We start from the raw sequence: 144,179 nt of genomic DNA, 5'->3' as shown, positions 1-144,179 counted from the left end.
TCATTATAATTAAAGGAAATCTAAAAGCCCACCTGTGAAATGGCGGAAGATATGAAAGCTTTGCGCATTGTGAAATACTACCAACTGAATATTATTTTTGTTTTGTTTTGTTTTGGCTTTGTTACCAAATTTCTCCATGTGAGTTTCAGGGAGGAAAGCAGAGCACAATGTGCATCAAGAATGCATGTGCAGAAGAGGAACCATCCAGAGACAACACTAGCTTCTGAAAATGCTGTCGAATCCTCAGCCCCAGATATTATGAAGACAAACAAGAAGTGAAAGTGAACTTTAGGTCATGAATGGGTAGAATGAGATCAAGAGACACAAGACTGCTTAACCACAGTTTTATGTCATTTAAAATATGTCTTTTCTCTTTCAAGGCTACATATGATTCCTGCTTTGAAAGGGGACTCTCCTCAGCCTAAATCGGTCAGGAGGCTTTAACAAAGGCTTCTCCCTGACCTAAAATGTAATAAATTTCCCTAATGTGTCTGTGCATGGGGGACATTTTGAAGGTTTTATTTTTAATTTAAAAAGTGGGTGGCCTTCAAGGGCCTCAGAAATGTTTTTTCCAGGGTCTGCATTTTTCCTCAGCCCTTCATATTTTCCAACATTTTGCAGTTGGAAACATGTGACCAAGCAACATCACAATGTAGTCAATGTTATTAATATGGAAGAACATAAGCTGACTTGGGTCCCCTACTAAGAGAAAAGTGGGGTATGAATTAAATAAATAAATATTAATAACAAGCCAGCGTGGTGTAGTGGTTTGGGCATTGGACTATGGCTCTGGAGACCAGGTTTGAATCCCTGCTAGCCATGGAAACCGGCTGGTTGACCTTGGTCAAGGCCCACTCTCTCAGCCTTCAAGGAAGGCAACAGCAACCTCTCCTGAACAAATCTTGCTAATAGAACCCTGTGATAGCCTTAGGGTAAGCATAAGGAAAAAAGGATTTAAGTCACACAACAACAAGTGACAAATAAATATTGTCCTTGGAAAGCCCCCCTAGAAGAATAAAGTGGCAGCTGCCCTAGTTTCCAAAGAGTTCTGACCTCTTTAAAGCATAGTGACTCACTCTCTCTCTTTTGCTTGTGCTCATTTTATCAGCTACTGACATCCAAACTAAGTCATTTTAATCTTGTTTCCTGAATGCTATATTCTCCCTAAGTAATTGCACAGTGATCTGCAGTATGTAGACCAATGGGTTTAAGATAATATGTCATAGAGTTGAAGTTCCATCCTGTTCAGAGAAGCGTTCCCAGGCATTGCATAATTGTCGCTTGCTATTTGATGTTCTTTTGATGCCTGTTTTATCGAACCATTTCCTGTATTGCTATGTACTTTATATGTATTAGCCTACTAGCCCCACCACCTTTCCCTTCTACTTTTATGTCATGTCTTTTTAGATTGTAAGCCTGAGAGCAGGGAACCGTCTAATTAAAAAGATTGTATGTACAGCGCTGTGTAAATTTACAGCGCTTTATAAATAAAGGTTAATAATAATAATAGTGAGGAGCATGCTAAGGAGATACTCTGCTAGAACAATAAATATATGTTAACATATATGTCAGAGACATGCATAATTCTAACAGGTAGCAACAGAAAAAGTTAGACAACCTTCACAATGCCATGCCAAAGCTTTCATATTGCAAATAAAAAGAGCAGATATATGGTGACTTTATTGATCTGAATAGCTTAAGATACTGGTAAGCAAACGGTAACTTTCTCAAATATGGGGCCCGTACAGACAGGCCAAAATAAAGCTGCTTCGGGTCACTTTGGAGGCATGCTGTTTAAATGACACATGCATCTTAATAGTTTAAGATGTAATAGTTTAATTCTATTTTAATGTTAACTTTTTGTTTGTTTTTATTGTATTGCTCTTTTAAATTGTGAGCCATTTTGTATCCCAGTTTTTTGGGGAAAGCATAATAATAATAATAATAATAATAATAATAATAATAATAATAATGCGTTCTGTTGGGATTTTGCGTCATTATGAACTAAAGTAAAATTGAGTAACGTTGAATTGTGCTGTTGCATAGTGTTTGTAGGAGGGATATAGCTACACCAAGAGATCCATTGTACAAGTGGAGCCAGCAGTGTGATTGTTGTGTAACAGCCCTGATGCACTTCTTTGTGGATCATCATCATACTTCATTAGCATGGTTGGATATTGTGTCAGTGATATAGCTCTTTCATCGTAAAGTAATGCATTAAAGTCTCTGATATGGAATCACAGCCTATATTTATATCCCACCTTTTCTGAGCCACTCCAGAATAGGGAAGGATAAATCTCTTTAGTTTTCCTTCCTCCTACATTAGATTTTTTAAACATCTCAATTTTTGTACATCTGTTTATGAATAATACCATAATTTTGGGATGTTCTTGTAAGAAACAAAAAAGAATAGTCAACCATCCACATGAGTCAAATTCTATCTATTCCCAGTATGGAGATGCCTGTGTTCTATTTCTCTGCCATATTATATTAGAGATTCCAAGGGAGGTGGTGGTGAAGAGGTGATAACCTGAATTTGGAATCACAAACATGGCTGAATACAAAGCAAAATGAAGTGTTCATTCTGGCTGGACGGGTCCATTTTTGTTCTTGATTTTTTAAATTAGATCTCAAGTGTTTTCTAGTATGTGCTTATATATCTGAATAAAAGTACATACAGATGTTTCAGATTACAAAACTGCGTCCACTATGAAACAATCTGTAGTAAACACACAGTATTAGAGAAAATAATACAAATATAAGGAAACAGTGCATACCTTGACTGTTTATCCACATAAAAAGCAAAAATACCAAATTTTATGACAGGACATCTGTACTACTAGTATGAGTTGTACCATAACCCTTTGATCTGCATTATACTTAATAGTATAAATCCTGTTGTTAGTCCTGAGTAGAATACATCCATTGAATCAACTGCTTTTACGTATGTGTAGACTCACCATTCAATAATTAGGACTCTTCTATTCAGGACTAACCAAGATGGTGCCAGTCAATATATGCATTTTACTCATTATAGACAAGTTTGGTAGTTGACTATATGGGGGAACCATTGAAACCACAAAAATAATATATACATTTAGTCTCCAGATAGCAAGTTTTGTAAAGAATTGTGTTCAACATACATGAATAATTTAAACCATCTACCAAATCATCTTGAAATGGGGTGCTATAGTGCTTGGAGTACAGGACTATGACTCTGGAGACCAGAGTTTAAATTTCTGCTTGGCCTGGGTGACCTTAGGCATGCCACACACTCTCAGCCTCTGAAAACCCAGTGATAGGTCTGCCTATCATATGTCAGAAATGACTCAAAGTCACACAACAGCAACAACAACAATATATATTAAGACATTAGCCTTTCGATTTGACATTTCCTGTCAAAAACCAGTGTCAAGTCAACAGCTTTGCCTTTATGGAGATAAGAAATAGGTGCATGGAATACAGGGTGGCGATGTGGTTTACATGGTGGCTTTCTTCCATAGACTCACGTAACAGTGCATCTGCTTGAAAAGAGGAGGCGGTGACAACAGAGATTCCTCATAGAAAGGAAGCATTCCGTGCCAGGGAATGATCCCTCTGGGCCACTAATGGATTATTCACACATCTGAGTATGATGTTAAGATGCTCCTGAAGTGCCATGTGATTTCAGCTCTAGCAATTACCTACTGCACTTATTTCCTTTGTCAGGCTCCTGGGACCGTTCCCAGTAGCCTATTAGCAGACCGTTGATGGAAGGGCCTGCTGTAAATTTCAAGTGCAGTGACAAGCTTGCATATATCTAGTAGATGCAGAGAAGGGCCCACTACAATTAATACACAATTGCGGACCTTGACTGATGCCAGCAGGGGAATGGCACGTGAGGCAGGTTATGAATGCGTCTTGAAATTTCCTTGTGAATTTCTCTCTGATTTAAAAATAACATGTCAAGCTGGAATATCTTTCTGCCCCTGTTGACAATGCAAACGTATCAAGCATGACCTTGTAGTCACGAAGGTTTGTAAGGAAATAGGTGGGTGCACCAAAAATAAAAGAAAGGAAAGGAACCTAGTTATGTTGACAATCCAAACCAATTGCTTAGGTTAAAAATAAATTTAATTAAGTTGTGTCTTTTGTTAGAAAATTAGCAAGCTGGATAACTATCCTAATGGAATTGTCTCTTAAGCATCCCTTATATGTGTTTTTCTGGCCCGTTACAAATGGGCCTATAGTACGGACTAGGCCCGTATTAGGGTTAGAAAGGGGTGCCACTTCTGGACGCCCCTAACCCAATACGGACCGAGTCCATACAAAATGGCAGTGCCCGTTCCAAACTGGGGCCACCATCTTTATGTAGCAGACACTTTGCATCCACATGTCGCACAGCGCATATGATGGTGCGAGTGTGCCATTGGCGCCTCACGGCATCATATCTGCACCGCAAAGAGAAGTGACATTTTGGCGCTTCTTATTTGCAGCGTGGAGGAGTTGCGCGGTTTGGCTGCTGCGACTCCTCCGCGCTGCAACCGGCAGCAGCACGAGACCGCCCCTTCTGGGCGGTCTGTAACACGCCTCTGTTAACTCATATTTGAAGCCTGTTTGAAAATTTTGTTGTTGATGATTTAGTATTCTTTGTGGGACTGAAATAATTAAAACTTTTTAAAAATTACAATACAATTGATATCCTAATTTATTTTAATAAATTAGTGCCTACCAATTAGCTTTGCTTTTCCAATGAAACAGGTGGATATGGGAGGGGGATGAAAAACAAATCTTAATTGAAAAAAATTAAATGGTTTGGGGTTAACAACATGATTGAACCCAACTCAAAACAACATTCGGATATAGATGGAGGCAAAAGGACAATCTGCAAAGCTCATATTATAGGAACATGGAATGTGAGAAGTGTGAATCAGGGGAAGCTAGACATAGTAAAACAAGAAATGGAATATATAAACATTGCAGTACTTGGGTTAAATGTGGTAAAATGGACAGGAATGGGGCATTTTGAGATAACTACACAGGAAATAAAAAGATAAGAGGAAATAGGGTGGGATCTATGATGAAGAAAGATATAATGCAAAGTTTGACAAAATCATCAATAAGACTTCAGGGAAAGCGCATTAATATAACTACAATCCTGATCTATGCTCCAACTACAGAGCCAGAAGAACTGACTGAAAGATTGTATGCTGGAATTCAGGAAAAATATGATCACACACTAAAACAGGACTTATTGTTAATCACAGATTATTGAAATCCAAATGTTGGAAACAGAGCAGAATTGAAGATAGTTGGAAAATTTGACCAGAGAAATGAACCAAGAGAGTGACTGAAGACTTGTCTGCAGCCCAGTCTTGTGTCATTCAGTTCAGATAATGCAGACCAAAACCCTGGGGACTGATTCTAGGGTATATATCCTTTACCCCAGGTCAGTTTTAACCCCTTGTTTGCCATGGCGTTTCCTGGAAGGTTTGTGGCAAACCCTAGTTTACATGGACCCCCTCTCTCCTTACCTTGCTGTGCCATTGCTGGTATCAAGAAGACACCCCCACCCCCCCCCCCCCGGTAGCCTCACTGGATGATTAAATGGCATGCCTGGCTACATGGGTGCAGTCAGGTGCCCTGCATCAGAAACAGTAATGAGAGGCTTCTCAGTACTAGCAACAGTGCAGCAAGGTAAGGAGCATGCACTTGTAGCAAGTCGCAGGTCAGTGCAGGGATAGGTGTGCAAACATCTGCCCATCCCCACACCAAACTGAGAACTGACCTGAGTGAGCACCAGGGCTAGGATAGCATGGGTTGATCTCACAAACTGAATTTTGTGAGGCCATTCATTTGTTCATCACAAACACATTCTTCAAACAACCAAAGAATAGACTACATACTTGGAAGTAGAACATGGAGTACACAGAGATATAAAATAATAGAGTTGGAGAGCCATCCAATCATGAAGCTCCATTTTCAGGGAAAAAAAACCAGGAGCAAATTGTGGTACAGAGCATGAAATACAAAAGTGCAAAAGTTAAATAGAAGCTGTCCAGCCTCTATTTGAAGACCTCCAAAAAGGGGACTCCGACATGCTCCAAGGCAGTGTGTTCCACTGTCAAACAATTCTTACTGTCAGGATGTTCTTCCCAATGCTTGATTGGAGTGTGGGTGAATGATGTTTCTATCAGGTTTGGAGGTGTTGGGCCAGGAGATGTTACTTAGGAGATTATCACACTTACTAAAAACCTGACTACTTCCCAATGGGATACAATTGGGTTGTGGGTTGCTGGTGGGTTCTATAAGACATAATTTGCTGCCAATTCCACCAGGTGATTGCAGCCCAGCTGCATCCTGAGTCCCAGACATACTTTGAAGGCTGCTTTTCCAAAATGGGAGCTTGCCATCTTGGAAAAATGGCCTCTGAATAGCGCCTACAACCCAGGATGCAGCCGGGTTACAATTACCTGGCGGGATTGGTGGTGAATTAAGTCTGATAGAACCTGGCAGCAACCCACAACCTGACTGTATCCTGTTGGGGAGCAGCCAGGTTTTTAGTAAGTGTGATCATCTCCATTGTTAAGTTGCTAATACAGGCTTCCAGTCAAGTGGGGGGGGGGGGCATTTTATCAATATTTATCATCTCTAATCTCAAGACACTCAACATAGTACAATTAAATTTAAAATCATACTCTGAGAGCCAAGGTTACCAGAGGGTAATCCACCTAAATCAACAACACATCTGACATGCCTGATATTGTATTGTATGATGCTACCTGGAATTTCAACAGAAACAATATTAGAGTATTAGAATCATAGAGCTGGAAGTTGTGTTGCAGCCTCCTAGCAGTCCTTCCCAGGTCTGAAAAGACACCCTCACCTAGCAACCACACCAGTCCCACCAGATATACATACACACACCAGGCTGTCATCCTCCTAGTGATGTCCTTGGTTGGAAGAGACCACCAGGGCCATTCAATCCAGTCCCCTGCCATGCAGGAGTGCAGTATCAAAGCACCCCCAAAAGACCTCCATGCAGCCTCTGTTTAAAGTCCTCCAAAGAAGGAGACTCCACCACACTCCAAGAGAGTGTGTTCCACTGTTGATCAGCTCTTACTGTCAGAAAGTTCTTCCTAATGTTGAAGTGGAATCTCTTTTCCTGTAGCTTGCATCCAACGCAGTTAAAGCAGTCTCAGACTGGATTATTTCTGTAGCGTGTTTTGGACTTTTGTGTGTTTTATTCAGTTTTTAGTGTATGTAGAATTTTAATAAAATGATTTAATTTTAAAAAAAAGTTTAGCTCATTTAATAGAAAGTTCATAATGAAAGATTATTTAAACTGTGGATAAAAAACCCTATACCTATTACACCAAAGCTTAAGAGATGTGGAATGAGGGTATCAAATGTTGACTTCAGGCTTGTGTTATTTTCCCATTATCCCCTCCCCCTCTTTCTAAATATGTGTGTCTATAGAAAAGTAGTTTCTTAAAATCCACACTAAACCCAAAAGCACCTCCCTTTCCTAACTTAATAAAATACTTAGAAATACAATCAAGAATTTGATTTATAAAATAAACACAAACCCAGTCTGAGAACAGTGTGTATATATAGTATATTTCTTATTCATTCTTACTTGACAGCAGTCCAGAACTTGTAAGCTGTTCTCATCGGACAGATATTTTGCGGGTGCTGCAATCCTGGTGCGAATTCTGAAGTTATTGTTCCTTTAACTAAATAGGATACCTGCTAAATTTTTATTACTAAGAACAGAATGATTCATTGCCTTATTATATTGATGTTTATGGGCAATGTGGTGGTAACAAAATATATGAAGGTTAAATATCATTTATTGCATATCACTTTTAATGATACCCTAAGGGAGAGGGCTATTCCCATGTGTGCAGGTGAAGAAAAATAAACTGAAATGTGGAATGGCTGTGGTGTCTGTAAATCTCTTATGATGGCAACACTGATACACAGGTCAATAGCTCTGAAATCTCTGTGTTTATACAGTCTTGCTGCACAAAGGCTGATATGCTGTTAGTGGCATATGCATGTGTAAGTATATTGCCTTTTTTGAGTGCTGCAGAGGCTGAAATTTCCTTGCTCCCTCCACAGTGCTCAATGCTTCCACTGTGGATCTACCATACAGCCTCTGAAGCCCACTTCCCTGTGGCCATTATGTACCTTGTGGGGTGCAGGTAGAAATGGAGAAGCATCTGGCTATGGCCCTTTAGCCACATGTGAAATTATTACAGCCGCACTGGGGATGGTGTATGGCTCAGAAGGGTCATATATGGTTCAGCCTATCATAACCTACAATGGCATAACAAAACGGTGTCCCTTATATAAAATGGCAAAATCAAGGTTTGCTATTTGGAATTTATACTTGGTTGAATATTTTCAAGCTGTGGATGCTTGAATCCGTGGATGAAAAAAATCCGTGGATAAGGAGGGCCAACTGTACTTTGCTATGCTGAGCAATGCAAGACAGCAGCCAAAGAATGTATAATTTTGTTACAGGCAGCCATACCTGGGAAGTAGGTTCTCCAGTTTAAAATCCCTAAATCCATCTGTCCTCAAAGGTTGCCACTGTTTCATACATTTTAGGGCACATAGCCTGACAAGGGGGTCTATGGATGATTCCTAGGAACATTTAGTACTGTTGCTCTCTCTACTTTCCCTTGTTGCCTACTGACATGTCTGCCGTAAGAAGCTGAGCTTGTAGCATTCACTGAAAGCTAGCAAAACTGGTTTTGGGGTGGAAAATGGATAAAACTGAGGAGGTGGGAAGCAAAAACTGTAATACATGAAGTGGACTGTTGACTTTGTCTTCAAGTAGTTTCTGACTTATGAGGCGAACCTATTGTGGGGTTTTCTTGGTACTTTTTTTCAGAAAGGGTTTGCTATTGCTATCCTCTGATGCTGAGAGAGAGTGACTTGTCCCGGGTAACCCAGTGGGTTCCTGTGGCCAAGCCAGGATTTAAACTCTGGTCTCCAGAGTCATAGGCAACACTCAAACCACGACAATGCACTGGCTCTCTGGGCTGTTGACTAGGTGAAACAAAAAAGTCAACCTCCTGATATATTATACCTTGGATTTTTTTTCACAATACACAAATATAGCATTATATTCCATGTTAATTTACATGGCAACATCCAAAGGAATCCTGGGATTGATAATCTGAATTGGATCTACAGTTCTCTGGATGTGAATTCTAAATGCCCTTCCCTAAACTGCAAATCCCAGGATTCCATGGGATGTTTTCATGCCAGTTAACGTGGAATTATAGCACTGTAACTGCGCAGTGTGAATGGGCCCCAGGTCTAACCAATACCAATCCTAATTCTTCTTGTTAACTACAAGGCAATGTTGGTAGACTTCTATGTTTAAAGAGGCTTTTGGGGTGTAGGCCTCTTTCACACTGAAAAATTGTAGCACTATACTGCCACTCTAACTGACAGAGCTACATGTTTTGGAATCTCGGGATTTTCTGTTTGATTAGGTATTAGAGCTCCCTGGTAAAGGATTCTAAATCTCTCTCTAAACTGCAAATCCCAAGATTCCACAGAAGTAGATCAATAGCACCATCATTGTGTAGTGTGACAGATGCTCAGGCTAGGTCTCATCTCAAGCCATGGCATTCCCAGTGGCACTTTTGTGTCCCTGGCAAAATTGTTTGTTATTCTGGCTCAGCTTTTCACAGAATGTATAATAATTCCAGCTAATAAAGAAAGAAAGAAAGAAAGAAAGAAAGAAAGAAAGAAAGAGATTTGTGGGATTAATACAATGTCTTCAATATAGCAACCTCACTTGCACATGTTGAAACAGGTCTACTCACGTTGAAAGAGTTTTCATTTTTGTTATTCTAGCTACCCAATCAGCATATCAGGAATATTTGCTCAAAATACTCTCTACCTTGAAATGAAAATCTTGTGAAGTGTATATATTTAAAAGGCAATAAGGAAATTGGACATCTAACCCTCTGTTTTCTCAGTTTGGGGTTCTTTTCCATAAAAAATGTTAGATTGCTTGACACAGTGCCATTTTATTTTATGCTTTCTACCAACAATGTGCTTTCAACATATTGAAGAATTATTTTCTGTCCTCAGGCTCCTAGGAAAAGGGAAACAGCTGAGCTCAGGGGGCAGACTGTAATATGACCGATGGATGTGCAAGGTCTCGCATTATAGAGGAGAAAGCAATAATTAGTTTTACTCATACACGCCAACTTTTAAAAAAGATGGATGGCATCCTGTATTACAGTTACAGATTCACAGCCTACATTTACAGATAGGTAACTGCTTCATATTCAGTTATACAGGTTGAGTCTCCCTTTTTCAGAATTCTGAAACCCAAAATATTCCAAGAAGCAAAAGTTTTCTCATGGGTGGCTAAAATAGTGACAGCTTTCTGATGGTTCAGTGTAAACAAACTTTGCTTCATGCACAACATTATTAAAAATATTGTATACAATTATCTTCAGGCTATGCACATTAGGTATGGATGAAGCATAAATGAATTTTGTGTTTAGGCTTGGGTGCCAACTTTGAGATATCTCATTATGTATGCATATGCAAAAACAGATATTCCAAAATCCAAAAAATGAAAATTAAAAAAAAAATCCAAGATCTAAAATCCTGGAATATTCAAAGGTACACTCTGCCTCCCATCCTTTCATAGGGCAGTAAAATGAGTACCATTTTGTTGGGGGCAATTGGCTTATACATTGTAAACTGCTTACAGAGTGCTAGTTCACTGATAAGCGGTATAGAAATGTACTTGCTATTTCTATTGCCATTCACAATTGTGGAACTAATGCCACAATCATACCCCCTCCACTCTTAAACTTCAGGGAGCCACACTGACCTATGGATTCTTCTTCAGAGTACAGCAGGGTGACAGTTAAAATGGTGTTGAACCGCATTATTTCTGCAGTACTTATGCAGCCACAGTTCAAAGCTTGTCAGGAAAAGAGCAGCTGCATGGAAGCAGAGGCCAGCAGGGGCAGGATACCAAAGGCACTCCTTTGCCATATCATGCCTGGGGGTGGGACAATCCCGCTTTTGAACCGGGCGGGGTCGTCCCATCCCGGTTTTCTAACTGACCCAGGTTTGCCTCGGGCCAGCTGCCGCTGCGGGAGGCTATAGCAGCCATGCTTGCTGTGGCCAAGTTGCACCGTGCGCGGCCGCTCCTACGGCCCTCGCGCAGGGCTTCTCGAGCGGGGCTGCTCGCGCAGGGCCTCTTGCGTGCTCTCATGTGGGGCCGCTTGCACAGGGCTGCTTGCGTGGCTGCCACTGCTGCCGTCACCAGCACCACAGCGTTTGCTGGGCCACGGGCACTTCCGCTGGCCCTGCACGCGCCTTTGCAGGGCTAATGAGGAGGTATTCCTCCTCCTGATGCTGGGGCTGAACAGCCCGCCCCTTCTGCAGGCTGGAGCCTGTGAGTGCTGGCAGGAGGCGGGGCTGTTCCAGCCCCAGTCTGCCCTCATTGGCCAGCCAGACTCCAGAGGAGGAGCTCCTCCTCTGTTTGGTCATTGTGGGCTGGCCGGAGGGGAAAGGAAAGGGCCATTTCCTGGTGCCTTTTTTGGTGCCAATGAGGAGGAGGAGGAGGAGGAGGAAGAGGAGGAGGAGGAGGAAGAGGTGGGTGCCCATTCCCAATGCTGTATGTATTTTTAAAGCGCATTTTTAAAGTGTATTTTTAAAGTGTATTTTTAAAGTGCATTCTTTAAAGTGCATTTTTAAAGTGTATTTTTTTAAAGTGTAGAAACATGCATTTATATTTAAAAAAAATTAAAATCATCATTTTTTTCGCGTGTCCTCCATTGTAAAAAATGTGTCCTACATTTGAAAATGTTATCCTACATTTGTCCTGGTTTGGAGGTCCTGACTTATAGCAACCCTATGGCTGCAGTACCCACTGTCAATAAATTATTCCCTGTTTTCTTCAGATTATAGATTAAAACAAGCAAACAAACAAAAAGACAGAGTAAATGTGATAAATAGGTGTTCAATGATCTTACACAGTACAGGCTGGCCTTGCAACCAGTTTAAAAGGAAAGTTGTTATACTTGGAAGCTTCCAGGTGCAGTAATTCATCCTCTTTTTTGGCCAGAAAAAGGTCAACCAGGGGATTCTGGAATATGTCAAGGGCTACAAAAAAAAATTTTTTTGGCGGGGGGGACCTTTATATAGCCCTAGGTCTGCCCTTTGCCATTCCCTGCTCTAGAAGCTTTTCAGCATAATCACTGGTATGTTCAAATGTTTCCATATGCATTTGCTGAGGTTTTCTAGGACTGCATGAATGTCCAGATGAGACAGAAATCCTGTTCAGGTATTCAGGGTTTGGTCAATCTGAACACATGCAGAAAGGGAGGAAGTCACACACCTCCTCGTTGTCACTTTTTTCACATAGATCACAATAGTCTGAGGAGCACAACAGCATCTACACATGTTGCCTCTGTATGCCACCAAAACCTCTAATTGGGGACTCTGTCTTTCAGACTATCATTTCCCACATAAAGAGAATAACAACAGAGTAGGCATGGCTAGCCTGCTCTGTTCCCTTTCCCCACACATTCAGAGTAACTTTATCCTGAACATATGAATAGAGCTAAAGTTCCATTAAAATTTAAATCAATAGGGCACTACATAAATACTACATGCCAATGCATTTTTTCATCACTAGTAGAAAACATGGGGAAAAGATATATTTAAAAATTAATCCTGGAAATTATTTTATCCAAATTCCATTAAAGAATCTATCTCTAAAGAAGGGATCAAGAGTCTTTCGTCTTCCAGATTTTTTTTTTTTAATTCCATCTGCAATGGTTTCTTCCTTTTTGCCCTGTTCTCTAGGACTTTGGGGAGCTGAAGTCCATAAACATATGAATAATACAACTAACTAAGCAGCAACTTGTATATGCTTCACTGAACTCAGTATGGTTTTCTACAAAGTGAAATGCTGCTGCTGTTGTCTCTTCTTCCTTGATTCAATATAAAATACTGTATACCAAAGTGGGATAACACTTAATGATAGTATAACACTATTAAAGATAAAATAACCAACACTACAACTCCATAAATGCAAAGTAAGAATACAAGAAAGTAACAGCAGTGAAAATATTATTAAGCCAGCGGGTTAGAACATAGTGCAGCAGGGTGGAGGAGTATGTTCTGAAGGCTAAATTCTGTTTAAACCTAAAAGGAACTTAGGGCCAGTACAGACAGGTCAAAATAAAGCTGCTTCGGGTCACTTTGGAGGTATGCTACTTAAATGATACACACATCTTAAGAGGCCAGAAGTGGTGTCAAAGCTGTGCTCTGGTCCTTAGGACTGGAGCATGGCTTTGGCCCGGCTTCTGGTCTCTTAGGACGCATGCATTATTTAACAGCTTACCTCCAAAGTGATCTGAAGCAGATTTATTTTGGCCTGTCTGTACAGGCCTTTTGTATCTGGGAAGGTATATAGGGACCCTGAAATTGGAAGTGGGGAAATAATCAGGCAAAATTTGGACCAAAATCCCTGTGTGATTGGGCTCCGACCAATCAATTATACAAAAAGAGAAAAAACTATACAACCCTGAGATTCATTTACGGGAAAGGGGGTCCTTTGGAGAAGTTAGTCTTAAATCATGTTTAGGATTGTGCCATAAATGCCTATATGAACAGAAGAAACATACTGTTAAAAAATAAGAAAGAAGGTGAGAAAATAACAAAAGAATGAACTGTATAAGTGTATATACTCATGTATAAGTCTAGAAATTTTAGTTAAAAAAATATGCCCCCCCCCCAAAAAAAAACCTGGGTTAAATTATCCATGGGTCAGTGTAAGTACTTTACCATATCCCATATCAAAAAAGGAACCATATCCTTCTCAGAGTAGAATGGTGAAAGGTGAGAGTTTAGTCAATCTCGGGAGCACCTAAAAGAAGCACTAACTCCATTCCACTGTCTCTGCCACAGCACCACTTCTGGCCTTTTTGAATGCCTGGGTGGAAAAATTATGGCAGTGACAGCTCTTTGGTGCTTTCCCTCAAAGGCATGCCAAGCTGAACAAGACATTTGTGTACATTACTGGGTTAAAATAATGCAAAATTATCACGTTAAAAACTATAATCCCTACCAACATAGCCTCCATTTTTCTTTGCTTCACATTTCATCCTTTTTGTCACGTCCACATTTTCTTAGACTTGTTTGCACCAGGTCACCTTTCCCACACATTACACAGTCACTATTTACTGTAGTTCCCTCTGCATCCATCCAGCCTTTAGGGTGAGCACAGTTATGCCTGCCAGAATTTTATAAGTTCTTTATCTCCCCCCCCCCACTCCTTTGTTTCATTCTTTATATCCTTTGTTACATGCCCCTAAGTTTTACCCTCAACTTATCCACGGGTCATACCAAAATCCATAATTTTGGACTCCAAACCTGTCCTCAACTTATACATGAGGTCAACTTATAGTCGAGTATACACATTACTTTCTTTAGAAGGACCCAAAAGAGTTTGCACATGCATACATGCTAATTATAAATTGGAGAAAATACTTCCACTTAAAAATGTTTAGTAATAGCAAGCCAGACCAAATATGATTCAGGGAGGTAATTGTCCTTAAAAGTGATAATATCAAAGACATGTATAGTGTCACCTATATGGATTAAACTTTTCCTTCTGGTGGAATATATATAGAAAGAAAGGATACTCTTCCTCATAGTTTTTTGTCATTTACATGAAGTAAATTTAAGTTGCACTATCTCAAATATTACTGTGTCATGTTTTTCCGTGGCCCCACTCTCCAGATTTTTAGATACATATATGTAGCATCTAAACACATATGTTCCTTGTTGTATCCCTAAATTAAAATCAATGTCATCATGCGCTACAATGTTTTTATGATTTGTGATGGAAATTGTTGTCTCCCTAAGGACAGTATTTTATAGTTAAAACAGGAAAGCATTAAAGGGATTGTTTTACATAATGTTATAGGTAAGTACCCCTTCTCTTAGGATCATATTTTATTCACACTCAAAGAGTGGATCTGGAATTATTTGCCATCACTTCAAAAAATGTGCTGTGGATTTTCTAACCTTTTAATATGTTGCCCACCCACTGCATGAACCTATTTGCGTGGCTATGGAATATCTTTTATCTGAAAAAGTATTAAAGTGTTTGGAAAAAAATGTGTTAGTTTATGTATGAATGCACACTCTATACTTGGCTAACTCTGGAGCTGGAATGTCTTCTCCACCTTGTATCTTGATCTACTTGGGTGTGTGAAGCAGGGAAGGGATATAATTTGCTTCAAAATGCTTGAAAATACTTGAACAATGCAACTTTTGTACATGCCAGCAAAATGCCCTTGTGAAAATAGGAATTTGAATGCAATGGGGGAAATCTGGCATGCACACACACAAGAAAAAGTAATAGTTTAAATAGAGTCAGCATGGTGTAGTGGTTTAACTGTTGGACTAGGACTCTGGAAAACCAGGGTTCAAATGTCCACTGGGTGATTTTGGACAAGTCACACACTCTCAGCATCAAATGGAGACAATAGCAACTCCCTCAGAACCTATCTTGCCAGGGAAACCATATGAAAGTTTCACCTTAGGTTCAGCTTTAGTCACAGCCAGCTTGGAAGCATGCAACAATCATTTTACAATATTAAGATTTAAAAATAAGAGTTGGAATTCATGATCACAGTTAGGAATACATAACATAAAGTTACTCATTCATAACTGATTCATATTAATGATCCTTATTTATTCAGTACTGTAGGAAATACATATGGATCATAAAAGTTCCCTAATCCTGTCTTACTAGGCAGTGGCAAATGTAAGTGATGGAGGTCTATATTCCTGTCAATTAGCTGAATGACATTTCCATCTCCTTCCTGTAAGTCAGCTTTAGTGCAAGGAGGAATTGCAAGTGTGCATCAAGTGTTTTCTGGAAACAGAGAGGTGGGAATGTCAGTCTACTGTGTCCAGATCAATGGGAAAATAGAACTCTCTTGTTCCAGTGGCTGCTACTAGGTACGTCAGGCTTCGGAAACTTTTACATTATTGAATATGTAGAGATTGTGAATATAAATAAAGTATGAACGCACAACTCTAGGTCATGTATGCATAACTATGATCATGAATTCCAACCATTATTTAAACATAAATGAAAATGATTAGAATTCCATACATGCATTGTCTCGCTCGTAATGAAATGTATGGATCTGAGCATTTCTTATGTTGAGGAGAAGGATTCCAAAATAGAACCAAGGAAATAATTCAGACAATGCGTTCCTTAACTGGGAAGACCACAGAAATCAGACAAAATCAAAGGGGACCTGAGAGGCTTGTAAAGACTGATGTATATTTCTATGATGTGTCCTGATCTCCCGGTGGGAAAAAAGAAGCCATATGACTATATCTCATTTTGAGCAGCATCCATACATCACTAAGCTTTCCAAAGCAGCTGCAATATGGCTGAGGCTGCTTTTGTACAGCAGGAAGGAGAGAATAGCTGTTGCCAGAGGATGGGATCCAATAGTGGCCTTCTTTAAATAGAACTGCTGGTGTATTGGTAGAAGCACCAAGGCAATTCTTAGGAATTTATCACATGGAGGCCCTTCCGTGTGGTAAACGTCACACAAACGCCACCCAAACATCACATAAGCACCATGGGTGTGATCCTCCATGGCACTACGGAAGTGTAATCGCGGCTCCCGCTCCGTTCCCGTCAGGCACTCGTGACTGGGGGAGCCTTCTGGAGCACTTTTCTTATTAACGATTTATCCTGTTAATAAGAAAAGCACTCCAGAAGGCTCCCCCAGTTACGAGTGCATGACGGGAACGGAGGGGGAGCCGTGATTACACTTCCGTAGTGCCATGGGGATCACACCCATGACACTTGCGTGACATTTGGGTGGCCCTTGCATAACGTTTACCACACGGAAGGACCTCCGTGTGATAAACTCCTTAGTCTCCCTGCCAGCCCCTCATACTTTCAGAACATTGTCTTGGAGATTAGAAATCTTTCTGGCCATCATTTGTCAGAGGATTTTCACTTTCACAACCCACACAAGACCTTTGCAGAACCAACAAAGCCAACAAAAAACAGTATGAGGACTGCAGCTGTAAACAATGTAAAGTTAATAGTCATATATAAATTAAATTATTCACAGTACTGATAAGATCTGATCCATGGTAAAACCATGGTTTTGCTGAAAGAAAGCTGTGGCACTTTCTTGACCAGATTAAGATTTATTATATTGATTTGTCCAATAATGGTGATTGGGGTGATTCATAATCTCTAGCTACATTAGCCTTGGGTATGAAATAAGCTTAGCAAAGAGGAAAAAAACCCTCTACTTACTAAATGTTTACTCAGCACTTGTCTTCTAAGTGATCATAACTGTTTCCCTCTGGAACAATGTTGTGCTTTACTTAATAGTGAAGCCTATTTTGGTTGCACACTAGAACATTAAAAGCTCAGCCATTTCTTTTGGAGGTTTTTCTTTTCTCAAAAAGCTCAGTCATTGACAATTGTTATATACAAACTTGAGTCCAAAGTCACAGATATTTTTAAGAAATAAGTTCTCAGAACAAAGCTTTACCTTTAATTTTTAAAAAGTCAAAAGAACTCAACACAACACACAAGAAAGTGCAAGCAAAGAGGGCAAAGCAACCAAAGGGTCCAATCTTTACAGTGTTTTTGTTTATTTGTTTGTTTGTTTTTCATTTTTACAAAACCAAAATTAAGACCCTCGAAAGGCCAATTGCTAAACCTTAATGGAAACAGAGATTTCTTTATACATAGAACAAAAACAACTTTTTCCCCCTTCTGTGCCATAATTTTTCTCTTCAGTAATGATTCACTGGTATATGATCTCATTAACTACAACCCCACATTCCTATTGTGGATCTTACTGATACAGCATTATTAAGGACCACTGATATTTGAGCAAAATACACTTTTCATTTTGCTGCTCTGATCTGCTGATATTTACTGATATTCCTAAACTGGCAGAAGATGGAAAAGTAGAAAAATGAGCAGGTTGTATAAAATCCTCAGATATGCACTGGCAATTTCAGTAGACAATAAAATTAACTCTGGCTCCGTAGGCCATCTCTGTGGAATAGTCCACAGCATTTAAGTGGAACCTACAGACAAATATAAATTATTTAATGTTCTCTGATTTCTCTCTGTCTCAGACCCATGTCAAATTGCAAGATATTTTTCTCATTCATGTTCAAATGTATTTTTATATACATTTTCCAAAATTCATGTAACTTTTTTGTACAGTGGACCCTTGTTACACGCTGGGGTTTGGTTCCAAGGTCCCCTATGGGTAACAAAATTCATGGATGCTAAAATCCCATTAAATATAATGACATAGCAAAATGGTGTCCCTTATTAAAAAATGGAAAATCAAGGTTTGATATTTGAAATTTATACTTTTTAAAAAATATTTTCAAACCATGGATGCTTGAATCCGTGTATAAGAAATCCGTGTATAAGAACGGCTGACTGTACTTTTAAAAAATACACATATTTTTGTACATAGTATCTGTGTGCATTTTTCCCCATATCAAGTTTTGAAATATATGCATTTTGAACATTTGTTTGTTTGCACGACTCCCTTTGCAAAATGTAACGGTACAGATTTCTGAATGTCAGTTGTGTTTCGGTCTGTGTTCAGCTATAGAAAGTGTAAATTGGGTAAGCTCATGAAACTCAGAGTACAACAGATTTCTCAACTGTCCTCAGTACAACCATTGCCAGACACATAAATGGGCATGATTCATGCCTCTGTTTTGTAAAGCGCACGACAAACAAAATTTAGAGAATCAGGACATTAGTGCATGTGGCTTTTAAACTGTAAATACCCTGGGAAACAAGTGGCTTTGGTGATTCGCACTGCACAATGCTATCTCCAACCCATTGCTGCAGGTCACTTTTCATTCATAGGGGAAACCCATAAGTGACCTGGCAATTGTGTAAGTCTACAAGTGAGAAATGTCTCTCCTGGGGCAGTTGCACCATTGCCAGACAAGTGGTGTCAGTGTCCCTTCCTCCCTCGTCTCCCTTCACTATTTCAAAGCTCCTTAATTACCTTTATTTTTCTTTCCTATTTAGTTTCTCTCTCGCTGTCTCTCTCTTTTACTTCTTAAGACATCAGTCGGGGTAGCAGGGTTTTGAAACTGCATGAAAAAATACCAATACAAAAAAAACAAAAACAAACCAAAAAAAAGAACCTAAACAAAAATCACAACATTTGTTGTTCGCCCTCAAATTGTCTTCTATTCATGGCGACCCTATGGATAAGATATCTCCAAGTCTTCCTCTCCCCTGCTGCTCTGCTCATTTCCTGCAGACTCAGGCTTGTGTCCTCCCTAAGTGAGTCTAGTCATCTTGGTGTATGGTTTACCTCTTGTTCTTCTACCCTCAACCTTTCCCAGCATTATTGTCTTTTCCACTGACTCATGAGTCATGCCTTCTCATGATGTGGCCAAAGTACAGCAGCCTCATTTAATCATCTTGGCCTCCAGGGGTATTTCCAGCCTGATTCGCTCAAGGGCCCATATGTTTGTCTTTCTGGCTGTCTGCGGCATCCACAGCACTCTTCTCCAACACCATATCTCAAATGAATTGATTTTCTTTTTATCTGCTTTTTTCACAGTCCAGCTCTCACACCCATAGATAGTAACTGGGAATACTATAGCTTGGATGATTCTTACTTTAGTGCTCAGTTGTATATTTTCACACTTTAGGATCTTCTCAAGCTCTTTCATGGCTGCCCTTCCCATTCCTAGTCTTCTTCTTATCTCTTGACTGCAGCCTCCATTCTGGGTTATGTTTGAGCCCAGGTACAAGAATTTTTGAATTTTCCTCATTGTCTAATTTTAATTTATGTGGGTCCTTCATGGTCATTATTTTTGTTTTCTCTGTGTTCAGCAGTAGACCTACCTTTCTACTTTCTTCTCTGACCTTCCTTAGTAATTGTTCCAAGTCACTGATGTTTTCTGGTATTAGCATTATGTCGTCCGGATATCTTAGATTGTTGATGAACCTTCCTCCTATCTTCACTACTTCTGAGTCTAATCCTGCTCTTTGTATATTTTCTGCATACAAGTTGAACAAATATGGTGATAATATGCAATGTTGTCTGAATGCTTTGTTTAGTGACTTAAAACTATTTTTTGCCCAGTCACATAGTGAACTACTAGTTTAGTGATGCTGTTGTGCTCCCTCTGACAGCAGTGGCTGTTGCTGAGATAGCATTGCCAAGAAATATTTTGGATTGGCTTGCAGTTGTACTGTCATGCCAAATGTCACAGATCCAGCATGGCATAGTGGTTAGAGCATTGGACTAGGACTCTGGAAACCTTGGTTCGAATCCTGGCTTGACCATAGAAACCCACTGGGTGATTTTGGCCAAGTTACACTCTCAAGTCTCGGTGGATGGCAATGGCAAAGCCCTGTTGAACAAATCTTGTCAAGAAAACCCCATGATAGGTTTGCCTTAGGGTCACCATAAGTCAGAAATGACTTGGAGGTGCAGAACAACAACGAATGTCAAATTATCACCTTAAATGAATTGTTAGTTTGGTCTGCCTTACACTTGCTACTTCCTGAATGGCTCAGAACATGGGACTGCTAGGTTCTTGCAGACCGTTTGTAACAAATCATCTTTTTAGGTTGGACTGGACCATTTCATGGTGCAGATGAGGAATATTTTTGTTGAAAATTTTCATGCAATAACAACAATTCAAACTTATTATTATTATTATTATTAGTATTATTTCTATTCTGCCTTTTCCCAATAGGGAATCAAGGTGGATGACAACAGGTATTAAAACATCAAACAGTTAAAATTACAATCATGATTAAAAAGGAATAGCATATCCCAAGCCTACCCCATCATTAAAACCCAAAATAAAAACCATTTAAAAAGAGATTAAATAATACAAGTGTTAAAAAGGGGGGAAATCCTGTTAAAGGTTGAGTAAAATAGAAAATGAGATCCAGATTCAGTTTTGGTTTGAGGGGAGAAAGGTGTGTTTTTCACTGGGGAAGGAAGCAGAGGTAATAATATCAATAATATCAGTAATATCGGTAAGGGGAAGGTAAACTAAAAAGGCTAATCTGGAAAAGCCTGCCAGAAGAGAAAACTAAAACTTTTTCGACATGAAAAAACTAGCAAAGAGTAGGAATATTTTTTTTTTATTTCTCTCTGGTATTTGTTTATCTAAGTACATTAGCGCCTCACATTCAAACAATTATTCATTCATTCATTCATTTATTTGTTTATTTATTTATTGCATCAGTAAAGGCGAATGAAAGATTTATTATTGATTATATTGCTTGCAAACAAAACTCCAGTTACTTCTATGATCACTTGCCAGTTTTCACTTCTGGGTTAGATTTTATTTCAGACAGCCTAGTTTAATTTAAAAACAAAAACAAAAAACTACTATTTTAAAATCTATTTTAATTCTATTCTATTTAAATCCTATTTTATGTAATTGCAGCAAGGATGTAAACAACAGTCTCTCAGTTGTGGTTGCTGATTTTCAGTTGCATGTGTGAGTAAGGATAACTTTGGAAGATGAATCTCTTAAAACAGAGAAAGTTAGTTTACAAACCTAACCTCTTCTCTTTTTTGTTGAAACAGAAAATAAGAACTAACGATATTTGAAATGATTTTTTGGTACTTTTTCCTCCTTGAAAGAAGGGGGGGGGAAGCCATGTTTTAAATTTAAATATGATTACTGCTACACCCTGTGGCTGGTATACTTTTGAACACTTACAGATAGGTAAACTAGTCGTACGCATTTATGTTTGTGATTGTGGCACTATTACCACAATCACAAATGCTTTACTTTTAAAGCTGGGTTGAGTGATGGAAGTCTGTTCTGCTGGTAAATAGGGTGCAACTTAATGACATTTCCAGACTGCCTCCCACCAGGTTTTTTTTTTTTTAGTGCAATGAGGAGTTGTGAGAGTTATCCAGCTTGTGATTTTTGCATGATTGTATGCTTTGACTGAAACTTTTTCTGTTTTTAGAAATTGTCAGTTTGCTTTTGAGCTTCTGGAGGCTTTTAAAGAGCTTATATATCTCCCTTGATTCATCCTGGTCTCCCACTGCCATGCCTTATTTACACAAATATTTCACACACCTTATCCGTGACTGGCAAATCTTGTTAGACATGTGCTCTACAACCAACGCCTTAAATCTGGTGGCATAGACAGCTGCACTAATTTAATGGAAGGGGAAGTGAAGAAATCTATAAAGTGTTTGGCTGGCATTTGCGGAAAGAGATTGGATGCTTTTTCATTAACCTTTAGAGCAGCATCTTGCATAAATTGTGACAATGCTCCCAGATTAAATGGGACAGTAGTCAGATAGTGGAGCCTTCCAATTTGGATTTATTACTCCAACAAATGAATTCTCCTCTAAACTATGGCAATCAATTCTCTAAAGAATGTCATTTATCTGATTCAGAAAACCAGGCACTCATATGCCATAGGGCAAGGACACTTGACTGCCTTGTCAATCCAAATGTGTTCAAGATATATAGTCAAAGGGGCGTGGAGATGCATCCATTTCTTACAATTACAACATGTTTCACTTGTGTAAACATCCAATTAAAATTAACAGATTTTCCTTATTTTTGTTGTTTTTTTTCAGGGTAGCTGCTATCGTAGCCTTCTTCTCCTTTTTTTTTTAATTTCACCTTCTGCCCAAAGAATGTTACATGGGTATTATCAATGTTGAGGGAATGTTAATTATATTCAAACAGCATTTGCAAAAATCTTAATGAGAAGCTTGTGCTAATTGTATTTTGGCTTGGAAGCATTTGCTTGGATCAACCCAGTGTATCAAGGAGTAAAAGGTTTGAGTGGGAATGTTACGTACGAACTTTTTTTAAGTCTAGTTATGCCGTCTAGGGATGGACCTTGAGAAAGTTAAGATACAGTCCAATAAGAAAGTACTTGGGAGTAAGCTCAGGTATATTTGGTGGAACTTATTTCTAATTAAACCAATGTGGGATTGTATGTTAAAGAATTAAATGGGAAATATTACCTGGTAAGTGGATTTCAAATGGCAGAATTACCCTCAATACTATACAGAAATATGTGGTTGTGATGAGCCTTCCTGGCCAGCCACACTTTTTGCAAAGGCTGATTGGAGCCAGCATCACTCAAAGTCTGGAGTGACTCTCACTCCAGATCATGGGAAAAGTCTTGCAGGGCCAGAAATCCTGCAAGACTTCAGATGAGACTGCACAGGCTCATATATATCTGTACATGTGTTCAACAAGCACCTTTAGACATGTATTCAAGGGATAAGAAGGCAGGAAAGGGGTGTCAAACTGGGCTGGCCCCCTGCTGTGGCAAGTATGGAAAGAAAGAGGGGATATCTGGCATGAACTAAATATGGGGTGGGGGGAGCCCTGGGATATGTATAGAACCATAGAATCATAGAATCATAGAGTTGGAAGAGACCACAAGGGCCATCCAGTCCAACCCCCCTGCCATGCAGGAAATCTAAATCAAAGCACCCCTGACAGATGGCCATCCACCCTCTGTTTGAAGACCTCTAAGGAAGGAGACTCCACCACTCTCCCAGGGAGTTTGTATAGAGGATTAATGGACTAGGAAAAACCTCCAGTCTGCATACGGTGTGTCAGGATCAGTGAGCTCAGTTCCCAGTAATCAAGAAAAATCTTAATGTAGTAGAAAACAAAAGAGTTTTATTTCAGGTAGTGAGATGGAAGTTACCCATCTGAGGTTTTCCCCAAAATCAAGTTCACATCCAGCCTTTGATCCCGATGAAAGGAACCTTTCAAGTCCCCCTTTCTCTCCTCCCATGTTTATCATTCAATTGCCTTTAAGTAAGGGAGGGAAGTATCCCTTTTTTTGAACCAGATCCTCTGGCTGGAAAGGTAGTCATAAACCCATAAACTTTCACCCTGTCACCATTTGCCCCATGTGCTTATTCCCAAACCTAGAGTGCCCACTGGATTACTATAAAATGCCCTTCGATATTCCCCATGTCCATCTGCCCAATAATTCACCAGGTTATCACAGTGTTATAACATTATGTCATCTTGTCATCATGTTATCATGACAGAATGATGCATGGTTCTGACATCATGTTGGTGATTTCTCCTCCAGGCAGCCAACCATTTGATAAGGCTGGTTGAAAAGGCCCTGCCCAGATGTTACTTGACAGGTGTGGTGGACAGCTCTTCTGGAACATTTACTGGTCCCAAAACCATGGGGCTCCATGTCCCTATAACCTTAAAACTGCCTACATCTGGTCAGGTTGAGGAAGATATGAACTATGAATGCAACTAATTTGTCACAGTTTTGGTCAAACTGTTAACCCAGAACATGTGTCTGGCCCTTTGTCTTGGTGCAACATCTAACCCTGTATTTCTCCCCAAAGATATCACTGTGGGATTGAGGTATTTGCTGATGAGAAATCACAGGTTAGAGGAGGGTGCTTAAGCCTTTCCCATCTGCCCTCTAGATGTTGTTGCATTGCCAGTTATGGGGAATGATGGGAGTTACAGTCTGAGAACAGCCAAAAAACTACATGATTCCCACCCCCTTTTAAGGCAAAACTTTCTGAAGTGCTATCAGAGTTTCAGCTGCATTTCCTCTAAGGCACGGTTTTGGTTTGGAGGCATGTAATGTATTTTTAGCGAAGTATGACTCTAATGTAATGTTTACACTCAAGTGAAAAGAGCCCGTGATGCTGCATTCATGCCATGCGTGGTGCTGGAATAGGCACTTGCAGTGATCCTGTGGGTGTTTACTCAGCAGGAAGTCTTACTGACTTGGTTCTTAGAAAATTGCATCTTGATCACTGATGTTGTGCAAGAGTTAAAACAAGAAAGAAGAATTTGGTGAGTTTTCGTGGTCCTCTGTACTAGTCTTGTTGCATCCTGCAGTGTTTTCCTATTGAATCTATATTTATTGTAGAGCATTGTTTTGGTGTTGGTGAGTAATAACTGAACATCAGACCAGAGTGACCTTTAAAAGCCCTGAGTCATTACTGTGGGCAGTTTAACCTGATGTCAACAGATGGGCTTGCATTTGGAATTGTCTGGCATAAATCAGTTTGTGAAGACATTGGGAAAACAGTTGTGAGAATTGCATTTCTGGACTCACTCCACATAAAACAGATTTAAAAGAAAGGAGAACAGTGTTTTCCTGAGTTCACCTGGGAAAATGATACCCCCCCTCCAAAAAAGGTTTCTCTTTGTGATTTATCTTTCTTCTTTTTTCACTCAAATTATATAAGCATTCCACGTTAATTACATAAAAATATTCTTAATTATTTTAAAGTTATTCTTTATTAAAACAAACAAGCAACATCTTGTCATTGATTGCATGTAATTGATGTATATACAATATATTATCATCACCACCAGCATCAATAAAACATAATAGAGAATCTCTGGGTGAGGCAGTATCAGGACTATTAGCAGATCCTCCCATAAAATGTTATTGTTGGTTTACTTTTTTTTTTGCAAAGGGATGTTGTAGCACATTGAAGACTAACCAAAAGAAGCTAGTAGCATGAGCTTTCATAGACTTGAGCCTGCTATTGGTTTTGTGGCTTTTGTTGTTTTTGATTACGGTTATGTTCAAGTAGCATCATAGTGACATTTATATAATGTAAAGAGTGGATACGTAGTAGTATATGATAAGACATGTTGAAGGGAGAGAAAATAATGCCGGGTTGGATAGTGAGCAGTTGTGTGGGAGTAGTGCTGGTTCTAGCCATCATCAAAGTCAGTCTCATGGAAAGGAATGGCAAGGGTCTGAGAAGGAAGGGGTCTGAGTGGGCAGAAGCAGATGTGTGAATGTTTTAAACAATGGGCAAATGGAAAGAAAGCCCACAAAACCCCAGAAGGCTGTATTGCTTTCATATGTTTGTAATCACAGAATCATAGAGTTGGAAGAGTTGTATCACATTTTCACTGAATATGCTTGCGTATATAGCACAGATTATTTAAATATGATTTGGACAACAACTCCCAAAGTCTCTCACTACTGACCATGTTGGATGGGGAATAGTAGTCCAAAGGCAGGTCTAAGCTTCCCTGCTCTGGGTATGCATAAATGAATACATGAAATCCACACTTAGGGTGCATCTACTCTGAAGAAATAATGCAGTTTGACACCACTCTAAAGTGTTGTACCTCCATCCCATGGAATCCTGGGATTTGTAGTTCTACAAAGTCTTTAGCCTTTTCTGCCAAAGCATGCTGTTGCTCCCAAAACTATACATTCCAGGATTCTGTAGGATGGAGTTACAGCACTATATCAAACAGCATTATTTCTGTAGTGCAGATGTACCCTTAGACAGCAGGGTACATGTGAAGGATGCTCCATTCCCAGAGCCTGTTATCCATCAGTGGCCTTTCAACCTGGCCATTAAATATTTATAAAACTGTATGAAGAATTTGTGTTTCCCCCTTCTGTGCCCATCCTATGTGAGCCTGTTGCAAGAACAGTAATGTTGTTTTTGCAGTCTTTCTACAGCACTAGAAACTTTTAGGTGCTTTCTAAATAAATGAAGGCATCATTAATGACTTTCTGTGATGAATTTATCACTTTGGAGGAATTCACAATTTTTTAGACTGTTAGCATTCATTTGGTGATGCTGAGATTCACGAATCTGAGGGAATTTCCTGTACAGTAAGATAAAAATATGCATGCAGAGATAAATATAACAGAGACAGGATACTGAGCAATGCTTGATTGCACAAGGATATAGGAATCTGCCTTATACAGGCCAGACCATTTCTCAATCTCTTCCAGGGGTGAGGGGACCTGTGGCTGTCCACATGTTTTGGACTCCAGCGTCCACAAACATTTAGCATTGGTCATATGGTTGGAGTTGATGGGGAATGAAATCCATCTGGACAACCAAAGGATTGTCTCTTGTCCAATATTGTTTGTTGCTGTGACTGCAGATAGCTCTTAGCATCTTAGGTAAGGATTTTCACACATTTAACTGGAGATGTCAGGGATTGAACCTGGGAATTTAGGAGTAAATGATTTAATAGAGTTCGCCATGACTCCATAGACCATGCAATCCAATCCCTGATGTTACATGATCTATTGTACACTGCACTACACTGTTGTAGTGCTATTATTCCATTTTAACTGCTCTGGCTGCCTGTGTGGCAGTCTGGTGTTTGTAGTTTAGTGAGTCCTAAGAGGTCTCTGACTGAGAATTGTAAATGGCCTTCCCTAAACTGCAAATCCCAGGATTTCACAAGAGGCAGCTTTAGCATTAAAAGTGGAATAATAGTGCTACAACAGTATAGTACAGTGAGTCTGATCCTAACACAGAGAAGATCCATTTCCTTAAACTGCTCAGTGCATATGACAATATTTTCAATGACATCCTATGGTGTTATGAAGTAAATGAAAAATCAGTCTGCTGTAATACACTCGTCATGCTGAAAGAATAACACAAGTACATTGCTGTGTTGCAGCCTCTGGGTCCAGGACCATTTTCTGACTAGGATGATGTCGTGTCAGAGGTCATGGCAGGCTGTGGCATCTATGGAAGAAAAGAAGGAGTAATGGCATAATGTTTGACTGTTTTACAATGACTCTGGAGACCAGGGTTCAATTCCCAGCTTGGCCATGAAACCCACTGGGTGACATTGAGTAAGTCATATGCTTGCATCCTCAGGGAAGGCAATGGCAAACCTCTTCTGTACAAATCTTGCCAAGAATGCCCCATAATAGGTTCACCTAAGAGTTGCTGTAAGTCAGAAATGACTTGAAGGCACACAACAGCAACAATAATGTAAAAGCCTTTGCTCCAACCTTTTGTTGGGTTCAGGAGATTGAAACTCTGTGTCTGTTACCACAGAGGTGGTGAAGCCACTCTCAGTGTGATACATACTCTTGCTGCAGCTTCTCCAGGTTGTAAGGGACGCATCCAGGTGCTTTACCCTATTCCTAACTGGTTTGGCACTGACGCTGCATCTACACGACAGAATTAATGCAGTTTGATACCCTTTTAATTGCTATCAAATACTGGGATCCACAGTTTTGTGAGATATTTAGCCTTCTCTGTCAGAGAGCGCTAATGCCACAACAAACACAAACCCCAGGATTCCATAGGTTGGACCTATGACAATTAAAGTGGCGTCAAACTGTATTAATTCTGCAGTTTGGCAGCAGTCTGAGAGAGCAACTCATAGCTGCTGTGACAGGAGTGGTTATAAAATCATGAATGGATTTTATCACCTTTGTGGTGATTGATCTACCAGTCAACCCTGACAGATTCTGTGAGCTTTTCACTTACAGTAACTCATAATCTTGGGTCTGAATAGCATCACTGATGGAGGTAAGTATGCTGATGAAGTACAGTTTACAAGGCTGATGAAGTGCAGTTAAAATAAACTCCACTGGAAACTCTAGAAAATAGAGAAAGAAGCTGAAATTATCTGATCTGACTAAACAGTTATTGATGCAACTACTCCAGTAGATGTATATGAAATGATGCAAAGTCCAGTCACATGGAACAGGATTTAACTAAGAATTAGGTGAACATAATGTGAAAATATCATTATGCTGGCAGGCATGCTATTCTGCAAGATCTATAGCTCTTTCCATAACAGCATAGACATTCCTTTGCCAAATGTATAAGAGTAATCGTAATAAGAACTGGAAATGTTCATTTCCCAATTCAGAGTTATTTAACATATAGTGAACATGTTGACAGAGGATTACATGGAGGGGATGATTTATTCAATCAGACTGATGTTTACATTCTTTACTGTTTGGATCTTTGTTCATCTCAGCGGATTATATGAATGAGATTAGGAAACCAAAGTGCACATGAACTAACTTGGAATTCTTTTAATGTTCTGAGAATATTGCTGGAAAGTAAATGGCCTTGCCAAATCTTCTGTCCTTCAACACCTTACTTAGCTAAAGCTTGTGGGAGCTAGGGAGCAGTAGAAAGTTAAATCTGGTTAAATAGATGTATCTAAGAAATTGTAATAATTAAGAAAGAAAGATATTTAAATGGAAATAATTCCCATTGACTTTAACAGAACTTGCTTCTGAATAGATACACAGTGAGCCTTTGGTATCCACTGGGGTTTGGTTCTAGGACACTCTGTGGATACCAAAATGCATAGGTGCTCAAGCCCCATTAAATACAGTGATGTAGTAAAATGGTTTCCCTTATATAAAATGGCAAAATCAAAGTTTGCTTTTGGGAATCTATATGTTTTTAAAAGACTCAAGCCATGTGTGCTTGAATCTATGGATAAAGAATCTGTGGATACTGTGGGCCAACTGTATATAGGATTGATTTGCCACTCACATACACATTAACTTATTCTTGAATACATACGCATAAGACTGCACTGTTAATCATTTTAAAACTCATTGGTGTACAGCAACTGCATAACATGTTTGTCAGAGGCACTCATAAAACCCAGTAAATCAAAATAATAAAAATAGTCCCCCAACAAAAATCTGGTTAGTTAAACATCAGTAGTTCACAGTAATCAGTAAGGGTTTCTCCATCAATAATTTAAGAAACCACAATGCAAGTTTCTATAGACAAATCTGGTGCACTAAATGTTGGTTTCTTGACCATGCAAGCTCATAATTAAGGATGCTGACGGATTTCATTTGGTCTGCATTTTTAAGTAAGCCAACTCAGTTTGCACTCTCTGGACTACTAAATGGTTTATAGCCATCATTCAGGTTTTCAGACTTCTCTAAATTTTGTAATATAGTTCTGGGTTCAATTGACTACCCAAATGTGTATAAAATCTGTATGAGGGTTTAAAAGGTCTCCAGAAATGCCTGTTTTAAGGTACAGTTCATAGTTTTCCAGATAAAATATATAATAAAACTGCCAAAAAGTTGAAAAATAATGCAGTTTTGCTTAGTTTCAGTTGCAAATTGATGTTGAAATTGACATATGAAATGCACATAGTGAAAACTGACCAGACCCTAAAGCCATCTATCCTTACACACAATCTTATTTACATTTCCAAAGAAATGGACTCAGTCTGTAATAGCATGTAACCATTATGAAAGGAACAAATAACAACTGAGAATGTCAGCGATACCAGTAATTTAGCACAGTGTTCTGTGTTACTGACATGTGGAATCTTATCAGGAAGGAAAGTCACATCTCCTGTTTGTTACCACCTTCTGGGTAAAAGGAGTTTCCATTGCAGAGGTTGTACTAAACCTTGCCATAGAAAAGTAGCTACTTTCTGCTCTTCTTGTTGTCTATTCTCCTGTCATAGAGCAGCAGAGGGGGGATGCTGGGCCCAAAATGGGCATCTCTTGTGCCCCAGATGCAGCCTAGAGAGTGTTGGGGATCATTTGGGGCAAAATTTTATATCTTACTTATGCATTCAGCAGGAGGTGGACTTTCACCTAACCTCCAAGTGCCCTAATTTAACACTCCTGATTCATTGTCTGCCATATCACTTTTTCAGTGACTTTTAAAAAGTACTAGTTTCTTCCTCTTCCTTCCACTTTCTCTCTTTGTCCTTGGCTTATTTCAACTGTTGCAAATTGAGTTCAAAGTGCAAAAGTAGTTTGCATTCAGCTAATAATGGTTTCCACTCAGTTACTCAGTGGGGGAAAAAGGAGTGGAAGGGAAGAAAGGAGGGGAGGGGAGAAGAGGGGAAGAAAGAAAAGCTAGCAGAGGAAGGGGAAAAAAATCTAACCCTGTCCAGGAGAGTCAGGCAAAAGCAAAATGCTGCAGCCTCTCCTAGCTTGTGCAATCTTCCTCATTAATAACCTTTGGCATCTTTGCCACAGTCTGGTGTTGCCTGGCCACACGTGTCCTGGTCTTCTTCTGTGAAATGTTGGATGGTGTCCCTTCAAGGGTCACTGGAAGGCCATGCAGCCCACATAACGTTGATAGTTGCTCTTAATTTATTACTTCATTAGTCATCCATAGAAGAATAATTTTGTTGCTGTCTGTCTTATATTCAGAGTCAGTACTACTGTGAATCACAGTGAGGTTGCTGCTTAAGGCAAGAGAAATTTAATGTCATGAAAGTGTTATTATTGTTGTAGGATGATATCATCATCATCATCATCATCATCATCATCATCATCATCATCTCATATACAGACAAAACACTATGGCTGACACTGAATACTGTTATCTTTAAATGAGTGGAGCATGCCATATGCTGGCATGGCCTGGGCAGCAAAATATCTTAAGAGGTTCCTATCTGTACTACTCCAGATTCAGGAAATTCTATGTCTCTTTTAGTGTGGCTTTTTCATGCTTCTTTCTGAGAGCTGCCACAAACTGCTTATATATGACAATGCACAGTAGAAAGGATAATATCACCGATTTTAAATATAAAATGCACCACAAGAAAAATGAAAGCGGGCCCAACCCTTCCCTTTTGAGGACAACTATTTAAACAAGAGAAGAGATTACATACAGAGGCTGTAATTTCTAATCCCAGTAATCTGCAAATCCCTGAAGTTTTAATATATATCTGAGGTATGGACGAGTGCAAATTTCAGACATAATCATTGCTTGGTTTATTTATTATCTACTTTTTCTACTGTACATCAAAGAAAACATCTCCCAGGAGGGGGAGGCATGAGGGATCTTGGGTATGGGGCCACAGTGCTCTATAAGGCATCAAAATCTGCTCAGTGTTCAAGTGCCATGAGCATGGGGACCTCTGTGATGATGATACACATCTCTAGGGGCAATCCTCCCATCACTCACAATCTAAATCCTCTGAGAAATTGGCCTGGAGAGGGGAAATGATCAACAGTTTGCTGTTTGATTATTGGATTCTGCCCTATGACATGTCCAAAGAAAAACTTGTAAACTATAGACTAAAACATAACTTAAAATACACATCAGTTTAAAAAGATAAGTAAGATATACACATATTAAAACAATCCCCATTTAAAATCCATCATTTAAAATTCACAGTTTTTAAATCATCTGGATAAGGCTGCTGGAAGAGATTGGTCTTTAATGTTGTTTTGAATTCAGACGGCATATTCAGTTCCGGAATGTCTTCTGGCAGGTCATTCCATGGTCTAGGGGTATCTGAAGAAAAAACCAGGATGCAGTATGTAATTCTTTACAGTTTCTTCTTGAAGGAAGCAATATGTAGTTTCATCCATTTTATTTTTGCTGTGAGAGAGTCTTCAAAAATGGTGCAGCTTTCAAAGCCAATTTTTAATGCAGGACTTGTTCCATGCAACATTCACGTGTAGTTGTTTTGCACAGAAAACAGCACGTTGTGTGCAGCAAGTGACTTTTTCTGTACCAATGCCATTTCCTAGGCAAATCTACCATATGTGAATCTGACACAGAATAAGTCCCAATTGCAGCATTATCTGTGCAGAAAACAGCATTTTAGCACAGAACACCCTCTTTTTGCCTGGAAATATTTTCTGCACTGAAAATGTTTTCTGTGCAAAGTGACGGTGTGCAATTTTTTTGTAAAATAAATTGCAAAAATTCTCATCAGTTCAAGATTCTTCTTGCCAGGGTCTCTTGACATTCAAAAACCTATTTTATTTATTCTCTCTCTTCCTTCCGCCTTCCATTACTATTTCAATCCGCAGTCTTGAAGCCAGTATTCTGCCTTTTGGACAGTCCAGGGCCTGCACAGAAAATAATAATAATAATAATAATAATAATAATAATTGTAATAATAGAACAAAGAGTTCTTCCTAGTCTTGTACTCTGTTCATCTTATTAGCACTGAATTTATCATTTCTGGAGGCAAGTTTATTAGGGAGTCAGTCAATGAATTTTAACAGTAATAAAATGTTTACAAAGCAGACAGTGTACAACTGAACTTGATATTATGACAGCAAGCTGAGTTCAGGAATAGTTTCTGTCCTGTTCTCCCATACAGGGCCTCAAACATTAAGTGTTACACAACTACAAAACCTCTTAGTTATAATTTTCTTTCAGGTTCAGCCAAGTATTTCCCAATACAAAATATGGTGTTGAACATGGTACAAAATGTTTCCCAAACCCAATATGTATCTTAATTTCATCTCTGCTTCATGAAGCTTGCCAGAACCTACATCTGTATACCAGTTGCATCTGCACTGTAGAAACAATCCAGTTTGACACCACTTTAACTGCCATGGCTCAATGCTATGGAATTATGGGGAATGTAGTTTGTGAGACATTTAGCCTTCTCTGTCGGACAACCTTCTTTGTCAGTCTCTGGTGACATAACAAACTACAGTTCCCAGAATTTCATAGCATTGAGCCATGGCTGTTAAAGTGGTGGATTGGATTATTTCTGCAGTGTGTATGCAGCCATAGAGTACTTTATTGATGTGATTTTATCAGTGCCAGAGTGATAAATTGTAGCATGCATCACCATATTCCATATACGCCTTGGAAAGCCAAGAAAGGAGGCAGCTATATTCTAGCACTTTTTACCTCTAGCAGAAGCTATTGTTTGTTAAAAAATGGTTCTTAATTGTCCATTTCAAAATAAATTTGGAAGATGCTGAAAAAATTCATATTTACCTCCAGCTCTTCCAAAAACTAGGAGGACTGCTGATAAGCTCAGCAGGAATAAGAGTGTCTTAGGAAAGAACTCCACTACCTCACTGTATTTTTAAAATTATGGTTAGCCAGCATGGCAATTTTGTTCAAAGAGAGAAATTGCAAATAAAATAATAGTAACCTGCCACCCTTTCCTGCTGTTTTACTGTAAAAGAGAGGGATTTGCTCAGATGTCTACACAAGAACTAACTCTTCAAATCTTATGGTTCCACACTGGACAGTTCTAAGAACAAGGCAATTCTCCTGGCATTATGTAAGCAGCTAGAAAATGTCCATGGTCTTCTATATATGCTAGAAGAAAGGCAAACATGATATTAAAGGGATGAAAATCTTTATTTATTTTGTATTTTCAAAGGTTTGTTTCCCATTGATACAGATTAGAAATATTTTTTGCAAACTGAAGATAATTTTCATATTTGGGGACTTTCTGGAGGAAAATGCAGAATTCAAATGCAAATTCTCTAACATTTTTACACTGAAGATTTTTGAATACATGAATCAATTTTTCAAAAATAAATAAATAAATAATCCTGAAATGAAAGGTGGAATAATTGAGCAATTCTTTAATGACCTGTCTTAGTGTGCTCTATGCAGAACACAGCTATTCTGACATTAATTACCTTTTCCCATTGAAGAGGCTGACTATAGATGGATTCAATCATCCATGGCTTGAAAATATTTTAAAAATATACAAATTTCAAAAAGTAAACCTTGATATTGAAATTTCATATAATGGACACCATTTTACTATACCATAGTAGTTAATGGGACCTGAGCATCCATGGATTTTAGTATCCTCAGGAGGTCCTGAAACCAAACTCCAGTAGATACCAAGGGCCCACTGTATTCACAGCCCCCCCCCCAAAAAAAAAGCAAACATTGATTTTGCCATTTTATATGAAGGACACCATTTTACTATGCCATTGTATATACTAGGACCTGAGCATCCACAGATTTTGGTATCCACAGGGGGTCTTGGAACCAAACTCCAGCAGATGCTGACAGCCCACTGTATCTGGCCAGTTTTGGGGTGAAAAACTACCCAAAAATCACTTGCAGAGAAATGTCTTAAAAATTATTGGTGAGCGGCTTTGGGACTCAGATGCTGCTTGCAGCCCACAAGCTACATTTTATCTACTGCCGATCTCTACAGTGGTAAATTTGCAGCATCTCCTAATTTGAAAGCACAAATGAAAGCAGGTTCCAGCTTCACAGTCTGTAAGGAACAGGCTGCAGGGTTTTCCCTCAGTGATAAAATCAAGGGGGGAAAAAGACTTGGATCCAGAATTGTTTATTAACAACTTGCACCATTGCTCTCAATAGACCTAGTCCAACCATGACTAAATTTGGAACTAATGGAAATGATTTTGAAAACTACTTCGTAATCTCAGGAAATTCCAGATGAAATATTGCATATTCAAGTATCAAAAAGGTCAATGTGTCTCCCGAACGTCACATTTCCAGCTCACGGATTGTGTAGGCATCTCTCTTTTTTAGAATGAATGTTAAGTTATTGTTGTTTATGAAGCCAAATTAATTACATTTTCTTGCTATGATTTCACTGTATTTTGTCAGTGGTGCAGTGATACAATCTCCATAGTTCCACGAATAGCTCAGATAAAGTGGTCTGAGCTATACTCTATTTGAGATTGGTTGAATACAGTCTTAAATGTCATGTTAATAGGATGTTAATAGAATTAAGAGCCTTTTCACACTACACAATTCGATCCCACATGAACTGCTGTCCTATGGGATCTTGGGATTTGCAGTTTAGGGAGAGCTTTTTAGAGTTCTCAACCATAGAGCTCCAGCACTTCATCCACATTTCCACAGGGTACTGCAGTGGCATTTAAAGTGGAATTATAGTGCCATAATTGTGTAGTGTGAAAGTTCAATTGTCAGTTGGTTTTCAAGCCCAGATCAACATGGTGACCGTGAATTTACACTTTAAAGAGCTTGGGCCTTATAACTCTGGGAATATCTATAATTACCATAAGATTCAGCAAGGTTCCTGAGATAATTTTGAAATGTTTATTCCATGCATTCAGATGTCTATTTATTGTCTCTTAAGTCATTTACTGGATCTTCGGCAGACAGAGCTTATTGGAGTAAATCTAATTGTTGGTCCCAACTGGAATAGATTTACAGAATGAATGGGATTTAAAAGTTCTCACTCAGCAAGCCATTTGATGTTTCTATTCTAGCTGGGAATACAATTGGATTTCACTCCTTGTTATTGCATATTTGTCCATTACCTGCTTGAGAAGGCCTGCTTCCTAAAGTGGATTTTAATGTTCAATTGAGGGAAGGATCAATTTCTTTATCTAGTTTCAATATGTTTGTGAAATTATTTGAAATCTTTTGGTTTCCTTTTGATTGCACTGATGGTTTTCATGCCTAATTTATAGATTTAAGTAATCCCAAACTACTATTTATTTATTCATTGAGTTTATATCCCACCTCTCTCATGGGATGGGATCCAAGGCAGTTTTCAGAAGTTTAAAACATGATTAAATTAAAATCTTATTTTATAAAATTTAAAAAACAATTAAATAACAATATTTTAAAAAGAGTGGCTAAAAGAATTAGAAACACATTTAAAACATAATTGGTAATAACAGAGGATTTTTTTAAAGAAATAAAATATTATTTATTCATAATTCACCCTTCTTCCTAGTACAGTATGCTTCAGTCTGGAGCCCTTCGGAGGTGTTGGACTACAATTTCCATCCTGTCCAACCAGTGTAGCCAAGTCAGAATTGGACTCCAAAATTTTAGAAAGCCTCAGGTTGGAGGAAAGCTACCCTGTGCTTTAAGGGTAATATACATGTAGCATCAACTATTTTACCATGCAATAAAATAATTGATCTCTGGCATGAGGGGGATTTGCAATGGGAGTCCATTTTTCTGCTTGTTACACCAGAGATCACTGATAGGAAGAGTGGGTGGGAACATTAGGCAGTTGCTTGTTGATCCATAAGGGAATGGATGCCTGTTGATCCCAGTGGCTGCTTACTAGTAAGTGAGTTTGGGGGTGGGTTGGCTGTATGTATCACCATAGCTATGTACTATGTAGTACATTATGGCCACAGAGGATTATGCCAAGTAATATTATCTCCAATCAAACTTCAGTAGAGAAGGCATTCCAGATACTGGGTAGCACTTTAGTTAAGGCCCTCTACCTAGTTCTTACACAAGTTCTTGCCCAAGAAATAACATTAAAAGAAACATTTTTTAAAAACAACAAGATTAGATATTAAGGAAGTACAAATCAAACTGTGGAAAAAAGGAAAGTACAATATAAACATTAGGGAACAGTTAAGTCAGAATAGTAACATTATGTAATAGTTACCACAGACATCAGTTTGAGATATTGGATGCCTGTTGTTTATTTTTGCTTTATCTTTGTGTAAATGAATCCCAAACACTTGCTATGATAAGGAAATTGCCATTGCATGATACTATCTGGAAAGCTTATATAAGGGACAGGGAAGGAACTAGCAGGGAGTTTACAGTTGGAAACTAAAACCATAATGATCATCTGCACAGGCCACTTGTTTCAAGGTAACCAAATTACATGTGGTTATTGGATTTAATTTTAGATCCATCCAGGAAACAAAATACAAAGTTTGTAACATGTCAACACTTGCCAAAATCTGGCCAGCAAGCAACACTGAAGTACAGTTTATAGATGTGAGATTGCTAACAGTGATTAACTCACTGAACTCATGTGTGAGGGTTTTGAGAATATTGAAAACAAGATTCACATTATAGATCTGAAGTATCACTAGATCCTGAAACTCTTATTTTCAGCACTTGCTTGGCCACACTATAGTAGTATCATGATTGTTTCCACAGAAGTGTGTTTGCTGGTCCCTTACCATTTCAGTAAGGCCTTTGACAAGGTCTCCCATGGTATTCTTGCAAATAAGCTAGTAAAATGAGGGCTACACAATACAATTATTAGATGCATTTGCAATTGGTTGACCAGCTGAACACAAACAGTACTCAACAATGGCTCCTCTTCATCTTGGAGAGAAGTGACCAGTGGGGCCCCACAGGGTTCTGTCCTGGGCCCAGTGCTATTCAACAACTTTATCAATGACTTGGATGAAGGAATAGAGGGCATGCTTATCAAATTTGCAGATGACACCAAATTAGGAGGAGTAGCTAATACCCCAGAGAACAGGATCAAAATTCAAAATGACCTCTATATACTAGAAACCCGGGCCAAAACTAACAAAATGAACTTCAATAGGGAAAAATGTAAGATACAGAACTTAGGTAGGAAAAATGAAATACATAGATATAGGATGGGGGACACCTGGCTTAATGAGACTACATGTGAAAGGGATCTAAGAGTGCTAGTAGACCACAAGTTGAACATGAGTCAACAGTGTGATGTGGCTGCTAAAAAGGCCAATTCTATTTTAGGCTGCATCACTAGAAGTATAGTGTCTAGATCAAGAGAAGTAATAGTGCCACTCTATTCTGCTTTAGTCAGGCCTCATCTGGAATATGGTGTCCAGTTCTGGGTACCACAATTCAAAAAGAATGTTGACAAATGGAAGCGTGTCCAGAGGACGGCGACCAAAATGGTGGAAGGTGTGGAAACCATGCCTTATGAAGAAAGACATAGGGAGCTAGGTATGTTTAGCCTGGAAAAGTGATGGTTAAGAGGTGATATGATAGCCCTGTTTAAGTATTTGAAGGGGTGTCACATTAAGGATGGAGCAAGCTTGTTTTCTGCTGCTCCAGAGACTAGAACACAAAACAATAAATGCAAGCTACAGGAAAAGAGATCCTACCTCAACATTGGGAGGAACTTCATGACAGTAAGAGCTGTGAGACAGTGGAACACACTCCCCTGAACGGTGGTGGATTCGCCTTCCTTGGAGGTCTTTAAACAGCGGCTGGATGGCCATTTGTCGAGGATGTTTTGATTGTGAGTTCTTGCATGGCAGGGGGTTGGATTGGTTGGCCCTTCCACTTCTATGATTCTATGATTCTATGATTCATTACAGGATGTGGGAATTGCCCAGCCTCTCCTTCTGTGATATTGCACTGGATTGTATCCATATTCCATTTTACTACTTTCAGCTCTACTCAGCCATTTTACTGAAATGGGAAACAAATGAATAAACAATATATTGTGCCCAAAATGTTGCTGTTTTGCACAAGTTAATTTTGTATAAAAAAAATCTCACCCTTTTGATTTGGTGTCTTGATCTGTTGAGACATCCCTTTTCATGAAGGAGACATTTTTAGTGAATATTCCTTACAACTGTACCAAAAACAAAGGAAAGCTTACTTTTTAAGATGTGCAGATTGCAAAATACAGCTTGAACTTAAGTATTTTGGCTGCTTCTCTATTTAAACCACAGACGAGGAGGGACCTCCTTCATCTATTTTCCACTTGCCCTTGTGTTAATTTCACAGAGAAAAGTGGCTAAAAATACAGGAACATGCTATTTAAATTGAGACCCGTGGCTATGTATTTCTGTTCAAATGCCCTTCACAAGTATTTACAGCCTATAATGTTTCCATTTTCTTTTAAAATGGGGAAAAAAGATGTAATGAAGAGAAATGTTTGAAACAAAACAGCAGAACAATGGGTGTGTTTTCAGTTAACAAAGTCAACAGGAATCTGGAAGTTGAGTATTCTGGAATGCTTCAAGTATTACAGCTACCCCAAGGAAGGGCCAAAACACTTATGAGCTAGGTAAACATATGGTGCTGTGTAGCAGTTAAAATCCCCCCAGCATATTATCCACTTGGGTTTGTTTGTTTGCTTTACGTCAAACTTTCCCAAATGGTGGTTGCACTAGAATCATCTCTGGACATTTCGTAAACCAGTGGCATGGGGTCATTTGTCATCCAACACATCTGGAGGGTATCAGCAATTTGAGGAAGGTAGTGGTTCGAGTGCTGGACTATGACTTTGGAGGCCAGGGTTGAAAACCCAGTTTGACCATGAAAACCACTGGGCAAGTAACATGCTGTCAGTCTCAGAGGAAGGCAATGGCAAACCTCCTCTGAACAAATCTTGCCAAGAAAACCCGATGATAGGTTTGCCGCAGGGTTGCCATAAATTGGAAATGACTTGAAGGTGCACAACAGCAACAGCCCTCAAATCGGCACACACCAGTGAGTCTCCAATGAGTATTGTAAGAAAAGTTTTAGAAAGCACTGGATCCACTTCTCTACACTGTATCAGAATGCACAGCGATATACAAATCTAAGAATGCAGAACGAAAGAAGGTAGACTTTTGCCATGGACAAAGTTTTACAAATGCTGGTATTCTATTCCTAAAAGTGGAATTTGGGCATTATCCTGAAAAGGAAACCAGGTGTTTGCAAAAGGAGGGAACTGATGCTGTTTTAAGAACTGATATAGTGAAGGATAGACAAGCTAAGAATTCACACATCTGTCAGTTTTGCTGTCTATGTCATTAGATTTTTAAAACTTGTGTTTATTCCTATCTTATTTATGAAGATATCTGAAAATGCTTCTAAGTTCTCATCCAAAAATCAACAGGTCAAATCTCCCAACCATTTGCACTGGTCAAAATGTCCTAGTTAGCCCTCCTTTTTCACCCACTTAGTTAAAAGAGAAAGAACTACTTGTGCGCTTTGAATTCAGTATGCACCAGTGGAACTAAACTGAGGATGGAATGAGAAAGTTGTAATAGGTGAACACAACTGGGACATTTTAAGAGCAACTGTAAAAGTGAGACATAATTAGAACTGTTGGAGGGTATTGAAATTAGTATTGATGCAAAGCTTGTAAAAATGGCTCTTTAGACTATAACTTGCAGTAATCTCCCAGTTACCATGACTGTTGTCCATATTGGCAGGGGAATAAAGGGAAATGTATTCTAAGGGCCCAAACAGACAGGTCAAAATAAAGCTGCTTCGGGCCACTTTGGAGGTATCTGTTTTAAATGACACATGCATTTTAAGAGGCCAAAAGCTGCACCAAAGCTGTGCTCCAGTCCTTAGCACTGGAGCATGGCTTTGGCGCAGCTTCCGGCCTCTTTGGACACATGTAGCATTTAAACAGCATGTCTCCAAAGTGACCCGAAGCAGCTTTATTTTGGCCTGTCTGTTCGGGCCCTAAAGTAGCTTTCCTTTGCTTTGTGCTGTAGTGGTAACTGCAGACAGGCCACATGTTTCAGACCATATGTATTAACACTACAAGGCAAAGCAGAATGGGAAATTAGGAAAAAGTTTTCAATTTCTCCAACTGAAGGCAATACAAACTCTCATAACCTTAAATGTCAGTGGAAAAGCAGGGTCACAAGAAGAGAAAGACACAGCGAGATACTTTTCTTCTATTAAAACCAATGAGATTTTTTTACTCTGGAACAGAAGGGGCTAATGGAAAGTGTGTTTGCAAATAGCACCCTAAAACAACAAGCAATGTCCTTTATGACATACGTCTGACTTTTCCAGACAATGTTTTAAATTGCCCCTTCCTTTTGTACATTGTTATTCTGCTTTATTTTTCTACTGAAAATGGCAGTTCCTGACTGTATTCAGCTTGCTGTTCAGGTCTTGGTATATAATGGCCATGCCAACATCTCGTCATGAAGCTTTTTATCCTGATAAACTTACTGAAAGTTTTATTATTTTTATTATTATTTTCTGGTTTCCAGAACAGAATTTCTTAAGACTTTGTTCATCAGGAGAACAGCTGTCTCCCATATGGCTTAGACATAAAATTGGCTTCTTCATCCCCATCTGATTTAAATGTACAGATCTGTGCTGGCCAAGACTTCAGTCTTGTTCTGAACACTGAGGGAAAAGAGGAGTTTATAAGACTACATAAAGGGTGGTTTAGAAGAAATGTTTGCATTATTTCTGGAATTTGTCTTAGGAAGCTCTGACATTTAAAAAATGGTTAGCAAGTGACAGTTAATGAAAAATTGGGTCTATTCAGTATTTGAATGTCAACTATAACAGCTAAGAATAATATGACATGAAGTCAAACTTGCAAAGTAATTGGTTACTTCCAACTTCTCACAGATAACTCATAACTTTACAAGAATTGCTATTTTGTGGTATAATTGTAACATTTTGCTACTTTTGTAATTAAAGAAATAAAGGGTGCATCTGCACTGCAAAATTAATACAGTTTGATGCCACATTAACTGCCATGGCTCCATCCTACAGAATTTTGGGAACTCTTGTTTGTTGTGGCACCAAAGCTCTCTCACAAAGATGGATAAATATCTCACAAAACTACAAATTCAAGAATTCCATAAAATTGAGCCATAACAGTTAAAGCTGTGTCAGACTGCAGTTATTTTTGCAGTGCAGATGCAACCATAGTCTGACTATATGGTGGAGGAGAAATAGCACATGGTTTATGTGTTTGCTTGTGTGATACCTCCTGCTTTATGGGTTTTGCTGTAAGAACAAGGTGGACAGGAACAGTATATATTTTGTACTAAATGCCAGTGGTTGATAGCATTCAAATGTTATTTATAAAGTAACTATTTCAGTTAGTTTTCAAAAATGGGAACATATCTTTTTCATCCCTGCCCACTGCAAATTCCTGGAGCATACTGCAACCGGGGCCCACTACACAATTATAATGCAATTAGAGGGATATCTCAGTTAATGAAGTTGTGTGTTCCTGGGGATTACTTCTTTAATACAAATTTTGGTACCAGAAATAACACAGAAAGAATAGGGATAGGTTCCTACTTGAAAGGGACGTAACCAAGGGGGGAGGTTTCTTGGGGTCCGGACCCCCCCTTCCATTAGAAAAATGAATGGTGTGTGCTGCTGCACCGCTGCGCCCAAGCCCCATTATAATGGTGGCACTTAGTATGGACACACACCCCCTTCCTAAAATCCTGGCTACATCCCTGTACATGACAAAAAGTACAGCAGCTTGAACGTTTGGCAGACTTTTTGTTCAGAACGAAAGATACAAATATGTGAAATGAAATAACCAGGGCAGGTAAGCCTTGCATGAATAAAAACATTCTAAACTTTATAGAAACCACTTCAATGATTCTTTTTTTAAAATGCATAGATCCAGACACTTGGCCAGCAGAATGGGCTGAGCGATTATTTTCTTCTTTCACTTGTCACCACTTTTCTAATAATTTCCATTCTGGTGGCCAGACTTAGAGATCTATGATTTTTTTTAATACAATGGCTATGGGTTGCTGGTGAGGCTTATCTGATATCCCATTTTCTCTGTTTATTGTTCACACATGCTTGGTAAGGGGTACAAAGCCAGTTTACCTTGCTTTGTCAGACACATATTACCGAAGTTGGATTGGTTAGAATCCTGCTCTTTCACCACTCATGCTTTATTATGTTGTTTACTACAGATCTACTTCTGCAACACAACACTAAGCATTTGCGTTTCTTTTGTCCTCCATCATCATCATCATCATCATCATCATCATCATCATCATCATCATCATCATCATCATCATCATCATCCCAGTGTGCAGAACAAGGTGGAAAAGGAAGACTGGGTAGGCATTAAAAAGACTTTGGAAAAAGGAGCTTCTTTCTCAGAGGCTTTGCTAACTGAGGAAGCACTTTAACTGCTTAGGGCTTGTAGCCTGGGAAGGCACTAGGGAATGCTCTAAATGCCCATCTCTTAAACTGCCAATCCCAGCATCCATAGGATGTAACCACAACAATTAAAGTGGAACAATAGTGTTATAATTGTGTAGTGTGAATGGGCCCCATGTTTCAATCCCTCATGAAACTCTCTTTCTAATCCAAGTATTCTGAACATGTAACCCACTGCGAGAGAAATCTTGGATATAAATTTTGGAAATCTTGGACATGTAGGCTTCACTGAATGCACAGGGCTAGTCATTCTTGTCAGGGCTTCTTTATTTCTTCTAACAGAACAGAAGGGTATCCATACATGGAAAGATGCACACATGAGCTGACCATGAGTAAATGGGAGAGCTATATGGTAGGGCCTCTCTGAGCTCAGAGCTAAATAATGTGGTGGATTTTGCCTAGTGCTATTGGTCTCTAGATGATGGAAGATCTCCATGTGAAAAGGCAGTCAACTTTCAGTCAAGAATCAGAAGCAATCCTTTGCTCTCCTGGCTGAAGATGGAATGTGAATGTCTTCCAGGCTGATGACTGTTTAGCAAAAGACTTGGCTGTATACACATTATATCAAACTTGGCTGCAACAAAACTGATGCAAGGGCATAATCTGCTTTAGGACTGGTTTCCTGGCTATGGATATAAAGCAGAACAAGTCTGGGCTTGCCTTAAACACTGAAAATTCAAGACCTTGGATGAAACAAAGATCAGCATATGGCTTCTACACTACATACCACTTGGAAGCAGGTTGACCCAGTCAGATATGGCTTACCAGAAGGTTACAAGAAGTAAAGTTTTTAGTTTGACACAACATTTCCAAGACAGGGTGTCATGTAAAAAACTGACTTACATCTGTTACAAGCTTGGTGGTAGCATTTCATTTTTCACTAATTTAAGTTCCTGATCTGTATTCATGCTCAACAGTAATTGCAGTACTTGCCAATCCCATAATGTATGTGCGTATGTACAAAAAAATCCACAGCCTTATCTGGCTTGTCTGTGAGAGTGATGCTTGCATTTTAAAATATATGCATTTTTCTGTGTGGATATTTCAAATTAGTCACGTAAACACACTGACTTACATCTGTTACAGTTTATCAGGCATGCTTTTCAAAGTCCTAGAATGTGCAGATTTCCAAACAAAAACTGAACAAAAGCTAATATATGTAACTTCTATTTAAAAATGAATTATTAGTAATACATTGATCATGCATTGTTATGTTTTTTTAAATGTAAAATACAAAAAAGAAAAGCCATCAAATGACTTAATTCCCCAAAATGGTTTGCTCCCTACATATTATTTGAAGGAACAAATGAACTCCACTTTTCATCAGAAATCTCTAACAACACCAGGAATCTTTCCCTTATATTTCATTGTCGTCCCTTTGTTACACATTGTAAGTAATGTGCAATCTCACATTACACATTGTAAGTAACATTGCATAATTATGTTTTTCAGAGTGGTAGACGCATGCAGGTGGGAGCTAATAACCACTTCTTTTTAAGTGGCTGGTAAGTAACCCTCTATTCACAGACAGATTTATTATTCACTGAAAGATCAGTCAGGCAACTTACTGCAGTGCAGTTAGATGGCACAAGGCATGAAAGACAGAGTTCAAAAGCACAATTTGGGGCAATTAAAGGAGCTGTAAGCCATGTCCCCTTAGACTCATCCTGAATTCTCGTTCCAGCCACTTCATCTCTGACTGCTCCCCAGAAAAGCGTGAAAACCCCTCAGATCAGTATCACCAGAAAGGATATCCATATCCTTGAACAGTTCCTGATTTCAACCAGGGGTTTGACAGGAGAGTATAGATTGGCTAGAAATCTGGCTGGATGTCCATAGGCAAGTGGACTTTGGAGGCCGACTGTTTTAATAAGACCTACAAGCTTGTGGAGGCCAGGCAGTTATCCGTCCATAACGCAGGAGACTTGGCTGCACCTGCACTGCAAAAGTAATGCAGTTTGATACCACTTCAAATTGTCATGGCTCAATGCTATGGAATTCTGAGATTTTTAGTTTTGAGAGATATTTAACCTGCTTTGTCAGAGAGCTCTGGTGTCACAACAAACCACAAATCCCAGGATTCCAGAGGATGGGGCTGTGGCAGTTAAAGTGGTGTCAAACTATTATTTCTGTAGTATATATGCAGCCTTTGTAACACACATAGATCCCTGCTTCATGTCTTTAGAATCAAATAGCACACCAAGAGTATGATCAGCAGAGTGTGGGGTGTCCCACACACAAAAGATAGACTCCTGGTTGTTGTGTTGTGGCAGCTATGAAGTCTTGAACCACACCTGGTTAGAGTGGTTCAGTGTAAATGTTGAAGTGGTCCAGAATGAATAGTTTTCTAACACCAGGATCAACACCACTCTATGAATTCAGACAGGGCATGTGATAAGCTTTATATAGACATTATGTTCAACCCTAGCACAGTCGGTACATCTGCATTTGCTATTCTGATCAACTATGAAGTGAAACTGGCTTTTAAAATAAGTTGTAATGGTTACATAGCTTTTTTACTAGTATATTAATATGACAATAAAGCTCTATAGGAGATTTTGGCATGCTCCTAGCATTCTGTACAATTCTTTTGTATTTTTATAAAAGAAAAAGCTGCTATGTGTGCCAATATCCAGTTTCAGAAATGCAGCCTGCTGGGAAATATGCCTTTATTTGCCAGTGGTGCCATTTATAGATGGATGGTATATGGTAGGCATTTGTATATATCTTTCGCCTTCCTCCACAGTTCAGATCCCTTAGGAACATCTATATCTTGGGTTATTTCGAGGTGTTTTTAAAGGCCCATAAGAAATGTAAATAACTCATAAAGAAATGCCCTTAAAGTATAACGCTCCCCAGTCCCCCATTTAATCATTACACCTGTACCTTTGAACTTTGATATGAACCTTACCAACCTCTTTGGCCTCCCTTCTGAATCCAAGCATGATCTCCTTGTATTTGCTATTTTGAAATTCTGCTTGCTTCTGTTTTATTTGACATATTTATATGCTGCCTGTTATATTAACATTTCCAGAGTATGAACAAGAATAAAATATTGAATATATGCATTCAATATCAAATATGCAATTATAATAAATTACAAGATTTTCTAATGTTCAAGAATGGTTAGGAACCAAGTAAAACAACTAAAACAAGAATGGCTGTTGTTACAAGTTGCCAAGGCCAAAGGGCACCCAAACAGTAATCCCAGCAGAATGTTTTACTTATGGTGCAAGACGATTTCAAGCCACGGCACAACTAGAAAGAAAGGTCAATTACTGGGTGATACCAGATGAACATCTGTAATTGTGATACTACCTGGAGGAACTTTGAGGATGATCGCAGGGTTGGCCCAAGTCAGAACATGAGCATGAAGTACCCTGGTCTGTCCTTTTTGATGCTTGATACATTGATACCAAAACTTTATGCCTTGTTCAGTAGCAAATTGCTAACAAGCTCTGTTCTCTTAACAAAGATAATTGCATGTTTTTGTGGGGGCGTGCTAGTCAATAGTATATTCGCTGGGCTTGTCTACACAATTAAAATACTACTCATTCTATTTGAATAGAATGTTATCCTGCTGCATGCAATTCAGAGGAGTTTGGATTCCACCCCCCACCCCCCCAATACCCTCCACAAACTCAGCAGAAAAAGGCTTCACAGTTTTTACTAGAGTATCCACAAGTATCTGCAAGGATGCACATTACTGAACATGTGATTGTCTGTCTGCTTCTGATGGATTTGCATGGCTGTGTATTTTTGGCAGATGGAGGGTGAACAGATGTGAATAGATGCAGAATTGTGCAGGAAATGTCGATATGAATGTGTGAAAATCTGCAGCAATTTGCATAATACACTTATGTGTAGACTAGTACACTGCATTCCCAACTAGCTGTAGTGACTGGATGCAACATGGAGCCAGTATAAAACTGACTCCATGCTGTGGCCAAGGTATTCCTTTCTAGGAACTGTTGTAGGCAAGGTTACCAGATCAAGCCAGTAAAAGGCACTGTTTGTCACAGCGTCTACTACAACATCCAGTAACAAAGATGGAGTCATAGAACAGGAGCATCCATAGAATCTCTTCCTTGAGAGGGAGTGCAATTCCATTCAGAACAAGGAATCTGACTTGTTCCTGGGTATGTCAGCCATTTAACCAAACATCCCCCATGATTCCCATATTCCTAGTCATGATTTGTACCTGAATTTTCTTGGTTAACTCCCATCCCTCTATATTTTTATTGTATAGTGTCTTTCAGATTATAATACCTAGAAACAGGATTTTGCCACTTAAAAAGAACATACAGCATCTAGATATTTTTAGGTGCTTTACAAATCACCTGATTCATTTATTGACATGTTATGTATACGCACAAGTGCATGTGCATGGTATTCCATTATCCTGCTCAGCTGTCTAGAATTTGCAGTCATCAATGTTTTTAATTAGTATTTCTGTATTTTGTCTAGAAAAATAATGACTCTAATAATTTCGCCATTAATATAATACTTTTTAAACATGACATCGTTTAATATTCCATTAAAACACAGCCGTTTAAAAAAGTTTCCATTTTCTACTTTGAACTAAGAACACCCTTCTCCAAAAACGGTTTAACAATGTCATCAGTGTCCATTGTCTGAAAAGCAGCACTTAACATTCACCATATTAGTCATTTGTCTGCTTCTGTTAGTTATTATAAGCTTATTTCCAGATCTGGAGCCAATTTTTCTACGCCATGTCTTCCTATGGGACTACATATCAGACCTCATTTAGAAAAATGCTGCAGCTTAATTGCAGGTCATCTGCAATTTATTTCGAGCCTTGGGATCAAACACCAGATGGAGTTATACCTAGAGGTGACATAGGAGCAGGACCTAATTTGAGCCTGGATTTAATCCCAAAGAAAAGAGGGTGGTTTTTTGATGTTTTGGAATGTGGGATGAAATAATGGATAAAAGTGACAGAGTGGACATGATTTACTACCATGAGTGAAAGTCACTAAATAGTTTTTCTTTTTAAGGGCAAGACATTTTGTGGAAGGTATCAGAATAGCAGTGGCTACAAATTTGTAGAAGATACAGATATCTTGGTTGTTGTTAATTTTTGTCTGGTTGACTTTGACTTATGGTGACCCCATGAATGATCATCAATGCTTTACTCAGGTCTTGCAGACTCAGGACCATGACTTCCCTGAGCGATGCTGCATAATTAATGCAGTTAGACACTGCTTTAACTTTCATGGCTTCATCCTATGGAATCCTGGGATATGTGGTGATGGTTGTGGCATCAGAGCTCTCTGTCAAAGGAGTCTAAATTGCTCAGAAAACTACAAATCCCAGAATTCCATAGCATTGAGCCATGCAGTTAGTGATGTCAAACTGCATTACTTCTGCAGTGCAGATGCAACCATAATCTATCCATCAGGAATATGGTATTACTCTTTTTATACTTCCAATTTACCAAGCATTATAATCTTTGCTAGTGAGTCATCATGTCTTTTCATGATATGGCCAAAGTTTAGTCATCTTGGCATCTAGGGAGGGTTCTCCCAGTGGCTATGAATTAATATGAATAATAGGATATATTAATATAATATGTTATAGTAACGTAATTATGAATTAAGAGAAATTATTGTTTTACATGGCTACAGATTAATGAAGATATACAGTAGCAGAGGTTGAGGAAAGGGTTGGACTGCAGCACAGCCATTGAACAACAACTGGTTAGGAAATAATAATAATAACAGCAACAACAACTTTTTCACATTATGTATCAGTGGCTAGTAATTGTGAAAGAATGTCCTCCAAAGAATTCAAAGTTGTCATGAACATAAAACAGTTCCTCCCATTTTATATTCCCAACAACCCTGCATTGTAGATGTGGTTAAGAGACAGTGACTATTAGATAAAAACTGAAAGGGACACCTATGGACAATCGCAGAAATTTATCCAAGTAAGGGCAAAAATGCATTATGGTATATAAAGACGATTTGTGCATATAGTACAGATTTTACAGATTAACATATTCTACACATTTTGCAGTTACTATACTACAAGATGTGTTATAATGATTCTATTTACCTATGTGATTGTGGCAAACCTGTTTGAAGCAGAGCAACATTTTAACAATGACAGACAAAGGGGTCCAGCAAAAGAGATACATGGGCAAATGGGAGGTCTAAACTTCTTGGCCACTGGTGGAATACCTCTGCAGCCCTAAGGTTTTTCTCTTCAGATGAACACAAACCATGCAAATGAATTCAGCTCTAAAAATTGTAATTCACATTGCCACTTGACATGACCTATTCAGGTGTTATATTAATGTGTGGGATGGGCAGTTGCATGCCTGAATTCTATGTATTCGCCATAAGATTAGAAGGAACCCCACAACATGCAGTAGTATGTACACAGAGAACTCTATACACAAGGAAGAATACTGCTTTTTAAAAAGTTCCCAATTGTGAGAAGAGACAAAAAGCCTTCCGCATATACAGCTAAATGCACTGGGATTTGTTCAGAGATTTTAAAGTAATATGTGGAATCTGGGTGTGCATGAAAGCACTTCTGCTTCCACTTTGTTGACATTATTGGTAACATGCATGCTATATTCCAATTTCTTTTTGTGTGGTCTAATTTACTGCATCTTCAAAAGCAATAAACAGTCTTCACAGCACCATGTGGGGAAGCCAGGTTGTTTGGCCTCTTTCTGCCTAGCATCTCTGTTTCTTTAATGTTCTCTTAATTGCCTGTTGTATTGGATCCTCAGCTACCTTCCTAAGATACCTAGTCTGTTTTCCTTGATCTGTTTCTCCATTTCCCCTGTGACAATTGTCTGAAGGTCCTGGGCCTCACACAGTAAAAGCGAACCTGTCCTTTATTCAAGATTCACCCTTGGTCATTCTCTTTGACACGATCTTAAGTAAAACACCTATCACACATGTCAATGTAGTTGGGGAATAGGTAGCTGTCCAGTTAGACTGCAACATCTGTTATTCCACACATAGGTTAAGCTTGCTATCTATGATAGGAGTTGGAACTGAATATAATCTGGAGGGCAACATGTTCCCCAGTCTTGTTTTAATGCTTTTCGTGTGTTTTGTTTTGCCTCCAAGTCGTTTCTGACTTATGGCAACGATAGGGTGACCCTATAACAGGGTTTTCTTGGCAAGTTTCTTCTGGTGGGTTGTCATTGCCATCCTCTGAGTCTGAGAGTTTAATGCTTTAGTCACGCATAAGAAAAATATATAAAGTCACCTGTATGATTAATTTACTCTTTGAATGAAAATATCTGTAATGACTCTAAAGAGATAATAGATGGATAGATGGATGGATGGATAGCCTGATTGACTGACATAGATAAATAATAGATAAATAGAGAGATTGGATGGTAGAAAAGTTTGGTTATGTTTATTGCAGAAACAGATTTTAATCTCCTAGCTCTTTAAAATTATCCTATCAATAAATAATTAATGATAGCCTCCCTAGAAAAGAAATTTAGGACTACAGCTTAAGCATAACCAAGTGCAGAAAACCAAGACATAATATACATCCAAGTGTAATTCAGCTGTTGGCATATTATAGAAGGCACTGCACTGACAATGGAGTTAGAGCACATCTGGACTGTAGAAATAATGCAATTCAAACCACTTTAAGTACTGTAGCTCCATCTTATGGAATCCTGGGATCTGTAGTTTTACAAGGGCTTTAATTTTCTCTGGCACAGAGTGCTTTACACAAAGCGACTAATCCAAAGGATTCTTTAGATTGGAACCATGACAATTAAAGTGGTATTAAACTGCATTATTTCCACAGTGTCAATGTACCCTCAGGGTTTTCATTCTGAATAGACATTGTTTGGACATCTGACTTGCAGGATCAGATGCTATAGGGTGAAACAGATGGACACGAAAAAGTGGCTCAATGTTGCTTTTCCCAAAACTGATTCAAACCCGCAGCAACTGCACTGCCCGCTCCCAAGGTGGCCTGGATGTCAATGGCCGAATCACACTGCACAGTGAGAGGCTTACCGACATTCATAAATTTGATGTTGAAGGCTTTCATGGCTGGCATCCATAGTTTTTTGTGGGGTTTTCGAGCTATCTTCCCTGAAGATGGCAGCCACAGAGACTGGCGAAACGTCAGGAATAAACTCTTCTTGAACATGGCTCACAGCCCGAAAAACCCACAAAAAACTATTCATATTTTTTTTACAAAAAAGATAAAAAGAATTATATATTTTAATAAATAATATAAAAATAAAATTGACAGATTTATTCATGTCTAGTCAGGACCAACATTGTACTGGTACTCATTCAAATGATTTCCCTGTACTTCCTTGAAAATTGTTTTTCTTCATCATCCAAATCTCCTGCTTTTCTTTTTCTGTATTTTCTCATTTATATTATTTTGACATTTCAAAATCTGTCCCCTTTTACACCAGCAACTGACTTTGGCTGAAATCATATGTACAGCTGCTGAAGACAAGTTCTATTTCAATCAAAGATATGTGAAGTCAAAGGCTTTCATGGCTGGCATCCATAGTTTTCTGTGCGTCTTTCGGGCTATGTGACCATTTTCTAGAAGAGTTTATTCCTGATGTTTCGCCAGCATCTGTGGCTTGAATTTTCAGAGAGGCCAGTCACAGATGCTGGCAAAATGTCAGAAATAAACTCTTCTAGAACATGGCCACGTAGCCCGAAAGACCCACAGAAAACTATATATCAAAGATACTTTTGAATAAATGGGCTTTGCGTGTTTCTTTATGGAACAAACATCTCAGAAGCCTGATTTTTATTCAAATTATTAAGGCCTTTCAGTGGCAGAATGCAACCAACTTCTGGTCATAGATAGGTCAAGATAAATAGCGTTTTGAAAAAAATAATGGTTAGTAATGTTTTGAATAAGAAACAAATATAGGGAAAGGTACAGTTATAACACTCTGAACAAAACAGAGCTACCCTGTTAAAGTATCTGGCAGGATATGCAGGGTATAAACAAACAGAAAATACTTTTTTAAAAGTAACCAAGGACGAATGAGAGTTCTTAATATTGGCTGGAATTCACTTGAATTTCATCTTTGTAAATGGACTTACGTCTGTAGAAAATAAAATTGAACATTTTTGCAATTCAGTAAGGGGGATGCTGCTATGTTACTACATAGAGGAGACAGCAAAGTGACCATATCACATTGGGACTGAAAGCACAAGGGGATGAATGCACATTGGAATACTCTTGTTGGTGTCTCATTGTGCATATTCACAATTCACTAACAGGATTCCTTAGTGCCTCTGCTATGTATTCATAAAGCTATGCAGTGTAGGCTGCAATAGAGAATTCTAGCCATTAAGCATAACAGTTGAAAGAGAAAAAGAAAAAATATTTGATAATCATGTTTGGACTACTTTATGAATTTGCAGTACAACAGAGATCAACAAATCAGGATGTTTTTAATACCTAATGGTAACTGCTGGAATATTTATCTTCATCTCCTATATCCTATGTTGCATTTGTGAAATTGCCTCAACTTACTATGTGCTCAAAGATGCTATGTGTGCAAAGATTTGATGTTGTTGTTCTTAACTGCCAATGACTTGACCCCAACACATGGTGACCCCTTGGATGAGGCATCTCCAAACCTCCCTATCTTTTACTGTTCTTCTTCAGTCCTGTAAATTCAGGTCTGTGGCCTCCTGATTGAGTCTCTCGCTTTGGTCTGTGGTCGTCCTTTCTTTCTACTACCCTCTTTCTACTGCCTTTCCCAGCTTTATTGTCTTTTCCAGAGTTATGCCTTCTCATAATGTGGCCAAAGTACAACAGCCTCTGTTTGATCATCTTTGCCTTCAGGGAGAGTTTAGACTTGAATGCAGATTTGTGTTTGTTTTTGGCTGTCCACAGTATCCTCAGCGCTCTTCTTCAGCACAACATTTCAACTGAGTTTATTTTCCTCCTATCCACCTTCTTCACTGCCCAACCTTCACATCCGTACAGAACTAGAGACAGAAGGAGTGAGGGTAGTGCACTTTGTTCTTCACGTGTTGATTAAACCAGACCATGATGGATGCATATGACTGTTTTCATCCCACAATATCAAACTTCAGTGTTGAATGTTAATCTGTGACATCCTTTATGCTCTGTGTTTTAGGTAGGTGGCACAATAGAGCCAGGATTGTACAGTGGTTTAACAGGTGAACTAGGACTCTGAGACACCAGACTTAAAATCCCTGCTTGGTCATGGAAACCCATTGGGTGACCTTGGACAAGTCACACATCCCATCACTAGGAGGGTGACAGCCTGGTGTGTGTGTGTATTCCTGGTGGGGCTGATGTGATTGCTAGGCGAGCAAATAAAGGTGTCTTTCCAGACTTGCAATGGACTGCCGGAAGGCTGCAGCACCACTTCCAGCTCTATGATTTTATTATTCTAAGATTGTTAATGTTGAAATTCAAGTAACATCATACAAAACAATATCAGGTATGTCAGATGTGCTGTTGATTTAGGTGGGTTACCCTCTGGTGAGAAAATACTCAACTTGGCTCTCAGAGTACAACTTTAAATTTAATTGTACTGTTTTGAGTGTTTTGAGATTAGAGATGATAAATTTTGCTAAAGTATTATTTTTCATGTAGAGAACTTGGCTGGAAGCCTGTATTAGCTATGTAAACTTTCCTGGCCCAACACCACCAAACCTGGTGGAAACATCATTCATCCACACTCCAATTGCTAGCAGAATAGTTTCTCTCCACAATGCTGATGCTCAGTTTGGGCGGGAGGATTACAATTGTGGCAACAGTGTCACTAAATGGTAATAAACTCAATAGCAATTGTGAATATGAAACAGTTACTTAGATTTACTAATCCATAACTATTTTGTATTCACAATCACTACTTAGTTATTGCCGCAGTTGTAACACACACACATCTACTTTACTGGGCATCATCTGTAGGGGGTGAAGGTGATTAATTCTGTTAGTGACTGCAGTGCTGGTGAATGGCATTATTGACATGTTTGAGAATGCGATCAGGCAAGGAGAGGTTACTAAGGCCCTCAGCTGACTGGCAAAATACTCTGTCGTAAGGGCACAATGGGGGCATGGGGCCCGCCCACTGCCTGTCCACATGCTGGCATCACGCCGGCATCATGCCGCCTGACCAACTGCATAGTGGGTGGCATCATACTGTGTCTTTGGCACAATGTGTAGACATGCCGTGCCAAAGAGCTGTGGAAAAGCTGCAGTGGCACAAGAAAGGGCACCTTTTCTGTGACACAAAAAGAAGTTGCTTTTTGCCTTTTCTTTTTGTACCCGGTTAGGGGCATGGTGTGTGGTTGCCACATCCCCAACCCAGGGCTTCTGGGGTGGTGCAGTGCTGCCTCTACGCGGCAGTCTGCCAAGCCCCTTAGTTAAGTATACTTGTTAGTCCCAACTAAAGTAAATCCACTAAACTGATGGACCTTTACATATGTTTCAGTTTCCCAAGTTCCCATTTGTTCAGTGTCTAAATTTGCAGAGACTAACATCTGGATTTAGGCCAATGTAAACAGAATATTCTTTGATTGAACCAATTGTAGTACTACATCTCTAGTATCCATTTAACTCTCTCTCTCTCTCTCTCTGGCTCATGGTTTGTGTGCGACATTTACTTACATTGCCCTGGATTTATATGATGTGAGTGTAGGAGGGCAATGCAAAAAGAAATACTGAAGATACCTCCCAGAGTTTATCTGAGGAGGAATCAGCTTAGAGCAAGCCCTTATCCCTCCAGACACCCCGAAGTAGATACGGCCTTCCTTTTTCTGGCTAAGAATAAAGTGTGAATTACCTCTATTTGAAGTTTCTGGGCATGTCAAGCTAACCTTTAAATAGGTTGCACTTCATTGCAATACTTAATTAAAAAAAGAAAGAAAAAGAAACAACAACCCAAGAACCATTTTTCAAAACTAGAAGTAGACATCAGATAGTGAGGTTGTAGGCTCAGGACATGGTTAGTAGGGGTTGTCATGGCAGTTACCAGCCTGATCCTTCATGTGTTGTTTAATTTTTTTTATGATTAAAACATATATAAACACACATTACTACCATTCATCGTTCAATATGCAAACGCAATATACGGACACAAACAAGCCTCAACGAAAGGAACAAAATCCTTTCTATATGTACATCCCAAATTCGTCTGACTTCACGAAACACTTGTTTAGGTCATTATCCCTGACTTCTGATCAGTATATATTTTCCAGTCTCAAACACGGATCCTTTCTGTTTCAAGACACAACCATGTATTCCATGTGATTCAAAGCCCCTAAACTGGCATGCCACCCTCAGGTGTGGCTGAGCAATGGATGCTGTCCCATCTCTAGTGCTGAAGTACAGTTCTGCCAGACTTCTTAAAGCTTCTTTATGTGGAATTTGAAGGGAAGGGTGCCACCTTGTTCTTCTCTTGAGTCAGTGAAATGTCTTGAGCCTTATTTAATCAATAATAAATAAATAATATTTTTTATTTATATCCCGCTTTTTGTAAAAACAATCAAAGCGGAGTACAACATTAAAACGTTACAACAATATATACAATATTCCCCCCTTAAAAAGGGATTAAACTGTTCTAAAAATTAAAATTACAAGCAATAAAAGTTAAAAACAACAATACAAGAACTGTGGGAAGAATTACCATATATATATATATATATATATATATATATATATATATATAATGTACATCAGATCTGAGATTTGGCTCCAGGATCCCTGTGGATACCAAAATCTGTGGATGTTCATTTCCCATTGAATACAATGGCATCATGCAATGGTGTCCCTCATATGAAATGGCAATCCTGGGATGTGTAGTTTTGGTCCTGGGAGTTGTAGTTTCGGGAGGCACCAGCACTCTTTGACAGAGAAGGCCAAAGACCTTGTCAAAGTACAAATCCTGTGGTTTCATAAGATGGAACTACAGCACTTAAAGTGGTGTCAAACTGCATTATTTATGCAGTGTAGATGCTCTCCCTCTCTCTCTCTCTCTCTCTTGGGGTGTACTGACACTGTAGTAATAATACAGCATGACATTACATTCACTGCCAGGGTTCCATCCTGGGATTTGCAGTTTGGGGAAGCACCAGCACTTGTTGACAGTGAAGGCCAAGACCTTGTAAAACTATAAATCCTCGAATTCTGGAGGCTGAAGCTACATATTTCTGCAGTGTAGTCTGTAAACAAACTACATTATTTCTATAATATAGATGCTCTATCCAGCTATCAATCTGTCTTGGGGTGCATTGGCACTATAGTAATAATACATAGTGACACCACTTTCACTGCTAGGGGTCCATCCTACAGAATCTTGGGATCTGTAGTTTGGGCACGTGTGACCAAGTATGGCCAGAGAAGGCCAAAGATCTTGTAGTGTTATAAATACCAGATCCCATAGGATGGATGTACAGCACTTGGTGTAGCTCTACAGTGGTGTCAAACTGCATTGCTTCAATAGTGCAAATGCTCTATCTTTCTGTCCATCCATCCAGAGGTAAAGAATGAGTACCAGTCACAATGCTTAAAGTGGTGTCAAACCGTATGGCCTGGTTCCTTGTCGCGGTTTGGTTTGCCTTGGGAGAACTGGGCTGTGGCAAGGAGGAATGAAGAGGTGCGCATGGATGGCCTTGGAAAACCAAGCCACAACAAGGAGGGGCGGTGTGCAGCCCTTCAGGTTGGAAGGTTTGTGCTTCCCGGCTGGAAGGCCTCCACTTTCCATGCTATGGGATTCTGAGAACTGTAGTTTTGTGAGGTGTAATGAGGCCATCCATGGGGCTTCCTTGGCAAGATTTCTTCAGAGGAAGTTTGCCATTGCCTTCCTCTGAGGCTGAGAGAGTGTGACTTGCCCAAGGGCACCCAGTGGGTTTCATGGCTGAGCTGGGGTCCAAGCTTTGGTCTCTAGAATCACACGCTCAACCCACTGGGATTCTTTGTTCTGGTTCTTGTGCTGTGCCTTCTGTGCTTTATTACACTTGTTGTTGTTGTTGTGTGCCTCCAAGTTGTTTCTAACTAACTTATGGGCCCAGAGCACCTTCCCTCCCTTTGGAGCAGAGGATGTGCACCAGTCACAGTGCTTAAAGTGGTACCAAACTACATTACTTCTATAGTGTAGATGCTCTATCTATCTATCTATCTATCTATCTATCTATCTATCTATCTATCTATCCATCCATCTATCCATCCACCCATCCACCCATCCATCCATCCAGAGGTGAAGGATGTGCACTAGTTACAGTTCTTAAAGTGGTGCCAAACTGCATGATTCTTATACTGCCGATGCTTGCTCTGTCTGTCTGTCTATCTATCTATCTATCTATCTATCTATCTATCTATCTATCTATCCAGAGGTGAAGGATGTGCACCAGTTATCTATCTATCTCTATCTATCTATCTTTCTATCTATCTATCTATCTATCTATCTATCTTGCCAATCGCAGTACTTAAAGCAGTGTCAAAAGTAGTCAAAAGTAACGTGATGCTGCCAAGGTCTTCCTTCCAGTGAGTCTCAGAGGTGCTACAAGATCTCTCCGCAATAGTATCAAACTGCATGATCCCTATTGTGTAGCTGCTCTATCTATCTATCTATCTATCTATCTATCTATCTATCTATCTATCTATCTAGACAAAGAGTGAACGGGGTGCCAAACCGGGTTATTCCTCCAGTGTGGATGCAGCCATGATTAAAAGGCGGCATCTTGGGGCAGCCAAGGGCAAACCTTCTCCCTGGAAAGGCGGGGAAAGAGAGAGAGAGAGGGGTGTGTGTGTGTGTGTGTGTGTTTGTGCTGCTGGTGTTGTTGCTCATCCCCTTGCTGGCCGTCAGAGGGAGTTGGGATTCCCAGCGCTTTCCCTTCGGTGGCGGCGCCACACAACTTGGGGGCTCTCCCTGCCAGAATAAAAAGCCCCGCTCTCCGCTCTCCGGCCTTCGGGCTCTTCCTGAGAGAGAAGAAGAAGGAGAAGCAGAGCCAGCTCAGTCCCAGGCAGGATGCGGGGGCTCCCGCTGTGGCCCCTGGGGCTCCTCCTCCTCCTGGTCCCTCTGGCAGGTGAGAGAGAGAGAGAGAGAGACGTAGATCTACCTGGAGAGGTGGTTGTTGCTGTTGAATGCAAGGCTATAGCTGCAGACTCAGTCTGGAGAGGGCTGGAAAGAAGTGGGCAGCGCGGGCTTCCCTAGACTTCGCTCTGCGGAGGAATGCATCTCAGGAAGGAGGCGCTTCTTTCGTGGCTTGCCTTCCAGTCGCTTGCTTCCAGTTTACGGCGGCGGCCCGAAGGAGAGCCTCTCGGGGGCTTTTCTTGGCGAGTTTTCCCTCAGAGGGAGGGAGGGAGGGAGGGAGGGTCTGCTGTTTGCCATCCTCTGAGGCTGAGAGAGTGTGACTTGTCCGGTGGGTTTCCGTGGCCGAGGTGGGATTCGAACCCAGGTCTCCAGGCTCTCTAACCTCTACACCACACTGGCTGTTAGGGAGATAGACAGAGAGATTGTGTGTGTGTGTGTGTATATATATATATATAAAACTGTATATATAATTGTGTGTGTATACAGCAATCTATTTATCTCTCAGTCTATCTATCTATGTATGTATATGTATATATGCGGGTGCATATATACACATAAAGCAATCTATCTGTCTATGTATGTATGTATATGCATATGTATATATGTGTGTGAATATATACATATACAGCAGTCTGTCTGTATCTATCTATCTATCTATCTATCTATCTATCTCTGTATATGTATGTGGGTGTGTACATATACAACAATCTATCTCTCTCTGTGTGTGTATACACATACAGCAATTTATCTATCTGTCTATGTATAGGTCTATATGTATATGCCTATATGTGTGTGCATATATACATATACAGCAATCTATCTATCTATCTATCTGTATCTGTATATGTATATGTGTGTTTGTGTATACACATATAGCAATCTATCTATCTATCTATCTATCTATTTATCTATCTATCTATCTATTTATCTGTGCATAGGTATACATATACAGCAATTTATCTGTCTGTCTATCTGTCTATGTATGTATATGTATATATGTGTGCATATATACATATACAGCTATCTATCTATCTATCTATCTATCTATCTGTATATCTGTATATGTCTCTCTCTCTCTGTGTGTATGTATGTGTGTGTGTGTGTGTGTGTGTGTATATATATATATCAATCTATTTGTGTGCATATATACACATACAACAATCTGTCTGTCTGTCTGTCTGTCTGTCTATCTATCTATCTATCTATCTATCTGTGTGCATATATATACATACAACAATCTATCTATCTATCTGTCTATCTATCTATCTATCTATCCATCCATCTATCTGTGTGCATCTATCTGTCTATGTCTATGTATATATATGTATGCATATGTACATATACATCAATCTATATGTCTGTCCATCTATCTACCCATCTATCTGTATCTGTATATGTGTGTGTATACACACAGCAATCTCTCTCTCTCTCTCTGTGCATATATACACATAGAGCAATTGATCTGCCTGGGGCCAAAAGATCCAAAGAGGGTTCCTGTAGCTGCAATGTCTTGATCCCGATCGCGGGGCTTCCCTGCGTAAAGAGTCTCATATTAGAAGCATTAGGGCTGAGTTTTGCATCCCTTGCTCTGGCAGCCCAGAGAGCCTTGTCCAAGCGACAGCTGTGGTGACTGGGCAGAGGAGGAGGAGTTTGGCAAGGCAGGCCAGGGAGAGCGGGAGGGAGGCCTTTCAGGGCTGGCTCTCTGGACTGTAAGCAGGGCAGGAGGAAACATCTGTCCACGCGAAGGGATTGCCTGGCAAGTGGAGGGGAGAGATCCTCACCTCACCAGACCTAGCTCTCCAAGGCTTGGGAGTGTGGCCTTGTGTGTCTCTCTCTGTGCGTGTCCAGTCCTGGACACTGCTGTCTATTTCTGGAACTAGTTAATTAACATTGTCCCTCGGAGCCAATCAGATCCCAGAGGCTGGCCAAGGGAGGAAGAAGGAACAACAAGCAACCCACAATTGGAAAGGGCAAAGCTGGGTCCCCCCCCCCCCAAAAATGTATATTCTCACCATATTTGCGGCTTTGATCTTTGCGGATTTGACGATTCGTAGATTTTATTATTATGTCCTATCTAGGAATATCTAGGTCCTCCGAGATTGCAGCTCTATGGCCAACTTTAACAAAAAGTTGCACTGAAAGACCTAGAGAGAATACTCTACTAGGCCTTTGTAGCAACTCCAGTGCAATTCTATAGTCAATGTCTGGCAGATGTTGACAACAGAGTTGCACTGGAGGACCTAGAGATTCCTAGAGAGGTATTCTCTCACGTAAAAGCATTGTCTTTTTTGTGATTTGCGGTTTTTCCACATTCGCAGGGGTCTTGTGCCCCTAACCCTAGTGAAGACTGAGGGACAAGTGTATTCATTGTCCCTTCTATGGGCCAGTGAAGGATCCTGTTTCTGTTCCTCTTTGTTTCTTCTTTGGCTTTTGGTTTTCTTTTCGAAAAGCCTGTTCCCTTTTGTTCCCTAGCTTTGTTTGTTTGTTTGAAGTTAGTTCAGGACTTTTGGCACGGGGCAAAAAGTGCAAGATCGGTTGGCGATGGCAAGTGAGAACAAGGAAAAACAAAACGCCTTGCACAAAATGGGCATGTAAATAAATGTGGCGCCAAACAGCCAAGTTATGATTTTGGAGCCAACACAAAGACAAGATGCAGGTGGATAAGTCTGATAGGATGGAGAGATGCTGCTGAGCTTTCTGCAAAGAGTTATTTATACAGCTGTGAGCAGTCGATAGTTCAGTAGCTCTTCTGGTACCTGGTTCCCTTTCTAAATATTTTTTTGAAATCACTGAACACACAATCTGTGTCAGTAGCATAATTTATATTATGAGCATGATAAAGTGCCTCCTCTTATTTTCAGCATCCTTTTTAGATCACATTTTTGTCTCTTGCATAAAACTTTCTATTTCTGTTCTCAATGCATCATCATCATCATCATCATCATGATCATCATCATCATCCCACTCTTTTCCCCACATCTGGGATTGAGAGCATAGAATCATAGACTCATAGAGTTGGAAGAGACCACAAGGGCCATCCAGTCCAACCCCCTGCCATGCAGGAACTCTCATTGACAAGGTTAAAAAACACTGCAATTAAAAACACATCCAGCAGGAAATAAATAAGAGTCACATTAAACAGGTTTTCTTTTTAAAGGATGAGATTGTCCTAACCACATGATTTATTTTTTTTCCTTATGGAAAGTATTAGTTTAACCATAGCGTTAAAAAGTTTCTGATGCGTGTTGTTAATATTCACACTGAAGTAAATCAGCAGAAACCTCAGAAGCAAATCTAGGCTGCATCCACGCTGCCGAAATGGTCCAGTTTGACACCCCTTTAATTGTGGCATCCTGGGACTTGTAATTTATTGCGGCACCAGAGCTAAACTAAAACACAAATGTGTGTTTTTGTTGTTTTCCAGTTGTAAATTGGAGATTATCTGGATCTCTTTTCATACATGTTGATGCAGGTTTCATCTTTTAGAAACCCCAGCTTTTCGCCTGCTTTTCTCTGAAACGTTCCTCTCGGAAACATTTTTTTGGTGACACCCTAATTGAAAACACTTCCCGATTTCAATACTGTCTCTCCAATCTGGCAAACAGTAATAGCACTTTAGTGGCAAAATCTGTTGGTCAGCTTTCTCTCCTAATGGCTCAGGATGGATTAACACAATATCCTTATCTTAACCCTGTAAGGTAGATTAGGTTGAAGGAATAATTGAGTCATGGCCACCCAGTGGGCTAAAGAACCGAAGAGGAGTTTGCATGTGAATCTCCTACATCTACTGCAATTTTATTTGCGTGGAATATGATAATACTTTTGTTTGCAGCTATGTTTTTTTTTTGGGGGGGGGTATCTTTCAGTTAGTGAAAATCAGTGTTCAAGACAGAAAGTAAAAGGCAAATTGACTGTAGATGCATGAAGATATGCACATCTACCCTGAAACTAGTGCCTCTGAATTCAATAGTACATCTAAGTAGGGATGGAGAGGTCTACACTCTAATTTTTGTTTCTTGTGTGCCTTCAGGTAATTTCCAACTTGTAGTGACCCTAAGCAGAACCTGTCATGGGGGTTTCTTGGCAAGTTTTTTTTCAGAGGGGGTTTGCCATGGCCATCCTCTGAGGCTGAGAGAGTATGACTTGCCCAAGTTCACCCAGTGGGGTTCCATGGCCAAGTAGGGATTCGAACCCTACTCTCCAGAGTCATAGGAGCCCTGATGGCACAGTGGTTAAATGCCTGTACTGCAGCCACTCACTCAAAACCATAAGGTTGTGAGTTCAGTCCCAGCTAAGGGGGCTCAAGCTTTACTCAGGCTTGCATCGTTCTGGGGTCACTAAAGTGAGTACCCAGATTGTTGGGGGCAATTAGCTTACACTTTGTAAAATGCTTAGACACTATTAGTTCAGTATGAATCGGTATATAAATGAAGCTGTTTTTGTTTGTACAAATGGGCCCTTTGCACTGGCCTGGGTCCGAACTAGGGGGGGAAAGGGAGCTGAGCGTTTACATGCTCAGCAACCCTACTGCGCACCCTGGCCGCCATCATGGTGCACACCCATCCATATGGGGCATACCATGATGCTGTCCATGAGGCCCAGCACCCAAACAGCGCAGCGGCACACAGACATAATGGTGCACAAGTGTGCCAATGGCATCCCTGCACAGCCTAAAAAAGAGGAGCGGGTTCTTTTTAGGCCTCTTGGAGGCTGCAGTATTTGGCTGTCATGGTCTCCATCCGGGGCAGAAAGGGGCGGCGTCTCCCCTGTACAGCCCCATAGTGCAACAGTCAAAGCACTACACCACACTGGCTCCTTATAAACTCATTAGTTTAAACTGATTTAACTTTCAGGGTTTCCCAAAAATAAAATATAGTCAACTGTAGTTTTACTGTAGTGATAAGACTGATCTTTGAGAGATCCCTCATGGAATTATAGCTTCCAAGGTTCTTACTCTCAATCTGCGGTCACCATTTGTCCAAACACACATTGTTTACTCCACTGTCACTTAAATATCTCCAGTGTGTTTGTGGAAAGCATACTTGAGTACATTCATCATGTCCATGTTCTGATAGTGGTCCAGAGGTTGGGGAAAGTTTTCTTCTTTTATCCAGTATAGGCTGTAGCCAACAGTTCAGATCTAGTGTTTTCACAGGCACTCCAGAGTATTTAAAAATCTAGTGTGTTAATGAAACACCTCAAGAACAAAGAAAAAAAAATAAGACATTCGTTTTTGTGTGTAACCCATGTTGTCATGGATGATGAAAATTTTCACCTTATTAATGATGAAGAACCAAGTTTCAGAGTTAGGTATTTATTTATTTATTTAGACTACATTTCTAAAATCTCCCAGCAAGCATGACTAGCTTGGCCTTGTTGGACGGGGGACTTTGGAAGTTGCAGTCCAAAAACTAATTTCCCCCCAAGCGCCACCCGAAGAATATATTCAAAAATGGACTTTCAAGGCTTGCTATTTTGTTAGTCCACCCTGATTTATTCTCTCGAGCTTTATATTATTATTATTGTCCAGTATGTAGTAGAAATGACATTCTGCCAGTATTAACAATGTATTCCTTCTGGCTAATGGAATCGAATGTGTTTGTTGCACAGTGCCAAGAGCTGTTTGTTTCCTCCCATCCCCCTCAGAAAGCAGAGATCATTTAATTCACTTTGAGAGGGGTTTTCCTATTTAATGCTATTTCTGCAGGCAGCACAGCATGGGGAAAACAGAGCTAAAGGGCTCAAGATTAGGATGTTGCGTAAAAACTGGAAAATCATGGACTGAAATCAAAGAAAGGAAAGCCTCTTAGTGGGGTAAGATTATCTCACTCTACAGCAGTCCAAAGCTGGAATGGAAACATGCATTCTCTGTTACAGAATAAAGCATCTCTGGTACAGAAGTCTTGTTGGTGGATGTGTGTAGGACCAGATTCATGTAGTATTTTGTACTTTGGGTGCAAAGACTATAAAACAATACAGACATATGCACATACTGTATAATATGAAAATTGAGTGTTATAAGAATGAGCTTCACTTCATCTGAGATGTCCTAATTCCCTTTCCCACTTTTTCTCTTAATCAGAACTGGATGGTTTTGTTTTGGTATTTGATTAATGGCCGCTTGTTGTGTTATCTGACCTCAGGCACAGTAAAATACTTATCTTAAGTATGGTTCATAGAAACAAGCAAGCTTTACATCATAATTTATGAAGCTGGTTAGTGAATTACAGTGTAGCATCTGGGTGACACTCAAGAACCTAGGAGAAAGCTGAACCTGCCGTTATACTGCTAAACCACAATTCAGTATTATCTCTAAATGCAGCCATTGTGTCAAGTCTGAAAGTTGACAGATTTTGAAATGTAGGAAATAGCACTTTTTATTTTGCATTTAAAAAACACCATGTTGTTATTGCTGTTGCTGTTGGTGTGTGTTTCCAATTTATGGCAACCCTAAGGCAAACCTATCATGGGTTTTCTTGGCAGGTTTCTTTGAGGGGGGGGGGGGTTACCATTGCCATTTTCTGAGACTGAGAGAGTGTGACTTGCCCACGGTCACACAGTGAACACCATATTTTACAACAAATGAAGCAACAGGAACAATTAAGATTTTCTGTCCCAGGGAACAAATTGCACTGTCTCTGTCCATAACAGAATAGTGTCTCCGCTTCCTCCTCCTCCTCCTCCTTCTTCTTCCTGTTTCTCCTCCCAGCACAACAGTTAGCAATATCTAGTGCATTGTGTAAGATGGGCCTTATATCACCATTCATCAAACCTTATTACAGATTACTATGGGGTCATCTGTTACCCCATAGTATTAGATCTGAGTACAGATTTAAAAATAATAATTAAGGATTCTCTCTCTCTCCCTCTCTCTCTCGTACATACATGCACACACATGCACATGTCTGTGTTCAGATATCTACCACCAAAGACCATTTGGGCAAGAGTGTTATTATCAACAGCTAGCTTTCTGCCTTGCATTGGCTGCTTTGGGGGCTTCAGGCTTTGCAGCATGAGCTCATGGACACTGCTAAAAATGTAGTAATGCAGATAGACTGCAAAAGGCAGCCAGTTTAACCCAGCTTTGGAAGAGTAAGACTAGCTGGACTGGAGCTACAAACATGCAGAAATTAGCTAGAGAAACTGCTTGGAGACATCCCATCTAGATTCTATTCTTTACTCCCATAATTGGTGGAGGGTTGTTTTTGTATCTGAGCACCTTCTAGTCAAATCTCAGTCTTTCATTACTAGGGATGTAATTCCCCACTAATTTTCATCTTGGGAAAGCAAGACGTAATTTTAGCAAATTTACTTCTTGTTGTAGGGGGGAAAAGGCTTCAAAAATTGTGCAATTTTCAAATATTATTTGAAGTTCAGGACTTATTCTGTGAAAAACTGCACTGTTTTGCAACAATAAAAAAGAGCATTTTCAGCACAAGAAACGCTGCTGTTTTCTGTGCAAAACAACCATATGCGGATTTTATCCTGAATAAGTTCCCAAACAGCAAATTTTCCGCAGAAAAGATTTTTCTTGGAATATTTTTTCCTATGTTTTCTGTGCAAAATGAACATGACCAAAAGTTGTGAAGAATAAGTCCCAAACTGAAGATTCTTGGCACCTGAGAAGCATGTTTTTGGTTCATTTGTCACATTTTTGAATATTGTTTCCATCCCTATCAGTTACTATAATCTGGTGAAATATGACACTCATCCTGAGGAACACAGGCCCATTATAGATGGGCCTAAAAGTGCACGCTCTGCGCATGCTAGGGTTAGGAAGTGGCGGCGCTTCCGCACACCCCCAACCCTAGCACGCGTGGAGCACACACAAAATGGCAGCGGCCGTTCCACATGGCCGCCGCCATGACTACATCACGACCGCGCCGCCTCTAAATGGGGCGGCGTGGTTGTGACATAGTGGAGCCGCGCGAGGGCACATAGAACACCCTTTCTGCGGCCCCAGAAGGAGCTCCGTTTCGGAGCTCCTTCCAGGTTTGCGTCGCTGGGTGCAGCCTTTACATGGCTGCGCCCAGCGATGCAGAGGAGAAAGGGGCCAAGCGGCCCCTTTCTCCTCCTCCCCCGCGGCCAACGGGTGTCCTCGGGGCTTGAAGCCCCGAGGACACCCCTTTCCAGGCCGCGGGGGAGCGGCCTTTTGCAGCTTCCTCGCGGCCTGGAAAGTGGCAGATCGGGGCCTCAGAGGCTGCCATTGTGGCAGCTGAGGCGCCAATACACCGGCGAAAGCAGCGCCTACAGGCCGCCCCAAAGGAGCAGTCTGTAATGTGCCTCAGTGTTGAAAAGGGATCCAGTTGATCAGTCACTGGGATGGGAGTGTGCCTTGCCTAAGCTAGGTTGTTCTGCATATACTGCATAGCTATGGAACTACAGGGTTGATGGGAGTTGCATAGAGTATTATGAGTTTCCTGTCCTTACCACATCCCAGTGTAGCATGGGGTAGATAATACCAGCATTATTACACCCATTGTACAGATAGAATGTTAGAATATGGGTGCAGTAGAAATAATGACCATATCTATAGTACTTATAGTACCTCCATCCTATATCATATCAATGGCAGCACTTATAGCACTTATAGTACCTCCATCCTTTGGAATCCTCAAATTTGTAGTTTTACCAGGCCTTGAGCCCTGTGCCAAAGAGTGCTGGTGCCTTCCAAAATTACAAATCTCAGGATTCTGCATGCAATGGAACCAGGGCAGTTAAAGTAGTGTCTAGCTGCTTTATTTTTACAACGTACGTAGATATATCCAGTATAACTTGCCTAAGCTATATCAGTTCATGTTCAAGGTGAGAAGTGACCCAGCAACATCTAGACTTCCAAGTCATTCTCATTGATGCTTGTTATGCCATTATGAGTACTTTTTTTCCTTCTCGTTTTAGTTTGCTAATCAGTTAGTTTAACTGTGCCATGTGCCAGCATGCTTTCTGTTAGGTAACCTGTTTTATTTGCTGATGCATACCAAGGAAATGCACATGGTCACTCATAGTCCTGAGTCTTAGAGGGGTTGTGCTGAGTCATTCTTTGCCCTGCCATTCCCATTTCTTAATTTGATATGCGTTTCTGTGGGCTGTTTGAATAACCTAGCTCAAAGAAACCATTACAGTGAGCTAACATTTTTATGAAGTCCTGTGGGTTATTCACAATGTTTGTAATGGAAAACAGTAATCGCAGATATGTTCAGCCTGAAGCCATGGTTGCATTTTCAACCTGTCATCATCATTCATTCTTCCCATATGTGGGACTCTCTGTACATTATCCTCTTGGCCTTCTGGAGCCAGCCTTCCCAGACTGAACTACTGTGCCAGAAATGTGAAACGTCAAAACTTCAGAAAGATGTGGGGATGGGAAGGGGGTGGGTGGGAGTTATACCACAGGAACATGAGGCCATTAAGAGTCTCAAATTCTGAAAAAATCTGCATTTTCTGTTAAAGGTCCTTTTTATGAGGGGTGGGTATCAGCAGTTTTTTTCCTCATGTTTAATAAAGTTGGGCTACATCATGTTTTAGTTCTGACTGGAGTAGACACAATGGGATTTTTTCATGTGTTGATTCACCATTCCAGTTGTGACTAAGCAACAGAATTTAAAATGGGATTTGATACCATAACCATGAAATAACAAGAACACACATAAAACTTGGGTTGAAATATGGGCCACTTTATTTAACTATCACCTATTTAAATTTATTTCTTTAGAAGTGCAGTACAATTTCCCTTTGGAGAAACACCTGAGCCCCAAGGAGAAATAAAAAACTGGATTGATCCCTGGCTGGCCATCTGCTGGAAGACCAACCAGAGGATCCAAACGCACAAGTTGCATGACTTCTGTTGAGCCAAGACCCCTCTGGCCAGTCCCAAGGACAGCCTCCTTCCTCGCCCCTCTAGTATCATGTCTCCTGGGGGCAGTTCCAAAGGCCTATCCTTCACCAAACAGGTGCTATAGATGATCACCCAACCTCTCCTTTCTCCCCTCACTATCTGCCACAGATAGGGATTAAACATCTGCTTAGCCCCTATCCCCCACCAGTCTGGCCAAAATGGCCCTAGCCATCAAAGAAACAACTGGATCTCTACTTCCAAGAGGTGAATGTCATCTGCTCCAGCCACTGGAAAATTAACTCAAGGTGAGGCAGAAAGTGGCCCATCACCTTGGTCATAGCATCCCTCAACTTTCTATTCATTCTCTTACAAGCCACATTGAGTGGCCGAGAGCCTCCCCCTCCTGGGCCAAACCTGCCTATGGATAATGACTGATCAAATAATAGCCACCCTTGGTCATAAAGACTGAATATATTCAATATACTTTTCAGCCTGGATAATAAGGCCTTTAACCTTCAAAAGACCAAAATCATTTCTACCAAGGTGGAGGTCCATGGTACTCCTGAAACAGCATTCTCAGCAAGTCTCAGCAGGTCACACCAGTGGAGGTCCTGTTGCCCAGCCTTTTACCATTTACCTGGCTATATCACCCAGACCCAAATGAACGCCAAAGTGACTATTCCATACCTGACATGCTGCCCACAAGACATAACTGTGGCTGCAGATAAGGACAGAATATCTCAGCCATTGCCTAGAATCTGAAAGATAAAATTGACCGGATAATTGTCAGCAATGGTCTAACACAACTTTTGTAAGCTGCTAATCCCCAATGCCCAATATTTTGAATAGTCTGTAAATCACATCCTATCGCTGATGCAGTAGAAGCTGCTTAATGCAAAATGAATGTGTCACCCCCTTCAAACCCAGTTGCAATAGGCCTTAGAGATAACTGACACAAATTTTGTCAAGAAAGACCTATCAGCATGGACATACTATCGTCTCAATTGCACATATTCATATAATGCTCATACTGGACAAAGCTTAGGGTCACCACAAATTTAGAGCTGAATGAAAAGGTGGGAGGCAGGAAAAGGCAGGGGGCAGCAAGGGCTTAAAATATATTTAGCATCACCCTGCAGCTCCCTTGTATTGGCAAGAAGAACCAAGCAGAACTATTAGTGTGGCCTCTTTTCATTGGAGGTCATCAAATTCATATCCGTCCCCACTATGCAAGCTATGTAAGTGTCTATTTTAAAATCAATGGTGGTTTAATATGAGAGCTTGTTTAATTGTGTTTTAATTTTTTTTAATTATCAGGTGTTTTAGATTTATTTAGTTTTAACCTTGTTGTATGCTGTTTTGGATCCCAGTTGGGACTACTGCTGTTGTAATCATTTGAACAAGGACAGGGCAACCTTGCTTGGAGTTACTTTTGATACCAGAGTTGGAAAGAATATCCACCTTCCTCTGTCTTCTGGCTAAAAAAAAAAAAAAAAAAAGAGTTTCCTGAGACTTGAAAAAATAACAGAGGTGAGGATTTGTTGACGCTCTGTCGAATATTCATACATCCCTAGGTGTTTTGGAAAATAAATTCTGCACTGAAATGCAAATGGGTTTTCCAATGAGACATATGGCTTGTTGTTGTAGTAAAAAAATTACATTTTCCACAAAAACCAAGATTTTGATTTAAAAATGCTATATGTGTTTCTGGTATGTGGTTTTTTTTTAATTGTGCAAAACACATGGTTTTGATTTTTTTATTTTTATTTCCAGAAACACATGAGTTTTTATGCAAAAATAATAATAATAATAATATATATATATATATATATATATATATCCCCCCAACATACCTTTTACACAAAAACACACATCTCTGCAAAAGCGTATGGCTTTTTTTGGCACAAAAACATAAACAATAAGTTCTGTGCACAAAAGATTCCACAGGTATTCTGTACATAATGATTTTCCAAAACACTGGAATATGTGAATACCAGGTAAAAAAATGTATAGAAATAGTCACTTTCTTCAGTAGTGGAGTGAAAACCCCCCACCATGGAATGTTTTTGTGTTTGCATGAAAGGATGAAAGAGTCAAATATTTATATCCCTATTCTATAGTTTCTATATGCTTTACCTTGTTAGTTTCTTAGGGACCAGGAGCCATCCTGCCATGGTCTTTCACAGGGATGTTTGGTTGTGCTGCTCTAGATATCTATCTTTGTGGAATCTGATTCCCTCACAGCATGGGTGGGATTAAATTAAAGATAGAAATCATATGGCCCTCCAAATGAGAGTGGACAGCCAGTCTTAGTAGCCCTAACCAGCATAGATAGTAGTCAAGAATGCTGGGGGGGCCCAACACACAACTATGGCTGTAGCTATGGTTGTGTGATTGTCCTGGACATAGAAAAGGGAAGGTGACATTCTGGTGCACTGAAAGAGGGTTACCAAATGCCCCTTATTATAAGAGATGTCCAAAGCTTGCGCCTTATAGGACTGGCAAGTGTCTCTCATTATAAGGGATGTCCCCTATCTGAGAGCTGGAAAGATTTTTTTTTATATAGACTGAACAGACTGCTGGAAGAAGGAAGAAGAAGAAGAAGAAGAAGACATGAAAATGAAATCCTGTGTTTTTGGACTGGGCCTTTTATAAAGACATAAATGTGTGCACCATATCATTTATGAATATGGATATTATGTTAATTTTATACAGAAACACATGGCTCAGTTAATCCAAGTCAATACTTTCATCTGTCTCTCAGCCTAGCAGAAAGGCAGAATATAAGTAAAGTGATGGATGGATGGTGGGTGGATGTGGCATTTAGGCAGAACACAAACTTGCTGACTACTTTCATCAACCCTGCCTGTCACACTAGGAGAAGACTGAGTTCAAATCCCAGAAAGTTTACCTATTACAGTGAGCCTGCCATATTGGTGGGCTGGCTATCCACAGACTGGATCCCATCAGGGACGTAGCTAGGATTTTAGGAAGGGGGGGGGTCCAGACTAAGTGCCACCATTATAGTGGGGCTTGAGTGCGGCGGCGCAGCAGCACACACCATTCATTTTTCTAATGGAAGGGGGGTCCGGACACCAAGAAACCCCCCCCCCCACACACACACTACGTCCCTGATCCCATGTCATATTAGTCAATGGCCTGTGGGTATGCTGACTCAGGCGTGAACATTTTGCTGCCCATTGACTAATAAGTCCTTGAGCTTCCATGGTTTTTCTCATCTATGGGAATGGAGTGGAGGGTGGAACCAAATCTCAGCAGATGGGAAGGGACCACTGTACTCCTGATTATTAGGAATATCAAAACATCAATGCATCATGCCATGTAGGAGAACATCTTTACATTCCTGCTGTAGAAAGCAGTGAAAACTAGCTATTTTTGCAAAGGGTGAGGGCACGGAAGTGGATATCACAGAAAAGCCTGATATTTATTACAGTACTTGGTAATTCTAGATCAGAGATGAAGACTTTGAGGCTCTCCAGATGTTGCTGTACTACATCTCCCATCTCCCTTATACATTGCTTATGCCAGTCAGAGATGATGGGAATTGTAGTCTGAAGGTGACAAGTTGTTGACATCTTATACCCACACCAGCCTTCAACAGCATAACAAATGATTGTAGCAGCATGTTCTATCAAAGAAAAGAGATATAATTTCTGTCACATGTAACTGTAGTAAATATTGTCTGTTGGGTCCCACTGAATTGGTATTTTTCTTGATGGAGTTGTATAGTCAGTATTTATTATATAGGAAAGTCAACCTTTGGTACAAGGAAAATCTTTGATCTTTTTCTAGAGTTGCATGCAACATCAAGTATTTGGTGAGGATATTGCAAGAATATTGCAATATAATTACATGTACAGTGGCCTCTAGATGATATACTCAAAAGTGAATGTAAAATAGAGGAAGATAAAACTATTTTTCCCTTCATCATTTTGCCTCATAATTACTCAACATCCATTTCCTGGGTTTACAAAGTTAAAAATACTAAGTCTTCTAATACTCTCTTTCTGCCACCTCCCTAATTTTACCAGTGAGCTGTTTGTTGCTTCTTTCATTAAAAATCAATTGAGTTAGGAATCCAGATTTGTTATCCTAGGAGTTGGATTTGACTGTTCTTTGGGAATCTGTTTTCTGTCATTGCTGTGAGTGAAATAGTTATTATTATTTTTGTAACTATTTACTAAAATCATTTGATGTTAAGTTGACCACCCATAAGCAAGTTCATGGAAAAGTGATCACCTTCTAGTTTTGTTTGACAAAGGCACATCACATCAAGTGAAATTCTTTTCTTAATTAAAAGAATAATTTTATTACTTTTAACTGATGGCTACTGGGTAGACAGTACCTCCTTCTGCAGATATATATCTACTGGCATTCCACTCACTAATGTAAAAGATGTTATCTTTTCTGTGGCATGTCTACTTTTATTTAACTCCTACAGAAAAAAATGTGAGTAGCAGGATACAGTTACCTCTTCTATGATTCCATTAAGGCTCTTTACAGGCTGGAAATTTTAGAAGATTTATTTGCTCTCACTTTCTTACCCTTCTTAGTTCACTCTCTGTGCAGTGTTGCTTATAGTTATCTAAATATGAGTGCACCATACAGTAAAATGTTGCAGTGTCATTATTGTTGCACCTTCAAGTTGTTTTTGACATCTGGTCACCCAAAGGGTATTCTTGGCAAGATTTGTTCAAATAGGTTTTTGCCTTTTCCTTCCTCTGAGGCTGAGAGAGTGTGACTTGTCCAAGGCCATCCAGTGGGTTTTGCATGGCTGAGCAGGCATTCAAAACCTGGTCTCCAGAGCTGTAGTCTAACATTCAAACCACTACACCACACTCCAGCATTTCAGTGATTAAACCAGGGACATATATGGCCAAGCAACATCAGAGTGTGATCAAGATGGTAAAAGTTATTAATGAGGAAGAAAATACAAGCTAGGAGAGGCTGTAGTGGTTTGCCTTTGCCTGAGCCCACTGGGAAGAAAATAATCCACCCTTTCTCCCCACTCCTGAGTTAATGGAGTGCAAACTACCTTTGGACTTTGAACTCAGTTTGCAGCAACTAAATTAAGTTGAGAAGAAAAAGTGGGGGGAGGTGGAAAAAAAGGGACATTTTAAATGCCATTGAAAAAGTGGGATAACAGAGGATTAATCAGGGGTATCCTTGCCAAAATATGTACAATTGCACAATATACAGTGTATTCTTGCCTCCTTTCAGGAGTGCTTTTGTTCAGGATTCTTGGAACAGATACTGTTTATACCTTGATACATTATGGCATAAGTCCAGTTGCAAATCCCAACTAGAGTAGACCCACTGAAACAATGACATTTTCATAATGGTTGATTTCCCGAATTCCCATTGTTTCCATAGACTTACTCTAGTTGGCACTAGTAGTTAAGTTTAGGCCTACCATCTCTAAGGAAGTCAAGCAGGGTGTTACATCTAGTATATCCCAGTCTTCTGTTTTTCTTTCCCACCTCATATTCCATGGCTACCAAGCATTTTCAAGCATCAGTGAGTTTTTCTAAATGATCTTTGTCCTCCTCCTTCTCCTCCCCTAATGTTTTTTTTGGGGGGTGGGGAGGGGAGCTTCTATTAACCTTGTGTAATGCTTGGACATGGTGATACTTTACACTTGCTTGGCAGATCTGGTTTGACCACAGTAGTGTTGCATGTGTGGCTGCTGTATAAATTTTCTGTTAGAAAAAGTTATAAAAGGGATTCAAAGCAGTATACAGTTTTAATTTTTTTTTACAGTTTATGTCACTTTCCAGGCAGATGACTAAGGGTTTCTTTATATGCATTTCCAGAGTAGCACCGGAGGGAGCTTTCCTTCAAGCTGCTTGCAATCTTGTCCTGAGGGTTACACAAGAAGGAGAGGGATGTGGGTCAGTGCCTGGGCATACTCCTTGGAAAGCATAAAACATGGCAAGAAATATCTTGAGAAGAGTAGCTTAGCTGAGGGTGAGAGAAAACAGGGAACAGAGACGGAAGAGGAGAATTTCCCTTCTTGTGTGTGGCTGCCCAAAGTAGTCAGAGACAAAGACAGATAGTTATCTGATATGTGTCTGAGATATAAGCTGAGGTCCTGCCTCAGGAGATGTAGCTGTGAGATGTAGTTATGACAGCCTCCTGTCCAATCTTGAAACACCCACCTTTTCTTAGGGGCAACCCACAACTCCAACTGTTTCCTGGTTGGTGGAGAGAAGTCCTGGACAAGAGTTAGCTATTTTCTTCACAGTGACAGGCATCCTACAAAGACCATGGACATCCTCCTGCTGTCCTTACAGATGATGCCATTACTCTATGTGCAGTTACAGTATCCACAAATTCAGCCATCCATAGTTAGTGTGTGTGTGTGTGTGTGTGTGTGTGTATATAATCCAAATTTATATATATATAAAAATCCAAAATGCAAGCTGTGATTTGCCATTGAATATAATGGGACCTGGAACCAAATCCCAGCAGATACTAAGGGCCTACTCTACAGGATGCTTATCTGCTGCTTCGCTGCTTCCCATTGACCAAGAAATGGCCAGATGGCACTAAGAAGAGGTCGAGGGTTTTTTTTTGGTTGTTGTTCCAACAACCTAAAAATGTGTTTCAAGGCTGACTTATGCCATTGTAATTGACCAACAGGATATCTGCCTACAATTTTTCCCTCCCCTTAGGAGGCAAACACAAACACACAGACCCCCCCCCCCCCCCCGTATGTATACAACTTACAAAATGTAACACAATAATTCAGGATGTATGTTAAAAACCATCAAAAGATACATCAAAATATAAACACAAAAGAACTAAACATAAATAAAAAAAACAGAAGATGGATTCAGAGGCTCAGAACACTGGGCAGCAAAGTCAATCAGGGATGAATGTAGAGGTGAGTATGTAACAGGTGTCTAAGGCATGTGACAGTTAGCAGCTCTTGTACATCCAGGAAAAGAAGAATCCAAAGATTAGGGCTGCAATGGAGAGTTCTGTTTTCAAGGTTGTTGCCAGATGGCAGTGGTGGAAGAACCACCAAGGTTTTCTTTAATGGTCTTATCAACTACACAAGTTTAGATTGGGGAAGGTGATCTACCAGGTAGGGATGGAAACAGTATTTAAAAATATATATTTTAAAAATGGTCAAAAAACATGTTTGTCAAATGTTGAGAAAGTGTGATGAGAAGATGAAAATCTTTGTAGTTTAGGACTTGTTCTGTTCAAAATTCACATATGATTGTTTTGCACAGACAGCAGCATTTTCTGCGTAGAAAACAACCTTTTATGTATTGAAAATAATATTTCAAGGCAGAAATATTAATTCCTGTACAGATAATGACATTTCTATTCAAATTAACAATGTGCAAATTGTGTGCAGAATAAATCCCCAACTATAACAATTTGTGTACAGAAATCATTTTCTGTGCAAGAATTAATATTTCTACACTGAAATATTAGTTTCCACACAGAAAAGGCTGTTTCCTGCACAGAAAGTGCTGATTTCTGCAGAAAATAATAGCGTGGGATTCTTTTTGCAGAATAAGTCCCAAATTGCAAATAGTGTTAGAAATCTGTGTGGTTTTTGAAAACTATCTTGCAACTGGATGTAAATTGCTAAAGTTACTTATTGCTACCTTGAAGAAGAAACATAGGGAAGAATTACATCATACTACAAGGTAAGTTTGTTCTAAGTTGTTCAGTTGCTCAGATGTATAAAAGAAAATTCTTGAACTTGGCTTGGTAGCTGATAGACAGCCAATGCAGCTGTTTCAACACCATTTTAATACACGTGCAGCTCAGCAGCCACACAGCATCATAGCCACTATATTCTGCACCAACCGCAACTTCTGAATCAAACCCCTTGTAGCCCCACATAAACACCTCTGCAGGTGTGTAATGAAATATTGTATGGACTGTAGTGATCAGGCTATCCCTATTCTGGAAATGGCACACTGGTATATTCACTAAAACTTGCAATTGGCACTTCTTAGCACCAAGGTCAACTGGGCTTGTAATGACACTGATGAATCTGGGAGGACCCGCACACACATCTGTACAGCATGGAGAGTCACTGAATTGTGATACTACTAAATTGCTGCTTTGTGCCTTTTCTTATCTTATTGTTATAGTTCCCAGTTCTGTTCCTACCTTCCTCATTACGTTCTAAATGGTTGAAGCTGTGATGCAATCTCTCTTTTGTTCTAAGCCACACATGGTTTGCACCTTAGTTACCAAAAATGCCTGGTATAAAAAACTTCTACTGTTCTGCGTAGGCACTCAATTCTTTTCTCTTAATTCTTGATTTTGCTTCTGCTACTTTCTCATCCTCTGTCTCCTCCCTTCCTTTAACTCCAGGCTGAATGTCTTCTCCTTCCCTTCCTTTTTTCTCTCATTCTCTTTCTCCTCTTCACCCATACACTCACTTATTTTCACTTTCTTATCTTCTTTCTCCTTTCCCTTCTTTTTTCTGGCTAAAAGTCTTCTCTTTCTCCTCCCTTCCTGCCTTCCTCTTTTACTCTTTCTCATTCATACCACAACTCCTGTTTGCATTTATCTTCTACTTCCTTATAACCTACCCTCCTTCTCGCCTGATTTTCTTTATTATGTCTGTTTTCTTCCAGCTTCTCTTTTATTCATCATTTTATCCTTTTCTACTTCTGCACTCATTTCCCCTGGCTACCTTTATCAATATTTTCCTCCTCCTTATCTTCCTCTCTGTCTTTCAAACTCCTGCTCCTCTTCTGGCCCTGAAAACTTTTAAATCATGACTAGGATATGTTAGATTCACAATTTTTCAAGTTATAAATCTCATTAAACAGTGGGGCTTACTTCTGAATAGGTGTGCATTCTGTTGATCTATTACTATTGTCACTACTATCCTTGTCATCATATTTTTTTTCTCCTTAGAATATATGTGATAATTATTAGGAACATTATGATAATTATTATCTCAGAGTAGTGTCAGGATTGTACAACTCAGGCCATCATTTTAACAAAAGAAAAAAGTATGCTCAGAGATGGGCATGGATAAATAAGAGCAAATCACTAAAAAGTAAGCGTTTAGAAAAGTTTCTTTTTGCTTTGAAATAGAGGACTAAAATTCCAATATGTTATTAAAAGCCATGATTGGAAAAGTGCTGGGCAAAGTTTGGATTTTTTTCTGTTGAAAGTACAGCCTGGAAAACTTTCTTTGGTCGTGGTTACTGTTCTCATGGTTCCTTGAAATCAGTGCTTGTGAAGGTGTTAAAAAGAGAGTTTAAGTTCCCAATTCAAAGCAGATTTCTCACTAGAGAAATGTTTTCTCATTTGTTAGACACTGTGTTTTTTGTTTGAATTGCACGCTCTGAGAAACTGTGTTGATGTTATCGTACTTGATGACATTGCCAGGGATGTCCTCTCTCATTATATTACCAGGAGTCACCTGCTCTAACATCACTAGGGCTCTTTCTCTTTAGCATTATCTGGGCATATCCTTAGATCATAGGCTTTGGTAATGAAATCTCAGGACCCAGGATTCTCCTGAGCTTGAAAGGCTACTGCAGAAATTATAGCCAGAGGTTACATGTGAAACCCTAATCTGCAGAATATAGTTCAGAACATGAAGGTGGAAGAATGGAAAGGAGGTGGAGGAGCATTTGCAAATGTTAGTTTGCAACTTGTAATATAATATGCAAGTTATATATGATGTGAGACTAGACTTGACTAAATGGTACCTTTTCATATCACACTCGTATGGCACTAATATTAAAAATTGATTGGGTTGGGAGAGGAGCAAGTTTACAGTTTCTAAATTTTAAGCAATCTTCTAGGAACTTTTTGTTGTAATCTGATTGCATTTGACACCCTCTTGGCTTGTTTTCTGGTTCAACTTCTTTATAGGAAGGAAGGAAATATTGCAACAGGAGAAACAAGGCTATATTTCAAGTCTAGTAACGTGACATTTTTCTGGCACTGTTCCCCTTTTAAAGTTGCTTCTAGACTAATATCTTATGTAGCTTCTTTGCTAAACAGAAATCAGTACTACTCAAGAACATAATGCAAAACAGTGAATAAAGAAAAAACTTTTAGTGCATCAGCCATGTTTTTTTAATGCTTTCTTGTAGTTGCTGTTATTTGTGTTTATTGTTACACTTGTCCCTTAGCTTTGAGGACCTTGGAAGAATCCTGGGAAATCTAGGTAAGGCTGAAAGGTGTGTGTGTATGTGGGGGGAGAGTTTCTGGCCACCCAGTGAACACATCTGAGTGGATAATGTGAATTTGGTTTCTTCACATGCAAGCCTATGTGACATCTAGGATGGGTTGTTGTTGAGGTGGCACTTTGACAGGTTGGGTGTTGATGTTTCTCCTTATATGTTATTAATCATGGCTAGCATTTTGAACTGTAAGGATGGAGATGTATTGGATTGTAAAGGAAGCATATTTTGAACTACAAGGATGGAGACATATTGGATTGCAAAGGATGCATATTTTTTGTGTTGCAAATGGATGTTAAATTTCCTGGACTTTGAGAATCTTCCAGCAGCCACATGGCCAGAAGAAGGACATGCAAGCCTGCAAGTAATACCCTCCATATCATCTGAACTGAGAACAGAAACAGCAAAATGCAGGCCAATGATTAACATTTCCATTTTTTTTCTCCTGGATGGTGTTTAACACCTTTCCTGATAAAGAAGCCAGCGGAGCTTTGAAAGCTTGCAACATGTGTATTGTGCATTTTGGTTGGCCAATAAAGGTATCACTGTTTGGTGGATTTTTGATGGGATTTGCTATATGGCCAACACAGCTACCCCTGGATATTTTGAACTGCAGTTACAGATTTGTTACCTAGAGCGAGGGATCTGTCACTGGTCTGTATTCAGTAAGACTACTTGATTGTCCTTGTCCCATGCCAGCTCTTAACAGCAAGTAACCACATCAAGTGAAGGAAGTCTGTTTAGCTGTTGATTAGGGCTCAAGGAGCGGGATATTTCCTGCCAGTAACTGAGGCTATGATAATCAGAAGCAGGACATCTGTTGCAATTCCTCATCACAACTTCACTTGCTGGTGGGAGGGGGCTAGAAATATCTTCCTTTTGGTCCCTGCTCCCTTCAGCTCCCTGAACAGATCTCCCTTGCCCAGTGCAGCTTCTGGTGGTTAAGCTGGGCTGGGGATGGTACTTAGTTACACATTTGCAACTAATTAGCTGGTGGATGATATAGCTGACGTAATGTGGGATATCTGTGTTTTCAATATGTTTCAATGCTTTAATTGAATTTGTTTTTATCTGATATCATTCTTAGCCACTTTGGGTATCATTTTGGAGGAAAGTCTTGAACATCTGTTTAAAATTAAATAAATAAACATTTTATCTCATGTTCAACTCTTTTTTCCAAATCAGTTTTCAACCCTGTGCTATCTATCAGTGCGTTTATGTGTGTGTGTTATGTTTATGTATGATATGAAAAATTATGAAAAATATGAGGAAAGGTGATAAAACACTTATTATCCATTCAACATTATTTGTTCCTAAAGTCAGAAAGAATGGAACTGGTCATGCTGACCAGAGGGTCCTGGGAGCTGTCATCCAAAAAAAGGAACTTGCCCCAGCTCTAAGAAAGGAGAATAAACAAGTAACAAGAAAGAGGCCAATATCTATCATTGTATATCTGCAGGATTTTCTGTTCTCTTCCCTGTCTTCTGAACCATCCAAAACACTGCTGTGGAGTCCTGCCTGCCCCCCCTCTGATGCAGATATTGAGGGCATACATGGGTTGGGTTTGTGGGACTTGCTTAAGGTAATGGAGGTACCCTGTTGAATCCTGTCTATGACTATGGTTACTACTCATGCATCTTCTTTAGCAGTCTCACTGGCTTCAGTACCAACGAGCCACAAACATGCCAATTCTCTGCTCTTGTGAAGCTGACTCCAGAAGTGATTGTTCATTTATTGAAACTAAACTAGAGGTGACTTTTACATTGCTTGCGTACTCCAGCTTCTTGATAAACAAACAGGGAAATAAAAAAAATTGGACTTAGATGAATGGAGTACTTTAAATAAATAATTCTAGTACCTGAGTAAATTAATGCATAAATTCTCAGAACTAGCTGAATAAGTGCACATACAGTGCAAAATATATTACATGAAGATCCTATTCAATCCAAAGTACTACTCTAGCTACGTTGATGGTTCAAGCACATGACGATGACAGACTTGATAAATGTATGCTCATACCAGTGATTAGGCGGCATATTAATAAATCCAATTATTATTATTATTATTATTTTGTGGCCATGTAGTATGCAGCCCCTTGCAGGCTACCTGGAGCTCAACCTCTTTGGGGAGGGGGCTAAGAGGCTGCCACAGGAGATTTCAGAGAGGGAGCTTTTGTGAGTCTATTCTGAGAGAAAGCAAAAGTTTTAAAAGACCAGGAGGCTGAAGAACCTGAACAACTGCATGAATTAAAAGCACCTGTCAGAACAGTGCTTCTTAAGCTATCTAATGTGGTGATCAGTACTTTTTCCCCTTCCAAATGTGCCATGGATTGGTACCATATCTGTGTCCCACTGGCTACAATTGTTTCTTTCTTTCTCGGAAATGGACAGTTTTCAGGGACTGGGACACATAGCTTTGGACCAACACTGGTTGAAGGACTACCACTTCGAATACTGAACCAGAGCACAGTCCTGTTCTAGTTCAGGACTAGATCATGGTGGAGGACAGAAAGGCAGTCATTGCCCTTAACACAGCATTCATTCAGCAGCAGCACTGAGGCCAGAGAATGACAGGCTAGAGAACTGTGCAGCAACAGAAAGACTTGAAAAGAGAGCCTCTGACTGAATAATCTGACTGTTCTTTCCTATTTTTATTTTGTTTTGTATAATGATCTTATTTTTTTCCTGTTACTCCACATCTTCTTTCTCCTCCTCATTAAATGCATTATTGTTGGCATTTTATTTTACTTTCATTTCCATTTTCATTCCATTTTCAAAGTTTCTTAAGGTTTTTTTTTTGGGGGGGGGCGGGGGATGACTAGATAAAATATATTTTTACAAAAAAGTGATACAGCTGGATTACTTATATTTATAATGATTTTCCAGAAAGTGAAATCCTATGAAAGCCCCACCCAATGCACTAGGATGTATGTGTAGAACAGCAACTTTTATCATAGTTTCTTAATTATTTTTTTAAAAATTATTTCCATTAATTCAGGATCCAAAAATTTCTTATATCCAATGTTTTTAGATTAGGAAGCTTGAATGCAACAGCAATGAACAGGTTATCACATTCTGACACATATTTGTCCAGGTGAAGGAATGTCTTCAGTGTGAAGAAGGTTATTTACCTGATACCTATACCCTCTGGTATGAGCAAACATACACCCCATCACTTGAGACTAGTGATACAGTCTGCCCTCATCTGCAGACAGTAAGCCCCTGCTTTTGTTATTGGTGGCGCATACTGTGCCACTATTAAAATGAATGAGGCTTGAGCATGCATGAATTTTCTTTTCCGCCGGGGGTGTCCCGAACGGCTCCCCCACGAATACTCAGATCCGACTGTATTAATGTACAGCCCCATAATCTGTGTACTTAGGTGCACAGATTGTACATGTTGTGTGTAACCCCATTGTACGTGTTGTATGCAACCCTTTCAGTTTCCAGCTCTTTTTTCTTTACAATGTTTAGATCAACACATACTGTTGTGTGTGACATCTTTTCATTTCTCATTGCCTGCTTCTGCTTCACATAATGATTCACATAATTGGCCATGGATTAGTCAGTGCGTGAATCAATGGAACTTACATAAGTGTTGATTTACCCAGTTCCCATTGTTTCAATATATCTGTTCTAGTTGAGACAAGCAATTTAATTTAGGCCAGGGTTGCCAGATCTCAGGCTTTGGCCCAAATACCCAGGTTTTGGAAATCATTCACATGATCATCCACCAAGACATCCCATTGAGGCAGGCATAAAAACGTTCTTGCCATTTTCATTAATTGTATGTTCTTGTTCTATGGCCGAAATCCACATATTCAACAGTGTCTGTAACTTTTCTTGACTTTGCTGCAAGCTCCCTGGATGAATTAGCTCAATTTTGCAGTCACATAGCAATTTTAATGCTGTCATCATTTTTTAAATGTTAAAATATTAATGTAATATTAACACAATAAAATATTAAAGTATTAAAAATTAAGTCATCATTTAAAAAATAGTTGCAGGCCAGTATCGAGTGCTGGCTTCCTTCAGATAACACACAGATAACCAGCCACTGTCACAAAGGTCACAAATTTTAGTTACAGATGCAAAGGCTTGGTCCTAGCATGTATCCAGATCCAGATATCAGCCAACCCAAGTGCTGACAGATACCCAGCCCACCTGCTGGACATTTCCTGGGATGACAGCATGGTCCAATATAGGGACCTCCACCAATAAACATATACTCTATCTACTTCCAAATGGATCTGGTCCCATACCAAATCCATCAGAGTTATGACAAATAAGGTCTAGTATAATGTGCAAATAACAAATATTAGCATTATACAATTCAAGGGTGGACAATGAAGTTTACTGGCAATATGAGCAAAGGAGTGACAGCAGTTTACTTATATACACAAGAGGCAGACCCAAATGAAAATCTCTCTCTAACTACTGAGGTCTCCCAACAGCCAAGTTTCCCCTGATTAGATGCTCTTCCCACCCACTCTCAGCACAAGGCTTCCTTGTATGATGCCAATTGGCTGGCCAAGGTGAAGCAAAGATTTCATCCTAGTAAGTCTGGGAAATGCATTGAGTTCATAGAGAGTTTTCATAGGGCTATATTATTATTATTATTATTATTATTATTATTATTATTTTAAAAACACTTATCTTCCTGCTGCACAGTTTTTGATGATATTCTTGAAGTTCAGGACTGCTGCTACACCTGTAGCATTGGCTTCAAATTTGCCCTCTTTTCCCCTCTCTGATCCCTCCAACATTGCCCAGCTAGTACTTTTCTTCCCACACTTTTCCTGTTCCAGCCGTATCTCGTTGCCTCCTTGTTCTCTTCCCGGCTTGTGCTGCCTTCTGCCTCCCAACTGTTCTATCTCACTTTCCCTTCTTGCATCTTCGCTGATCTGTCTTTCACATTTCTCATTCTGTCTTCTACCATTTTGCTCACTTGCCTCCTTCTCTTTTCATTGCTTTGCTTCACTGCTTCCTCCACATCCTTCTCTTTCTCCATCTCTGTTTCCTTCTGAAACCCACCTTTCCATTTTATATTCCCCACTTTGCCTCCAGTTCCCTCCCAGCTGGACTCAGATATGTGCCTTGAAATTTCAGGGAATAGGATGCCACTGACACGGTAGCCCTAAAATCAACAACTCAATTTCTGCATTTTCTTCACTTATTACTCTTCTACTTCCCTTCTGTCTATTTCTTCCATCTATTTTTTAACATCTCTCTTTTGTCTAATGCCCAGTAAAACTTTTATGTCAAGAAAATATACTCACAATTTGATCCTGAGTGCTAGATGCAACATATTCAGTGTGATTCCGCATATGACTATGGCTCTCAGTGAAACACTATGAAAGAAAATGACATCTGTGCATCATTCACTGTCACTATACTACCATGATTCCCTGATGATATTATTACTGAGTTCTTCTTTCTCAGATAACTAATGCAATGGCACCATTAAAGGGTTGTGGGGGTTGTGGACTGCACCAGGTTACACCCTAAGAGGGGCTGACACTACTATGCTTCATACATCTGCCTTTTGGCAGAAAGGGGCTGTGGCATTCACCTGTGTCCCATTAAAATGCTGAAGAGATGGAGTGAGTGGGATGAGTCTCAATGGGAGGAGGAAGCAGAAATGCCAGGTTGTTGTTTTTTTTAATTCAGATTTCAAAAAATTAATTTTTAATTTTAAAAAATATATTTTTTCTTTAAAAACATTTTACCAAATTTCCTCTTGAAGCACATGAAGCTATATCTATGTAAATGATACTGTAATTTAAAAGTATACTTTTAATTGTACCAGTTGTTTATGTCACAACTGCTACCATTACGTTTAGTAATATATGGAAATCAAGATTTATGAGTAACGTTAATACAAAAAATATGATTAAGCATTCTGTATGGTGTGGTATGGGAGGGTTTCAATGGTGGTGGGGGGGAACACCATGATATACCAACCCTAGTGACACCACTTGACTAATGCAAGTATTTGTTGGTTTCTTCTGCAGAGAGCAAAGGGAAAAGGAATGCCCTTCATGACTACAGAAAGACATCTGATACCTTATTAGTGGGAATAGACAAGGCACTGAAAGTGAAAACTAAACTGGTAAACTCAACAGAACAGTGTGCCAAGAGATGCAACAGAAACAAAGGCCTCCCATTCTCCTGCAAGTAAGCAAAGCATTTCATGTGGTGTTGTGAAAATACTAGGCTAGTCTACATTTCTATACCACTTATCAGTGAACTCAGCATTCTCTAAGCAGTTTACAGTCTGTAAACTAATTGCCACCAACAAGCTGGGCCCTCATTTTACTGACCTATGAAAGGATGGAAGGCTGAGTCAACCTTTGAGCCCTCTGGGATTGAACTCACAACCTTGTGGCTGCAGTACTGGCATCCAACTGCTGCGCCACCAAAGCTCCCTAAGCAACATGATATTTAACTGATAGGTTTCCATAAATAAGAATAAAATTGCTATTTAAAAGAGCACTTGAGCAGAGTTGGTTAAAGTGGCTGACTGAGCTGAGGACACAGGTTTTATTAAATGCAGTTTAATAAAGTGCAGGAACTGCATGAATCCAAGTACTGCTAGTATTTTGTGTATGTGCACAGACATGAAGACATATATTTAAAAAGTAGGTGTGGGAGATAACCTATAAACAGATCACGTGTAGATGTGGTTTCAATCTCCTGTTGTTGTTTTTACGGGCTTTATCTGTCTTTCTGATATTTTGATAACTTTACACCAAGGCTTGGAATAAAGGTTATAAAAACATGGGCAGATTGGATCACCCTTTCAAATGCTGGCAGATAAACAGATATCTCTATAAGTATTGCACAGATACAGAGCAACAACTTGATAGGTGCTGGTGGCCAGCCATTTGGCAAAAACTGAACTGCAGCAAAGATTTACATCCAAGAACTGATGTACAGAGTTTCCAAGTAACAAGTTCTGTTAGGCAACTTTCCAGATCAATGTAATGTGTATGCATTTATTTTTATTTTTTTTGCTAATGTGCCTCCAAAACACTGCAGAGATAATCCAGTTTGAGACTGCTTTAACTGCCCTGGCTCAGAGCTAGGGGATTCTGGGAATTGTAGTTTGTTGCGGCACCAGATTTCTCTCTGACAGAGAAGGCTAAATGTCTCACAAAACTACAGTTCCCAGAATACCCTAGCATTGAGCCAGGACAGTTGAAATGGTCTCAAACTAGATTATTTCTGCAGTGTGTTTTGGAACCTAGTTATTTTTTGTAAGATGAAACAGCTTTGATGGACAGCTGATTGCTTGCCTGCCTATAGCAGTATATATACTATTCTCCCTTGTGGGAAAGAAGAATCTTTGGAGCTTATTGCACACACTTTTGTCTCCATTCTGGGCACGGACAAGGAATATGTGTGGCTGAGTGAAAACAGAGTTTATCACATGCTAAACTGTCAACAAGGTGTCCTCATTCCATCGCTGACCTTAACCCATCCCCGAGCCGGGCGAGGTGCATGAATTTTCCTTAGCCGGGAAGCTCCTTCCTTTTACTTCAGGTTGCATTCAGATTATTTCCCTGTCTTGCATTGCCCTGGAAGCAACTGGAAGAAGAGGAGGCCTGATACAGAGAGGATACAAGTTTTTTTGTTTTTCAGCATGAATATATGGCACAATAGTTAGATCTCCAGCCTGCAAATTCTGCAAATGGTGGCACTCTAATACTAATCACGATGTAGCCGTGTCATACGTGCCCACTGTAGGATATATGCCACCTCCTAGGGCTGAAATCTGTCTTGCATTTATGAGTTTCAGCTTCAAGGCAATCTAGGTCACTGGAGTTGCTGGCTGCAGATCTGGAAATCCACATGTCTGAAATCACTCCACAACTGGTGCAATTTAGCTTTCAATGCAGAGTCCCCTTTTCTAATTTTTAGGAGTTCCATTCTGGAAGAAAAAATAAATGCCTCTAGAACACATGATTATGTAGAAAATTTCAAAACTATTCTGCCAGTGTCAGCCAACATATTGGGAGATGAGATGATTCAGACTGAAAATCCCTAAAATGGAGTACGGTTCCTTTCTCTGCACAGTTAGATCACATTAACCAGTTTGTGCTGCTTCACATTTAACACTATTAAGAATGATACCTCTAGTCTTATTTCCTACTGTTCTGCTCTCAGCTTCTGGGATAAAAATATATAGCAATTGCATTTGGAAAATCAAAGCTAGGAAACACTGGCCAAGTTCCTGTTTTATGTAACAGCCACAGCAGGAAAAGAAAGACTTTAGCTAAAACAGTTGACTATTCTTTCAATGAATCAGTGTTAAGACGCTCATGCTCATTGATGAAAAGGAAAATTGCTATGATTTCATACATTTCTGGTGAAGAAAAATGGCATTTTACTAGTTTGTGTTAAAATTTTCTACTCCCACACACACAGCCTAGTTGTACAGCTTAAAACTGTTTACTTTCCACATTGTTGTTGCTGAAATCGAAGTCACAACTCCCAGCGCTACATTAATGGATGCTGCTTCCACCAGTCATAAATTAGATTCGGTGTAGCTTTCTGTTGTTTCCAACTGGCGTGAAGCCTGTTTATAGTCTTTCAATTGCTTTTTCCTTATTTTTTATTTTAAAAAACACATACAGTAAGTATGTAAACTGCTTCTGGATCCCATCAGATCTTGGATTTGTGCTAATTTGCTTCAGATCTTTCATTACAATGTTGTTGCTATTTACTTCTGTATCCCAAAACGTACATGATATGTTGAACAATAATTCAGAACAGTGATGGCTACAAACAACATGTGAAATGTTGTTTAGCTGCTTTTTACCAAATTGTAACAAGAGTATGATAAACATTTTGCTCAAATGTTTACTAGTAAAGAAAAGAAAATTTTCATGAAAAGGAAGAATAGATATCCCAAATTTTAAGGTAACACCTCTTTAATGGAGAGGAATTTGTGCCCTGGCCAACATCTGTCCAGAGAAGTGATAGGAGACTATGCATTTCATTTGTTGGTTGCAAATTGTGAAAATAACTTTAATAATAACATATTTTGTTGTTATTGTGTGCCTTCAAGTCATTTCTGACTTATGGCAACCCTAAGGCAAACCTCTCTTGGGGTTTCTGGGCAAGATTTGTCCAGAGGGGGTTTGCCTTTGCCTTCCTCTGCATCTAAGAGAATGTGACTTATAATGGTCACCAAGTGGGTTTCCATGGCCAAGCTGAGATTCGAAACATGGTTTTCAAAAACCATAGTCAAATGTTAAAACCACTATACCATGCTGATTAGTAATATTAGTAATATATTAGCAACATATTTGTAAAAAGTAATTTAGTCAGTTGCTTTCCTGGGCTACAATAACAAATACAGTCAGCCTCCCATACTCCATGTCCATGGGTTTCTTATCCATGGATTCAAGCATCCACAGCTTGAAAATATTTAAAAAATATATAACTTCCAAATAGCAAACCTTGATTTTGCCATTTTATATTAGGGACATCATTTTACTATGCCATTGCATGTAACGGGTCTTGAGCATCCACAGATTTTGTTATGGGGAACCAAACCCCAGTGGATACTAAGGGCCCACTGTAGTGACCACTTTGGTGATCAAAGAGAAACATAGATAACTCCATTTAAAAGTTTCCAAGCTCTGGGAGAAACACTAATGCTTCATTTAGTGTTTTCTCTGTCCTCTGAATCAGCTGTAGAAAGTTACAATTCCTCTGCATTTATGCATATCCAAGAAAGATCTCTCTGAAACCTGTTGGTCTTTCCCAGAATGAAAGAGGGGAATAAATCAACAGGATCCAGAATACCATCAACCTAAGACAAAGTACAACATGTGACCTGCATGCAGATCTTGAATCCCCAAAATGCAGCCCTCAAAGCCCCCCAGAAGATCAGCATGATTTTGCCCCAGTGGTTTGAAATGCATTAAAACAGCAGCAAAATTGAATGGTTTTGCCCCCAAGACCCGTATATACACTAGAAACTTGAAAAAAAGCAGGAAAAAAATCACCCACAAATTTTGAATTTGGAAGTCATGTGATGTCACTCCTGGTCAAGTTGGATGCACTGGTGTGGCTGCTGGAGGGGCACAGGAGTGAACAAATGGCCTCTGTCTGCAGTTGGCCACCTCTATTTAAGCAGAGATTTAATACTCATGTGTCTTTATTTTCTCCACAGGGCGTTTATATTTGATAAAACTACCAAACGCTGTCGTTGGTTGTCTTTCACTACCCTCGACAATGGAGTGGTGAGGAGGCAAAACAACACATTTCAACTTTATGAAAAGAAAGGTATGTTGCTTTTCTTTCAAACACAACTTTTTAGACAAGACTGTCCATTTGACACAGTTACAATGAGATCTTATTAGCAGTTGTGATCTACTCTTTCCTTGCCGTAAGAAAGTTCTGATGCTTTAGAAAGAGCATTTCCTAAATGAAAAGATCACCTATAAACTGCTTAGTTCTGAAAAATTGTATGAGACGTCTTTCTGAGAGTTTCTGTAGGATAATAGCTTTTGTTGAATGGCATGAAAACTTAGAATCAATTATGGTGGTGGTGGTGTGATATTTTGAAACCAAACAGAACATTGTCTTTTGTCTCCAGTAAAGGTTCCAGAGATGGAATATAGTTAAGTTTGAGGACTTGCACATGGCCAGTTGTTGTTATTCCTGTTTACTTTGAACAACAGATCAATAATTTGAATTTTTGGTGTCTCTCTGCCATTTGATAATTGGCTACTGCTACTAAAGAAAGATTTAAAGACACCAAGGTGTACAGAGGGAGCTGGACAAAGCTTTAATATAATAGCTAAAGTATTTTCAGAATTTTTGTACATACTAAATTGTTTTTCATTACAATAGGTATGAGGCACATTTGTTTGGTGTGACATTTGTTATGATGTTAGCTTAATGGAATCATAACACTGACTATCACACAGAAATTTTATACATTTGCTTTCAGTTCCAAAGAAATAAGTATCTCCTTCTCTTTTGTTTTTGTTGTTTTCCTTTGACAGATTATGTAAGAAATTGTATTGTTGGCAAAGGAGCAAATTATAAAGGAACTGTGTCAGTCACCAGAAGTGGTATCCGTTGCCAGGCATGGAATTCCACAATACCTCATGAGCATAGGTAAGTTTGGTGGGATTACAAGAGCCCAGCCATGTGCAGTTTTCTTCTACCAATATGTTTCTGCTGAGCAGGAAACTATAACACTTATAGTGGAATAGATCCAGGATTTTCACTGGATTGGCACTGAGCAAAAAACCACAGTCAGTCTGAAATAAGTGAATGTGCCCATATAACATATATATTTGCACATACATTTTTTTGTCTTCATACTTTGGTTTTAGATATATATTTGGACTTGTTCACAGATAATCTTAAGAAAGTGAAGTAGCTCTGAAGGACATACATAAAGAGAGTGGCTGCATCCAGATTTAGACATGAGTGCAACAGGGTTGGTGGAAGTAGACTTCCTTACACTGTCCATCCTCTTTATGACAGCTCCTCCAGTCTCTCCCAAAAATGCTACAGAGAGGATAGGAAAATACTGCCGAAGCAGAAACTGTATTACAGAAGGAGGAGGTAATCTGTAAAAATTGGATGGACCAAAATATTTGAAATCACATTTGAAATATTTGAAATATAGTTGACTAGCCAAATCCACAGATTCCTTATCCCCGAACTCAAGCATCCATGGCTTGAAAATATTTTTTAAAAAACCATATAAATTCTGAAAAGTAAAGCTTGATTTTGCCAATTTATACGAGGAGCGCCATTTTACTATGCCACTGTTATATAATGGGACTTGAACATCCACGGATTTTGATATCCACAGGTCATTCTGGAACAAACTCCAGTGGATAACAAGGACCCACTGTAGTCTGTGTTTTTTTCATTTTATCTATTTCTATATATGAAACAGAGAAGAAACCGAAGGACCATTGCAAATAACTCACCAAACAATTTGTAGATTTCTTCACTTGCTCTGTCAATGCTGTCTTTGTTAAAATTATTTTATCAAATTCTTAGTACAATGGGCCCTTCCCTTACGCAGGGCTCTGTTCCAGATCCCCCCGCATAAGAGGAATTCGGCATATGCTCGAGCCCCATTCAAAAGAAAGGGGCTTGTGCCCGCAGTGTGGAGCAGCGTGTGCACCATGGGAGCATGCACCATTCCCTCTTCCGGTGCGCACCGAGCCTTCTTACAGCGTGGCTTACACTGTATGCTGACAGCCATGTAAGTCATGCCCGCATATAACACTGGCACACTGTAGTTAGTTTAAGAAGGGAGTATGCCAGTTTGAAGATGAGCAGTGCTCTGTGAGGAGATACTGACTGGGCAATCATTCACACATTTCAAATGTATATTTTTGAACACTTTTGTGAGTGAGCCCAGTTGCTGAAGCAGCTACTTTTGTAGTCTGTCTATATACTGTGCTTATCAATGCATGCATTACATAGCTATAAGTTTGGTTATGGTGTCAAACCCTTACATGATGCTTATTTGTGAACCAAAAATGAATTAGCCTCTGGGTCTGAACATCACTTGGAAAGTAGTAGATTTGATTGGATCTCATTTTCTAGAACTGTTGGAAATGTACTGTAGAAAATCTTTGGCCTAAAGAAACACAATCATTACTACACTTCAGTTGTTAGTCCCAACAGCAGTAGACCATTAAATTAATGAAAACATGGTAAGCCAACACTTATGTACATTTCATTGATTAAATGAGTTTGCTCTAATCTGGGCAAACAACTGGAAATAGATCTTGTATTGTTTAGTTTTGATTATCAGTGTATTAGAATATTTCTGTGCTATAGACAAATCTGAAAGATGACAATATATTTAGGGCAATCTGATTGAGTGTTGCTGGCTTGTATTTAATGCTCATCTTTTCCAAGCTTAGGACGTTCTGATGAAAGAGATGGGGGGGGGGATTCCCATAATACTTTAATACACAAGGGCATACCATTTCTAGACATGTAATTCTACATCAGAAATGCTTGCCTAAAGCTGTCCTTAGCTAAGAAGTTGTGAAAGAATTACATGATAATAGCATAGAAAGGGACCTAAATAAGGTATGATGGACAGTATCAGACTGGGAGAAAACAATCATTCTTTTAATTGATGAAGATATAAGAAGAGGTAACAATGTTAGTGCATAGAGTGTAATATGCATGTTGCAAAAGTAGTTAATTTGCAAATGATATGGTTTTGATATTAAGTGAAGGTAAAGATGCAGTTGTCTATTTTGAGCTTAAATGGTGGTTAGAAGATGTGTTTTTAATTTCAAAAGCTGTTTCACCCCCAAAGTAGAGGAACACATTTTAAAAAAATAGTTGGATGCCATAACTAAATTAAATATGATTAATCTGGGATGAAGATTGTTCTAACAAACAGAAATGTGCATATTACTTTAAAGTGAAACCATGCAAATACAACTAATCAATACATGTACTATGTTTTCTTTAATGACTGCAGTGGTGCCAGATTGCTGCTAAATGTTCCCCATTCAGATGACATCAGCTAAGGCCTTTAATGCCTCATTTGACTGATAATTGCATATAAGGTGACAGAACCAGGAATGAAATTAATAAGTCAATTTCGAACTATAGAAGAACATATAGCTGGATGTAGCAACAGTAACTGATAAAACACTAGATTAAGTTTAGGTTTTATTTTCTCCTTTTTCTAATTTTATATTTTCCTTTTCTCCTCTTTTACTAAATCATTTTAAGAAGTTATTTTCACCTTGCTCATGGAAGCAAACAGGCAGATAATGCTCAAAAGAAGAAGAATTTCTTGTAATATTTTAGAAAGAGATGTCAGATAAATTATTCAAGAAGATGCAACGGTTCACCACAAAGTTTGCATGCTCTTATACTGTAATGATTGTCATTTTAAAACTAGCTTTTTGCCTTCGAGCTATCGAGGTAAAGATCTTCGGGGAAACTACTGCCGGAATCCACGAGGAGAAGAAGGTGGGCCCTGGTGTTTTACAAGCAGTCCAAAAATGCGTTATGAAGTCTGCGACATACCTCTATGTTCTGAAGGTAAAGGCTGAGATATTGACTATTAGTTGTTTAAGTTATATAAAGAAAAAGAAAACTTTATAGAATTGTCAGAAGTATTAGATATCACAAGCTTGGTTTCACATTAGCAGTTATTAATACCCATGCTGTTCTACTGACAGTTAAACACTTTTGTAACACTTTTGTTATTTTTCTTTGACCATACTGAGCTATTAATGCTTCAAATACCTCTGCCTCTTCCTTTCCTCTTTCTCTTGATATCAATCCTTCTTATTATCTCTTCTGCAAGAAAGGAAAGGCAGGGTCATTGGTAATGAACATGTGCATGGTATCATGTAGCAGTCACAGTAAACACCAAGGGGTTTCATGTGTTAAACCTAGTACTGATATCCAAAGCTGTCTTTAAAGCAATCATGTAAAAGTTACACTGGGTTGAGATGTAACTGGAAATACAATTCCAGGAGCTGTGGTGATATAACCTTACTCTGAATTTTGTATCACAAAGAAGGAATAGGGAATATGCAACCCCCCAAGAACTTGTTGGGCTGCCACTCCCATCATCTATCACCAGCAAGGGTTAATGGGAGTTGCAGTCCAACAATATTTTGAGAACCACATCTTCCTTCTCCCTGACATAGGATTTGTTCTGTTCTTGGGCAAGACTCCCCCCTTCTGATTCTGATAATTACTGGAGGATGGTACATGTTGCCTTCAAGAATCATCTAAAGGGAAATTCACACTTTACAGCTATCTAGGGTGTGCCTTATAGCTAGGACCTTACTGCATAGGCTCCCCGGAATGGAATGAGAACGGAACGGAAGGGGCCAGGAAGGGAACGGAATGAGCGGGGGACACATTTTTCTGCACACAGAAGCCCCTCAGTTGTTTCGTTCCCTTCCCTTCCGTTTCCTATCCGTCTCAGTTCTCAAAAATCACGTCCCTTGGGACAGATTGGGAACGGAAGGGAAGGGAATGGAACGAATGAGGGACTTCTGTGTGCAGTAAAATGCGTCCCCCACTCATTCTCCACTCGTTTCTGGCCCCTTCTGTTCCATTTTCATTCCGTTCTGGGGAGCCCCTGTGTGGTAAGGTCCCTAGTTTTATTCAAGCTCTTTCAGACTTGACCGTCCATGGTTGTTTTGCTAAAGGAGGAGCCTACTATTTCACATGGGGTGAAATTTTGTGGCAATTCTACTCAGCTTGGGAGAACATGGAAACAGTGGTTGGGAATTTGGTTTCAAGTGCTCTTATCTGCAATGTTTAAACGAAGTATTGTCTATTAATCAACATCCCATCAAAACAGTTATTCTGTATTTTCAGTTGAATGCATGACATGCAATGGGGAAGGCTATAGAGGCCCAATGGACCATACAGAAACTGGCAAGGAATGCCAACGCTGGGACCTTCAGAGACCACATAGGCACCCATTTCGTCCAGAGAAGTAAAATACTTATTATCTTATTTTACATAAGCATGTATATAAATATAGCATGTAAAACAAAGCAGTTTTATATGTTTGTCTTCATGTCATGGGACTGTGGTACTACTGATCCCTGTGCATTTTTTCCCTGCATATTTTAGGATCTCTGTTCATTCATTAATTCATATGACAGGCCATCCTGTACATACTTACCTGAGTATTGTATATACTGTATATACGCATGTATACATCTAGACATTTTAGTCAAAAAATTGACCCCAAAATCTGAGTTGATTTATTCATGGGCCAATATAAGTACTGCACTTTTATTTTAAAAAGGAACTATTCCCTGATGAAAAGCAGGAGTGTAATATGCCCTGGAAGCAGTGATCTCTCTCTGTTCTCTCATCCATCCAGCCTTGAGCACAAACAGTTATGTTTGCTGGAATTTGCTAGAAAATATGAGCACAAACAGTTATGTTTGTTGGAATTTTGTAAATTCTTTGGCATTGTTTTCCTTTGCTTCATCCTTTAGATCCTTTGCTGTTGCTGTTGTTGTTGTTGTTGTTCTAATCTAGACCATTACAAGTTTTTAAATTAAAATTTATTAATACATTCTAAAACAAAACATGACAACAAACAATACACCAAAACAACAATAAATAAAGACAATAACCCAAATAAGGCCCTGAAAATTATAGAAAAAAGGTATAGTCAGGGATCCTGAAAGACATCTTTCCATAAAAAATTAGCTAAAATTGGTGTGTGTGTGTGTGTCTAGAGACAAAATCTTGCTGGATGTATTCAACAAATGGGTGTCAAATCTTATGAAAGGTCAATCCATGGCCATTACAAGTTAAAACATAAACAACTCATGCTTACACAGAAGAAGAAGATGTCTGTTACAAACAATAAAAGGCCAATATGTTGAAATGACAATACCTGTCTCAAATATTGAACAATGCATTTTGTAAAATTATTATTTTCTCCTCAGAGGGTTTTGCTTTGCTTTTTGCTCACCCTTTCAAGTCTCTGATAACTTGAATTTGCCCACCCTTCATTGCCACCAGGCAATACAGCCAGTTTAAAATCTTTCTGTGGCATTGCCTCATTCAAAACATTTGGTGTGCTGACTGATTTTACATTTTGGTGAATGAACTGCGATGATAGCATGCCACTGTTGGGGAGTTTTTCTAAAACAGACTCATTTGCAAAAATTGAATCATAGTGCTAGAGGCTTTCCCAAAGACTTAGTTATGATGATCTATGAATAACTGTTTCCATGATATTTTGGTTCTCTCAGCAATCCATCTTTGAAATTGTGTTACCAAAGTATGCAAACAAGAACACATGCTCTGTAGTCTAATAAAATAACTCATGTAGATTACAGAGCCCTTGCCTTTAAATATTTTCATTGGTGGGCCAGTGCTTGGGATGTGTAGCCTGGACTCAATTATCAGGGCACCTTTTGATCATTCACTAAAGGGAAGTGTCCATTACACTTGGCTTACTAAGTTATTACAGCGGCCACCTAAATAGCCATTCCAGTTGTAAAATAAGAAGGGAGGTCTGAAATTAATGGCTCATTGAAGTTGAGCAGTGCCTGGGAAGAGCCATTCTATCTACTGTTAATCACAATTGCCTGGGATTCAAAAATAATGAGCACCAAGGGAGAAATTTAAATCTCTTAAACATTAAGGCAAAATGTTATAGCAAAAAAAGAGTTATTGGGCTTTATAAAGCTGAAGATCTGCCTTTTGTGCTGTTCTCTGTTTGACTCTTTGCTCCTTTTGTAACCAAATCTTGCATTTCTTTACTGAAGGGTTAAATCCCACTGAGTTCATGCCAACTAAGTGTACATGGGGTTGGAATCTTGAATATCTGCTTTAACTAACCTCCAACAGTGGGAATAATCACTAAATTAGGAAATAAATCTCTGAGGCAAATGGAGTGCTTTGGGGGTATTTTGGATAGTTCTTTTGATTTCCAGACAGTTGTTCTTTCTTGCTAAATCTTATTCACTGGATTTCTGCACATGCTGGAACGAATATATCAGAATTGTTTTGGCTAAGTTAATAACTGAGCAACAGCAAATATTACCTTGAGGCTAAAGCTGATGAAGATTGTAATACACAGGATGTTCTGTGATAAAATAAAGACCAAAGAGACAGGTTGCCCTGTGGAGACAAGAAGAGATCAGGGATAACAACCTGTTCTCCAAAATGTTTTTGGTTACAACTCGCATAAATTCCAGTCTGCATGACCAGTGATGGGGAATTATTTGAGGTAGGCCAGAACATCTGAAAGTCACTGTTATGCCTACCACAATGCCTTCTTTCCTAGTAAGAGCCATGTATAGCAGTGGGACCATTCATACAACCAAATTATAGCACTAAATAGGAAGAGCCTGTGGAATCCTGGACTTGCAGTTTGGAGAGGCACTAGAGCCGCCCCACTACTGCCAATCCCAAGATTCCATAGAATGATGCCATGGCTGTTAAAGTGAAATATAGTGGTATAACTGTGTAGGAGGAATGGGCCACTGTCTTTATGTGTTGAATATTCCTGGATATGTAAATGGTCTTAATTTTGAGTGTGCAGCATTATCCTTTGTAAACAATTATTTTTGCTTTTCCCAGCACCAAATCTCCTGACATTTTATAAAATGTGTGGCTTGCTGGAGGCTTTGGATGAAATGCTATGCACACTTCCTTGGCTGCAGGTAACCTCCTATTCCAGTTACCTGGGATCCAAGACTAATGACAGCCAGCATGGTGTAGTTTGAGTATTGGACTAGGATTCCAAATAGCCAGGGTCCAAATCACCACTCAGCCTTAGAAATCCACTAGGTGATCTTAGATGGGTCACACTCTTTAAGCCTTGGGAAAAGGAAGTGGCAAACAAGCAAATGATGGAACAGTAAACAATGATTGAAGTTAAACTTCCAGTTAGAATTGTGTAGAATCAAGCTGCTGTGACAAAATAAACTGTAACAAACAAAAGTTGAGGGCAGGCGGAGGTTTATTTATTTATCTATAATCCACTGTATATCTGTGGATCTTAGGGTGGTGTGCAATACAATCAGTTTAGAACAATTTAAAACAATAAGAATATTTTTTTAAAAAAATAACTATGAATATATTGAACCACTTCACATTTAAAACAAAATTTAAAACCAGTTGAATCAAAATAAAATAATACGTTTTGATGCTGGCTGCATCTCACCAATCTCATTTGCATTGGCAAAGGTAGGCTTACAAACTTCTTAAACATTTGCCAGTGCAATGGATCTGTTCTAGGAAAGCCAGAAGAATCTCTTCAAAGGCCCATTCTGTCTCTTTGACAAAGGTTTCTGTAACAAATAACATATAGTAGGCAACAAGATGTAGTAGAAGAGAAATTTTATTTGTTGCGGGAAATTTGAATACAAATATTTGGAAAAAAATCTGTAACAAAACCTTTTGATTTTCTTGTAAGAAGGTCTATGCTTGCCTTCCAAGCCTTTACACTTTAGTAGCTAAGAGGAGGAACATTGCTAGTCTTAGTATAAAGAAAACAGGATTCCACAGTGTGCAAATACATTATGGGGTGATTTTGTTTTATATACTATTCTTGAGGCTAAAAAAACTTCTTCAGAAGGCAATGGGGAATCATATTATAATCTGCTCATGAGAACTATGTCTGGTAGCAGAAAATCTTGGATTCAAAGGTATACCATCTGTGTTCTAAAACAATTTAATATTCACCTGCCAATGCACTATAAATAATAAACATAAAACAAACACTTAAGTCCAAGTGAATAATGAAACGCTAGTCATTCAAAAAGTTCACATTGTCTATTTGTTTTACCGTCACTTCTTCAGTAATACCATGAAAGAGGTATGAGTTAATTAAAAGGAGGAGGAAAATCCTGACAAGATAAAGAATGGCAAAGAAAAATTGTGTTACTTATAGTCTTTTTTTTACTCCTTGTAGTTCTGGAAATGAGAGCATGCCCTCTAAATAGGCTGGCTTCTAAATATAGAGATATCATTAGCCTGGGGTTTGTTGAAAATAGCTGCCAGTTTGAACCCAGGGCTGTTGAACTGTAGAACCCATTTTCTTAATGAGTCTGCCATGCCAGGAAGTGTTTATATTGTCCTTACTTAATTGGGCCATTTGAAGATAGCAAAGTAGGGCTATTGTGTCAGATCTGACACTAATGGGAGGTTGCCCAATTAGCAGAATGACCCCGTTTGATGTCCTGCATCATATCAAAATAGTTTCCTTCCAGTTATTACTCCTACTAGTAGTGATGGCTGCTCCATCTCCCACATATGTAGGCATTTAGCACCTCCCATGTTTGGGGTCTAAGCCAGTTAGGACAAATGTGAATCCCATCTCAACTGGACGGCCTTTGGCTTGTATCTTTTGTCAGGTTGACATGCAAGTTGTTGTGTTTTACAGATATCCTGACAAAGGCTTTGATGATAATTATTGCCGCAATCCAGATGGGAAGCCGAGGCCATGGTGTTACACTCTTGACCCAAATACCCCATGGGAATATTGCAACATTAAAACATGTGGTGAGTTAAACACAAATGTTTTGTTGAGTCCTTTTGTTTTTCGTTTTTCCATCCCTAGATGCCAATAATCTCTCTGTGGAGTGGCACCTTGTAACCCAGTTACTTTTTGGGTTATGGTTCATGCTGCTTATATAGCATGGCTTCTTTGCATGCTCCTTCCCCATGATCACATAATTGACTCCCCATCCCTGCTTAGGTTCTCTTCGCATGTAATATGTATAAAGGTGTTCTCATATGAGGACCAGAGAGGGGCTACTCTATTGCCATAAGATTGAATGGCTTCTCCCACAATAGGCCCCAATGTCCATGTGATATGTATGAGTGTCTGCAGATGAAAGGCACCAATTTGCTTTAATAATAATAATTAATAATTTGTTTTATTTATATACCGCTATTCCAAAGATCATAGCGGTGAACAGCAAGTAAGCTAATTAGCAAGTAAGCTAATTTGCCCCCTACAGTCTGGGTACTCATTTTAGCGACCTCGGAAGGATGCAAGCCTGAGTCAAGCTTGGGCCCTTTTGCTGGTCTTGAACTTGCAACCTTGTGGTTTCGAGTGAATGGCTGCAGTACAGGCATTTACCCACTGCGCCACCAGGGCTCCAGCTGATACCCTTATAGTGTAGGGTTCCAGCATGTGAAGAATACTATGCATGTTATCTATGGAAGTATGCTTCCATATGCTGACTTCTAACAACCACATGTTAGAATCAGAGCTGGGAGGAGCTATACAATTTCATGAATACATATTCCAGCCCCCTGGTATTCACTCTTCATACATACAAGGATAAGGTTGCTATTCAAATTTCTTGGGTAGGATCTGCTTGCCTTTTTTTAAGACACATTGCAAGGTGTATTATCAATTGACATAGGCACCTGACAAGTCTAGAAAATGCTCAAGCTCTCTCTAAAGTAGGGTATTGCTAAAGCAGAGACGGGTTTGTACTGGCAGCCCAGGTGTTGCCAGTCTTCTAAATGAGGTCCTAGGGTGCCTTTGATTTCAGAGGAACACATTTAGAAAACTAATGCACTAGATCAATATTGTTTTAATTTTTCTCATACCACTGTTTATTATTTATATATTTGTTAAAATATTTATATCCCACCCTATATCATAAGATCTCTAGCCAGCTTTAAGCTATTTAAAATTTAAAACAATAAAATTAATTTAAATAGTCTAAGAAACAAACTAAACAACTGAATAACTCAAAAAATAACACATTTAATTATTTTGAAATATAATTTTAAAAGGTAAAAAGTTTAATACAGTGTGTTAAAAATTGTATAAAATCTTTAGTCCCCAGAGTCTTTAACAGAAAGCTTAATTTGGCACCAGAGTGAAACCAAGGTCAGTGCCAGCTGGGCTTCTCAGGTGTGGACTTTCCAAATTTGAGGTGCCATCTACATTGTTATTGAGTGTGGGAAGATAAGGGCTTCTTTTGTGTTAGCATATGTCCAACAAAGCCTGTCCTTTCCCCATGCAGCCCATGAAGTACATGCAGTGTGTGGTAAAATGGGTCAGCCTAGCCCAAACTCTTTAAGGTGGCAAAAATCAGAGAAACAACTATTATATGGTCTGTTTAGCAGCTCTGACTTTTATGTTAGCAGTTAATATGTCGAACAATGCTGAAATACCTCTCCTGAGAGTACAAACATCTGGTGCATTTATTGCTGTCTGGACTACATGCTACCTGACTTCTAAACTAAATTGATCAAAGCCCCAAATTTGTCTGTTTGGCACATATGAAATATTTTTAGCCTGCCTTCTCTGCTGTGATCCTGGAATGGCTGGCGTACCTGTAATCCCACTGGCTTTAAAGAAAGCTTTCTCTTTTCTTTGAATGTATTTGCTCATAAATCTGATTCAACAAGCAATACAAATGAGTTAGAAATAAATGCTTTGCACATTGAATCATTATGTCTACAAATGAAATTATTTCTTGAGCAATACTTGAGCAAAGAATTTTTCTAGTAGATGTAGCTAGGAAGAGCAACAGCATTTAAATAAGTATAACTACTAATTGCTTAACTTTACTTATGAAGTAGTTACAGTAATATGTTATAATGGTTGTAGGAAAATTGTTTTAGATTTTCTAGCATTCTAACATTATAAATAAATGCAGTGAATGAAACTGCTTGCCCTCACTTTTAAATGACTCATCTCTTAACTATTACTAGAAGAACAATCACCACAACAGCAGTAGTAACAACAACAGTAACAAAACACTCAGTAGTTCCAGTTGGACTCAAGTGTTCTAGCCTGATGGTTAACTATAGGGAACATACAATTCCCTTGCTTCAGCTGCTGCATTGGCTGCTGTTCTCTCTCTGGACACCATGAGAAATGCTGTTTTATCACCAATGAATCCCTTTACAGCTTGGACCCAGGCTGTCTGAAGGAATGTATCTTCCTCTATTGAGCCTGTTCCAGTTCTAAGAACTTCAGTGAGACCTTCTTCTCTCTGTCTCACCATGTTCACAGTTATGTCTTCCTATTTGCTGTCCTTCTGTTGAAAAGATAAAAAAAGACTTTTTGAACTTACTGCAAGGGATTTTAAAAGTGTGCATTTTACTGACTTTTGTTAGCATTCTGTATTGCAGTCACCAATTCATAACCTAGAGTTTGTTGTTGCTGTTGATAACTGCCTTTGAGTCAGCCTTTGAGACATCTCACAAACCTCTATCCTCCACTGATCTGTTTGGGTTCTGCTGATTTAAGCCTGTGAGCAACTTGATTGAGTCTAGCCATTTGGTGTGTTGTCTTCCTCTTTTCCCCTTTTCCTCTCCAAAACTTGTTCTTTTCTGTTTTGTAAATCTTCAGAATTTTTAATGGTGTTGCCTACTATCATGCAGACATTTTAAGTAGTTTTCTTTTAGATCTTGGCTTCTAGTAAATTCTTGTGTTTTTTTCCTTGAGTATTCCCAACTTTCCAAATCAGTTTCTCTACCCATATCAGTTCTATAAAAAGTGTTCAGAGTATCACAGAGGACTGTTACTTGAAGGCTTTGCAAGAATCTTTGGTGCTACCATAAAGAATGACCTATTTTGTATCACCATTTGCTATATTTGAGACCATAGAGACACATGGAACAGGGCTTTGGAAATAATATTAATATCCATATAGGTGTCCATGGGTGAAGATGGTCTTTGGTATATCCTGAACCTTGTTGTTGTTGTTATCGTTATGTGGCTTGTGTCAGCAATTTCTGACTAATGTCAACCCTAAGGTGAACCTATCATGGGGTTTTCATGGCAAGATTTCTTCAGAAGCGATTTGCCTTTGCCTTCTGTGAGGCAAGGACTGTTTGACTTGCCCAGTGTCAGCTAGTGGGTTTCCATGGCCCACCATTCAAAACCTAGACTCCAGGGTCTTAGCTCAGTGCTCAAACCACTACATCATGCTGGCTCCATATCCTGAACTTAGGCCGGAACTTTGTGCTGTCCTGTGGGCAGAGTTAGGGCACAGCATCTGCATGCTGGACACCCTAACTCTGCCCCCCAGGGTGCCACACCATCATGACACTCACACCATCATGACGCCCCTTTGGTACTGGATCCACATGATGCAGCACCAAAAGGGCGTCATAAAGCCGCATCGCCACTGCTATGACACCCCTTGGATGGCGGTTCCTTTTTGCACTCTCTGGAGGCCAGATCAGGGCCGCAGCATGAGGTTGTCACGGCCCTGATCCAGCCAGTAAAGTGGGAGCTGCAGACCACCCCTTAGCCTATTTAAGTTGAGATTGGAAACTAATTATAGTGACTGAAATCAAATTGATGTTAGATGTTCTACACTAGACCCTCTGATGTACACACTAACAGCCATATCCTGAATCAGTTTCTGGGCATTTTTTGAAAGACACCCATAAAGGATACATTACAATAGTTTTAAAAATGTATTTATATGGTAAAAGAAGGGTACATTCATGTCTAATGTTGCATTTGAACTGCAGATGTAAATCTTTGCTTGTATTATCCTTCCATGCAAGGCCAAAAGGTTTAGATAGTTTTCCTTATTGGATTAATAATATTTTTGCAAAATATTCTCCTCATATTCACACACTGAGATGTCTTGGGCAGTTATTCTGTACAGAAATCCATTTGCTTTCTCTGCAGAAACCCAACATTTATGTGCACATGCAGACATATATTTTTGCATAGAATGTTATGTAGAAAAACAACTTGTATGTCTGCACAGAACCACTCCTGAAACAACTGGGATGTGTGAACAGTAGAAAGCTGCACAAAAATCTTGCCCAAAGAGGTTTCTCAAGTGTCAAGAAACCCTTTTCTCAGCTGGGAAATGAACAATAATGCATTCCTAAAGTGAACCAACCTTGTGTGTGCCAACAGTATCAATAACCTACGTTAGATAAAAGATAAGAATCATATGTAGACTTTAGATTTTTCTCACAGTAAAGAATATTGATGATTTTTTTTTGGTGGAATCATTTGAATCTAATGTGGATTATTATTTCCTCTTTTTTTCTGGGAAGGAGGTTGGAATTCCAGCACTGTAGGTATCAGTGTATTGTTACTAGAGGTTTATTTGAGGAAATTATTCTGAATTACTTACACAGAATCACTGTGTCAACATACTTCTGTCAATGCAAACTTACAGAGGCAACACAAGAAAACACTGATTTATTGCTTATAGTTTCTGTTGTTATCTGCCTTTAAGTTGGCTCTAACTTATGATATGCTGTCACAGAGTTCTCTTGACAAGATCTATTCAGAAGAGGCTTGTCATTACTTTCCTCTTTGGCTATGGGTGTGATTTGGCCAAGGTCACTCAGTGGGTTTCCATGACTGATCAGGGATTCAAACCCTGGTCTCCTGGAGTCCTGTACAATACCCAAACCACGAGATCATACTAGTTCTTTCTGATATACTCAAATGAAATTAAAGCAGATCCTTTTAAGCAGTATTAAGAGTGTTTTATGTAGCTCTTCTGTAATGTTTGGTTTTCTTGACCTTCAGCAAGTTACATTCCCACACAAATGCATACAATGTGATGTATACAGTGTGATGTAATCAGAAGACAGAAAAACCACAAACCAAAACAGTGGGCTGAAACCACTTATTAGGAGTATGGAAATTCACTTGAAATAAAATCCTATCCAAACAATAAAGTCTCCAATAACCTGGGGAAAAAAACCTGAGGGACTGCACAGACCTCCTCCAAATTTATGCTGAAAAGGCTCTGTCCTATGTTCCACCTGCAGCTGGAAGTAGGGACACAGTGCAGAACCTTTCTGATCATTCTCAAAGGTTGGGAATTTGATCATTCTCAAAAGTTGAGTTTAAGGCAAGTCATTAGGACTCTGAATGGTTAGCATCTTGAACTGAGCTTCAACACAAACAATTACAGGTCAAATGTTGGGCCCATCAACAACATTCCACACAAGCTTTTCTATATTTATTTGTTTCCATGTGGCTAGAGATATATGAGCACTCCCACCTTTGCTTTAGGAGCACTTGAGTTTTTCCAAAGCCTTCCAACTAAGCAGACACACAAATTTGACAGTTTTGCAATCACTTGGTGGAATTGTTTGCTCAGTGTGCCTTTGCCCATGTGTTAATGTCCCAAAACAGCCAAGCTGGAGACAGATTGTTTCTTGTAGTAAGCTAGGACAGGCTTTGGAACAAAAGTGGGCTTAATTCAGTGACCATTTCAACTCTTCCTAAACCACCCTGACACCATTTTCCAGAACCAGAAATTGCTTTTTGAGCTATTTTAGGGTGAAGGGCCCTGAAACAACATTAAACAGCAATGCCATCTCTCCTAGACTTATTTTTCAGCACAAAATTGCATTTTGTCAACTTGATATTGTTTGGTGCTGGGAAGCTGGAGGTGAGGGAGATCACTGAGTCCTGGTGGGAGGGAGCATAGAGTTTGTGGGCCTAATAAGTCCCACCCTTAGATTTTCAAGCAAGAAACTGCTGTTTCCACATCATTTCAGCTCAAGGGAAGATGTTTGGTGTAAGGAATTCCCTTAGAAACATGGGAGTTTGCCTGTTTATGAGGAAGTTTTTAATTAATACATTAAATTTCTAGTGTGTTGGCTCTCAATCCTATTTTAAAGGGAACGAAGGAAAGAAAGGGCTCCCATATTTTAAATGTAGCTTTGGAGGGGAAACAGTTTATATTTGACAAGGCAGAAAGAAGCCCATACTAAAAACAAAAAACCCAATTAATACAGATTTTGTTCTGACCTTTTGTTATATGTTCCTAGTTCCATTCCTTCTGCAATGTCTGTCTCATTAACACTATTATGATATATGTATAGATTGAATTTCCCTGATCTGGAATTCCAAAATCTGAAATATTCCAAAATCCAAAATTGTCCACATAGGTGGCTGAGATAGTGACACTTTTGCCTTCTGGTGGTTCAGTGTACACAAACTTTGTTTTATGCACAAAATTATTAAAAATATTATATATAAAATTATCTTTGGGCTATTTGTATAAGATGCATAGGAAATATAAATTAGTTTTATGTTTACAGTTGGATCTCATCTCCAAGATATCTCATTATGTAAATATATTCAAATACAGGTATTCCAGAATAAAAAACAAAACAAAACAAAAACCCAACATCTAAAACACTCCTGTTCCTAAGCTTTTCAGATAAGGGAGCTTCAAACAACAATTTGATTTTTAAAATGACCTGGGTGTCTGTTTGCCTGAGGGTCTCCTTTGAATCACCATCCTCATTGGAGAAGCTATCATTTCCCAGGATTCTGTTCTCAGCAGCCCATGCCAGACTGAGTGCAGAGTGCAGAGACATCTGCAAATGGTCTTGAGACAGAAATATGTGCTGCCTTTGCAAATATATTACTGAACAGAGACTTTTTATACCAGAGCCTAGAAAGCATAGCTATTCTTCACTGTTCACAAATATTAGCTTAATAAAGCCCTTGGAATATTTAAATTAGGGGATTTATTCTTTGCTTCAAATTAGGAACATTTGTCTTCATCCATAATTGTGTGTGATCTCCGTATGACATCCAGCATCCTTTCCTGCCAGAACACTGATCCATGTGTCTAATTTTCCATGCATGAGTACCTCTTTTGACTCAGGGGGGAATAGTGACTTAAGATGTAAATGGATTTATAATAGATTTTGTCTAGTTCATGTTTTTATGACTGGGGTTATAACAACAAATGATGCCTATTGGTGAATTGCCTTTGTATTTGACAACAGACGTTACATTGAAATGCTAATCTATGTACCAGGTTAAACTATGGGATCTGATTGTTCAAACAGATGTGCACCCAAATAATTGCATTGAGTTTATAAATGCTGAGCTGTGGGCAATTTACAGAGTGGGCAATACACAGAGTGTCTTAACATAGTCTTATAAGGCAAGAAATAATTTCCAAGTTTTCACTGCTTGGGAAAGGAGGCCGTGTAACCTTCTAGTAGAAGGTTAAGCATGGGATGGGGAGATAGTGATGCATTCCTGGAAGTTTGGGTGATCCCAGATTCCAGGTTGCTTACAGACAGAAATATTAAGAGCACAGTAATGTCTTAACAACAACAACATTATTACTGATTATTCACATTAAAAAAAAATCTAGACAGCTGTGGTATCGTAGTAATTTTGGTGTTCAAGTTAATTTCAAATTGGAAACCATGGACTTCAGTCCTTGGCTAATCAAGGATGTGAAGTTCTGTCAATTCCATTTTTATTGCATTTTGGCATCCTACTAGCCTTCTTTCCCATCCCATTTCCTAGAGATTGAGACCTTGAAATTCCTAAGAAAGAACAAATTACTCATCTCTGGGAATAATCAAATCTGAAAAAGTCAAAACTGTAAATGTAGAGGGCTGACTGTACATTTTTAAATGCTGAACAGCGAGAAAAAAATTAAACTGTCCAAAGGCATATAGAATAATGGAACAATTAAAAATGAAAAGATGGTCAAACCATGTGACATCAGTGCCAAATACGTCTCCAGAGAGTGAGCATTCCACAGCCAGAGTAGTTTCACAGGGGAATATGAATCCAATAAAATTATTTTAGGTGTCAACTAGTCATACTCATAAACTATCCACAAAAATGAGGGGAAGACCTAAACAGAAGGAGGACTCATCATGTCTTTATTTCCAGATCAGCACATGGAGAACAACTCTGAATCAGCTGCTGAAACAGTGGACTGTATCAGAGGACAAGGGGAGGGCTACCGTGGTACTGTGAACACCATATGGAGTGGTACTGAATGCCAGCGCTGGGACTCACAGACACCTCATAGACACAACTTCACACAAGAAAACTTTAAATGCAAGTGAGTACAGCCTTACTTATTTAAACGCCAGCAATGTATGACAATTCTGACAGTAATCAATGAAGTTCAGTATGGTAAAGGTGGAAATGAGGAGTGTTTTGACTTGCTGAATCACTGGTATTTCTTCAACACAGTTTTTAAAAATCAGAAGATTCGTAGTATTTGATGTTTTTTTTAAAGTTTTTCCTGTCATCCTAAACATTGTATATTCAGGAATTATGTTTGCATAATGTGAATAATGAACAATATCTTTTGTAAATCTTTGGGTTCTTTTTCTGGCCTGGAACCTTTGACTTCTAAGTGTAACGCATTTGTGGTATGTAATGGTGGATGGTACTTTGAGCACATGGCTTTTCACATGATATCTTGTTAACTGTAGTATGGTGGCACATGGACTGGGTATGGTGATTAGATGAAGGCACAACTGATCATAGTTAGCAGGTGGGAATTCATTTTTGTGAAGAGCTAAACTGTAGTTCACATTTCTTTCGGCAACATAAATCTGTCTGATGCTGGATCCCAAAAGGTTTCTTCCATCTCAAATCCCCTCTAATTTGGGGGAAGCTATTGCTTCCCTTGCTCCTACAACTGGTGCTTAGTTGTCAGAAGGAGCCTCCTTTCTCTGGAAACTATTCAGCTGTAGGTGGACTAGTTGAAATGGTGCAAGCCATCAATTCTTCCCCTCCCAATTAGGTTTGCTGCCGCTATAGAAGCTCTGGTTATGTGGAACCACAGTACTCTGCAGTATTCATTCTTCAGTTCTTAAACTGATCATCTGTGCCCTACGAAAGGCTTCATTCTAAATCTTCATAAGAACAACACTTTGATGGCAAGAATCTTGTTAGAGGGTAAGTGAACCTGGCTTAATAATATGTTATGGTTTCGTGATGGTATGCTTGTTTGGCAAGATAGTGAATGGCTATTCAGTTTGCTGAGCATTTAGATCTTATTCATTTATTTATTTAACTTAATATCCCATTTTTTCTCCTGACATGAGCCTGAAGGCAAGTCTGAAACAGGAGAAGTTGTAAACCCGTATTAAAAACCTTATTATACATAAAAAACTGAAAATACAATTCTACAACTATTGTATTAGAACGCCATTAATTTGAAGAAATATAATATCATTCAAAATCATAATGATAGGAGCAAAAATGCACATTTCTCATAAAAAGACCTTTTTACACAGCCCAAATTAATTATTAAATACTTGCTTAAATTGAAAGTGTTTACCTGCTTGTAAAACTAACTCTTATCTAAAATTCAGAAATGTTTGCTCAGGATGTTATATTTTGTACTGATTCAGAACTATATAGTAATGTCTGGAAATATGTGAATTATCTAGAGACCAATCATTCTTGAATTCTTCACGCTGAACAGGGCTTAAACTTTCTTCCCACTCCTGCCATTCTCCCTAATTTTTCTCAATTGTGGTTTCCAAGAACCTGTAACAACAAGTGAAATTACTCTGCAACGAATGCATACAAATGGAAATGATGGCTGTATGGCTGTGCTCTCTGAAATCCATTTCCTGCTAGATATAGGAAGCTGGTGTGATGATGGCTCAAAAAAGTCTGAGGGAAAGATGCACACAGAAATTTTACAAGTAGAGTAAAAAGATATCTTTAAAAAAATAGCACCTGGCATTCTGCATTGCATTTTTGGGTTCCTAACCTAGAGTTAGGAATCTATAACTGCTCCATATTCAGTAGGACTATGTAGTTTACTGTAGGGCTAGAGAAATGCCCAGCCATGCCCGGCTGCTGATCAGGGTGCAAGGAAGATGATGTTTCCAGACCCTCCCACCAAGGGCTACAACAATCAAAAACAAGATCCCTGTTACAATTTGTCAAAGCCCCTACTCCCTGGTGGAGAGGGGTGGAAATAGTCTCCTTCTTGTGTCGGGTCAACAGATCTCCTTCACCTGATGCACTACTAGCTGTTAAGGTGAGTGTCAGAAGTCAGGCCAGGAGACATTATTTAATTATGCTTATATAACTAGGTAGCCAGTGTGGAATATTTATTATGTCTGATTTGCATGCCTATTGTTAAATGCAGTAGTGACTAAGTGTGGAAAATTGGAGCCGAGGGCTCTTGACAATGCTTATTCAAATGGTATTTCTTTCCAGGTGAATGATGTAATAGCAAGATATATGGTGCCTGAGACATTGAACAACCCCAGAACAAGAATGGTATGACACAGCAGACATGAAACACCATCTGCTTCTTCACTCAAATATCATTGGATACCATTCAGTTGTATATTAATCCAGAGGCCCAGTTAGCAACACTGCATCAAAACAGATCCAAGGATTATCAAGATGAGATAAATTCATGTATTAAAAGAAGATTTATTGGTGAATAATGGATGCAAGAATTGTTTTGTAGCAAAAAGTGTTCCATGTGCTGGCTACTGTGAAGGGCCCTAATCTATGGAGGCCACGAGTCCTCAGACAAATCTGCACACACTTCCTGAGAGGAAGCCAAAGATGTACCTACAAAGCAGGGCATTTGTTTACCAAATGAAACTCCCATAAACAGAATCAGCTACACCAAGAACCCCTCCATCTCTCATAGCCTTGTAGAGCAGGAATGTCAAAGCCTATTATTCTTCAATTTCAACTCCTTATCCCCTGGAATGTTTAGGTACTAAGATGAAGAGTTCATTGTAGTCTCTCTGCTTGGTATTTATCTATAGTAATGCAGCATACTTATTGCCAGTGGTGTAGTGAAAGTTTTGGGAATATTCTTTCCTGGTCACTATTTCTCATGTCTACTACAGACCACCATTTTTCAGCTAAGGAAGAGGAAAATGTGGTTAGTAGAGCTGTCCAATGTAGTATCAATTGTTCTTCCATAGACTGATTTTTGAAAAAAATAATCCACGGTGATTAGTTCATGCGTTTCTTCAGTGGGAGGAAGCTGATGTATTATTTATTTATTTATAGTATTTATACTCTGCCCTTCAGCCCTAATGGCTATCAGAGTGGCTTACAATTATTATTTTTAATTAGACGGTTCCCTGCCCTCAGGCTTACAGTCTAAAAGACACGACACAAAAGGAGAAGGGAATGTTGGTGGGAAAGGGGAAGAGGTCCAGTGGTTCTTCTCTCCCTCAGAGGCCTGGTCCAAGGCAGATGGACTGGAGGGAGGGCTCTTCTTCTTCAGGCTAGCCCTGATGGAGCTGGGCCTGCCTGTTCACTCCCTCTCAGGCCAGAGGATGACAGTTATGGAGGGAGGAGCCTCTTTCTTCAGGCTAGCCCTGATGGAGCTGGGCCTGCCTGGTCACTCCCTCGTAGGCCAGAGGATGACAGTTATGGAGGGAGGAGCCTCTTTCTTCAGGCTAGCCCTGATGGAGCTGGGCCTGCCTGATCACTCCTTCTCAGGCCAGAAGATAAGGGAAGTCTACAGGCAACAGGCAAACTCCATCCATCTTCGGAATTCAATACCAATCAGGATTTGGGATTTGGACAGAAAAGCAACCTGAAGCATCCTCCAGTATAAATTTATTGGTACAAAACAGAGTCACAGAGTTCCTCATTGGAAGCAATTGAATTGATTGATACTGATGGGAATCTGATGGAAGCTTAATGGATTTGCTGCTTGTTTCTAAGTAATTATTTGCTTCATATAAGATGTATTTGTACTTTTATAAATAAACAGAATATTCCAAAGAATGTGTTAAATGTCCAGTATACATTGAACAAAACACGGAGTTGTAGAGCTGCTTCTGAGGCGGGATACAAACCGCCATATAGTATGTATTCTATACGTACTAGGGTTAGGAAGGGGCGGTGTTTCCGCACCCCCCTAACCCTAGTACGTATAGAATACGTACAACATGGCGGCGCCCCTTCCACATGGGGGCCGCCATGTTTACGTACTGGACGCATAGCGTCCAGATGTGTCGTGGCGCCTATGACGTCACGAATGCGCCAGCGGCGCCTCGCAACGTCATAAAGGCGCTGCAAAAAGAAGCTCCAAAATGGAGCTTCTTTTTTGCTCCGCGCGGGAGCCGCGCGGTTTGGCTGCTGCAGCTCCCACGTGGAGCAAATGGCGCCGGCGGGAGACCGCCACAAAGCGGCGGTCTGTATCCCGCCTGAATTGATTTACTGTTGGGGCAGTGACACACATTATTCTTTTTACGGATTCTGTTTGCATTCCATTCGCATGCATTTTTGTCATAGGTCCAACTGTGATCCTACTGGTCATACTTAATTAAGCTTCAATTCTAGGTAAATGTAGGCCTACTGAAGCCTTAATTTTCTTCAGCTTGTTTCTCTTTCCATATGTTTACATAAATAGAAAAGGAATCACACTTATAATAATCCGCTAGTATCAAATATTCAACACTGAGTACTTTTTTCTTCCCTTTTTGTACTTCATAATTTATAGCCACATGGGTTTATTGTGATAAAAAAGTACATGTGGATATTAATCAAGTAGTTGGTTGTTATACCCCAGCAGTTGATGACTGGGAAAGGAAAGCACTGCAGATACTCAGTTGATTTGATTTGTTATTTTACTGTTGAATCTACATGACTGGAAGTATGTCACTGTGGCGCAAAGTGGACTGTTGACCTTGCTGTTTCTATGTTGGTTTTCTACTAGGCTGGGATGTCTTGCCACAGCATTTTATCTTTTGAGTCAGAGGGTGTAATTGCGCTCATGTCCTGCTGGTGGGCTTCTCATAGACAAACACTGTGTATGCAGAATGGTTGCCTTCCAAGATGGTATTCTGTTCTTATGGATCTTAATATACAACAGGGATTGCAAAACACTGACACACTCACACACACAGCAACACACAAATATTTGAATTGCTTTTCCTTTTAATATACAGTCAAACCAACAAAGTGCTTTGGTCCTGACAACATAATTATGCAGTGAACAACTTTAGTTTTCTGCAATAAAGCTTTCTGAATCTGCTGAATCTTGTGTTTCTGAGTTGAAATTAGCTAATACATGGGTTGGTCAAGATATAGCCATGTTATTCTGTGGAATCAGTATGTACAGAGCTCTTGTAGCACCTTTGAGACTAACTAAAGAAAGAAGATGACAACATGAGCTTTCATAGCTGCCATCTTTTTTCTTTAGTTAGGCCTGTTACAGACTGCCAAAATAAAGCTGCTTCGGGTCTCTTTGGAGGTATGCTGTTTAAATGATGTATGCATCCTAAGAATCTGGAAGCTGCACCAAAGCTGCACTCCAGTGCTTAGGAATGGAGTGTGGCTTTGGCACGACCTCCGGACTCATAGGACCCATGCATCATTTATATAGCATACCTCCAAAGAGACCCAAAGCAGCTTTATTTGGGCAGTCTGTAACAGGCCAATGTCTCATAGGTGCTACACGATCTCTGTACAGTACATGGGTTAGTTAGCCACCCCTTAGTGCTCTTAAATAGTCATTCGGTGAATGTTCAGAAGGTCTCAATGTACCAGTGCAGTAGACAACTAGATTTTAATATTCTGTTGTTCTGTGTAAATCTCAGAAGTGTCTGACATATCTCCATGCTGTCTGGGTCACACATCTGAGGCAACATGCATTTCATAGTACGGCACAGTAGCACTGGCAAATGAAAGTGCGGCATATGACTGTACTGATATTTTTTTAAAAATGAAATACCTATTGCTTTTAACTTGTGCCATATTTCACTTGTGTTAAACAAGTTCATTAGTGTTTCTGTATAATTATCTGGTGGGAAAGGTGCATGTGAACTTAGTTTTGTTTGTTTCATGTTATTGGATTATCTTAATATGTGGCGAAAGGTTATTTAAACCACACTGTGAGAATTAGTCTAATAGTGTTTGCAGAGCAATTTTAATAAATGTATGATACTTTGTTCATTTGTTCTTCACACTAATTTATTCAAAAATTAGGCCAGTAGTTGCTTGGATGGTGATATGCGGGTCTTGTATAGCATTCAGTAATTGCCTGCCTGCTTATTAAGGAGCTTCAGTTTTAAGTCTAGAACGGTTTTTAGAGTTGAGCAATTTATTGAAATCAGCCATCCCACACATAATTAACTGAAGCTTACTTCAGAGTTAAAGTCTTTGGTGAAATTGTTGTTGAAATTGGGGCGAGCACAATAGGCAGAAATTTCACAGCAGAATGGTCTGTGGAGTGCAGGGAGAAAGTTAAAGGGAAGCTGGAGAAAAATACTATGGATTAGAGATGTGGTGTGCTGCTGGAAAGCTGGAGAAAACTACCATGGAGATGTAGGAGATTATCACACAGGAGTCATCCCATTCTTGTCCCATTCCTGTCCTGTCCTTCCCATGCAACTGAGGGAGGGACTTTCAGATGATGTCATGCAGATCCCGTCATTAACCTGTCTGAAAAGCATGATTGACTGCGATCGCACAGAAGACTTTCAGATGACATCACACAGATCCTGTCAGTAACCCGTCATCAAAGCGACATTGGCCGTCATTTGGCATTAATGGAAGTTCGCGTTATTGCAGTGCCGCTTTAATGATGGATTAACGGCGGGATCGGTGCTACGATTTGAAAGCCTGTCACAGACTGGCTAATGATGGAATAAGGACAGGGGAGCAATTCTGTCCCCATCTGTTCTGTGTGTTGTTTTTGTCAGGGTCAGTCCAGGTAGAATAACCAATGGTGTGTGCATAGCTTGGAGTATTTTTACCCTGGAGGAATCCATGAAATAATTTTCAGGTCTCAGAGCACCCCTTCATAAAATTTATTATATCTACAGCTCCCCAAAAGTGCTTTCTTCCAAATCTGATCTTTCATGAAGACCCTAGATACCTCTTGTGGAACCCCAAGATTCCAGGGAACTCTAGTTGAAAAACCCTGCTTTAGAGTTTACTTTCTAAATATAACATCTTGTAGCAATTATTGTATGCTGCTTTTTATAGTATGTCTAACACATTAGTGATGTGCTAGCAGTTTTTACTAACAGGAGGCAATGAACAAATATTTCTTGATACATCTCTCCCAAAGCAGTGACACTGTAGTTAATTTTTAAAAGCAACAATGTTATAGCTGTATTATTATTATTATTATTATTATTATTATTATTATTATTAAAAAAGTAATTATGTGATCAATGTTGTTATCCCAAAAGTAATGTTGTCACTTTCATTGCTTTAAATCCAAGCTCAGGGAGAGGCATGTTGGCAGATTGGAGGTTTGCAAGTCATCCACTTCTACTACTACTAAAACTGATACTAGTTACTAAAATTGCAAGTCATTCATGGAAACATTTCCTTTGGGGAGGGGGAGGAACACAGATTATCTACCAACCTGACAGATATGTTTTGTTAAAATTACACATCCCAAAGAGAAATCAATCCTACATTCACCAGGATATAATGCTTCTCCCCGACCATTTGGGCTGGGGAGGAGATTTTGCTGGCCTCTCATTAGAGACCAGCATGTTAAAGGAAAACAGCATGTTCTGCTGGCTGTTGGGAGAGGAGGGCCCGGGGTTTAGCTTGCTTGGGGCTTCCCTGCCCAAACTCCTCTCACTTGGCTTCAAACGCTGGCCCACCCTCCCACCTCGACATCAGTGTGAAAATTAATTCTGGTCGCCTCAGGGCCGGGTAGGAATTTTCTCCCCTTTCCAAGGGTTTTTTCACCTACCCCACACTGTTGGTTGAGGACTTTGACAATTGGCATGGGTGTGGTCATAAATAGGTTCCACGCATAGGCGGGGGGGATAGATGTTTCGGTGAACACCTCGGCACCCTCCTAAAGGGTGAAGCTAGGTCTCTGGAAATCACGTAAATGTGAAGGGAAAGAGACTTGCCTTGGGGCTGGCTTGAGATTTAAACCCTCACTTAAGTCTGGCGAGTTAAGTGGGGGAGTCTTGGGTTGGCCTTCCGGATGCCGGCCGGGGAGCAACCCAAAGTATGGATTGCCCTTGGGGCACAGGTGTTTTCGCCCTTTGGAAGCTGGGGAATTGGTCTTGGAGCAGACCATCTGCCAGCTGTTCCTACACAAGGTTCTCCCCCCTGGTTTTTTGCAGTTCTCGAAGAAATAAGTTTAAATAAGTTGAGTTAAATAAAGTTGCCCATTTTATAACCCAGTTCTCTGTGTCTGGTCTCATTATTAATGAGTTGGTCAGCAATGTCATAAATACTCACACAACTGGCCTGTAAATACAGCAATGCTCTAAAAACATTAAGTGGTTCAGCTAGAGAGTCCTTACAACTTTATCTCGCCTGCTTTTGTTGCATCCATAATTGCTTTCAGAAAGAGGAATTGCTAACAATATGATTTGTACAGCTCTGGAAAAAGAGTGAAGGAGCATGCTTTTACATATAGCATTACAGTTTCTTCATTAATGTGGTTGCCTTGGGTATATTCATTCGGTACATTCAAGATTTTACCAGTTAAAATCAGGAATGATCAGAAAGGTTATTAACACAACAGCCATTCTGGAAGTCAGTGAACTCTGGGAGTGGAGCTGAACCATTTATGGAAACATGGACTGCATACCTTTTCATTATGAACAATTATTACTGCTGAAACCAGTGAGTCCTCTAAGAAAACAGATTTGAGATCTGTGCATTAAAAATTGGCATTAAGCATCTATGACAGAATCCCAAAATTAGATCATAGAATCAGATGCCTTATAAATCATAAATCACAGAATTAGATCTTTCATAATTCAATCTTATACCTTATTTTAAGGGGGACTTACTCTCAGGTAAGTCTTTGTACTATAGGATCATAGGATAAGTACATGAAATAGTTGTGTAAAGGTCTTCTTGCAGTCTTCTCGACTTTTCTTCTGAACCTTGTCCTACCATGATCAGTCAGGACTAGAGAAAGTAAGTTTGAAAGTTTGGCCAAAATATAAAAACACCCTATTAAAAAACCATTACCAACTAGAATATGAATTCCTCTAGAATGGTTAACCAAATTTCATGCATTTTAATTAAAGAGTACTAATATGGTGTATCTTCTATACATCCTTACTTGAAAAACTCCTGGAATCAGTCAAAGAATCAGGCATTCAACTCTTCAGTAATATTCAGACAAAACATTTGTGTTGAATCCCTTGGGAGTGTTGATAAAGCACTTCAGAAACATTATTCGGTTTTTGTAATTTATCCTATTTCATTAAGAAAACATCCTCCTTTTAAAATATTGTCCTTTGACTAGAATAGTGGAAGAACTCGATAATGTCAACTGTGTACTTTTCTGTTTCACTTATGATGTTACATTTTCCTATTCTCAGTTTTTTTAAAGACGGTTGTTGAAGACATATGCATTTGCAAAGAATAGCTAAATCAGATTTGAACACACACAATATTCATTTCAGAAGCCTTGAATTGTGGAAGTATGATAACATTCAGCCAACAGGAAGAGGAGAATATCTGTTTTACAAATTAAATTTAAAAAAAAAACCACAAGCAAACAAGAAAAGGCAAACAGCTCTGAGTTTCTGTCTAACTAGGCACACACTTTTTCTATGGATACTTATCCGTCATTGTTCCAGATGGTGAAAAAAGCCCTTTGAAACTGAAGACTCTATTTAACGGGAGGAAAGTTTTCAAGGGAGTGGAGGCTGACAGTTTAATATAAACTGAAACTTTGTTTTAAAGAGACTCCCAAATGGTTAGATTCCATTTCAAAAGTTGACACCTGTATAGGATTTCTAATAACAGTTCTCATACTCTTAGGTTTCGGTTTCCTAATTAAATCAGTGATAAAAGTGGACCCTGCCTATCTAACCACACAGATTCATTCAGAGCAGGAATGGTGGTATTATTGGCAGAAGCATGAAAGAATGTATTTATAATAGGTCTCAGGCAGATCTGATACGAGTGTGTATGAAAGACACTGCAATAGGCAAAATACATTTAGAGCAACAATGACCAAAAGCTTTCCCCATGAGAGGATTTCTTGAAAACTTTTTTGGACTTCATGTGCAACATTATAATGTGAAAACAAATCTACCCGCTGTCCATTTGTGCTAGGGTGTATGTGATACTTTGTAATTGTCTTTTTTAAAAACAAGTTTTTCTTTTGCTCCAGTACAAAGTCAGTGTTGTGGAGGTGTCAAGCAGCCTTTATTATTGCTAATGTGCAGTAAAAAAGACAATGGAAACCAGCAGCAGTATGCTTGGCATATGCTAACATGTTTATTATTGTATTTTTATAGGGACTTAAGAGAGAACTACTGCCGAAATCCAGATGGAGAGGAGGCACCCTGGTGTTTTACCACCAATCCCCAAATTCGAATTGGGCATTGCTCTCAAATACCCAAATGTGATGTGCCAAATGAACAAGGTAACATGCACTAAGGAATTAAGAAAGTTCCTAACATATATGTAAGAGGTTTCCTGCACAACTGAGTCTTGGATGATCAATCCATTATTCCTCTAGTGAGCATGCTAATAGCAATACTAAGGCATATGCAGTATGAGAACTGTAACAAGCACTTTAACGTTTTGTGTACACAGTTTCATTTAATATTTTTTATTGAAAAGAAACCACCACAAAACAAGAATAAATGATTTCTGTGCCAGGTCATTCAGTTGACTTCCTGCAGTTGCTGCTGAGATGTCTGCATGGAGGCTTTGATTTTATGTGCATCTAATGTAATCCAGTCTCCACAGTCATCTGTGTTGTTCTCCAACTTTCTGTGCTACAGAGAGATGTAACTGTAAAGGCAATCCATAAAAGCCAAGCTGTGACACAGGCCTGCTACATCCCATATTTTTACATGCCCTTCTGATCTGGCCTTATGGCTACAGGGTAGGAATGTAATTGTCTGTTTTAAACAGGTAAGCAAATGGCCCACATTTCCCATCACACATAGGCTGCATCTAAACTGCAGAATTAATACAGCTTTACCTGTCATGTCTCCACCCTATGGAATTCTGGGATTTGAAGTTTGTTGTGGCACTAGAGCTCTCTGATAGAGAAGACTAAATATCTCACAAAGTTACAAATCCCAGAATTCCACAGCATTGATCCATGGCCATTAAACCAGTGTCAACCCACATTAATTCTGCAGTGTACATGCAGCTTTAGACAGGATAAAGTTGTGTGGTATTATAGGAAGTGTTCTTAAAACATCTGGAGGCCCACAGTTGCTCATCCTTGAATTGAAGTGTCAATGTATGACACTTTCACAGTTCTTGCAAGTGGTAAACCATTCTCTCATGTTGATCAGCTGTAAATAATCAAATCAACTGCATTTTGTGTTTCAAAGATGGGTCTATTTTGAGAATGGGAACATGCTTGACATATGCCTCTTCATGGGATGATTAACTCCAACATTTATCTGTTGATCCCTGCCAAAACCCAGGACCTCCTCTTAACTAGTTAAAATTCCACTCTATAGCTCACGGAAAACATCTGGATTTAAACTGTAAAAATAAAGTACATTGGCAGCAGTTAGATAGGTTAATGCCTTGGGTGATCTTGTCAAGTTCACAGTCAACAAATTAACATTTAAACAGAAAGGTTCCTAGTACATCTGCAATAGACAGCAAAAAATGTTACTTGTTTACTCATGTCTTCAAACACACATGTTTAGATTTTAGACACGGTTGTAGTTCTGCATATTAAAATTGTCCCATTGCAGTATTTATGAGCCTTGTATTGTACATAATAGCTTGAAAATACTATCTTACATTTTAAAGCTTGATTTTATTTAATTGAAGATTGAGAAAAAACTGCACTGCACTGATTATGATGATTTGTGTGTGTGTGCATGTTTTTAACCATTTCTCCCTGTCTATTTTTTATATAGATTGCTATCGAGGGAATGGGACAAATTACATGGGAAATGTAGCCCGCACCCGGTTTGGCTTGATGTGCTCTCTGTGGGATCAAAATATACAAGATTTGAGGAGGTTTGTACAAAATGAGCTAAAAGAAGAGTAAGATTTCTCCATTCATTTTACTTTAGAATACTTCAATATGTCATTCAAGTGGTTTCAATATTTTAGCTAATGGTTTTCTTTTACTGTCTTCAACACTTTTTAATTATGTTATTTTTAGAGACGGGCTTGTTCAGAGAAAAAGTGCTGGCAAAGACTTGTACTAGCCTTGTTTGAATTATAGACTGGAGATGGACAAAGACTCCTTTCCTCTGTTCCACATGTTCTTCATCTTATCTTTCCATAAGGAAGGAAGACTAGAGTTATACTACAAGCCCCCGTCCCACACAGAAATGTCACTGAAAATCTATTCCAGCCAATTTATTCTGGCCTGCCTCTTTGGGACTTGTCCAACCTTATATTTCCTGTATTGGGGGGGGGGGGAGGGGGGGAGGGTGAAATATAATTTTCTATCAAAAATGTCCACCCCTGCCAAAACTTATACAAATATTAACAATCCAGACAGCTGATTTAGTAAATAATCTAAGATCATGATTTGAAGCCCTATTATACATACTGCCAGTCACAGAAGGTAGGCATTTGAATATCTGAACTAGGGCATTTTAGGTAGCTTCACCTAAAACCTGACTGGAACACTTTTCCTAAAGGAGATTAGTCTAGCTCCTTCCATCTTGTGCTTTAGATGAAAAGTTATGAATGTTCTGTTCACAGAACATTCATAACTTTCCATCTAAAGCACAAGATGGAAGGAGCTAGACTAATCTCCTTTAGGAAAAGTTCAGTTGAATGTCATATGACATTTGTTTATTTATTTCTTTATTAAATTTGTACCCCACTTTTCTCTCATGGTGTGATCCAAGGCAGCTTTTTTGTTGTTGTTAACTTCCCTCGAGTCGACCCTGCTGATGAGACATTTCCAAGACCCTCTATCCTCCACTGCTATGCTCAACTCCATGATCTCTTGAATATAGTTCATCCATCTTGCATGCGGCCTTCCTCTCTTTCTACTTCCTTCTACCTTTCCTAGAATTACTGTTTTTTCCAATGATTCATGCCTTCTCATGATGTGTCCAAAGTATGACAACCTGAGTTTTGTCATCTTGGTATCTAGGGAGATTTCTGGCTTGATCTGCTACAGGACCCATTTGTTGGTCTTTTTGGATGTCCATGGAATCCTTAGCATTCTTTTCCAACACCACAGCTCAAATGAGTTTATTTTCCTCCTATCCTCCTCCTTAACTGACCAGCTCTCACATCCATACATGGGAATAGGGAATACAGTGTCTTGTACGATTCTAACTTTTGTCCTCACTTCTATATCCTTGCATTTTAGGATCTTCTCTAGTTCTTTCATAGCTGTCCTTCCCTTTCTTAATCTTCTGATTTCCTGGCTGCAGTCCCCATTTCTATCAATCTCTGATCCCAAGTATGAGAACTCTTTTACTGATTCTATTTCTTCATTGTCTAGGTTGAATTTGTCAAGATTCCCCATTGGTATTGTTGTTTTCTTTATGTTCAACAGTAAGCCTGCCTTTGTACTTTCTTCCTTGATCCTTCTTAGTAGTTGTTGCAGGGAGATTTTCTGCTAGTGTTATGGCGTATCTCAGATTGTTGATATTCCTTCCTCGTATTTTTACTCCTTCACTCCTTCTTCTGTGTCCAAGCCTGCTTTTCTTACAACATGTTCTGCATATAAGTTGAACAAGTAGGGTGATAAGATGCAGCCTTGTCTGACTCCTTTGCCAACTGGGAATCATTCTGTTTCTCCATGTTCTGTTCTGACAGTAGCCTCTTGTCCTGAATACAGATTCCTCATCAAGACTATCAGATGTGTTGGCACTCCCATGTCTTTAAGGGTGTTCCATAGTCTTTCATGATCTGTGCAGTCAAAGGCTTTGCTGTAGTCTATAAAGCACATGCATGTTTACAATACAACAAAACCATGTTTTAAAAAATTGTATTCTATAAAAGTTAAAAACAACTAAATGCCAGTGTTATTAAAACCATGATTTAAACAGTTTAAAACAAATACTTTAAGGCTCCTCTGATTTTTGTTGCTTTTTTTAATCTTATGAGATGCTAATTATATATATATATATATATATATATATATATCTGATTATCACACTCATAATCATATTTTTATCATCCATATGCTGGGTAGGTTACAATTTGTAAATTAAATAAAGCAATAATTAAAAACTTTCCTTCTAGGCACCTGCCAATATATAAAGATCCAGATATTAGCAAGCTGAAGAAAAATTATTGTCGCAATCCAGATGATGATGCTCATGGGCCTTGGTGCTACACAAGTGATCCTCATGTTCCCTGGGACTACTGTCCTATATCTAGATGTAAGTACTCAGGAAACATTATTACTGCAAAATTGCTAAAAGTTTCATACAATGGGGGGAACATATGCATCTGTTTTAATATATGTGGATATAAAATCTGTTTTACATTTTAATTTTGTTTAATTTGATTTTATAACTATTACCTTTTAAGAGGTAAGAAATAAATCAATAAATAAAAATACAATATTCTGTACTGTGACATGTGATTTTTCTTTATGAATGAGATAAGGAAAGAAAGCTTGACACTAATGATATCTCTGGCCCGTTACAGACGGGCATAAATTACAGACTGGGTCCGTATTAGGGTTAGAAAGGGGCGTCCCTTCCAGACGCCCCAACCCTAATACGGACCCAGTCCGTACAAAATGGTGGCACCTGTTCCACATGGGGGCCGCCATCTTTACGTAGCAGACGCGCTGCGCCCGCACATCGCACAGCACATGACACTGCGAGTGTGCCACTGGTGCCTTGCGGCATCATATCCACGCCGCAAAGAGAAGCGCCATTTTGGCACTTCTTATTTGCAGCGCAGAGGAGCCTCGCAGTTTGGACGCTGGGGCTCCTCCGCGCTGCAAATGGTGGCGGCGGCAGACCGCCCCTTCTGGGCGGTCTGTAACGCACCTCTGTATAAACCCTAGTACAGGCAAGATGAAAGAAAAGCAAGCCACTATTTAACCTTTTTATATTCTGGAGGCAAATTGTAACCATATCCAGTGGAATTGTTTCTCTTATTTATATCATGACCCAGTTGTGCTTTGTGGGTCTGTTAATGGAGTACAATCAACCTTCCATATCCTTGGATCTGTATCCACAGATTCAACCATCCATCCATGTCTTAAAAATATCCCTTGCCCACAAAAAAAAAAAAAAAAATCCAAAAAGCAAAGCTTGATTTTGCCATTGTGTAATTAATGTGACTGTTAGAGTCACATTAGTTAGAGCACCATAGAATATCAAAAGGTTGAATGAGTCCAAGAATTTATGGTTGTGACAAAAATTCTCGCAAAGGATTTTCCTTAAATTGCAGGAAACTTCAAGGGAAGAAGGGGCTGGAATGATGAATGAAAGTGTGTGTGCATGTGTGTGAAATTGGCTGAGAAGTTTGAGAGACAGGTTGTGGAGCTAACAATGGGCAGCAGCCAAGACTGGTAGCATTTCTTTCTTTTATTGCTGGGATGCTTTTGGGAGATAAGATCACCCTTATCCTCACAGAGGTAATATCAATCAGAGATATTTGGAAGGAAAAAATTGGTTTTTCCCATTGGTGGTTGTCTTTATTAATTATGCTGGCTATCATTCTTTCTCTTCAGCCTGGGGCATTCTGTGGCATCCTAGAGGGGGAAAATAGAGTAGTTTCATGATTTCCATTTCCAACTTTAAAAAACTGCTAACATGGCCCTGTTATTTTGTCGTCTCTAATGTGGATGGTAGAGAGTAGCACCATCTGAGAATAGATCTTCAGATCTTGAAGGCTATTCTATCTATTTAAAAAAGGGACAATTTTGCTCACAAATTATGACTGAGTGGGGGGGGGGGAAGGAAAGTTATAAGAATATATGTAACTGAAAACACTGTAGAACAAACTAAGCAGACAGATTTCTATTTTTCAATTTCGTTGACATATATTCAGTTTCTACAAATGTTTCCTATTTTATACTTATAAATGAAGTTTCTTTATAAGACTGATAAGCATGTGGATGCATTGTGTTGTCTATCTAGGTGAAGACGATACAGTTCCTATGATGAGCAGTTTAGACCGTAAGTAATGTTTATATAAATAAAATCTGTTAGTCCAATTATGATTTATTAACTCATCTTTCCCATGTTTTGTGGGTATGTCTCAGCCCTAGTTCTCGCAATATTGTAAAATATTTGCCATGGAACTTAGTTTGCCCCTTTACCCTCAGTAAGAACTGCATCACCATAGACAGATTACAAAAGGACACTGGCGATTTTGGGATGGATGGTGGTGGTGGTGGTGATGATGATGATGATGATGATGATGATGATATTGATATTTATTTTTATCCCACTTTTCCCCCAGTTCAGGGCTCAAATTAGCTTAAAACAAAAATTTTTAAATGGTTAAAAATCCACAAGATACAAAAATTAAAAGAGATTAAACAACCAAAAAATTAAAAACAGATTAAACCAGATTAAACTGAATCTAGGTAATCTGTCTTGTCTAGAAGACCCTGGAGATGGTGGGGGGGAGTCTTCTTGCTTTTAGAAATGTAAACATGTATTTGCATTAGTTACTTGATGACTATGTTTTATGTAGAACAAAATGTAGTAAATTACAAACAATAATTCTTTTCAGCCATTGTAATTCCTTGTGCCTCAACAAAACAACTGAGAGTTGTTAACGGAATTCCAACTCAGCCTGACAAAGGATGGATGGTTAGTTTGAAAGACAGGTAGGACTCTACATACACGACTGCTTGGATCCTGTCTCCGTGTCCTAATTCTCAGTTTTTTATTTTTAAGCAATGTAAATGCTCATATGTTAATCTCAGAGCACCTAAAGTACATTAGGATCTTAATTTCAGAGTCCATGAAGTATATCTTCCTTACATTCTTTCCACAAGAAGGAGTGAGTGTCCTAAAGATATTCTTTGGTTCTCAAATTCAGGCATGAACTACTCCAGTTCTTGTTCACCCAGTCCTTTTGTACTTGGGCTTGACTAGATTATGGGCATGTGAATCAATGCTTATTTTGTTATCATATAAAAGAATATATTTTAAAAAGATTCTTCCCATTGGTGAGACTATGATAGTGTGTGTGTAAAATTTCAAATTTCAAGATGTTATTGCAAAACTTTCAATAAAAAATATTTTGTGTGTGCAAAAACCTTAACCAGCTGTTTGCAAAATAGTCCTGAAAGGTGGGAGAAAAAAAATAATTAGCAGTATTGATCCTTTCCCAGAAATGATGAGAAAAATTAGGAATACTAGTGCATACCAGGGAAGTGTATATAAGTCTACAGCCTTGATCTTCTTTTGTTAGAGCAAAGTGGAATGATATTTAGATGAATTCTAACCTATCCATTCAGACCAAAAGTAACTATTCCAACTTTTTTCCTCCAGCAGAGGCAGACATTTCTGTGGTGGTTCATTGGTAAAGGAAGACTGGGTCCTGACAGCAAAGCAGTGTTTTCCTTCTCGGTATAGTAATTTCTTGTTCATAGAGGGGCAGTGTGAAAATTATATTTCATTATTTAATAGCCTGCAGTAGAATTCTTTATTGTACAATTATGCACATTTTATAGAAATGTAGGCTTGTTACAGACTGCCAAAATAAGGCTGCTTCAGGTCTCTTTGGAGGTATGCTATTTAAATGATGCATGGGTCCTAAGAGTCCGGAGGTCGCGCCAAAGCCACACTCCATTCCTAAGCACTGGAGTGCAGCTTTGGTGCAGCTTCCGGATTCTTAGGATGCATGCATCATTTAAACAGCATACTTCCAAAGAGACCTGAAGCAGCTTTATTTTGGCAGTCTGTAACAGGCCGTAGCATTCCTAAAGTGTTTCTACACAGCCAGTGCAGTATAGTGGTTTGAGTATTGGACTAAGCCTCCAGGGGACTAAGGGTTCAAATCCCTACTCAGACATGGAAACCCACTGGGTGACTTTGAGCAAGCCATATTCTCTCAACTTCAATGGAAGGCAATGACAAACTTTTAAAGGAAGGCAGTGACAAGCCTCCTCTGAATAAATCTCACCAAGATAACACAAGGAAAGTTCACTGTAGATAAGAGTTGACTGGAAGACACATGACAACAACAAGTGTTTCTACAGTCATATTCTGTAGTGATATATAACTTTTTATGAGTGATATCATGATATCAGTGGCGGTGGTGGGCGAAACTTTTAGAATATCCAAACTTTTTAAAAGCTAGGTTCTAGATGCAACTGTGGAACTATCCTAGAATAAAATAGTCATAAAGCATTTTGAATGTGTAGATGCTGGACAATAATTAGGTATAATAATGTGTCTGTTTGCTTTGTGAAACAATAGCACCACTGAAAATGGCAGTTTAAGTGGTATGCTCCAAAGGTTTTATGTAAAATGTTCATGGGTGACACAAACACAACAGCTTCAAGTGCAAATGAGCTTTCCATCTGTGTGAGCAATTTCATGTTTTGGTAACTCAGGTATAAGAGCCCAATATGTGATCATGATCCTTTCCGGATATTAAAAAAACCTCTCTCAGCCTTATTCCACATAACAACAACTCCTATATTCCATAACTGGGCAAGGTGCTATATGTTCTTCAAGCTGTAATTGCTAGAAGAAATGGGTTATCTGGATCCAGCTCTGGTTATGGGATGGAGATAGATTTATTTGTTTTGGTGGATGAGCAGTGCTGGGAACTGGATGGGAGAGTGTCTTCCTGTTGGTTGTTTGGAATCTCTTGTCAGATTTCCATTGCCTATGGTATCCTTTTGGACCACCACTCCAGAATGGGACTTGGAGGGATCATATTTCACTAACTCTGGTTCTTCCTAAAAGAGAAAAAGTCCAAAGGTGGTATTGTGGGCTGCTGCCAGGTATTGTCCTGTGGATCTCTGAGGGATCTGTGTTCTAATATTGTTGTTAACTTAATTGCATCTTAATGTAGTTGCTAATTAATGTTTTAACATTACAGTTTATTATATTGTTACTTGTATCTGCTTTTAACCATGTTGTGAACCACCTTAATTACCAGTTTGGGACTAGGTGGAATTAAAAATAATCAAATCTATAAGTAAATCCACATGGTATTTTAATTTAGCCCAGAGATATTGATGGAGCATGGATTTGATGAATGTGAAGTTGAAGGCTTTCATGGCAGGCATCCATAGATTTCTGTGGGTTTTTCGGGCTATGTGGCCATGTTCTAGAAGAGATTTGATGAATGCTTCTTGATAGATGCAGAATTTCATATTTTTTGTCAGATATGGGGAGGGGGGAAATAGAAGCAGCAGTGAGAAGTTACTTTGAGGTGTTGATGTCTGGATTCTTGGAAAAATGTTCTAGAGTGCTACACCACTCTAGTCTCCCCTGGAACTGCCTCAATGTTTATCTGTTGTCAAGCAATTATGTCACTTCCTATTCCTAATACTTGCCATACTCTCTTTTGTAGCCTCATAGCTGCTTAGCTAAGGGCAATAGAGGAAGAGAGTGATGCCTGAAGTGTTTTCCAGCCCTCTAATGTCAAAGCAAGTCCTGCAGACCTAGAGCCTGACATTACTTTTGTCTTCTCACACTCTGCTTTTGTCCCTTTCATTTTCCTTTGGACAGACTCACTGTGAAATTAGACCATAGCAGCCAGTGACATCAAGAAAAATATGGGACAAGTAGAGAGGATTGAAACATGAATGAGAAGGCAAAAGCAAAGAGTTATGTAGAGAACATTGGATTAGCTGGAAGAAGACTTGACAGAATTCATCTTAATGCAGTCTTAAATCATGCTTTTGAAACATATGGCCATCCATATGTTGGACTGCAACTGCCATCATCTCTCATCATTAGTTCTGCTATCTAGGACTGATGGGATATGCAGTCTAACAACATCTGGAGGATAGCACACTCTCCAGTGCTGCAACAGTTATTTAATTAAATTTAACTATTTAATTTAATTTCTTTACATTGTAACCAGGTTGAGGGAAGAGCCAAGGGAAAAAGGCCTGCTGTTCAGTATTTTATTCTATTCATATAGAATACATCAATGACTCTTATCCTTCTTAGGTATAACCTCAATGACTATCAAGCTTGGCTTGGAATACATAATGTTGAAAGAGCCCATGAAGAGAAGCATAAACAAGTTCTGAATATCTCCCAGTTGGTGTATGGCCCTCAAGGATCTGATCTAGTATTGCTGAAACTTTCCAGGTTAGTCACAATAATGGTAACTGTTTTGCACACCTGCTTCCCTTCACACACACAAACACACACACACACACGTGCTTTGACACTCTCTCACTTAAGTCAATCATTGAAATTGTTCATGGCAGATCTGCATCTGGTAAAAAGGTCTAGCAATGGAAAGAATATTCTAAAATATTCAGGAAATAGTTAAAGAACATATTCTTGAGTACTGAGAAATGCTAATAAGAAGAATCTTGGACTGATGAGAATCTTTGTAGTTTGGGACTTATTCTGTGCAATATTCGTACATGGTTGTTTTGCTCAGAAAATGGCATTTTCTGTGCAGCTAACAGTATTTTCTTCACAGAAAAGAATGTTTCAGCACAGAAATATTGATTCATATGCAGTAAATGCTATATTCTATGTGGGAATTTATTCTGTGCAAAATTTGCACATGGCTGATTTGCAGAGAAAGCAGCATTGTCTGCACAGAAAACAGGAGTTAATGTTTCTGTATTGAAACAGTATTTTCCATGCAGAAAATGTTGATTTCTGTGCAAAACATTCAAGTGTGGATTTCACACAGAATACAGCCAAGATTGTGAACAGCCTTTGAAAACTGTGATTTTCAAAAGGCTGTTCACAATTTTGATTTGAAAACTGTGGTTTTCAAACACTTTTTTTCTCTGTAGGAAGAAAATGGCTGAAATTACTCATTGTTACCTTTGAGAAGTAACTTCATGAAGAATTACATCCCTAGAAAGATAACTGTGGTCTGGGAAATGTAGGTTATAGCATATATGTGCTTGTTCCCTGGGCCGCCATTTTAGTTGTCTCATGGTGTATCTTTAATGAGTGCTATAGCAATTCATATGCTGCAAGCATATTGGAACTTCAGTTAAATTGTATAGCCTAGGAGTGAGTGAGGTAGCTGATTCCATCAACCCTAGTTAGCACTGGCAGTGGTGAGAGGAGTGCTATCAGTTCCAAGAACTGGAGGAGCACAATTTGCCCAGCAGTCCTGTAATATCTTAGTTAGTGAAAGCCATGTGCAGCAGGAGTGGGAATCATATGATCCTCCAGATATTGTTGAATTGCTATTTCCATCAGTCCTAGGCAGCATAGCCAATGTTGAGGAAAGGTGGGAGTTGCAGTAAAACAAAATATTGAAGGCTGCCCAGTTTCTACCCATGTATATACAAGATTACTTTGTGAATTTATCAGATGTACTATAAGTTTTCAATACATAAATATCAGAGATTTAAAGCCAAAATATAAATGAAACACTTCATTAGAGCCTAAAGCCACCAGATCCCACCTGATCTTAGGGTCAGCTCTGGTTAGTACCTGATGGAAAACCACCAATGAATATCAGGTGCTATAGGCAATATTTCAGATGAAGGAACTGGCAGAATGGTGCAGTGCTTTGAGTGTTGGGTTAGGACACTCGGAGATCAGGGTTTGAATCCCTGCTTGGCCATGGAAACCTAATAGGTGACTTTGGACAATTCAACACATTCTCAACATCAGTGGAAAGCAATAGCAAACCCCCTCTGAACAAATTCTGCCAAGAAAATCCAGTGATAGGGTTGCCTTAGGCAGGTCACCATAAGTCAGGAATAATTTAAAGGCACACATCCACCACCACTGGCAGTGCCACTTTTGAGTATTCCTTGCCTAATAATGACATTTATGAGGTCGCCATAAGTCTACCCAAAACAAACAAACTTCAGTTGAAATCTGAGCTTTAAGAAATATAATTAGAATATTTGTCTTGTCAGTTGATCTGCTTGTGGAACTAGTGTAGGTGCTAATTCTAGTTAATGCGGATTAAAATAAAGAGATGTCTATTCCTTTTCATTTGCTTTCCCAGGCCAGCAGTAAGCAGTGATGCTGTTGCTATCATCCGGTTGCCCATTTCTGGATGTACTATTCCAGAAGGCACCACCTGCAGTGTTTATGGATGGGGACATACAGGACGTAAGAAATCTTTTTATAAACCTGAATGTGATCATATATAACTGTAGCCATCCAAAGTTTGTGGATGCTGATATTAGCTAATGAGTATTTGATGAACCTCCTGTTTTCTGAACAATGGTCTAAATTGATTTGCCACTGCTAAAGGGAAATTATAATGCAAATCTGGAGTTTGCCACCTGGGTGAAACATCCAGAGGATTGGGGGGTGGGGGAAGCAAAGGGAGCCTGCCATAAGGCTACCAAAATTTTCTAGAGGATTCAGCACATCCCAAATGCAAGAAATTATTTGATGATTTCTTCTTCATCATACACTAAAATAGTGTCAGGCAACTGCAGAGGGACAGTTTCCTTCCATCATAGCAAGAAGTAATGTCACATCAGATCCATTTGCAAGAATTGGGAGTAGTGGGACAATTTTGAGAGTTTTTCACTCGGAGCATGAGGTGTAGTAGGTGTCAAAGATAAATAAGAGGAGTCACATTTTGGGGTGTTTAGCAGTGTTTGGGGGGCATTGTTGGACAATTTTTTTAATTGGGGGAAGGGTTTGGAGCTTCAGAAGGTTTTATTTCCCCCCAAATATGAAACACTATTTGGCAAATTCTTAAAAAATAAATTGAAATGAAATTCTCATTAATTCATATCAGTCATATTTGGTTGGTACATCTGTTCCCAGGACAGAAAGAACCATATTGTGCTTCTTATAAGACAGGCAAAATAATAATAATAATAATAATAATAATAATAATAATAATAATAATAATTGTCACACAAAAAGGAGCTGATCCTCCTTTGCTATCTAGATCTTGGATGAATTCTGTCACTGTTATGAAAATTCTTTGCTTTTTTGAAATTTCATGGAACTTGTTTGTTCAGAGAATGAAATAATCTAAGCTTAATTTAGAGGTAAATTTAGGGGTTCTATGCATCCTGTGTATACAGCCCTGGGCCAGGGTTTGGCAGGCCAGACACCAGTCCAACCAGAAACAGCCACTGTAGTGCTTTCCTGTTGCCACCTGCTGTTTATTGTGAAACCCCAGTCATGGACTGTGATATCAAAGGCGGGAGGGTACTTGGACATGTGGGTGAAGCCAGGTGCCCTATTTCTGTCCTTATGGGATGTGGCAGGGGTCTTCATGGAGAACAGTGCTGACAACAGTAGATAAGGAGGTGCAGTGGCAGTAGCTTCACATCATAGTGGTGGTGTTTGTGTGAACACCTGCCTGTTGCCATGTTGGTCCCAGAAAGTACTGCAGGGGCAGGAATGGGCTGGGTGGGATACCACAGGGCTGGCCTGTAGTATCATGTCCGTGTTTTCAGCGTCTTAGTGTACCTTTCCCAGTATGTGAAGAATTGTTTAAGTTGCTCTGGATTGTAAATAAAACAGTCAGTTTTGGAAACAGATATAGTATCCCAACATATTACAAAGCTTGACCAAGGTTTTACTATGGATCTGCTAAAGAAATGGAAATCAAGTGCTAAATGGACTGATACGGGGAGAAGAGAAGAGTGATGATAAAATAACCATACAGTGGTCCACATTTGCTTGGGTTAGGAATGAAGGATCCCCATGAATGTGGAAAAACTGCAAATAAAAAAAACACTATAGAAAGAGTATCTTGAGTGTAACCAGTTGATCTCTACCCCAGAACATGATGGAGCTTTCTTCTTTAGAAGTCTTTAAATAGAGGTTGGATGCAAATCTTTCAGGAGTGGTTTAGCTGTGTATTTCTGGATGACAGAGGGTTTGACTTGCAGTCTATTCCATCTCAATTTTGCTATTATGATTCTCTGATTATATTGTATTGTATTGTGAACTATGATGGCATCATATAGTTTTAACAACTATACCCAACAGGAAAGGCGTATAGAAGGTTGCAACTTTGTGGTTCATCTGTTATGGAAAATTTACTCTCACTGCCCTCCCCCTTGGTTTTATCCAGTATGATCACCATTGTATGGAAAACATAAGTCAATGAATTTGCTGTTGAAATTTGTTTAATTTTCAGCCATGGCAATAGATTTGGGATCTGGTCCAAATCATGCCAGTGGAATTTTTTTTTTTTTTGGTAGAGATAGGTTTTAGACCTGCTGCTTTAGATATACTCAGAATAAGGTGCAAATTAGTTTCATCTTTTCCTCTCTCCCTCTTTCTGAACATGTGCAGTTAATTTTGTTTATTGAGTTATTTAACCAAGGCACACTCTGTTTTATGTTTCTCCACTTGAACCAATATAGATATGAAATGCATGTTGCAAAGTTTTTTGTTTCCTTGTTTTAGAACAACATGCTGCTAGGGACAGAATAAAAAACAAACTCCCACCCCCCCGCCAATTCTGTTTTTAATTTCAGGCACCACCTTCGATGGGAGACTCCAAGAAGCAAACATGATCATTGTGGGAAACGAGCGCTGCAATCAAGATTTGGGAGGCAATATAGTTGTGAAAGAGTCAGAAATGTGTGCTCGAGCTGAGAGCATTGGCAGTGGAACTTGTGAGGTACTATTTTTATTTACTCATTGAATGTATAACCACCCTTTCTCTGAGGAGTCCAGGGTCACATAATTTGCTGCACCTATTTTATTCTTAAACCAGTTATATGTTCCAGCTGATGCTGTAAATTTATGACAAGCCCAAGACCACCCATGGCTAACAGGGTTTGATGGGTCTCCCCAGTCCCCAGCCCTTCATACACTATTATCACATAGAGTTAGTTATGTTTTAGAAATACTGTTGGCCCTCCACATTTGAGGCTTTGTCTTTTGCAGATTTGATTAATATGTCCTCTCCAGGAATCTCAGGTCTTCCAGCATGACTTTATTGTCAACCTTTGCCAAACATCATGCTGGAGGATCTATAGATCCCTAGAAAGAACACTTCTCTGGGTATTTGTAGGTTTTTCAGTGCAATTTCATGGTCAATATCTGGCAGATCTTGACCACAGTTCTGTCACAATAAAAACATAGTTTTTTTATTTGCAGCTTTCCCACTTTCATGGGGGTCCTATGCCCCAAATCCCAGTGAATATGGAGTACCCATTGTAGTAGAATAACCTCTCCCATCTCTAATTATGAAGTGGTGTGATTTTAGTTGTCATTTAGATTGACAATGGAGATTTTAATTTAGAAAAACTGGATCCCCTGACATTTGGTCTCTTGTTTCCATGCTCTGAGCCTTGTTCTTATTCCATAAACAGCTATGGACCAAGGTTCTATTTAATATTCCAAAAGCAGATGATAGTTCTCTTGGTGGAAACATGCCAAACATCTCAGTAGACCCTCTTGAAAGCATTTGAGAGTTTGCTTGCCTTTGGTGATTGTGCATTTAATGGTTCATTCCTTTCCTGAGTCAAGGGAATGTAGATGACAACTGATTCTGGATTCTAGCTCAAGAATCAAGCTGGAAGGGAATATTAAGTCGAAGGCTTTCATGGCTGGCATCCATAGTTTTTTGTGGGTTTTTCAAGTTATGGGGTCATACATAGCCCATGTTCTAGTAGAGCTGTGCCTGGCATCTCTGAAGATGCCAACCACAGATGCTAGCAAAACGTCGGAAATAAACTCTTTTAGAATATGGCCACATAGCCCAAAAAACCCACAAAAAACTATAGAAGGGAATAATTTATCTCTGAGTTTAATGAAGAACTGTATACTGTCCATAGTGATAGGATTTAATTTATAAGTAGACATAATTTAGAGTTGGTTGTAGCAAACTAATTTATTTTTCTAAATGGTTGAAAAGATGCCTTATTTACTCACAAATAAACTATGAGCCTTTATGATACCGGAATATCAAATTTCCCTGAGCCCCACATACATGGGTCTTTGGTATAGTGGTAATCCATAAATCATATGACAAGTAGAAAGGGATACATCTGCTAGTGCTGCTGCCACCTAAGTCAGTTAAGTATGATGCACTTGAGAATTGTAAATTGGAGGTGAGATTGTAACCCATTTCTGTTTATAATCTGAGTGAAAAAGAACTCTGGACTCATAATGCTAAGATGTAATGAGATGGGAAGGAAATACTATGAGCTGCTAACATTTGTATTCCTGACCAGGGTATAGGAACTCTGGAAAGATAGCTAGGTGTCCAAAATTGCCAAAAGGTAATTTTATGTTGTAGTCTGATTAGAATAATTTAGTTAGCCTATATTTTAATACACTTAGTTACAGAAAGCATACAAATAATATCTTTATACCATTGGAATTAGTGGAGTTAATGACAGTAACTTGCAGATGAGAGCCAGTGTAATATAATGGTTTGAGCATTGGACTAGGGATTGATTCCCTGCTCATGGCCGGCATCCATAGTTTTTTGTGGGTTTTTCAAGCTATGTGGCCATGTTCTAGAAGAGCCGTGGAATCTCACTAGGTGACCTTGGGCAAGTCACAAATCCTCAGACCCACAAACCCCAGGATAAGTTCGTCTTAAGGTTGCCATAGGTTGGAGATGACTTAAAGGCATATAGCGGCAGCGGCAACATCAGCACCATTGTAATCAGACATTTAGGCACTCTCTCATTCCTACGGAGTTATCTATTTGCTGCCTGACTGCATACATCAGAGTCTTAAAGGACAAGTGTGGGATAGTTTTTTAAAACACACACACACACACACCCTTTGGAACAATATATACATCTGCCTGATTATTTATTTCTTTTCATTTTTCTCTTCTAGCGGGATTATGGTGGCCCACTGGTCTGTGAACAAAATAGAATTAAAATAGTAGTGGGAGTGATTATTCCTGGGCGTGGATGTGCGATTCCCAGACGACCCGGGATTTTTGTCAGGGTGGCCTACTACTCAAAATGGATACATAAAATCTTAATGACGTACAGATCATAGCTGACCATTCCAGCCAAGTAAGAAAATTCCAGCCATGGGAACATTTTGGAAAGTATGAAATTGAATTGTAATAGGAAGATCCCTTATTTTTTTTAAAAGGGAAACGTAACATCAATCAAGTACACTTGACAGTCGTGTTTCGCAGATATTTATGGAGATTTCTGCCATGTTCTGCCTCTTGGTTGCGCTGCGTGACGTGAACTGCGGCATAAGCAAGTGTGGTGACCTATTTCCTGAAGATACTTGAATGGAAAGCAAAACTGCAAGATTGATTGCTGGATGAGGAATTAGTTCTGTGGAATTAGAATGTCCAATTTTTTATCTGCTGCTGGTTAGGTCAGCTTGTTGATGAAATGGAAACAGAATTCGAGATTTACAATATTTTTTCTTACTTTTGTAAGCCTCTTAATTCTTCTTAGGACATTGATAAATGTGTTTGTAAACCAGAAATGATGCTCCCTCCTGCTAAAATCTCAGTTTTAAATATATTTCAGTCTCCTTTATAAATGGTTGCTTGGATTTACAGCCGAATTAAGTAAAGTTATCATTGGTTTCATTTCCTGTTAATAGGAAGAGTTCCTTGCACACACTGTTTATGGGATTTGATTCCATGTTTGCTGCTGTTTTGGAGTATGAAAACAATCACCTAAATTAATGGGCATACTTAGAAGCACTGATAACAATTTGTAAACCATGATTATAGTTGCATTTTTGAACTAGGTAGGTTTTTCTATAAGTGAGTATAGAAGATTCCAAGAGATGGAGTCTGACATTCATATGGTAGACCATTTTTACTGGTGTATGGACTGGGATCCAAAGATGTTTGCTGTGAGTTTGGTGTGCCTGAGGTGGTTTTTGATCTCTGAACAGCAGCAGTCCACCATGCCATGGGGGGGGGGGGGAGGAATACTTCAACACTAAGGAGTCTTTAAAACAGTTTGTGTTATGGCATGCAGAGATCTCTTAGTCAAAGGAGATGGAATGCAAAATGGTAATGGCTAGATTAGATCTTCAGATACCAACTAGTACAGAACTTGATCCCTGTTGTCCTTGTTGGTATGCAGTGTTTCTCAAAGTTGTGCTTCCATGTTATGTTGGGCTTCAGCTTTTAGAAAACCTGGTAGGCTAGAATGTCTGGGAGTTGTAATCCAACATTAACTGGGATATGATGCTGGGGAACCATTGCCTTAATAGCCTGTTGGTGTGAATAGCATCATGTTTCACTTGTCTTTCATGTCTTTTACATTCAGACACCACTGAAAGTGGTTCTGCAGTTTGCTGCACCATAGCTCTGAAGGATATTTCCCAGTTATTTCCCCCAAAGATCCTTCCTTTCAGCTTTCAACGACTCTACAATTCCCAGTTGCTTTTCTTCCTAATCCTTGGCCAAGTTTCCAGATCTATATTTGTGTTTCAGTACATTTCTGGAAGCTGTGTTAAGGAATAACAAATGTTAGTTTTGTAAACTGATACACACACATACAGACACACATACTTTCATTGCAATAGGTACGTAAACATCAATTATGAGGTGACAATTCCATGCTGCATTAAAGCATTATATTTGTCCTGAATATGCCAAGAATGCTTGCATATTGTGGGATACTACAAATATTGAATTTAGCCCTTTCTCTTATCCCAAATCCTGCTTATCAGGATTTAAAGATACAACGCAGGAGATAATAACAATTCAACAGCATGTGTAAACATATATGAGTTAGCTTACCTGGACCTTTTTCACATGAGTTCAGATTATGGTAATAGTTTTCAATGTTCTCTAGATATTTGTTCCTCTTATCAGTGGTCCTAAAGATGTTTGTTTTCCTTCAAAAGAGGAATAATGATTGAATTATATCAGGAGTGGGCAGATTTGGAGTTTGTGGGATATGCTTTATTTTTTTTACTAGAAACCTGAGATCAACCAGTCAGAGCCAGGTGCAGAAAGCATACACTTAGAGATTTCTGAGGTCCGGAATGTATTTCGAGTAATAGCACCAACAGTCCTTCTACTCTAAAATCTACCTGATTCACTCCAAGCTCTCCTCATATCAGTTGTACCATTTAGTCATTTTGCTGCTACTATTGTTAAACAATGGGAGTTGAAACTATTTGGTGTTACAAATTACCAAGTAGTGATATAATTCTTCATTAGTTTCATTCTTGAAGGAAACCTCTAGTAATTTTAACATTTTTTCTTCTCTTTGTGAAAAGGGCTTTGAAAATTATACAGTTTTGGAAAATTATTTCCTGTCTCAGACTTATTCTACACAAAATTCAGATGGGATATTTTTGCATATGAGACAGCATTTCCTGTACATGAAACAGAATTTTCTGCACAGAAAATGATATTTTTTGTGCTGAAATATTGTTATCTATGCATTAAAGGACCTGCTTCCTTTGCAGAAAATGCAATTTTCCATGAGATTCATCCCAAACTGCAAATAATATTGTCAGTCTGGAATTCTTCTGTTCAGGATTTCCTGACACTTGGGAAACCTATTTTTAAAACCTAATTTTTTTTAAAAAAATGTTTTAAAATACTCCGTCCATCCCTATTACTGAGAGATCTAACAGCAGACAACTATCTACCATTACCCAGAATTAAAGCACATTTCTTATCCATATTTGCCACTGATTTAAAATTCTAGGCTCCAGTTCTATGAAAATTAATGTATATGGCATCCAGGGTAGACAGTGTATCCCATTCAAAAACAGAATGTCAGAGTGCTTAAAGCTTGTCATTCGTGGTGAAATACAGCTTTGCAAGTTCAAAAATTTGCATGTGCAAATTCTTGCCAAAGGGCTGCAGATTTATTTCCTTGTGTTTTCCAAAAGGATTAACTGGTTGGCTCTCATAGTTAGATGTAGCTGTGAATTTATGACTTGCACTGATGAATCTATAGTGATGCCTGTAGTAAGTCTTTTCTAACATGCTACCTATCATTCATATTTTCATTATAAGTAACTGCTGCCAAATATTAGATGCACAGCCTTGTCCCAAAATGGTAGAGGGCTTTTACATAGCAAGCAAGCAAGCAAGCAAACAAACCCCATGGTTTGTTCCCAAGTATTTACTGAAAGCAATTAATGCTAGTTCTTTAGTAAGGTTATCTATCTTAGGGATGTAAACTTCATTTTTTCCTTCCAAACAGATGAAATATAGCACCAGAAACTGAGGCTTTTGTATATTTAGTTCAAAGAGGTTTCATTATTTTTACACACCATTTTAATAATTTCTAAACTGAAGTAATGATAAAAAAAACAACAACAACACTCACACATTTTTAAGCCAATAATGGAACCTGAGTTGTGTGATCAGAATTTTTAACTCTGGCATGTGTAGCAGTGTTACTGTGCATTTTGATGGTTTTTATTCTTTAAGCAACCCAGACTCATGAACCAAGATTTTTGTATTTAAGCCAATTGAAGCTGGCTATAGTTAATGTAGCTGGATCTATATAAAACCAGTTCCTTCAATTTATCAGTGCTATGGCTTGAGTCATGTCTTTTGAAAATGTTATCCTTGCCCTCTAAAATCTTCTCTTTCTACATTTGTATTCGTAACAGATACATGAACGGAATAGTGATGTTTATGAGGCGATGAATAAATTGTCATTCACTTTGCGTTTTTTCTCATGATTTATGTACTCTGTATTATATGTGCAACATTTTGTATTATGTATGCAGGCATTTTGTTCAGTGTAATAAAAATGATTCTAAAATATTATAAAATTCTGCTGTGCAGAAGACAATATGAATTTATATATAGATATATATAAATATGAAATATATATATTGGGGAAGGAGTTGCTAGAACACATAAGGCTTTTAAAAATACTTTTTTTCTGAGCTGAGTCTCAGCAGATTGAGTTGTATGGAATTTATTATTTAGAACATACAAGCAATTGTCTGTCAAACCATGTTTTGGAGGTTATTTACACAGTACTTTTTCCCCCTGTCCTGATAATCTTTTGGTACTCATTCACATGGATAAACGTAATTACAGGTACCAGTCAGTCATGGGTACAGAGCATTTCCTTAGATGACAGGGACATCTTTAGGCCAAATAGCCAGAATAATAGTGGATTAGGACTGTAATGCCTATGCTGCTATGATTCCTCAGTTCAGGGAGCTAGGATCTAGCAAGCCCATGATATATCCAAGTCATACCTTGAATTGTCCCAGTTTGGCAGAGACAGTCCCTATTCATCCCCTGTTATTGTGATTTTGTAGCTGCTTTTAAATTGTCACAGTTTCTCTCCTGTCTTCCCACTCCCCCCCCCCTTGTCTTCCACCTACTTCCATTGGTGCAATCTGCCTTTGAAGTGCAAAAGTAGTTTGCACTTTCTTAATTCAGCAGGATGGAGACAAGAGTGTGGAATTTGGCATTTTCCTGTAGAGACATTACCCCGACTTTACACCAGCACCCCAGTGCTACAAACCTTGTGAAGTCCCTTTGTGCTCACAGCTAAATGCCTAAAGCAACCCATGCATAAGCAGAACCACTCAGGGGTTCTTACATGTGGGTCTCCTTTAGTATGGCTTTTGAGTCTTTCCATATGAATGAGTATATATCAATAGATTTTTGAGAACCCAGGATCAGGAGAAAAAAGTCTGTAGTAGTGGTGGGATCTGAAAAACAGAGGGAGGGAAATTAACGATATTTGGCAAAGAATTTGTGCTTCATTTATTCCTATGAATATTTCTTGTTGGTACCCATGGTACTTTACCATGCAAATGTTTCAGTTACAGCACTTGTGCTATAAAGGATGCTGTCAAGCAACTATGTCATTACTTTGATAAGATTACCTTTCTATCAAACCTGGAGAATGGATGCAGTTTTCTAACTGGACATTTAGCATCCCTCATTGGCACTGGGGATGAATTCTACAAAGCAGGCCATTGTGTATTTTTGTTCCTTGTATGTGCCTATTATTTCTCTTTTCTTTTTAAAATGAATACAGTACATGGACATATTTGTTTTAAGTCAAAACCACAGCTGAATGCTGACTAATTTTGTTTAGTATAAGAGATTTGGATTGAAAAGTCAGAAGGTAAACTGTTTAATGTGAATTTTTCAGAAATGACTTTTTAAATTTATTGCTATGTTTTTATATTTTGCCATGTACTGCTTCATCTGGTGCCCAGACAGCGGAGATATTGTGTGAGAGAGAAATACTGACAACACAACCATATTTCCTTTCTTTTAAAAATACTACAACCAACCCCCACCCAATAGATCAGCTGATTTTCCTGACAATCACTATAATGCTGGTAGAGAATATCTGGTCCTCCAGACATTGTTGTATTCCAGCCCCAAATATATTAGCCAACATACCCACTGATAAGGGCTGATGGAAACTGCAGTCCAACAACAACCAGGTTGTCAGCGTTTCTCCATTTCTCCCCCAGGAGCCTGCCTGAAAGACCATTTGTTTGATGTATACATTGCCATATTAAAATAGCCTTTCTTTACTCTCTCATCAGAATTGGCCTGTTGGTAAAAGGGACCTTATTATTTCCTTCAGGTTATCATTGACAGTATCGGTCTAGCTTTACAGTGCTGTAATTGGAACAGTTGGGTGTTTTTCTTTGAATACTTTTCTGCGTAGATGCTGCCACTTGGAAACCTATTAACTATGTTTCTGATTTTGCAACAATTCTGTAACTAAAGGCATCATCACTAGCCATTAAAGTTGGTATTTTTGTATCTTTATTATTATTATTAATAAAATATTTTATCAAAAAGCTGTACATGTCTTTTATTCTAATAACATAAACAATCTACACATTGAAAAGGGGCCACAGAAAAATCTTATTAACAATGTGTGATTCCTCTGAACCATTATCTTGTGTGATTCCTAGAGTGGAGCCACTACCTTGAATAGTGACATCACTATAGCAGATCTTTCTAATACTTCTGGTATCAACTTACAATGGCGGGTTACATACCGCCGAGAAGCAGCACTATCCCGCCGCCGCCGCTTGCGGCGTTCGGGAGCCGCAGCTGCCACACCGCAGGGCTCCCGGACGCTGAGAGGAAGGAGAGTGGAAATCACGCTCCTTCTCAGGCCCCGGAAGAGGCCAAAGGGCGCACTCGCAGTGTCACTTCCGGTGCGCCACATGCGGACGCAGAGCGTCCGTTATGTCAATATGGTGGCGGCCGTGTGGAACGTCCGCCGCCATATTGTACGTATTGAATACGTATTAGGGTTAGGGGGTGCGGAAGCACCGCCCCTTCCTAACCCTAATACGTATTCAATACGTATTTTTGGTGGTCTATAACCCGCCAATGTTACCTCTTTAGGATGAAAACCTAAATGGAAATGAGGTTTTTTTGTGAATCAAAGTATTGGAATGTTGAACAATCTGCAAGAGAGAAGTATCAACAGGGTCAAAAAATATTTTCTTCCTTTCCAAATCTCCCATTTTATCATTTATTTTTATGAGATTGTATACTGACCCATCCAAGCAACTATAGCACCCAGTACTGAAAATAAAGGGAAGGCTATAAATGAAATACAGTTGACATATATTCAGTTTAGATAACTAGTAGGACCTCTTTTGATGTACTAGCCACCAAAATCATAGTCCTGATGAAAAATCCCATATATGCTTTGCTTGCTGGCAGGGTCGTAGCCAGTTGTTTTTGCCCCAGTTCTGAGGAAGGATATTTCTACAATTGGAGAGAGCTACAACATGAACTATTTGAACATTATTTTAGATCTATATTATAGCAGAATAACGGAAGAGCTAATTTATCGTGTCTCCTGTACCATTAAAAAGGATACCAGAAGAGGACTATAACACCCATTACCAATCTGGCAGACTTATACTTTTTTTTGCAATTTATCTACTTCAACTAACACGATGACCTAAGAATCCTGTTACTGGCTTTGAGGATGGTCATTCAACAAAAATAATGATGCATACAAAACTTTTGATTGTGTTGCATTTCCCCCACAAACTCTTCTGGACAGCTCTGTTATGAAAATACTTACATTAAAATGGAAAGTGCATAATTCAGGAGAAAATGTATGATCTGTTTTGTCAGAGGACAATATGAAAAGTAAGTAAAATTAGAAATGAAATGAGAAACTACTTTGAAGTAATTTTACATATTACAGATCCAGCATAACCATCTCATAAAATGTAGGTCTCTAAAATCTTGTTTCAGAGAACTAACACTTTGTGTCTGTACATATTAAGGAAAATTATGCATGAACTGGGCTTGCAAACTCACTTTCTACTTAACACTGAAAATATTTTCCATGCCACTTGAGAAGGCTGGCCACTTCTGGCTAACTGTCCAACTCGCTTCAATGATATTATGCTCCAGTTCAGAAGCACATTGAGCAAATGTATCTGTCTCCAGTAAACCATTTAAGGGCATTATTATTTCTCTGAGGAGTGCTGCTTCTTTTTCTAGGCATTGGAAACCTGTCTTCTACTGGCTCCTAGCCCAATTTCTCATGTTTACTCCATAAGCACTTATGGTAAAATGAGAGCCAGGTGGCACGCATTATACGATCCATATGCAGCCTTTGACCAAAGTCTTGTTCAGCCTCTTTGAGGTCTAGATGATGGTTGTTCTCTGAAGACAAACTGATTACCATCCAAGATTCACTGGCTATGGACGTCTTTTCTCTGCCAACACTTGCTTGTTAAGTATTATTTTGGCATCTTGTCTGTCAGCTGCTCGGTCTCAGTGCCTTGTTAGTGGCTTTATTTTTATTTTCTTTAAACTTTAAACTTTCCCTTAACATTAGAAAATTAGATGTTTCTATAGAAGCAAGTAATGAGTAAGAGATGATGAAGCAGTGGCAGCTGGTGGCTAGCTTCCCATGTCAGTAAGATGGCCAGGTTTTAGCCTGAACTTTAAAGGAACTATCCAAAGTGCTGAACTACATTTCCAAAATATGCCTTGGATGGCTCCTTTTAAGTTCAGACTAAAGCCTGGAGCAGAATCACTGTCGCACTGACATGAAAGCCACCAGCTGTTACTGGCAGGGACAATGTCTAAATGGCTTAGTGCTGTTCTTCCTCCTAACAGTTGTGACACTTTGAGAGTTTTATGTGTTCATACAGCTGTCTCAGATTGTGTGCTTGCTTTTTTAGGCTGAAAGGCCTATAAAATTGCATTGTAATCTGGGATTAGGGAGTTTGTTATCAAACTCAGTGCAAAATGACAACAGGAGAGAGAGGGAGGGAGAGAGAAACACAGCATAAAAGATTTTTTAAAAAGAAAAGAAAAAGATAAAGGCAAGAAAAATGGACAAATGGGGCTTGTGCAGGGTGACCAGATGTCTTCCTTTTCCAAGACATGTCCTACATTTGAATCTTCTGTCCAGGAGGAATTCCATAATGTCTTCCATTCTGAGCATGGCTAAGAAGCACGTTGTGTATCACCAAGTTTGCTGTTCACTTTCAAGGAATTGGTCTACTTGGTAGCCTGTCCTCACTGCAAAGAGATGGTTAGGATGGATCCCTCTATAGTTCTAGCAGCAGAGAAGACTTGTCCCCCAGAGCCCAGGGCTTGTATGTTTTTCAAAAAGGACAGCAAATGTGCCAGGCAAAATATAGCTGAGTACATAATAAAATACTCCCATTATGACTATTTGAATTTTTGACTATCCAAAAATGAATTGTTTACACCCAATTGATATTATGGTAAACTGGGTATCAGAGAGTTCTGTAGAACTGTGGGCAGAAAAAAGAGAATAAACACACACACTACAAAGCAGAGAATGTCTGTCCTCAGAATGAAATTTGTCCCTGTCACAATTATGGCATGGTACTGTATCATTAAGACCCCTTCTGATTTGTATTGCAATAAATCAAATGGTCATAAGACAAGCACTAGTACCTTACAGAATATCTCTCACCATATATGTCTCTGATTCTGCATCTGAGCTCAGAACTACAAAAGTTTGATATGTTCGAAATAGACATTTCCTCATTTGGTTTAATAAGAAAATGAAACACTGCTCTAAGAATAAAAAGCATTCGCTCTTTAGACTTTCATTTTGCATTGTTTGTCTTTTAGCTTTGGAAGAAATTCATGATAAACTAGTTTCTGAAAGTTCTTCAATATTTGTTCAAAAGAAAAGTTGGATTTCTGGTTTTAAATCAGGTTGTGCATGTACTAGTTGCCCATTCTGTTAGAGATTAGAAAATAATTGCCTCTCTCCCCAGTCTGGATTATAGAAATGGATAACAAGCAAAAATAGCATCCATGTAGAAGACCATTTCTTTTTCTTAATCCATGATAAGCATCCTTTCCTGAAAGGGCTGTAAGTAAATCTCAATCTCAATTCTCTCCCTCCTCCTCACTTTATCACCCATTACTGTATTTACTCCTTATTGGCATCCCAATAACTTGGTTATGAATCTGGCACATGTGGCTCTAAAGCTGTGGCCATGGAAAGTACAACCAACTGTGTAGGTTTCTACTGGTGAAGCAAAGCAACGCCATCCTCTGGCTCCAATCCTCTTCCATATCACTATTTTCAATTGGCTGACCTACATTTTATTCTTGCCAATGTGGCTCTATTCACATATTAATATGGTAACACCAACAATTTGTATACAGACTGCCACCAGATATAGATGGGACCTAAAAGTTACGCATCTACTCTGCATATTGGACTGGAATATATTTGGTCTTTATACTTTACTAGAATATACTACTAAATACCACAGATTGAGGAAATATCTCCGCCACCAACACACAAACACACCAATGTGGTCAGTCTTACAAACATAGACAAATTATCTAGAATCAAAGCAATTTGTCTAAAAGTTACTTTTAAATACAACTCAAGAGATAGAGTCTTAAAAGTCTCATTATCACCTTAATCATACTGTTAAGTGCAAAGCTAGGAACTGGGGGTGGGATCATGAATACATTTTTATTGGTAGTGTAATGGTTTGAGTGTTGAACTACAGCTCTGGAGACCAATGTTTGTTTCCAACCTCAGCCAGGAATCAAACTGGGTGACCCTGGGCAAGTCACACTTTTTCAAAGGGGTAGGTTGGTGACAGCAAACTCTCTCTGAACAAATCTTGTCCAAGAAAACCCCATGATAGGCTTGAATTAGGGTCACCATAAGTTGGAAATGACTTGAAGGCACACAACAACAATAGTCCCAGTTAGAATTAGCCATTGATTTGATTGTTGAATAGTGTGTCAAGACATTGGCAAATCTCATTGATTCAATAGGTTTACTCTAGTTGGGACTAACTATTCAATCTGTAGGGGGGAAAACTGTAACAGACACAAGAAGGGGAAACATTCTGTGACTAGTCCTAGCTGTATCCTCTCTAGCAGCAATACTGCTGTTGGTAATTTCTTATGCTCACTTTGATTTAAAAATAATTGCCCACACACTCAGAACATTAATTGAATTTCAAATCTTCATTTAAAAACCATACCCAGTAATATCCAATATATTTCTTTAAATTAAAAATATTTGATATGGAAACCAATCATATTTGTATATGAAAAAGAGTAGCCAAGTACTGGAGTTCCCTTAGCTCACTGCAAGAAAGTTGTAACAAGTAATTATGATATTTGAGATATGTACCTGTTACAGATTCTGAGAAGCATGATCCAATCCACAGATACCCCAGGCATTTTGCAGAGTAGAATAATGTGGTCCATTGGGTTTTGCCATTCTTTGCCATTCTCAAATTTCTTTCGACACACAG

General features: G+C 39.1%; 1 protein-coding gene across 1 annotated transcript; it reads left to right on the top strand.

The window, feature by feature from the left end:
* Positions 1–58,066: 58,066 nt before the first annotated feature.
* Positions 58,067–139,171, top strand: HGF (hepatocyte growth factor). The gene is made up of 18 exons (XM_089524627.1): positions 58,067–58,240; positions 84,302–84,464; positions 88,474–88,586; positions 89,312–89,426; positions 92,212–92,354; positions 93,654–93,774; positions 98,200–98,318; positions 106,438–106,612; positions 116,754–116,881; positions 118,353–118,455; positions 120,658–120,797; positions 122,517–122,555; positions 123,118–123,214; positions 123,885–123,962; positions 126,528–126,671; positions 128,521–128,627; positions 130,976–131,121; positions 133,302–139,171. Exons 1-18 carry the CDS (start codon positions 58,183–58,185, stop codon positions 133,467–133,469), a joined length of 2,157 nt encoding a protein of 718 aa, XP_089380753.1. The 5' UTR covers positions 58,067–58,182; the 3' UTR covers positions 133,470–139,171.
* The last annotated feature ends 5,008 nt before the right edge of the window (positions 139,172–144,179 follow it).

Source organism: Sceloporus occidentalis, unplaced genomic scaffold, assembly GCF_023333645.1.
Source record: "Sceloporus occidentalis isolate IW3139 unplaced genomic scaffold, rSceOcc1.0.p SCAF_5, whole genome shotgun sequence".
NCBI lineage: Eukaryota > Metazoa > Chordata > Lepidosauria > Squamata > Phrynosomatidae > Sceloporus > Sceloporus occidentalis.
This window is presented reverse-complemented; position numbering and strand designations above follow the sequence as displayed.

Coding starts and splice junctions, on each gene's coding strand:
- HGF (XM_089524627.1), top strand. CDS start 58,183: ATGCGGGGGCTCCCGCTGTGGCCCCTGGGGCTCCTCCTCCTCCTGGTC. Junction 58,241..84,301: donor CCTCCTGGTCCCTCTGGCAG/GTGAGAGAGAGA, acceptor TTTCTTCTGCAG/AGAGCAAAGGGAAAAGGAAT. Junction 126,672..128,520: donor GTATTGCTGAAACTTTCCAG/GTTAGTCACAAT, acceptor TTGCTTTCCCAG/GCCAGCAGTAAGCAGTGATG.